Source organism: Leptidea sinapis, chromosome 7 (genome assembly GCF_905404315.1).
Source record: "Leptidea sinapis chromosome 7, ilLepSina1.1, whole genome shotgun sequence".
NCBI classification, from domain to species: Eukaryota; Metazoa; Arthropoda; class Insecta; order Lepidoptera; family Pieridae; genus Leptidea; species Leptidea sinapis.
The window spans coordinates 572770-716948 of NC_066271.1; the positions used below are offsets into that span (position 1 = coordinate 572770).

Sequence of the window (144179 nt, forward strand, 5' to 3'; positions counted from 1 at the left end):
ATATATATTGATAAACCTACAAATATTCCTCTAAACATACTTAAGTCGCGGAGTTTACTGGCATATAAAAATCCTATTATTTATCTCGTATCAATTTCGTTGTTTTGTGATTGTAGATGGAAAAAATAATATTGTTATGTATATACAGGACGGATTACAGATCGAGTAATTAAAGAAATCTTTGTGAGTGTGTTGATACCTAATACCTATGTTGTTGTAGTTTCCTATACATTACGAATGTTCGGTTTGTTATCGTAATTGTTAACAACTCTAATATACAACTTTCTAACTCAATATACAGAAATACCTTAAATAAACCACATTAAATTGAGAGCCATTTTATGACATTAACTAACGTAACGTGCGCACTATGAAATAATAATAAATATTATATGCTATCAAAATGCTAGATTATCATTATAAATTATGTACCTTGTTGTAAATGTGAAGGCTGTTACTACTACGATAAATGAGAGAGTGATAATTGAAAATAATTTCATAATAGAAAACTCAGTTTTGACAATTAATGACAATGCCGCGATGAAACAATTTGAAAATATTAGAAAATATAATTTGCTCAATTATTTGCATTGAATTTATGATTATTATAGGTACTTGCAATTTAATAAATCGAGAACATATTATACTAGCGTGTTGCTCGTAATAATTATGACCTGGACCAGCAAACAGGCCAGGAAACAAGTGAACTATGGAATAGTATTACTATAGTAAGGCCCACGAAACAAAATATATTAATGTAAACAATCGGACCGTCACATTACACTGAGTTATGTCGTCATAAATACGGCTGATTCGGACTCTTCCGATGAATCATAACTTGTCTAATACAGACGACAGCGATTAGAAATCCCTATTTTGTATACAATTTATTTAAATAAAAATGTTATGAAGCCCTGAAACTTTGTTTACATTCTTTATTTCGGGTCGTTGGCTCACTATAGCCTATACGTAATCCGGTATCAAGATTATTTTGTGTCTTTACAACTACAGTGACAAACACACTTGAACACGAAATATGCATAGACACCGTCCGGAGTGGGAAGAGCAGAAGACACTCCGGCGATCACTTGGTGTGTACTGGTAGAGTAGTCGGAGTTGAGTTAATAATTTAATTTGATAATGAATAATTTTATTTCAATCTGTGAATATCAAGTACGTAATTATAATTTTTTTAGAAGTTAAGTCCATATGTACTTTAAAATGTCATTGTTTTCTGTTGTGTTTGTAGGTAGGTAATAATGTTAACATTTAATAATAGGTAAGCATTAATGTACAATTAACTACAAGACTCACAATCACGCTGTAAAATTGTCTGAAGCAAAACTCTGCCTACGCGTCTATTAGGCAGATATTTCGTTCGTTTGTGTTTCGACCGCACTTTAAATACAACGCCACACAAGTGTTCAGTTAAAAACTGTCCAAATAACATCATATTCAAACTAAAAGGAGTCACAAATGGAGTGTTGTATTTCAGGTAAGTGCCCGTTTATATAAATACAATCATGTAACTAACTCGACGTTTTTAATAATTTTGCTAAATAATAACATTTCAATTGATAAAACAATATGTTGTTGCCTGGTGTTCACGTCCAAGCTTATATTAATTATAATCATTACAATATTGTATACATGACTGTTTTAATGTTTTCTGTTTAAGTTAATGTAGGTATATACAACACCAGTCGGATATTTTAACGACCTATTAATAGGTGGTTGGAAGTCTGGTTGTTTATTGTATGTAGGTGAGTGACTTTTAAATAAATATTTTAAAAAGTAATAAAGTTTTAGGTACACAAGTCTAATAGATGTGATGTTGGTGAAGGTCAAAAGAAAGATCTATCGAAGATTTGTTCGTAGATGCGATGTCGACTTCCCTAATCCATAATACGTTTCTCGCCCTAAGCCGGCGTGGTTCTACGCTAAAAGGGCAGATGTTCTACCTAGTCGGGGTCATAAGACAAGGCTTAGTTATCTACGTCTACTGATGTAGAACTATATCTTTTACAAATAAAGATTAAGGTTTCGCTCTCGGGAAGTGAATTGGTCCAATATATAAGTACATTCAGATGATTGTCTAGTCATACAACTATACAAAATACTTATTGATATACATAAACATATATTCCATTTGTACAATTATTATTTATATTATTCTTAGGTAATAATTTATTGACCGCAGTCAGACTATGTACAAATGACTAGAATCACCCATCCTTTTTTATATACGACTAGAATTAATAACCTAATTAACCTTATTACAAATCTTATCTATCTATGTACTTATGTTTATATTTATCATTGTTTTATTAACAGATAATGCACGGCATTGCTTTTCCAGAAATAAATAAAACGAGAACAAACAAGAATCTTAACGTTCTATAAATAAACTCTTATCCTTATAAATTGCACATATCTGGGAAGTATCAACAAAAAGAAATTATGTAAGTAATTTATTGCGTAATAATCTAGGAATATTTTGAGTTTCTAAGACACTTAGCTTACTATTATTAGAATTGAAACGGTTAGTAAGTAATAAGTTAAATACAAACTGTGGATAATATTGTTTATAACGACTACCAAAGACGAAATGTTACCTTCTCTATTCAAATGAGTCATTTTATTTGAAAACAAACCAAACCAAAATGGCGCCAGCTGTCACTAATAGGCGAACAATATGTTGTTGCAAGGTTAAATTGAAAACCTAAATACTTAATAATCATTTTTGGATGAAATATAATAACCATAGTAGGATAAGACAAATTAACAGTAAGTTTCGTGTTCTGCCATAATTGTTTCGGTGATATACGAAGATGTACACACAATAAAGTCAGTTTAAGTCTTAGATTAGGGATTGATCTCCGCTGCGCTCCAACTAGATACCGCACTACCTAAGAACAATAGCTTTTTTAATACGGCAACTATAAGATGCTTGTGTGCGTGGCATCTTGACACTCAATGATAACATTCAAATTTTGTAACAGACGCTTCGTGTTATTTTAGATTGAAATTAATAAAATACACAATACTTATTGATGCTATGTGATTCCATTGTCGTTCTTATAGAATTATTTTTACAAAGTTTCACTACGCAACCCGGCATTTTAGTTTCGTTTATTAGCAAAGATTAACAGAACATGTGGCACGTCAACGTCACACATTGTTCGAGACTGTCTCGAGGACGACCGCTTGGGTACTATTAGTTGCCGCACTTTGCGACTACGCCTGCGGTATTGGAGCACTGCGGAGACCAATCCTTAATCTTAGGTTTTAAGGTATCTTTCAATTTCAACAAATAACGTGTCTATGGCAGTGACCGCAAATAAAACTTGGAAGCAGTCTTGTCATTCTATCTTATTGATTATTAAAATGGCTTGAATCCTTGTTACATCTATTTTTAATCCCCCGTCCGACCAGGATGCGATCGTACTCATTCATCTAACCGAACTGATCCGCTTACAGTTTGTAATCCCTGCCCACTACGGGATAGTTCTAGTTGCGCTATTTCAAAGCGTCAGAAATGCTTCCATGTTTAGTATACGTTCACGGGTCTAACGTTTTTATTATAACCTGACAGGCTTAATATCAATTAATAATTATGGCAAACATTAGTCATGTCTGATTTAATCTAAAATTATCGCTTTGAAAACAAGGGCGCATATAATTTTTTTGCCTCATCACTATTAATTAAAAGTTAGCTAGTTTTATAAGTTTAGAACTTCAACATGATCGTGTCGTCGTGTCCCACGCCCTTGTAAACATCTGTCGGGAATGTAACGTTGGGCGTGGGCCCGCCTCAGGTGCACAGCCCAGAGTTGTCCACCAGTGACCGAGCCAACACGTCGGCCGCCGCGATATCACTCACTTTGCCCTCGAAATGTCCTCTAACGTGGAACATGAACTCTGCCTTGCCTGCGAACTCCTGTCGGCACATGAGACACAGATGTTGTGCGTGCGTGTGTTGCCGCTCTGGCGCGTAGTGAGTGTGCCCGTGGGTGAAGTAAGCGCTGTTGCCGCTGTTAGCTTCGTTGACAACCGTGGCAGACGAGACCGAAGCCGCCGCAATGCCATGACCGTTCAGTATCTGTTGGTTCTGATTGTGGTGATGAAGTAGTTGTAGCTTTTCTTGATTTGTGAGGTGAACTTTTTCTTGTTGCTGTAGTAAAAAAATAGGGTCAATGAGATAAATTTAGCCTTCAAATCAATGAACAACAAGGATGCAGAGAAATAACATAATATATCATATTATAATATCATATTCACAAAACATCCTTATACCTCGGAGGAGCAAAAAAATAAGGACTCCGTGTCACCTAACATAACAGTGAAGCATCAAAACAAGCTAGTAAACGTGTAAATACATAGCCTCACGCACACACTTACACTAAAATAAGCCGATCAGCCGCCATTATGTTATCTGTAACGGATCAGTTTACGTCGCATTAATATATTTTTAAAATGCTGACGTACTTATACGGAGAAATTGTGTAAAAACAATGCTAGGATACAATAAAAGTGTCAATGAATTACCTTTCACAGATAGAATAGTTTTTATCACACTATTTTAATATGGTCTTTTCATAACACAAATTAATTCGATTTTTGGGACACAAAACCTCCGTTATGCGTGGTGTCTCTGGTGTGACCGGAAATAAACGGGGACTTTACCCGAAAAATAGGGGCATCCATTTTATTGTGTTCTAAGTACATAAATCATTATGTGTTTCAAGATGCAATGAGTTATTATAACAGGTCTGTCTTTACCTAATTTTTTTTTAAGTAGTGTGGAACACTACTTCAATACGAGTATCGTTCTCATCTTTGATCTGGTGCATCCCAGTGTCAGTTCTAAACACACACAAACACAATTTGTGTTATCTGGTATCCCCCGTAACTTCACACACACTAGCATAAAGGTGCTTCACTTGTTAATATCACGGCGCGGAGTCCTATTTTTTCACTCGTCCGTGCTTTACAAAAACAATGAATTCAAGCTAAATTCTCTCAAGGTCAATGCATCCACTATGGGATAATTTATATTTTACACAGTTTATTCATTATTACTTTTTATGACCACTCGTGTATGACACGATTCATATATCTGAGCAGCACCTCACAAACTAATTTGTTATGTATATTATAGCCATTATAAGATATTCTAATTTACTTAAAAGAGTAGCCGTTGCGTTTCTTGTACGTTCTTCTCACGACATGTACTTTTACCGAACATATAGCAGGTTTAATATTGTGAACTAATTGAATAAAGTTTAATTGATTAACTGCTCACAAGTTACAACCGTCTCGTTACAGTCATAATTATGTATTCATTAATGGCTGAAAAACTTGTAAGAGTATTTTGGCTTTAGCTCTGAGTTCTTATTCCGTGCTGCATCATCCAAAGTAAAAAAATGATTGTGTCTATGTCATGTTGATTTCGGAGGAGATGAGAGGAATCAAGAAATGAGACTTTGGAGGGAATGTGGGTTATTTAATTTTTCGATTGGTTAATGAAAATTGCGCGCTGTTTCCAGATTGATAAGGCATGGGCATTTCAGAGCCATCGCCCAGCATATGCTCGCTTAAACCTAATTATAAATTAGTATTGCATATTAGTACCTGATGCTGCGTGGCCTGCATCTTGTCCTGGAGCAGCTTGTTGTCAGGAAGGTGTGACTTGGCGTGCGCTGTCCACTCCTCCCTGGTCGCGAACAGTCGGCCACACAGCTCACAAGACCAGGACACCACCATGCCAGCAGTTGCTGCTGCCACCGCCGCATTAGCGGCACTTGTGTGCACCAGGTTTGAGTTCTACAATCATTGATCAGTGCTCTGAGTATAAGAATATATTATACCTATTTAGTATTTTAATTTCATTATTTTATATTAGAAAAGGTATCAATACAATTGTGCTATGTCGACTTATTATTTCAAATACAATGATGACAACACTATCAATCAGAAGATCACTTCTTCTACTTTCTTCCACGTACAACCAAATAATGTAGAGAGCTTTCATGTGTGGTGATTCCCGGACGATACGACATGGCTACTTCTATTCTGCAGGCGGTGGTCATCACTCACCATCCGTTGGTCCGTACTGCTTCTGTTACCTTCCTACATATTCTTTGCCCGTACGTTCGTTTGTCCTTCTCCATAAAAATAAAAAAGACTTATTTTATTACCTCGGATTCTCAAAATTAAATCTGTATTATGTTACAAACAAACAAACAATATATTCTATATTGTATAGTATGTGTATATATGCTGTATTTTAATTATTAATGCCTGGCACTCTATGTAGACCCAGTAAAAATACTTACCTAACTGGTCTAAAGATGTATATAAAAGTTATAGACTTAATACAGTAAAATCATACTATGCTGTTGTTTACTAGTCATGCATCCTGGATATTACGCCAGAAATAATAACAAATAAAAAAACACGTGAAATTTAAAGAATACACCTAATACTATCGCTTACCACAAAACTAAGTGGATATTATGAGTGTAGTTCATGTTTCAATAGGCCGATTTTTATTTGTTTGAATGACAAAAGGAGAAAATTTACCAAGCGAATTGTAAAAAAATTATAAGTAAAAATCAAAGAATTGCTTCACAGATCATGCCAAAGAAACCATTTTACAAGAAATATTTTAGACATCATCTACATAACGGAAATTTCTTCCATGCGGTGAATTTTCTTTGGGATTTACCGTAAAGTTGTGTCCAGGTACCTGGCACACCTGTATTGACTGCTGATGGGAATGTTGTTGTTGCTGCTGTTGTTGCTGTTGTTGTTGCTGCTGTTGTTGTTGTTGCTGTTGTGCAGCTACCGCCGCGGCCGCAATCTCAGCTTGACTTGGTTTAGTATCTTCTTGTTTTGTTAATTGTGGTTTGACATCATCTAACTTTAAAGCTGCAAAGGTTTTTAACCATTTATTTCAGCGTTCTGTTGTATCTCATAGATAAGATATTCTGTGATTTAGTATCACTTACGCGGCATTGTAATACTCCTTTTACCTAGCGGTGCGATGTTCGACGGCGTTATATGCTTCAGTTTGTTCATGTGGAGGACCAACTTGTCTCGTCTGGCAAATGCTTTGTTACACACTTCACAAACGTAGGGCTTTTCTCCTGAAATGATCAGAATAATTGTCACTATATCTCAATTTCTTTTCAATATTGTAACATTATTGCTAACCCAAAACTCCTCAAATAAAAATATTGCTTTAACAAAGGAGTAGCCTGGTATTAGTTAGAAATACTTTAATTCGATAAGATAAACAGACACGTTAATATATTTACTTATATTTTTATTCTTTATATTTTCTGTAGCATTATTTTATCGTTTATCTTTGAGACTTCCAAGAAGTATGATTTCGCAAGAACGTAAGGTGTAACATTTTATTTGAGGTCTTCTTTTAATGTTTATAAATATACCGAATATATGCAATCTTACAAACAAATAACAGAGTACTAAACGGTGGTCTCATGCCATTGCCATATGGCAACGGCAGCAAGCAGGAGGTTAAAATATGACCGCGAATAAGAAGTCTTGGTGAGCATAGTATTGATTTATAAATATTTGTGCTTTTGTGGTTAGTGTTAATGATATGAAATATCTATATGATAACAATAACAAATATATCATTGTCAATATTTAAGGTGTATCATAGTTAGTTTTGTGAATATACAAGCTTACCTGTATGTATTCTCATATGAATAGTTAGTTTATCTTTACGAGCTAAGCCTTTGCCGCAAACAGTACATTCAAACGCTTTGTTACCTGAAACAAATTAATAAAAAATTTTGCTTACGATCTTTGGTATCAATTCAAAAACTTTAAATGGGTGTAAGATAGTGTGACTTATTCATCTTAAATTAAATTTTGCATAATCAAGGTTAGGTAAAAGAATAGCCCTAAAAACCTAATGCATTTAATATGTTTATTAAACTGAAAAATTTTATAAGGAAAATAATACCTACTAAGCCCATACGGCTCTCAAAGCTTCTTTTCTATTCACATTCAAATTACGGAATGAAATCAACAGAACATAATTGACGTGCCTCTTATTTAATGTTTGCTAAGAGATCACTTACCATCAGCTAACATAAATCAAGTGACAAGTTAATAAACAATATTAGGTAAGACTATATTATATACCTTCGCTTGTAGAGCTTGTAGGTTTAACTGCAGGGTGTTTTCTGACAACAGTTGTAGAACCTTGAAGAGATTTAAGTCTGGTTCCGGGATGCATAGATCCTCCTTCTGAATAAGGTTCCGTAAACGGTATCAAGTTTGGCCTCGGTATTGTATTAGTCACTTCTGGCGACCTGTAGACGATGTCGTAACTAAAAGTGTCTATTAATTATAATATAATGTAGATTATTAAAGAATTATAAAGCAATTATGTTACGACCAACGAATACGTTCTTTAAATTGGGATTATTCATGTTTTCAAATAATTGGATTTCGTTTACTAAAACTACTACTACTACTACTTCCTGTTTTGTAACTTACTTTGAAAAACATTTTGTTAGAATATCTAAGGCGATGATCGATTAATTGCAATTTTATGCAGAAGCCATGAAGAATCCTTAATGAAAATCTTTGGCAATACAAATGAAGCAAACATAAAAATATCTTCTTACCAATTTCCAAGGCTCTGCAGAACTCTAACGCCTCCTTCAAATCCCATCCCAACATCGTCCGGGACTGTAAATGTTGAATCTGGCCCGCCCGTACTCGAGCTCACTTGAGGCACTTTTATAGGAGAGTTGATGGTTGTATAATGGTGTTGAGTGGAACTAACTGTCGGTGGTGATGGGTGGCCTGGATGCGTACTTGCATTTTGGGCTTGCTGCTGAAAATTAATCAATATTGAGTTTTACTCGTGATTTGAATGTTGATCTGAATTTTTTTTTAATGGAAAAGGAGGACTGATGAGCGTACGGGTGACCTGGTGGTAAGTGATCACCGGCGCCCAAATTCTCTTGCAACACCAGGGGAATCACAGGAGCGTTGCCAGCCTTTAAAGGAAGGTGTACCTCATTTTTTGAAGGTACCCATTTATATCGTCCTGGAAACTGCACAAGAAAGCTCATTCCACTGTTTTGTTACGTTGAAGAAAGTTAGTTGATAACCGCGCTGTGGAGGAACGCTACACATCCAGATGGTGGGGATGATATCCTAATTCGTGGGGTGTCGTGCGAAGGTGGGATTCGGTAACAGGAATCGGGTGAAACAGCTTTTTGGAACAATCCCCGTGATAAATGCGATAGAAGACACACAATGAAGTGAAGTCTCTCCGCAACGCCAAGTGATCTAGCCGTTCACAGAGCCCAGTGCTCCCGACAATTCGAGCTGTTTTGCATTGCACGCGGTCAAATGGTTCGAGCTGATACTGGGGTGCGCCAGACTAGATTGCCCGATATTAATTGTAGTTCGCATAAAGAGGGTCGCATCGAGATCAGAATCGGATGATATAAATCAACTACAGAAGAATCATAAAAGTTGGGTCAAAGTATTATCACTACATGAAATTATGTTAGCTTACTTCCGAGTTCGAACTATAACGAAATTTGACAATACGAGTATATATGTTTTAGAATAACCACTAACAAATATAAGTTTTAACGGGCATTATTATTACTAGCACATATCAGCTTTTGTTTTATATTTTGTAAAAGAAAAGAAAAATAAAGCGTATATAACAGCTACTGAGGTTGTCTCTTGTCAAATTCAGTTATGAATTAATTATACGTGTTTGAACTTTTTAAGTAGCATGGTTATCCTGAATTTAAATTAAATTGAGAGGTTCAAATGAAAAAACTTTGTTAAAAACTTCTTAACACTCCTGTAAATAAATTCAAAATAATATATCCTTACTTGCATTTCTTGATGGTGCCGTGAATTAGCAGAGTTATTATTTTGTTGCTGTTGCTGTTGATGTTGATGTTGTTGCTGTTGTTGCTGTTGTTGCTGTTGCTGTTGTTGCTGTTGCTGTTGCTGCTGTTGCTGTTGCTGTTGCTGTTGCTGTTGTTGCTGATGCTGATGTTGCTGTGATTGTTGTGTTGGTTGCTGCTGCTGTTGTTGTTGCTGCTGTTGTTGCTGCTGCTGTTGTTGCTGCTGTTGTTGTTGTTGCTGTTGTTGTTCACGACGAGCTGCAGAAGCCGCTTGAGCCATATGTTGCTGGACAGCAACGTGTGCTTCTAGATATGCTGTTTTCTGTGCTTCTGACATTTTGTCCATGTTAACTGTGCCATCCTGGAAAGAAATAGTGGTATTATTGTCAAGCCTGCTATTGCCTTTTGTATAGAAAATTATGTAACTATAATATATACAAGTATTACCAATTTAACTCATAAGGTCTACTAGAAAACCTGGGGTCTAGCGATTTTTTCTGTCGATGTATCAGCCAAGTTATCTAATGCGGAAATTTTGCCAGTGTACACTACACTACATAAATAAATCGAAAGATAGTCTTTATCATAATAATGTGGCATAAATTTCAATTGATTTAATCAAAACTTATCCCTGATCGTAGTAATAATTTTTGTATTAAATATATATTTCCATATCAATTGCCGTGCAGTAGTCATGCAAGTAATAAACATATTAAATGAATCATATTGAATGTGCACTCTTATATCACTCGTTCAATAATTTATAAAAGCTAATTCTAAATTAATGTTTTTTAATTATACGATAATTTTATTTTACATCTTAATATTTAAGCCTAATGTACTAATATTATTAGGCATCGTTGACGCAATCTTGTTGAAATCAGCGGAACACATGTTGTAATTATAAGTAATTATATTATATTATATTATTAACACATCACGTACATGACGTATGATTGATTTTTAACTCACTTTTTAGCCACTTCATAAATTCAATTTTTAAATAACACAAACCGAATTACAAATTTTTCGGTTTGAGTTATTTAACAATAACAGATATAAAAAACATAACTTGTAAAAAATTCAAGTCTAACAACTCAGTTCGTTTACTGTAAAAAGTTGTGAAAGCAATGTAATACCAAGTTTGTCAATTTATTTAGTCCCTTCTCAAGGGTCCTTCTGTATATTACATAATTAGCTAACATAACAACATCTTATAGTCATCATATCAATATTGGAAATATTTAATATTTTAAATAAATAGATTAACTTGGAAATCATAAAATAACAAAGTTATTTATGCAGTTGGTGTATCCAGAAAACAGGACCAAAATTGCAAAGTATTTCGTTTTTCCTTGATTTATACACTAAACACCATTTTATTCTAAATTTGAAGCTTCTATGCCTGCTAAGGCCTTAGAGTTTTAATGAACGATCAGTCAGTCAGTGAGTGACAAAATTAAGAAACTTTGACTAGTTATAATTCTTAAACTAATGGTGCAAATTGAATGAAAAATACCGTTTTTATACAATGTCTGCTAGTTTACTAAAAAATCAGGTCGAAAATGGCCTGAACTCCTTCGAGCAAAAGATTGTACAGGCGTGCCGCTTGTTATCGTTCGAGTTATAATTAAGTAAGCACACACAACAATAATATATTGCTATTCTTATACAAATTTAATTTGTACCCAAAATTCATGGACGATGCGGGACTCGAACCAACTGAGCCAACCGTCCGAGTTGCACATCGACCGAAATTTTGGTACTTATGTCCTGATCAACTCTCAGCTTGTGGCTTCATCTACAGGATCTACTTTACAGTTACCTGCTCAACACCAATATAATATATATAACCCCAATTGCATATTAAGGGATTGGTTTGATATTTATTTATTTATTGGTAATCAACAGCATTACAATAAACATTAATAAACAATAATATAAAACATAATTCTTAAGGCCATTATACATTACTCATATTGACAATATTATTTTACAATAGTTTTACAACAAGTAATATTACAGAACAACTGCCTCTTGTGTTTCTTATTTACTGTGTGTATGTTTGCGTGTGGGTGTGAAAGGGTATGTGTATGGGTGTGAAAGTGTATGTGTGTGGTTAGTAGATAATAATATGTATATATTTTAAATATATGAGTAAGGCGCTGCTATAGACTGGTGTAATTTAATAATTTCACGCTTCAATTTATCCTTTTCTAACATCTAGAATATCATAAGTAATCTATGTAATTATTTTGAATCCTGCAAATAATCGAGTTTTTACAATTGTTTGTTTTGGTACGTGAAGAACCAGGAGTTTCGTATGATATTGTGGTACATTAAACGTCCCTCTTTCAAATCTAACTAATTTGTTATTGTAAACAGAGTTATAAGATTTTTTTTATTTGAATATAAATTTTGTTATTTGTTATTTTTAAGTAATATCCGTCGTGTAATAGCGGCAAGAGTTGGCAAGAGAAGTCGGACGGAACCCGAGACCCCGCATCGTCCATCAATGTTGGTATAAATGAGTGTATTGAATCCCAGAAGTGAGGGATGTCATTCAACAATAATAAACTATTTAATGTTGTACTGTTATAGAAAAAGGAATCAGAAGTACAGCTCTGAGATGGTGACATTGGAGAGGTCCTCTTTATAGATGCTCGGATATTGTTTGCCGCAACTTTCAATGTCTTCGATATGCGTAGGGAGGGCGACACCCTCAGTGCATTCACCCTAGAAAGTGAAATCGCCCCCTTCCTACTTTCATTCCGAAACACGGACAAGAACACCCTTTGTTTAATTGCCTAAACTCGGCAAGGGGTGGGTTCAATGACCTTTGGGAAATGGGGAAGAGATAGATATTGTTTCTCCTACACAGATTTCGAGAGTAATATGAGGATAAGGAAATTAATCTTGGTTTCCAATGACTATATGCATATAGACAAATCACGACGTATAAATACAAAGCCGAAATATGGAACGTGGTACAAATTACAACATAATAAGCTTCGACTGCTATATCTATACATTGCCGCATTTACTCCAGTTGTTAAAAATATTCTTGGTCAGTGAGCAGCAAAGCAAAACATTTATTAAGTTCAGGTTACGGATGTAACATATCCCACCCAGTTGGAGCAGTTCAGCCTACTCCTAAAAGAAATGTCTCGCTTGTCAGCTCGCTTCTCCGTGATCGAAGGGCGTATTCTGCGTCCTCCACTGACAGCAGACAGAAGTGGCAGGCAGAGGGTGGTATTCCTGCCATCCTCTGCCGGGCCCTTCCTTTGGTGATAGACAAGTCGAAGAAGTCGGCCTCAGGTTCAGGTCTAAGTCGGCAAAGTCGAAGGGGTTCTGTTGTCTCAAAGGCATCCGAAAAGGACAGCCTCTCGAGACAGAGAGAAGGCAAAGGACACAAACACTGGACCGGGAAGGCAGACACCCAAGCCCAGAAGGAAGGTCAAGAACCGAATAAAAAAGAAAGGACAAGCATCACACTCCTCGTTCTGCGGCTGTTGTGTTAACATTGCAGACCGAAGCAGAAGAGAGTGGCTTCACAGACGCCGCAGCACTGGCAAAGGCCAAAGCTGAAATCAATCTAGGCGATCTTGGAATTGGGGGCAACAGATCTAAATCAAAAATGACTGGTGCCCGCTAGTGGCCATCAGGCTAACGTTCTCGCCGAAAAGCTTCGTCCTTAGAGCCTGCAGGGGTGAAAGTTCCTAGACCCACCAAAAAGCGCTAGCTTTCGCGTATCGGGTCTAGACTGTGCTTCCCCGGGGCGTTAAAAGAATAGGGGAGTCCCAGGCCTGGGAGAGTCACGCTGCTGTCTTATGACGTCAGCACAATCGGGCCAGACTCGTCCGGGTTACTTACCACACTCGCACAGAAAACCTTCGCGCACCTTCTTAAAAGGCCGGCAACGCTCCTGTAATTCCTCTGGTGTTGCAAGAGAATGTGGGCAGCGGTGATCACTTAACACCAGGTGACCCGTACGTTTCGTTCGTTTGTCCTCCTATTCCATAAAAAAAGACGATTCCGTAACCACGGAAGAGCTGTTGGCCGCAGGCACGAGGGTTGGAAACTGCTCTCCGGCCCAAGTGAAATCAAGCCCTATTACAAGAGGCTTTACAGGGATGGATACAGCTATTATCACATGTCCGTTATATGTATATATGACAGTTATAACGGCTAAAACTCTGGCTAAAAGTGCCAAATAACTGGTGCAGTGGGTGTCGGCGCATATCAAGGTACTACAGACAAGACCTTTGAGATTCTTCTGATGCCTTGTAGAGGACCACGTCGGTTTCCAATGTACCTTCGGTGGATTTGAACCTCACAGGTAGATCGCAGTGGTCTGTCGTCTGATCGCTGTTACCGCTGTGGTGAGCCTTGACAAGCCAAGATCTGCTTGTCAAGAGAATGGCGCTGCAGTCGCTGAGCCATTCTGCGTCCCTCAAAGGGATGATTGGGTGGACGATTTATGTGGTTCATTGGTTCTAACCAAATGGAAAAGTACCGAGTCTCCTTCTTTTAAAGGCGTCACAAGAGTGCGGGGATTTTGTAGCGGCAATAGCACACTTCTCACCAAATGACACTCTTTGAGATTTTGCTCGCGGAGTTGGGCGCCGTAGTCGGTTGGAGGCATCCGCACCCAATGCTCGTTCTTGGTGACTTCAATGCCAAATATTCGGCTTGGGGTTCCCGACAAAAAATATAAGGGGCTGTATTGGAGGAATGGCCTATCCAGCAAGGCCTCATTTTCCTCAAACGACAAACGTGTGTGCGATAACGGGGCGGTTCTAAAGTGGACATTTCGTTTGATAGCTCCATAGTAAATAGTGAAAGGCCTTGATAGGAAAGCTCTCCTGGAAGCTTCTATCGTACAGGCCTGGGTCTCTGCACCGATCAGGCCTGTCAGCGGTGACGAGGAGACAGGTAGTCTCTCGGGTTGAAGTGGTTTTGACGGTACCTCTTGATGTCATGCACGCATTTAGAACCTAGGCCTGGAGCTGTATAAGGGAGGCAATTGTGTACCACGGAGTGCCAAACTACCTTCGCCGTGAGATCGGAGCCTATCTAGCGGATAGCCATACGCAGATTTATCGTGGGAGGCGTTCGCATCAGTGTCAAGTCGACGTTAAAGTATTTGGGACTCATTCTCGACAGTCGATGGAACTTTGTGCAGCATTTTGAGCGTATGCTCACAAAACTGATGAGGTCTGTGGGAGCTCTATCCCGGCTCAAGATCAATGGCCCTTTACCTGGGGAATGGAAAACCTGTGTGGGCGGATTAATTGACGGCCCGAAATCTTGCAAATCTACGTAGACGGCAGAGAGCGACGGCCGTCAGACTAATACGGGAATATCGCTCGGTCTTCTTCGAGCCTGATCGAGGTAGTATATTTTAGGAAATTATGCAAAAAAAAGTGTTGTTGCAGTGAATGTAATACGAAATGTTTAATAAACAAGTGCGTATGTAGGTACCTGAATTATCAAATTGCAAAAACAAGTTTAAGGGTAGGTAACGGACGTAGACAGTGAGTTCTTTTTGACTTACGTAGGAGTTTTTTCAGTAACACTCTCCCTTACGGTATATCCCTTGTTAACTGCAGAAGAATCAATGGATCATTTTCTTCTTCTCTCATTCTCTTATTGTAATAAACCCTCAACAAAAAAAATCGTTAAATAATAATATAAGATACAAAAATAATCATTGTAAACTTAAAACTTTTTGCGTAAATACAAAAACTGTAAATACATTTCGGCTGTGTTTGGTTATGTCTGTATGTTTTTTTATTATTTTATGTACAAATAATTGATATCATCAATGTGGTTATATATTATAATCAATATTAAAATTATTTTTTTATAAAATCAATGACACTTTATTTACCTAATTTCAATGCACTTTTACTACACGAACTCATGAATGAATCGTATTTTAGGCATAAATCACGATGTACGGTAAAATCTGATGTATTATTCTGTATTTTACTATCCAAATACGAAGCAATTAGCAAATAACATTTATCTCTTTTTCGCTTGCGATAATTGCATTTACTATCGTTCTTTGACTGTCGTGTAATTGTAATGTATAGTGCTATTGCAATGTTAGATTATTGATGTGTGCGATAGTGTATCATTTACAAACACCAGATGTTGTCTAGGTAACCTATCTATACTTTTAAATATCATTGCCTACATCATTAATTATACAAAATCTTCACTTATTTCACGTATTAATAGTTACGATGCAAATTTTTATCAAATGTCTAAATAGCCTCTTACAATGCAGATTTTTATCATTTTATCATAAATCCAAATATCATTTAATGAATTTCGTAATAAAATAAATCGATAATTAGGTTTAAGTACTCTTTTTATGAGCATAAATTAAATTTTTCTATTAGTTTACATTGATAAGTAAATAAAAGTAATTTAAGCCGTAATATAATTATTATTCCGCCACGTTTGTACAAATCAACCGAATGCTCAAATTTGATGACTCTGATGTAATTACTTGTAGCAATGGATTGTGGGTTCAATATTTTGGCATTTCATGTGCATATGAGACGATATTTTAATATTAGTATTTTCCGGGTGGTTATTAAATTTAGACGGACAACTATGAACGTGTTGTTTGCATCTTCTTAATTCTCGTAAGTAGGATCGAGGATCAAGCGACCACTTAGTATGACTTGGGTTCCAGATACATTAAAATTGCACACGTAGAAAAAGCCTTAGATCAGTTACAGATACACTGTAAAAAAAATTAAGTTGATAGTTAACAATATAAATTTTGAGCAATGTACGCACGCTAAGACAAAATGACATACAAATCGCGAGTGTAAGACGTAACTTGTCACGCACACTAAAGTAATTAACTCGGCCCGTTTTCATCAGTGGTCAACAGCAAGGTGCTCTATCTAGACGTATAAATTCTGTAAGGATAAAACAAAGAAATACAATAAGCTAAATTGTTTCAAAATTGTTATCTTATTTAAACAACATTAGACTTTGGCCACAACGAGTACCTGCACTAATTTTTGTATCGATATATTACAATAGCTGACCCGACAGACGTTGTTCTGTACATAATTATTAAAATACTGCTTTTATGAGTTTGTCAATCATATTTCATATCATCAAGAATTATTTAGTAAAATATTTTCCCTGTTGTTTTAACAAAATTGTTTCACAGCAGAACTGTCAAACCGTGCGTCAATAAATTCTCTCATAGAAAATATGTCCATACAAAACAAATATTGGAAATAAAAATCGAAATAAAATCTATCCAATCTCTCAAGTTGGACTAAACTGCACTCCATGAAGTAATCCCCATTAAAATACGTTAATACTTATAATAATATATAGAAATACTTATTTAACGACTAGCGTGCAATTTTTAATGTGTAATTGTACTTCTTCTTAGAAAAAATTCGCGAACAGATGAACGTAAAATTGAACACAGTTGGTGGAGAAGAAGTACAAAGAGCTATTTTTTTATATAAAATGCCTATAAAGTTAGTTAAAATAAATATTACACACATACCACGACATACACACACATCTATAATAGAGGTATTATATAGTCTATTACAATTAACAAATAAAGACTAATAAAGTTCCAACTTAAAAATAAAATTAATTATGTTTGAATTTCGACCTCTGGGCGACTAGTAGTGGTACATTAAGTTGGATAATTCAGGCATTGCACACTGTTACTTGATAAAATTTAATATAGATTGATGGTATTAGAAGTTAAATTAAAGCTATCATTAATTGGTACTCTTTGGTAACAAATATTAACAATTTTATGATGAAATTACGTAACGAAACTTTGGGAGAATACTTGCATAAATAAATATAGCATTCAATTGCAAATATTTTTTTCAAAATAGGATTTAAATAACTTATTGTACGGCAAAAACTACGACACATTCGATAATTTATGTCTCAGAGGTCTGAGACAGGTGAGACAGATTTCAGGTGAAAAGAACGGGCTTAACAAAATCAGCGGGCTTCTGTTTTTATAATAAAAAATCATTACAATACAATTTATTATTTAAATAGCCTGAAGGCTGTTGCTCTATTCCCCATCTGTGGTTTCATTAGAAAGTCATTTATGTTATAGTAAGTAACGCATTAAGGTCTTTTAGCAATTCTTTTGAATTTCGTACATTTTTTGGGATAATCAATTCAAATTCAAATATTTTTATTAAAAAATAGGATGTGACATCACTTATTGAAAGTCATAAAACTACCACCCACTCCAAAATGAATGCCTCAGTCCTGAGAAGAATGGGCGCAACAAACTCAGCAGGCTTTTTTTTTCATCAAAAATATGTTTTACAATTAAAGTAACATTTACAAAGTAACAAAGTAACACTGTGCAATTAAACTTATTATTTAATAGCCTGAGGGCGGTCGCTCCATTCCCAATCTGTGGTATCATTAAGAAAGTCATTTATGTTATTGTAACCTTTACCACACAAACGTTTTTTTAACAATTCTTTTGAATAAAGTAATACTTTTGTTTTGAGCATTTTCTGGGATCCTGTTGTAAATCGCATCGCCCCACAAAAGACTGGCTAACTCGACTTAGCCGAGTAGTAGGCATTATAAGCTTATGACTGTTCCTGGTGTTAACATTATGGTTATGACAGTTTCTCGCAAATTCACTTATGTGCCTATGAACATACATTACATTATCAAGAATATATTGAGAAGCAACATTCAAGATGTTAATTTCTTTAAATTTTGCTCTCAATGATTCCTTGGGGCCTAGGAGATAAATATCGCCAATAGCCCTCTTCTGCAGCACAAATATTGTATTAATATCGGTAGCGCTGCCCCACAGCAATATACCATAGGACATAATACTATGGAAGTAACTAAAGTATACAAGTCGCGCCGTATCTATGTCAGTTAATTGTCTAATCTTTTTAACCGTGTATGCTGCAGAACTGAGTCTGCTCGCCAATCCTTCAATATATGGGGGCCCCATTGTAATTTGGAATCCAGAGTAATGCCAAGAATTTTAGCAGATTCCACCGGTTTTATCACCTCTCCGTTTAACAAAACGCATCAACTTTTTTGACATTTGGTACAGTAAATTTTATATAAATCGTTTTTTTGCTATTTAACATGCGCTAAACCAGTACACGATGTCAGATAGAATATCGTTCACTTCGTCATACATAGCTTGGTTTCTTTTCACTTTGAAAATCAGTGAAGTGTCGTCCGCAAACAATACTAACTTAATAACAAATAAGATGAATCATTCCATAACGAGATTCCATATAAGCTAAAGATCTAATTTTTTTCTGAAGTCATTTGGGAAATAGAAAACATTACATTTCATCCTGTGCTAGGAAATATGAAATGTACGTAAAATACAAATAGATATGCTTTATGAATTAGTTTTAAGAAAACATATTACCAACATCAAACATACATACCAAACGTATATATACAACTGTGTCACCATACCTAATCTGCATCGATTTTCACCAAAACTGCTCTTATTAGAAACGGAAACTTTATAATGTAATATAAAATATATCACTAGTAGGTGTGGGCGATCTGAGGCGGCAACAACAGACGACCACCCTGTTGGGTTCCTTAAGGGTGAGTGCAGTTAGCCCTTAGCAGTCTTATTGCATTCGGAGAAGAGGCACAAATATAATATCCTTCATATTTTAGGGTTTCAAATACATTTTTTATAGGCTTCTACATAATAGAAAAATTTAAATTACTCTCACAAAAATGGTAAAAGGTGAATATAGTAAAAAACGTTTGGCATTCCCATTAAGTGTTATTTACCTTGAGCTACATCAATAAAGGGATTTTGATTCGATTTGAAGATCGAATTTTAAATATAACTCATCCTGCTTTACTGTTTTTGGTGAAACTTTTTACTTACTTATCTATTACTTGTCCTGGTACATATTCTTTGTCTATAATATTATAAAGAGGTAACATTTGATTGTTTGCATTGAATAGGCCCCAAAACTACTGAACCGATTTGAAAAATTATTTCACGGTTGAGAAGCGACACTATCACCAGATGACATCTGATATATTAATGATGATAGTGTAACGTAATGTAGTAATAATAATAATAATAAAATATTTAATTTGCAGCTAAAAAATGTGTAATTAACAAAAGTAAACTTACCAAAACAAAATATAATACAGCTTAAAATTAAAATGAAACTTAAACATAATAGAAATAAAAGAAGCTCAAACATCAGCTGCAAATAGGCACAAGCTCGGCGTATGCTGACACACATCATGTATGTCCAGCGCCGATCTTCCGCTTGAGCCATTCTGTGACCTTGAAGCTGTCCCAATACGAATGTACGCTATGATTTTTATAATTTTTTTATTTTGTTGTGAATTATACGTTTTCACAACAACTTTCTCGGTGTAACCAGTATCGAACTGATGGTTGCTTGCTCTGTGGTGTTCAAGCGTCCTCAAGCGTCAACCAACTGTCTGGGTGACAGATGACACTGTCAACTGTCAAAATAATTACAGGACTTCTAGAGCCACATTATATCAACAAACAATTATTGTCAACTAATATGTTATTCATTTACATGTACATTAACAAGCAAGCAAGCTCTAAAACTGACCATACATCATAATCCAGCGGATCAAGATCAGGACTAGACGACGGCCAGTCTGCATGATGTCTCCAGCTCTGATGAAGTCCGAAACGTTCGTTTCCAACCAATCCAAACAATACTCTTATAGTATTAAAAGAGGTAGATACGTCACTAGCGCGCCGAAAATTCATCGCCTAAATGGAGACAATTGGTTTCTTAGGTCGTAGTCGCTCTCTCGATAAGAAAACGGCATGCACGCGTTTGTTGTAGACAGAATTGCTTGCAATTTGATATAGGTACAACTTTAAAATGCCGTCTTGTGTTATGGGAAGATGCAGTAATTACGAATGTAAAACAAATTCATAGAATTACATACCACAGTTAAGAAATCATGAATTAATTTTTTTTATTTGATTTCATTATTTCTCTAACAAAATAAATATGACGCCATGGCAATGAGACCCGAGTCTCAAGTGCGTAAACGACGAAATATTGATGCTGTCTGTTGCGAGATGATCAAGGTAGTATATTTTAGGAAATGATGTAAAAAAAGGCGTTGATGCAGTGAATGTAATACGAAATGTAATAATTTTTAATTAACAAGTGCGTATATAGATGAACTATCAACCTACAAATACAAGTTTTAGAGTAGGTAGCGGAAGTAAACAGTGAGTGCCATTTGCTTACGTAGAAGTTTTTTCAGTAAGACTGTCTATATAAGATACAAAAAATAATAATTGTAAACTTAAAAGTTTTTGGGATCCGTCGTTCGTAAAATTGTAAAATGGGACCCTTACTGCACATTTCGGTTTTGTTTTTTTATGTCTGTATGTTTTTTTATTATTTTATGTACCTACAAATAATTGATGTCATCAATGTGGCTATCTATATATTATAATCAATATTAAATTATTTTTTTATAAATATAAATCAATGACACTTTACTAACCTAATTTCAATGCAGTTTTACTACTTTATATCTTTTATTACATGAACTCATGAATGAATCGTATTTAAGGCATAAATCATGGTGTACCTATTGTAAAAAATCATATTTGATGGATGATTCTGTATTTTTATATTCAAATACGATGCAATTGCAAATAAGATTTATCTCTTTTTCGCTTGCGATGACTGCATTTACTATCGTTCTTTGACGTGTAATTGTAATGTAGTGTTTATTGCAATGTTAAATTATTCATGTGTGTGATAGTGTATCATTTACAAACACCGAATGTTGTTTCCAATCAAGTCTGCGTAGACCAAGCTGTAATTTTTGTTCGGTTATACTGTAAAAAAGAAAAAACCGATCGGAATAATACATAAACCATAACATACAGCGTGTTTCGGAGAAGCTTGTAGTATGTTATGTTAGTGATTATAGTCAGTCAATGACATTTCATTATATAATATGACAATGACCGTACTTTATTTTCAAACCAACGTTAGCCGGTCAACACTTTGTTGTTCATAAAGTATTAACGTTTTATAGAATGACATCGGCAACAAACCGTAACACATTTTGCAGAATTAGGTGTACATAATATTTTCTTGCCACTTCTTCTCATAAAGCTCAACCTTTCCTATGTGGTGGTAAATGTAAAAAAGGAAAACTTTTGACATTCATAAGTGTACAATTTCAATTTGTAACCAAATTTATGAACGTGAATATACAATTTAGGGTTGAGCAGGTTATCAACTGTCAAGTAGGTCCTGTAGATGGAGCCACAACCTGACAGTTTCATTATTTATTTATGAACTACCAACAGAGTTTCATGTGATACATTAACATTTAAGAAGTCGAGTTGAACAAGACATACCATATCCATGCATACTCGAACGGTTGGCTCAGTTGGAAAGAGTGCTGACGGAACCCGAGAGGTCCCGGACTGGAGTCCCGCGTTGGTTACAAATTTAATTTGTATTATTAATTCCAGAACTGAGGTATATCACTTTAAAAGTAACAAATTGTTTATTTAAGTGTCATCTCCTTAACCTATATGAATAAAGTGATTTGATTTGATTTAAAAAGATGCATTTTAATGTTAACGCTTTTAAAAAAAATTGTGGGAGTTTGAAGGTGTTGGAAGAGTGTAAGGGAGGAATGTACCGTCACCCCATAGAATGTGGTAATCGCAGTGCTAGTGACGCTCACGGGAGCTCAGACCCCCACGGGAGGCGGGAGGGGGGGTGGAAATACCCTACACCCGCTAGGTCAGGGTTAACTGTGCCCCCAAGCTCAGCAACCTTGGAGCCGATGCGTGTGTTGCACTCCAAGCCACCTCACTCACACCTTCCTTCCCGTCTCTCGTACACCTAATACCCTCAGTGCAACACCTTTAAATTCAAATTCAAATATCCTTATTTAATGTTTTGAATCCTATTGGATTTAAAATCACTCATTAAAAGTCAAAAACTACCACCCATTCGAAATAATGTGACTCAGGCCTGAGAAGAACGGGCGCAAAAAACTCAGCGGGCTTCTTTTTTTTAATAAAAATATGAAAATAATGTAATATCGTACAATAAAAATGTAAATTTTGTAAAGGATTAAAATGAAGAATGTGATTATTGGAATTTTTGCGTAAAAGTTACATTTTTATAATTATTTTAGTTCACCTGACATCTCAAGAATTTTCCAGATCTCGTTTTCTAAACTAATTTAAAAACCAAGTTACAATTACACGCATTACAATCCTTTAAAAAGTGTTTCATTTAAATAAATAACCTTTCCCACACAAACGTTTTTACTTAACAATTCTTTTAAATTTCGTAACAAATTTATTTTGTCCATTTTCTGGGATCTTGTTATAAAAGCATACACATCGCCCAAGAAAAGACTAACAAAATCGACTTAACCGAGTAGTAGGCATAACAAGTTTATGTTTGTTCCTGGTATTAACATTATGATTGCCACAGTTTCTAGCAAATTCCCAATGTGGTTATGAACATTATCAACATTTTTTTTTATTTATTTTTTTTATTTATTATGAAAAATAGAATTACAATTTATTATTATATAACAGGCCAAAAACCACAGAAGTTTGTCCGGCATGTTAGAAGAAATACTATTATCGCCTACAATAAATATTAATATTAACTTATAAATACACAATTTAATAATATAGGTACAATACAAACGAAATAAAAATAATGTAGGTACAACAACAACAGTACTTATTCAATGACCCTTTGGCATATTTAAATAAAACTAACTGTTAACTCTTTACTGTATGTCACTGAATAACGTTCTATAGGACATACAGACAAATCACGTCGTATAAAAACAAAGCCGAAAAATGCAACATGTCACAATACACACCATAATAAGCTTCGACTACCATATCTATACATTACCGTATTTACTCCAGTTGCTTAAAATATTCTTGGTCAATAAGCAGCAATGTAAAACATTTATTCAGTTCAAGTTACGTATGTTGAATTAAGAAGCCAATTCGGACAGTGACAGGTGACATACGACTTAGGAGATATATATATATATATCTTTAAGCACACTTTTGCCATTCCACTCTCAGAATGTGAATGATATATCCTTATATGTATGTGTATAGAACATCATTGATAGATTGATATTGAAAGGCACTAATAATATTACCTACTTTTAAAATCATTCTTGATTCAACAACAGATGACTGTTCTCAAAGTGTCAGAAGTTCGGACGGTGTCTGAAGGGAGACGGTTACAACCCTGCAGTCAATAAAGAACATCTCATCTTTGGACATGCGTATCATCCACCAACTACCAATAGGTATAAGAATGAATTCAAACGCTACAACCTAACTCTATGCTGCACGATTAATGTTGATAGTCCATTGGGGTAAGAGCAGTGTACACGATAAACACACGTAATGCCATCGATTTGAGTTGAGAATCGTTTGACGTTGTGTTACAAGATTTCGATGTTATTTTGAATCTTTTGTGTTCGTGTTAAGGTTGTGAATTGTAGATGTAATTGGTGCGGGTGCGGGTCGATACGCGCCGGGCACCGCGGATCGATAGAGGGCCGAGGGCCGACCTCGCAGCGACTGTGCACCGCGTGTGCTGAGTGCCGGTACTCCTCATGACAGGGAACCAATACCAACACAATACCTTCATGATCATTCAGATAAAACATGATGTAAGCATGGTGATAAACACAATGACATACAAATCGCAAGTGTAAGACGTAACTTATCACGCACACTAAAGTAATAAACGTGGCCTGTTTTCATCGGTTGTCCAGCAGAGAGCTTTTATCTAGACATATATATTATCTAAGACTCACTTTTATTTTGTTACTTATATAACGTCTTTCGTAATAATTTTAACAAAATAATTATTTATTATTTATTTAATCAAAACAAATCTTATAACTTTATTTACAATACTACGACTACATAAAATTAAAACTATCATTACGTGGAAGCGTACCAAGAATACTGGCAGCATTACCGCGTTGGATAGCAAGGCTGATCCGTTGACCGAAATAGCTGCCAGCGCTTGGGTTTCCAGTAGCCTTATTGAGGCGCGAAGATAGTATTTTGAACATTCTCCGCGCCTCTGGGCCTCTACGACTTATTGTATATTTTAAAGTTAAACTATCTGTCCAGACAGACTTCGTTCTGTTACAAGTTAAAAAAAAACGTATAAGGTATTTCCGAGTGATCCCGTTACTTATGTCTCAACATGCGTCTTAAATCTGTAAAATATTCAATTAAATTACATGCTGGAAATGTATATATTACAGTATATATGACAGCGGGAAGTGACTCTGTTTTATAACTACATATACTTTGTTATATGTAGTGAAGATATTGGTATCACTATCACTAGGTCTAATGTACGTTATCTGTGTAATATCAAATATATATCGTTCTGGTTTAAACATTAAAAATAATATTAAATAGGTAACTATATTGAATTATGTTGTTAGATCTTTACTTTGATGCTCGCAATACATTATCGAGGTTATGATAAGACTACAGATAACAGTCGGAACCCTAATTTTCATATTTCATTTTGTATTATGTTCAATATAGTATTTATTATTAGATAAAAAATGTTTTTTTTTTATACGTCCAGTGCTTGTTTTCACATTATAATACCTTTAAATTTAAAATTTTAATTAGGTTAGAAAGTGGTCAGGAATATTAATCTTATTGAGTGACTTGAGTTGTGACAAGTAACATTTTTCAGTATTTTAGATCGTCCATTATGACATGTGCCAAGGTTCCTAACACTCACATAAGCATTTATTAATTAATACCTTTTCTTATATGCTCTTATTTGTTTGTTCTGTGTTTCTTTTCAATCTCTGTCTTCTATTAGCTTAATTTCTGATAGCCGGTAATGATTATGCCACGTGCTTATTTGTTACTATATTTTATTTAACATGCACACATAATTTACATTGTCATAGTTTCAAGACGACAAAAGCAAAAATAAATAATATCTAGATAGAAAAAGCTAAGAAACACGCTTTTAAAGAAAATCAAATTAAATAGTAGCTAAAAATGTATTTTATCATAAAAAAACGTGGGGTGTATTTTTAAATTTAAATATGTGTAAATGAGTTATTATAAATAACATACCTGGAAATTAATAGTAGAAGTCACGATCCTCATAGATTCAGCATAGTTTCTTAGCACTGAGTCAGTGGTGACGACACTTTGTCGCCACTCGTAAAGCTGTTCCAGTCTCGTTATACATCGCTCACAAATCTTCTTTGGCAGGAAGTCGTCTTTTGATATCTGCTGCAAGAACAATATGCTATTAGATAAATCATACATTTAGCAAATTAATATTGGAAATATGTCAAAGAGTAGCTTTGAATAAGATAATTTTATTACCATTTATTTTAAAACTGTATGAACATTTGTTCAAAATAATATAAATTTTATATTTTTCGGTTTTCTTGTTTTAAATATTTTCTATAAAAACAGTAAAAACACAATAAGGCAAACACACAAGTAAAGTCAAAACTGTAAAGTACTAGTAAATAATACAAGTTGTAACGAGAACAGTCCCAGTTTGTGGACTCTATCGGTAACTAGATAATGTTTTACCACGGGCTAATAATACGTAAGATTAAATATCTGGCACGACGTGTCCCGCTCAATACGATCCTTAACAAATATTGTGAGCTGTGAGTGTGAGTGTGAGTGGTACTCGCACACAGTTGTGTCCGTTCTATGTTTGTACATTACTTGTATATCAACTGTACTAATATTATAGTGGTAAGGGTTGTGAGCTTGTACGAGGAAATCTCTATATCTACTGAACCGATTTTGAAAAGTCTGTTAACAATAGAAAGCCATATTATTTGTAAGTGTCGAAGGCTATTTAATAACCCGAAAAATGAATGATGAACAATGAAAATATTATTATACCGCATAATTTTGTCAAATAACGTGTAGTTTAATATCATTAAATTATAGTTAAATAATTAGAGAGAAATTATTTTTTTGTAATTGTGTTTGTTTTTCTTTATTTATTTGTTAGTTATCAATTTATTATTGTGTTATAGTTTTTTAGTTATTAATTTATATGCTAGTTATAGTTCAAATTTAGATAATTATGTCCGCAAATATTCACAGGTATGGTTATATCAATTAAAATTCACGTAGATATTGAAAAAACAAACTATTATAAGTTAAATAAATAAATATTGGTTACCTTTTTCTGATACTGCAAACTAAAATACTATAAAATTAACTATCACTTAAAGAAAACAATAATAAAAAAAAATATTTATATTATTTACTATGTATGATTACTGTTTTATTTAAATATAGTAATTACTTTAATACTTATGTTTTTATTATTATTTTACAATAAAGAGCTAATTATTGTATATTAATGTCTTAAACCTAAAATTGATGACCTTTAATAATTAACATTAATTTTAATCTTAATAATAAACTTTGAAATAATGTTAAAATATCAACAGGTACGGTATTTCGTAAGCTCTATTATGTTCGAAGCTCTATGGCGTAGCTCGTAGTTCGTAGCACGCATGCGCCTACGCGATACCTTCAGAACGCAGGCTTCTGTAGCGATATCGCACTCTACTATCTGTATACCATTATTTTAATTTTAATATATCTCATTCAAATACCCTTGAATCGTAATTTTTTTAACTTATATAAATTCACTGTATATTAATTAGTACTTTATTGAAAATATGACAAGACAAGGCTTCTCTTTCACTAAAAATAATTTAAGTGATTTTTAAAAATAAAAATACTTACCATAGCTGGTAGACAGGTTCGAAGTTTAAATATGATCTGCCTCTGCTCAGCTTCTTTGTCGAATATATGCAGTCTGGGACCGCTCTTGAGCGAGCAGAGGCGACACAGGTCCGTGAAGGCGGTGAAGTTGAGATCCTCGGGCTCGGTCATGGCGAAGCACCTGATGAGGAGGTCGAGGAGGCAGGAGTTGTCCATGTATACGGCGGTGAATGTCGGGTGGCGGGAGTCAACGCCGCATGTCGCGGGGCTAAGGGCCGTTAGGGAGGCGTCAGGCCGCCGCTGCGCTTGGGGGGAACTGGCGAACCTCCCGCGAGCGACCCCCTCCCCCACACCGGGCCCCGCGTCTCGCGAGGGTGGCTACTGAACGGACGCGCCACGCGCCGGAAAATGCGTGTCAGTTTTTCCCGTTTGCAATCGTTAATCGTATTGAGTATGACGTCTTCATTCGAACAGGGAATCAATAACTTGACGCATTTCTATTTAATATTTGAATAGAAGTTTCAATGCGCAATCAATGCATTCTAGTCGAAGAAATGTGTCGTGTTTCTCTTTCTCAACCGACGATTATTGTAGTGATTGTGACATTTGGAAACACAAACATTTGAGAGCTTGTACTAAACTTCATGGATATGATTTATGTATACAATTAAAATTACTTGATGTATAAAATACATTATAACAGCATAGTTCGTTTAAATTCCTTTTATTCATTGAGTAACTTGAGATCACTTTTATGAGAAATGCATGTATTTAAATAAAATTTTAATACGTTTATAATTGCTCGAGATATATAACGCAAAACATTGCTTTGAAGTTAATTTTGACTTTTGATTAATTTCCAGTAGGCTTCGGTTTGTCTTTGTTACAAATTACATTGATTTTGTTTTAATTCTAAATCGTTAATTTCAGTTAATTCTATTGTGGAATTTACATTATTATGATTACGATTTTCTTTAATAGTGTTATCCAGCAGGTAAGGGCCATTCAAATTATAGGATGGATGTAGTAGCAGATATCATCTGATGGATCGCCTGACAGAGTGACATGCATTTGACAATATAATTTCAGTTTATATCATTATATAAACTGAGCCCAAGAAACTAAATAGGGATTTACTCGAGCGTCGTGGGCACCTATTGGAATTTATAGGCTAGATGCTAAAAAGGAAAGATTATGTGATGTTTTACCTGTTACTGGTGAGGGGAGCGTGTACAACAATGTTAAAAGCAGTCATAAGAAATACTCAACCGCTTCAGATATTAACAGTGTCTGCGTCCCACGTATTACTGATAACGTGAAAAAAAAATGAATCTGCCGGTTTGTATGGTGTGGATGGCGAGAGGAGATGTTAAGTGAACCCTTCTGTAGCTCCAGGTCAAAAGGCTGACGATTTGCACAAGACCAAAAGTTATTACCGATTTTTGAAAATTCAAAAAAAAACACAAGACGTCAGATTATTATACAGACGGTTCATCTTAATGTCCTAATCGTCCTGATTAGTAATATTTATTTATTTATTGTTTATGTTATGACTTATTGACAATTATGAAAGGCTAATGACCATTGATTAGTTGACATTTTCAAATTTCGTTAGACTGAAGCGGAATACAATTATGTGATGAATCATTTTATTGTAAAAATAGTAGGAGAAGTTCTATTTAGAAATATAAACAAATAGAAAACTGTAAAATATGAAATTAAATTTTCATAAAAAGTAATTAAACTTTTGTTACGTTATTTCGTATAAGAAATATTTTTTTAAATATTTTCATTTCGTCAAACCGATCTGCCAGATAATTCATCTAGAAATTAAATATAGTGATTGTGAAACGCAATATGTTATATCTGCAACTTTTAGCCATTAATATATCTGCTACTTTACTTGGACATTGTTAAACAGCCTCAAAGTGAAACATTTTATTGGAAACCACATAAACAACAAAGTTTAAAAAAAATTGCAGTTGTACAGACTTCCGATAGAAGTGAAAACTTACAACTTTTAATATTAAAATATGAAATTTCATAATGTTAATTGAATAAATTGTTTACAGCAATTAAATTATTTCATAAATATTTCAATATTATATTCTTAAAATTTATTTTCATAACTAACCCGACCGACAAAGTTCTAGTCAACTAATTATTTCATTCATTACCTAATCTTAGCTAATGAAAGAAATTATTAAAAACAAATTTGCCCCGAAACGCCACTTCCGGTGAAATTTCGTGAAAACCGTTCTTAGCTGACCTAGAAAGGAATTTCTTACAAAATTTCAAATCTCTAGGACTGATCATTGCCTTGGCTTGCCTCGGTATATGGTTGGGATCTCTTTGAAGTGTGTGGCCTTTCCAGCTCCATTTGCGTTGCCAAAGATGATCTTTGGAAATTTTGTCTGGCCAGTGAATATAGGGATATTGCGAAGGCATCTGTTAACGTAAACCTGGAGTTGACGAGAGATGGACTTTGTGACCGTCTACGTCACACACCCTACGTCACACACAGCAACACGGTCTTCACCTTGGACCGGAATATTTTGAGCTTAACTCTCCGTGTCAGTTTCTGCGATCGCTATACGGATCGAAGCCATGCAAAGGTTGCTCATGCTTTAGCGATCCGTGAAGTGATATCCTCTTCTGGGACTTGGTTCAAAGATAATGTGAGATGAATAGGTGGAAATCTCTTATAAATAGATTTGTATCGTAATTGTAATTTTAGTATGTTTTATACAAGTTTAATTACTACCAAAATATATATATATATAGACGATGCGGGATTCAAAACCCGCGCCTCTCGGGTTCCGTCCCCGCCCTCTTACATACTAAACCAACCGGTCGTGAAATTCAAATAAACTTTATTAAATTAATCTTAAAATAAACGCTTTTGAATCGTCACTGTAAACATTTCTTTCAAATTATTGAATATGTTCAAAAAAATTTGAGCTCGTGATAAGATATTATTATAAATCAATAGAGTATTTTACAATTGCTGTCATATACAAAACAAATTAGTTTGCATGGTGCTGCATTCAATGTATGAGTCGTGTTCAGAATTAAAAGCGTTTTAAATATCAAATATTTCATAAAAAGTAATAAAAATAAATTTTATAAATATAAATTATCGTCTATTGAATGCATCAACCTTTAGACCTTGAATTCATTATTTGTCTAGGGATGCTTCGTAAATAAAATGGTCGCTTACTGTAACAATTAGTAATTACATCCAACAAATACAATGATTAATTAACTACTCACAGGTCGAGCTGGCACATCAGTGAGGGATATCATTTAAAAATATCAAACTATTTAGTATTTATTTCTTAGATTAACAAAACAATTACTGTATTTCATATTAATAACCTTATCTTGCTAAAATGTTCACTTCTGCTTTGTATTCCTAAGAACAAACAGTTTTCATTATTTATTTAAATTTAAATTCAACTATGACGGTCTAATAGATACTTTTTAAAATCATGATTGATAAAGTAGAGATTAATATCTCTTTGGTTGGTTTATGTCACTTTATTAAAATGACATTGTAAATATAGAATAGTCAAAATGTCGGTTTCTTCGTCGGACACTAATGAAGAAACTCAAGCGTATTCAGAACGAACTCTCGCTATCATAAAGCCGGAGGCTCATGAAAATGCTGAAGACATTGAGAATCACATTCGTGATAATGGTTTTGCAGTACTCGCTGTGAGTCAAAAATTATATTGCCAATACACAGACAAGAAAAAGCCACAGAAGTAGGTAACTTTAGATGTCGGTAAGTAATATCTCTGGACCTCGCTGGAGGGTGAAGACCGCTCCCGTGTCCCTTTACCCCCTCGCGCTCGTCCTGTTGCATCAGTACTGTTGGCAGTTTCATTACCGTTAGATGTCGTGATATTTTTGTTTTTAAGATTTTCATTGTTCCATTTTGTTGTTAATACTTCTGTAGTTTCTGTTGTTCTATGTCACTATAATAGTTCTAATAATATATGTAATAGAAAAATAAATATTTTTTTATGCTTAACCCAGATTCTCTAATGGATATTTCATCATTATAATAATAATAATCAACATCACAACACAACACCAATACATACATACATACATACATCCCAGTGATGCTTGTTTTGCACACCGTAACAAAGCCACGATGTGACGTCATCATCGTCTGGTCCACATAATATAATGTAACCTGATAGTAAGCTCTGCGTCTTCTGTGACTCAGGCATTTCTAACTATTTATTATTTCTTTAGTGTTCTTCTTGACTTGTGCGGTAAACATACAAATATAATTTGTACCTTAATAATATAAGTACTTAATGTAATAAATTGTCCAGTCAAGTCAAATTTATTTTTTAATACAATTATTGGGGTTTAGCAGTTGAACAAACATACCTACCAAGATTTAATGATGGTGCGTCTTTCAGTCGGATGTCTTAGTAAGTGCGCTGAGGCACATTCCATCGTCCATACATTTCGGTACTAACTAAATTTGTTCATTCTCTTATACTTTTTTTAACTTACATTACTGACATCGCCTGAGAAGCAAATGGCGCACAGGTGGTATTGCCACCACCTCAATCTCTCCATATAAACAGTAAGTACTTACACTTATACTTGTGTTATTCCTGTTTGAAGAGTTCACTTAAAAATAAAATACTAACATACTTTTAAGTCAAACTATATACGTAAGTTAAATTAATTTCCACATTAAGTAACTCTAATATTTTGATCTTAGTTATAAAACATTAACTTTATTATTAATCAATGCTGTGCATTTCTCTTATAGCTGTACATATTACAATTGTAAATAATTTGTTTATATTTGTAAATGTATTAATATGAATTATTTTGAAGTGCCTAATAAATTAATAAATAAGGTGTAGTTGGTGGCGCTATTCCAATATGAGACATTAATGTTTAAGTATACCTACGTAAGTACGTGAAACTACAATTGAGTAACAAAATAAAACAATAAGTAGGTAGTACCAGAAAAGTAACACACACACACACAACACAAAGGTATCCTGTTCCTATAATATTTTTGTATTGTTATTTTTATAGACTAAAATTATTGTATACCAGGATTTTTGGTACTGTTAATATTAATTGATATGGAAAAGGGTTGCTCTCGCACATTTAAGAAGGTCACATCCACTACTGTTCGTACCATTTTTGTTACTGGTAGCATATTATAAGACCTTGCCTTTATGTTAATCTACATTTTTCTACTAGAGAATACTCAACATTAAATTGACCAATTCTATCTGACCGTTGAACCGAATCTTGATCACAAATTATGTTTTTAATTTTGTCCCCAAATCCTGATTTATTTTCCATAATAAAGGAATCCTAAGCTATTTCTTATAGCATGAGCTATTTGCAATTGAAGTCCTGTCGAAGTTGGTCGTTGAGGAGTTTGACAAAAAAACAATTTTATAAGTATCGTTGGCGTATGGTTATGATTTGTAAAGCGGATTTAGTACTGTTCAGTGCAGCCCTGTTTCACAACGGCCAATGTGATCTATTGTGATAGCCACTATTAACTATAGCTAATTTAAGTGATCACCGCCGCCCACATTCTCTTGCAACACCAGAGGAATCGCAGGAGAGTTGCCGGCCTTATTCTTCATATAAATCTTATTATATTTTCTGCAGCTGACGTATCTCAAGTGGTTTAAGAATTGAACTTTACTCAAAGAGATGCTACTTTTACGCATTAAAGGACCACATTCAGAGAGAATGTGTAACGGGTTTCTTTTGCTAGGTATTACAGAATCTACACGCTCTGCAATCTCTGCAATCTCTGAGACCTAAGAATGAGAGCTATTTATTTAATCTGCAGTGCCCCGTAAGTGTCCTAGTTAGATTGCGTAAGTTTTTCATATTTAACCCTAGTGCCTCATGCGAAGGATGCATTGGATTAGGGTTATGGAATGGATTGAACCCAGAGTGTCGCTCTAGAGTTTATTACACTCTTGTGAACATGATGTATCAAGGGTTGATTTAATAAGCCTCCTTGGGACACCACAGAAGGGCTCAGGGCCGAATTGAGTGCTTTTAGCTCCAATTCTTGCAACTGCGTCAGCACATTGCCATCAATTTCTGCATATCCTGGAGCCCATCGAAGTGAACTCTGTTTATTTCTCCCAGATTTCAAATTCAAATTCAAATATTTTTATTCAAAATAGGATGTAACCTCACTTATTGAAAGTCAAAAAACTACCACCCATTCCAAAAGGAATGCCTCAGACCTGAGAAGAATAGGCGCAACAAACTCAGCGGGCTTTTTTTTTCATCGAATAAATATGTTTACAAAGTAATATTGTACAATTTAACTTATTATTTAATAGCCTGAAGGCGGTCACTCCATTCTCAATCTGTGGTATGATTAAGAAAGTCATTTATGTTACAGTAACCTTTACCACACAAACGTTTTTTAACAATTCTTTTGAATAACGTAATGCTTTTGTTTTGAACATTTTCTGGGATCTTGTTGTAAAAGCATATATATCGCCTCACAAAAGACTTACTTACTCGACTTAGCCGAGTAGTAGTCATCATATTTTTATGTCTGTTCCTGTTGTTAACATTATGGCTATGACTGTTTCTGGCAAATTCACTTATGTGCCTATCAACATACATTACATTATCAAGAATATATTGAGAAGTAACAGTCAAGATGTTAATTTCTTTAAATTTTGCACTCAATGATTCTTTAGGACCTAGGTTATAAATAGCGCGAATAGCCCTCTTCTGCAGCACAAATATTGTATTAATATTGGACGATACGAATAAAGGACGATAGTTATTCGGGTCAGAAGAGCATCCCGACTTAACTATTGGTTAATTTTACTATGTTTCAGAAGGTCAGGAAACACGCCACGATTAATACAATTATTAAATACTATTGCAGAGATATGGTGCTATGACATCAATTATTGAACTTATTATTTTAACAGAAATACCCCATATATCAGTAGTTTTTTTCAATTCGAGAGACTTAAAAGTTTTAATTATTTCTCCAGGGCTAACAAAACTAAAATTGAAAGTTTGTTGGCATTCTGTAACATTTTCCAGAAGAAGTGACTCAGCAACACTTTTGGAGGAGACAAGAGTGCTTGTGATAGAAACTTGAATGTCAGAAAAAAAATTCTCAAAAGTAGAAGCAACTTCCTGCTGATATTGAATTATAGTATTGTTTATTGATAGATTGTATTCAATGTTGCGGTCTTTCACTATTCCAGATTCCCAGTTAATCACATTCCAAGTCATCTTTATTTTATTCGGTGCATTTCTAATTATCTGCCTGATATGCATAGACTTTGCAATAGAACAAACACTTAAATAATTTTGAGTAGTTTTTAACATACTCGAGAAAAGATGCATCATGATTATATTATAATGATCTCTCACTATATAGTTCATATAGCCTTTGTCTGCTCTTATGAATGCCAGCTGTTGCCCAATTATTAAATGACAAGAGACCACCTGATTTGACTTTCTTTGAAGTAAATATAGAAACAAACTCATACATTTCATTGGGATTAATATTATATTTCAATAAATCCAAATTTGAGAGTTTAACTGACACATAGTATTCAGTATAGTCCGGCAGTTGTTTACAAGTCTTGAGACTGTTCTGTGTGAGTCTATAGCGGACTTTATTTAGCGTAGCCTTTATTAAGAATGGTATCGTTGGCGTAACAGGAACAGATCGTCGCACCCCCAAGTAGCAATGTGTTTTAGGTTTTCTAATTCATAAGAACGTGTATTAAACGGTTTGTAAATGGTTCCTCAGTCCTCTCTCGAGTACGGTCCGCGCTGAATAAAGCAAACAGATTTTTTCTTGTAAATTCATCTCAAGGTCATCATTTCAGCCGGAAGATATCAATCAGATCTCCACGACGATCGGTCCTCAGCTGCCCTCATCAGATCAATGTTAGATATATCTTTGTAGGAGGCTTACTTACCTTACCTACACTTTACTGCCCCAGCGGCCGTCTGTCCATCTATGTGGCCTACCCACTGCTATTTCAGATTCGCAATCGCTGGGCTATCTGGTGACTTTGGTTCTCCTACGGATCGCTTTATTTCGGATTCGACGCCGAGCGTAGCTCTCTCTATTGCCCTCTTAGTGACCCTGAGCTTTCTCATAAAGCCTATAGGTTAGCGACCACGTTGCAGTTCGATATATATGAAAAACGAAATGGAGCCTGCGGCGTTGCATGTTTTGATTGAGGCGATTCATTTCCCTAATTTTATTTATTTTTTGTTTGTAATTGGAGTTAAACAAAAACATCCACATTCTATTGTATACAGAAACAAACAAAAGGTCTTCTTCACAAAAAAGAAAATCGTCAAACGAAAGATATTCCTTATATTTCTCTCGCCTCGCTACCGATAACACTTTCTATTTCATTTTATTTGGGGGGTTTTCGCCATCTTCGTTGTGTATGAACCCGGCCTAACACAAAGTAAGTGCAAGATCCGCGCGCTCCACGAACTTTAGCTACAGACAACGTGTATAGGTGTTTATTTCTTTATTTAATATACAGACACATCTCGTTTATAATTTTATTATAATATACATTTACATTTTATTAAAAATATTCATGTTTTATTTAAAGCCGTGTTTATTTTGTTATTTTTCTGTAAATGATATGGACCGCCTATTAGGGTAGAAGACTCTTCCATTTATTTCCGTCCTATTCTATTCAGTACTATTCAAGTCCTAAAATCTACCTTACATTTAAAATGATATGCTCCAAACCAAAGAAGAACAGGCGCTAGACACTCAGATTCTCTTCTTTTTCGTTCTGTCTGTTTTAGATTCTTCCTACTGCGGTGGCTATATCGCTTCTCCATGTCTGCTATGGTCTACCTTGTTTATGGAAGAGGAGTAACTGATGTTAAGTGATCACCGCCGCCCACATTTTCTTGCATCACCAGAGGAATTACAGGAGCCTTACCGGCCTTCGAGAAAGGTGTACGCACTTTTTTTGAAGGTATATAAGACATATCGTCCTTGAAACACGGAACAAGGAGCACATTCCACAGCTTAGTTGTCCGTGGAAGAAAGTTCCTTTAAGACCGCACTGGGGAGGAATGCAAACGCCAGATGGTGGGAAGGTTGTTCTAATTTGTGGCGTACGTGCGAAGGTGGAATTCAGCGCCAGCAATCAGGTCAAACATACCTCAAAAGTATGGTTGGTACCCGTTAGTGTCTTTCGCCTTTGACTTCTTGGTAGTTACTTGGCTTTCCTCTTACCCCGCCTAATACAGGATATCAACATCTACACATTAGTTTCGCTCACCTCTCAAGGTCAGTGGTAGAGCTAGATAAGTCCACGAACGAACTAGACATCACTTAGTAATTTTAACGTTTGATCAATAAACTTTTTCTGACTCATACATATGCAATAAGGACTAACGAATAATCTATGATAGAATATTTATCAGACGATCACAATTATGACTCACAATTCATAAAAGCCAAATGGCGCCGACACAAGGTTGTTTTAATAACAAGCGTGGCTTAGAGTAACTAACTAAACGGAGAAGTCACAGTCTACTTGAGTAATGGAAGATATTTTTTTAACCTAGTTTATATTTTTGCAGCTTGTCTGTTTAAAGTCAAAGTCAAGTCAAAGTAAAACAGAACATTGCCTTCCCATTCTGACTCCAATCTTGTTAATTTGTGGAGATGGCGATTGCCGAGAAAGAACCAACTAATAATTTTTATGTATCTTATATATATCTCGTTTTTGTCTTAAACTACATTGTCACTGCATACTATTGAACTATTATTAGTATTCCTTTTAATTGGCGTATCTACCGAGTCTTGCTCTTAATACTGAAACATAGAAAAAAATATATATTGCAAATAACATTTCTTACTTTTACAGTTTGTAAATTTAATAACAATAATACATAAATATAAAGCGATTTAAAATATAAAGCCTCAGCCGAAGTGGTCTCCATTGACTGCCACACAGTCCTTTAAACGTTGAAACCAGTTATTAATAGAAGCACGCACACTTTCCATGGGAAAATTCATCAATGCCAATCGAACGGATTGCTTTAGGGACTCCAAATTATCATGGCGTTTAGAGCAAGCCGTTCTCTCTAGAACTGACATTAAGATCAGGACTACGGCCAGTCTTCAGCTCTGATGAAGTCCGAAACGTTCGTTTATAACCAAGACTGCGTTTCGATTTTACCACCCTACTCTGTTTAAAATTATCAGTTAAGAAATGACCTGTACATCTCTTATAGGCTGCAAGCCCTAAGTCGTCTTTTAAAATACGAGACATGGTTCTATAGGTGCTATCTCTATCTCCCGAGAGAAAATCTTTTGTTTTCGGACAGGATTTTTTTAGAATTCTTTCTCTTACGGCTTTGACCACCTTTTTCGTACGAACAATAAGTGGACGGCCAAATCTTTTACTGTCACAAACAGACGAGGTATCATTGTACCTTTAAATAGCCTGGTACACAAACATTTTACTAATACCAAGCGTATGGAAAATTTAATAAATTGCATTTGGCTCCATACCGACATTGTATAATGCAATCACAGCGATTCGGTTCTCTTTATCACCTCACTCCATTTTAATATCGCAAAATATTGTACAATGTTTTGGCGCCAAAATTTGAAAACCTCAATGTACAATCATATAAAAATTACAGATTCCATATTCAAATGTAATATTATGTTTATTTTTACTGTGCCTTGTTGATATAGTGCTTTTTTATTAATATATTATTGAAAAAGGTTTTAAAAATAAAATTGAAATCAATAATTTAATTGTTATTAAATATTATGAAATTTCAAATTGTAATACTTAAAATTTCTAAGTTTTCACTTCTATCAGCAGTCTACAACTGCGAGTATTTTTATTAGAAGCGAGATAAAACAGACAATTTGATGAGATTCAGCTTTCTGATAGATACATGGACAGACAGTACGTTACAGCAGTAGTACGTTAAAATGAAAAGCTTTCGCAAGCCATCGTTTTGATGTTAATGAATAGTTTTAATTAATTTCGTAGTTATTTGCGCTTTTGAGCACGAAACAAAATGATATCGGGTGTAGGGTACATGCAGATGCAGAGTGGTTGGACGCGTGGCTCGCCATTACAAAGGGTAGAGAGAGGGATGTATGCAAAACTCATATCAGCAGACCGTGAGGGGAACACTCATTATTTCAAGTCACCGCCACTCGCAGAGCGCGCCCTTGCTATCCCCCGCGCTAGGGCTGTGTCCACTTAGATATTTTAATATTTATAGCAGACTGCTCGACGCAAAGGAATGCATTTTTTCAGTGTTGTATATTATTTTTGTGGCGCTTTAAACACCAAACGTGTGGGCTGATTTTGTGATTAATTATGTCGTTAACCCAAAATATCGGTTATTATCATGGTTTTTTTTATATTTCAAATTACTATTACAGCAGCGGGAGATTATTTTTTATATGATGCTGGCTGAAAGCTTTATCGGGCGACATACAACATTGAAATTGCTGACGTAATAAGACTTCACATCGTAGAAAATAGGAAGTACCTACCTTAATCTACCTTAAAAAACTCACACAGTGATTAAAATAAATATATATATATCTACAATTTCAAATAGAGCCTAAAAAACAAAATAATATTTGTTTTGCCAACAAATTAAGTTAAATTTAGTGTAAAATTAATAATGCGTAATAATAAAAGAGTTATTTATTAACGGGCAATACTTTTGTATGAATTTTTGTAATACTTTGATGAAAAAAGTTTAGAGTTTTATAACATCCAGTGGTATTTTTTTAATAATTATTTTAGTCACAAAACCATAATAATTAGAATTTTTTGTATTTTATAATTTATGAAATATTTAATACATATACATAACTGCCACACCTTACATAATTTTTTTTCCTCAACGAAGACATATTAATATTTCCAATATCAAATTATGATTAAAAATAATCGTGTTAAAACCGATGTGTAGCAGCCCTAGGTATATTTGGTACGTCCCGTGATCTACACAGTATATAATATCTAGCGAGGTCACTTCTGCTGTCCGCCTGTCCGGGAACTCGCGATAAATTGCATCAGATTTGAATACGTCGTAATAAGATATATTGAACTTATATATAATAATACTTAAAGAGAAGAAATATTATTTGACATTAAAATCTTTGTATGATCTGTAGGTGTACAGTGCTTACTCAACGAATAGTTACTCCCATTAGTTGTACCGTGTTCGTAATCAAAGAAACTTTATTATCATTTTGTGGCCAAGACTAAGGATGAGATGTTTGATGATATAGACTATAGAGCGTTCTCACACTTTCCTTACTTAAGATTAGTGCATCTTTGATTTTGTATTTATAGTCATTTGACAGCTGTGATTATTCTGAGCTAAGCTAGCTAGAGAAGACAGCCCAATAGAAAAGTCAAGCGCACGTTTCATTATACACATTACGATTTCGATAATTATTAAACTAACTTTTACAATACAAAGAAAACTAAATTATAACAGTATCCAAAACTTATTTGATTATCAGTTTTATTGGAGTAAGTGGAAATTGATGAATGATGTAAAACTTAAAGCGATGTTTATAAATAGGGACTTCCACTCAACTGCACGATAAGTCTGTGCAAAGTCCAAGGCTGAGATCTATAGAGCGTACTTAGACTTTCATCAGACTTTCTTTACGTAATACTTAGCTGTGTGTTTTAAAACGTGAACTTGACTTGCATCGGACTGTCTTAGCTTCAGCTCAGCATAATTTGAGCTGTGAATTAATGACTACTACTGCTTGTGGCGGTGACATGGGACGGGTCGTCCCCTTCCCTAAAATATGGTCGAGGGAGGCGATGGCTGACCCATGCGTCAAGCTCGTGAACGGGCGCTACTTGTGGTAACGGGATGATTCTGTTACCGGAAACTCGGCTTTATATTCTTTATTTGTTATTTACACATTATATATATACATTATTATGTTATTATATATTTTATTATAAATTTATTTATGTGGGTTATGCAGCTACTGTACTCAATAACTTTTATTTTGTAATATGCATACATTACATTTATTTTTGGACTTACTCGTGTAAAGCATTGACTATTTGATATTTTTGTTGCGTAACTTTACATATTATATTGTAATTAAGTTGATTTGGAAAACAATGAAATTTTAAATGTTGATTCAAAAGAGTGGCAATGAGTTTCGTGCTACTTCTTCTCATTTGCTCAACCCTTTACGAAGTGGCGGTAAATTCAGTAATGAAATATATAGTTTGACATTCATGAGTGTCATTTCCGGTCCTTTATGGATAAAGTGATTTTGATTTGATTTAATTGTGTCATTAAAAAACCCATATGATTAACGAGTGCATACACTGGAAATAATTAAAAGGTATTATGCGAGTATATTCATCATCATCATCAGCCGGAAGACGTCCACTGCTGGACAAAGGCCTCCCCTAAAGAGCGGCACGACGATCGGTCCTACGCTGCCCTCATCCAATATATTCCGGCAATCTTGACCAGATCGTCGGTCCACCTTGGTATGGTATATTATCAATACAAAAATAACAATTCCCAAAGATTGGACCGTTCAGACACCACAAGCAGCGCCCGCTACCGTCATGATGGTCATGAGACCAACGTCGACATCTCAGGGAAGGTAACGACCCGCCCCACGACGCTACCACTAGCCATAGACTTATTTTGTTTTCAGCGTCGTGAAGTTCGTCTCACACCAGAGCAGGCCGCTGAATTATACAAAACCCACTATGGAAGAACCCATTTTCCACACCTCGTGACCCACATGTCAAGCGGGCCTATCATAGCCTTGGTATTGGCTGCAAATAATTGTATTCAGAAGTGGCGCACATTGATGGGACCTGCCAGGTAACAATATTATTATAGTAACTTGTACGGGCCGAGGACTTCTTAATACAGGATACCGGCTAGATTATGGATGCCACAAAGGCGCCTTTTTATTGTTTAATGATGCTTATACCAATAGACTTAGCGCTAATCATCTGGATATCATAATAACTCTGACAGTACGAGTAATGATTTACGAATGCGGAGTGCACGGACAGAATCGTAGTGGTTATCACTTAATTATAATGTAATAAGTACTTAGTGTTATGACGATGATCGTAAGTTTTATTTTTCATGAAAATATCAGATCAATTGATCGACATGAGCTGCTCATATCAATAATCTTTATTAAGACATCATAGACATTGTTAATTAGATAATTAAGTTCAGTCGTTCTGGAATCGCAAAATAAAAAAAATATAATAACCTTGGCCAAATTAGCCATTTTAATATGCGTCACACGAGAGCCGGAGTCGACGCGCGCACAATACGCTACAAGCTTGGATACTGTCCTTATTTATCCGGATATGATCCACCGGATCTGGATGTGTGGCGTTTCTGCAGAGTACGTATTTCAAGGAACCTGCTGCCACGTGGTACAACTAAACTGTGGAACTGTCTCTGTGACTGGTCCAGTGTTGCCAGGTGATCAGGTTGCCATCGTGTGTTGATTACTTCCATAGCGAGAGTGAGTCAAGCCAGTGTGTTGATGGTGACATGTCTCCAGGGTGGTGGAGGCTCAGGCGTACTGGCCCGAGAGTCTCCGGGCCTGCTACGGACGCCGAACTAAGTACGGTGACTATTTCAATGGTCTCCACGGCAGTGAGAACCTCCCCGATGCAGTGCGGGAGATACACTTCTTCTTTCCGAATAGTAAGACATTTATCTTATAGTAACGGTTAAAATTTATAAAGCTGGAACCTCAAGTAAAAGATCTTGAGTGTGACAGGAATGATCACCACAAAAGTGTTTTCAAAAATCAATTTTTGACGTCATCAAAGATTAAATTCATAATGATGACCATTTTTTGTGACTGTAGTTTATTATTATTGCCTTTGTTTGTTTTTGTGCAATGCGTTTAGATTATCATATTATATTTTGCATTTTATGTTTTACACAAATTATAAAATTATAAATAAAAAAATAAATGGGAAACATCTCAATCGATAATATAACTAGCTGACTCGACAGACGTTGTTCTGTACATAATAAATAAAATACTGTTTTTTTTATGAATTGTCAATAATATTTCAAAACGTCAAGAATTATTTCATAACATATGCTCCCTGTTGTTATAATGAAATTGTTTCACGGCAGAACTGTCAAACCGTGCGTCACTAAAATCTCTCATAGAAAATACGTCCATACGAAACAAATATTAAAAATAAAAATAATCATGGGTCCCAAATCGAAATAAAAACTATCCTATCTCTCAAGTTGGGCCAAACTGCACTCCATGAAGTAATCCCCATTAAATCCGTTAATTAGTTAAGAGTCACAGTAAAGAGTCCACCGCGGACAAACAACGTGACACGTATTTTATATATTATATTAAGATAAGATGGAGGTTAAAGTATGACATTGATGTTTTATTGTATTAGGTACATCGAATTGACATAGAACCTACGTGGTTTGAGATTTTTGAGTGAATCTTTTTTCACATGGTACCTATGTAATTCTTCGTTTAAATAAAAATTTAACAAAAAAACAACCGACTTCAAAAACACTATTCCAAAACAATAGATATAATATGCACTAAAAAGTATAAAAATAATAATAAATAATAATAATTCATACTTTAACCCCTTTTTTATGAAAATAAGGGACGAGACGAGCAGGAAGTTCAGCTGATGGTAATTCATAAGTCATACCCATTACATGTAGACCAAGAGCCCGTGGACCCGAGATCTACGTCATTTTATAAAAGCTGAAAGTTTGTCAGCGCATGCTCCCAACACAGGTAAGGACCATCGTCCTTTATGGAGTTTGGGTTGCAGTGGCTTTGATAGATAAACGGTACTAAAGGTGTGCCTTTTGTTGGACTTAAATTTTCCGAACATTTACAATTGTAATTTATATTTTTTTTTACACCCTCAGAAAGTAGATATTTCAACGAACAAAAAGCCCCCAAACTATTTGAAAAAAGCTGATATTTTGACGTCAGAATTTTCGATTGAAATTAGGGTGCTTTTTTGATATTCAGTTAAAATAAAGCGAAAAAATAAATATTTTAAATCAAATAAATTACAGTGTATTTGGGACATAATAAGGTAAGTTTCACCAAATTTCGTAGAAAAAAAATTTTTTTTTGATAAAGATATAAATAAAAAACCAAAAACTTGGTTTTTTGAATTTTTCACCAAAATTTTGAGGTTATGTGAAAAAAGTGTAATCACAAAAGTTGTAGATCTCTTTATTACCTACAACTTTGCCGATTAACTTTTTGCCATAGGACTTGTAGTTTTGCCGGGAATCGAGATAAACCGTTTTTTACCCGAAAACCCCCCCTTTTCCACCTCCCGACCTCAGATCGCCCGTAATTTATTATTCCCTTAATTTTTGTTATATTCTCGTCCTTTACCAATGGGTTTCATCCTACTGTAATTTTTTTTGGTTTCAAAAATTATCGACCCTGGTGTAATACATTTAATGTATAATATAATATGTAGGAACGGATTCTGTAATTAGATGACATACTTATTTGTTGTTTCAATTTTACTATTCATACTATGCAATATTTCGTCATCTCAGTCACCATCCTCGGTAGTATAGTGGTAAGTATCCCCGCCTGTCACGCGGGAGACCGGGGTTCGATTCCCCGCCGTGGAGTTTTGTTTTTTTCAATTTGTAATTGTTTATTTATGGTATTGTTTTATTTTTAAATTTTTTATCGATTTGTATTTTTAAATTATTTGCAGTTTAATTGTTTGTAAAATGTAACCACGGATCCTTCTGGGTACAGTGGTATGAAGTATGAACCATCTAAAAAGCGCTAGGTAAAACATAGTTCAAGCAAGTGTTGCCACAGAACATGGGCCAAGGTCTGTCTCACCATTAGATAAACAGCAACCTCAACACTCCATAACCACTAGGCGGGACTACGTAGTGCTAGCTGTGTCTGTGTCTGTCACTTCTCCCGCCTCTCTGCCAACGCGCACGAAACAGGCACATGAAGATAAATAATAAACGGTTTCTTTTTTATCAGCAATTCTATTTTCGTTCCAGTAAGTGGCTTCTTTTATGAATTCTTTATATTTATTGAAAAAAACTATTTCTAGACATTTACCTAATAGTACCTATCTACCTATGGACACACAAATACCAAAGATATAAAATAAAAATAAGCTTATAATTGAGGTAAGTAAAGAAAATATAACAGAAAGACTGATAAACTTATTCTTGACATACGATTCAAAAAACTGGTCCCAACTCAGCCGATTTGCCGGTTTGAAAACCAACGCTGATTTTCCGTTGGACCGGTTGGTGACGTCACGTTAAATATTTAGATACATATAGCAGTTATAAATATTAGCAAATCTTTTTATTGGTAGCAAACTAAAAGTAACGTGCATTAAAAACTAAATCTTATAAACTTACTTGTTATGTTAACTAATTTAAATTTTATTTTCTTTAGTGTATCGATCTGATTTATATAACAATAGAAAAAGTACTTCATTGGTGCGTTGGGGACAAATGATCAGAATGAATTATTACGTCGCCCACACTTACGTCAGCTGGTCAACTAGACCATTTGTATCATACTTCATCTACCAAGCATCTACAAGATGCTAATATGTCTACTGAACCACAAACAATGGACGGCAATTAATTTTTTTAAGGATTTTTGTTTTATTACGCCAAAGAAGAATAACTTCTTGCGGGCGTAAATACCAAGTCTTGCCATAAATACTGTGAAACAAAGAAAAAAAAAATCTATCGCAAATAACATTTATTATTTTGCAGTGTGTTAGTTTAATACATAAATATTAAACCATTTAAAATATAAGCTTATTCGAAGTCGTTTCCATTGGCTGCAAACACTCCTTTAAACCTTGAGGCCAGTTATCAATAGAAGCAAACACTCTTTCCATGGGAAAATTCTTCACTGCCAATCGTACAAATTGTTTTAGGGACTGCAAATTATGATGGCGTTTAGAGCAAGCTGTACTCTCTAAAACTGACCATAAATCATCATCAAGCGCATTAAGATCAGGACTAGAGGACGGCCAGTCGTCAGCTCTGATGAAGTCCGAATCGTTCGTTTACAACCAAGACTGTGTAGACCGAGCTTTATGACCTGGCGCCGAGTCTTGCTGGAAGGATCATTCTTGGTTATTGAACATGGTGTTGTTAAGGGGCTTCACTTGCCAATGTTTTGATACCTGTTTACAAAAAGATGATTTATTCACTCCTACATAGCTAATACCCCACCAAACCATCACTAAAGTCGTAAGTTGTTCCGATTTTACCAACCTTATTCTTGACCAGTACGTCTCTTATAGGCTACTAAGGACTTACTTTATGGGCTACTTTACTTATCGTCATCTTTTAAAATACGCGACATGGTTCTAGGTGCTATCTTTATCTCCCGAGATAAAATGTTTTGCTTTCGGATAGGATTTCTTCGAAATCTTTCCCTTACTGCTTTGACCACCTTTTTCGTACGAACACGAAGTGGACGACCAGATCTTTTTCTATCATAAACAGAGGAGGTCTCATTGTACACAAACACAACATTTTACTAATACCAAGCGTATGGAGAGTTTTAAGAATTGCAATTAGCTCCATACCTACTTTGTGTAATGCAATCACAGCGATTCGGTTCTCTTTATCACCCCGGTCCATTTTAATATCGCAAAATATTGTACAATGTATTGGCGCCAAAATGAGAAAACTTAATGAAAACTTATATTAAAATTACAGGTTCCATTTATAATATTTCGTTTATTTTTAACTGTAACAGTATTTATGGCCATACTAAGTAAGTACACACACACACTTTCTTTTAAGTGAATCTTCTTTATCGACGTATGAGAAAATTTTATAGCAAACCGTCACGATTTTCGGTTACGCGCCATCTTGTTTAAATCCAAGATGGCCGCCGCGCAAAATTATGATTTCAACAATATGGCTATCGTATCCGAGGTTCTCGAGGGTGCAGTGAGGTTTTTCTTAAGCCTTCTTTACCGAATTCCTATGAAGTTGTAACCTGTGTACTCTGGGTATACACACATATTTTATTTTATATGTATAGAATAGGGTATAGAATATAGATATCGGTCCATATTTTTTTTCAATATTTTGTTGTAGTGATCGTGGGTCCAATTCTGCGCAAATGGCAAGCCAGCGACTACATCCAGCGTCACTTGACGCCGGTTCTCCTGACCGGACTCACCGGGCTGGCGCAGGAACGTCCGAGTGAACCGATACTGTGGCTGGCTGAGTATCTCCGAGCCCACAACCCTAACGAGCCGGAGTTGGCACCACAATCTCGCGAGTTGCCGCCAGAAGCCAAGTGTCGCACCCCAGTGCCTTCTGAGGAGTCCGTTAAATAATATATAAATTGAAAATTTATTGAATTTGGCGTTTTGATTTTTGTTGAGTAAAACTTCCGCTAAGTTCTGTTTTTAATAAATTCGACATGTGTTTCGCCTCTACACAAGACATCCTCAGGAGATGTTGACTCGCCAAATTCTATCGATCAATTTTTTTTATAACATACTAGCTGACCCAGCAAACTTTATATTGCCATACAAATTAATAAAAAAAAAGGAAATAAAATTTTAGGCTATAAAAAATCGGTTTAGCCGCTTCGGAAGAGTTTGGTAACAAACACCGCGACACGAGAATTTTATATATTAGATAATATTCAAAAAGAGCATAAAGTAGATTTTAATTTGGAATGTGTTAATTAAATGAACAAGTAACACGCTGAGTGATTAGTAGTTTATCTACACCCATGCTTTAAATCCTCTATTAAAGATTCTGAAACAGTTAGCTTATTGCCAACATTAAAACACCCAATGTTCTAATAACCATTACATCATCCAAATGAGTGTTGTAATGTTGTACTGAATTTCATAACAACACTCCTATGTTTTTTTTTCGATCACATGCGCAAAGAGTTTCAACAGACAGCAACATTCTTATTGCTCGATGCGTGATATCAGTATGAATTTCAAAAAAAGAACATATTCGTTTACGCGCGTTCCACACTACCAGAACTTCGCACGCCGTAAAAAAAAGTAGGTTTATTGGAATCCCCGCCATTTTTCTTCAATATTTTTATTGTTTTGTTTACAAAAAATGAGCGATTCATTTGAAACGCTGCAAAAGAACATTATATTCGAGTGAATTTTAACACTATACAAAATTTAAATTACTACTAAAATAAAGAATTGTTTCAATACTTAGTTTATATGTATATATAATCAGTAATGAATGATATTAGGTTACTACAAGGACTGACTGTTTTAATGTTAGCAGTAAGCTAACTGTTTCAGAATCTTTTAGAGGATTCATATTTTGGGTGTAGATAAAGTCTTGTATGCAACTGTTGATAATTAGGTATTAAAACACTCTTGTGATACTATTATCACACTCGGCTTCGCCTCGTGTGATAAATCCACATTCGTGTTTTAATACCCCTTATTACACAACAGTTGCGTAAATAATAATAATAATAATAATAATATTGACACACTCTTACACAAATTATCTTGTCCCAAACTAGGCATAGCCTGTATGTACTATGGGTACAAAGACAACGATATATTTAATACAATATACTTACTTAAACATACATAAATACATATAAACATCCATGACTCGGAAACAAACATCCATATTCATCATATAAATGATTGCATCTACCGGGATTCGAATCCGAGACCTCTAGCTTAGTAGTCAGGGTCACTAACCATTCGGCTATATCGGTCGTCTATTACTAAATAAATAAATAATAATAAATAACTATTACATCACCCAAAAGAGTGTTGTAATGTACTGAATTTCATAACAACACTCCTATTTATTTTTCATTCCGTTCATGCTCAAAGAGTTTTAACAGACAGCCATATTCTTATTGCGCGATGCGTGGCATCTGTATGAATTTCAAAGAAAGAACATTTTGGTTTACGCGCGTTCCACACCACCAGAACGTCGCGCGCCGTAAAAAAAAAGTAGGTTATTCGAATCCCCGCCATTTTTCTTCGATATTTTTACTGTTTTGTTTACAAAAAATGAGCGATTAGTTTCCAAAAGAACTATTCAAGTGAATTTTAATTATTGGACTATACAAAATGTAAATTACTACTAAAATAAATAATACTTTCATTAATACTTAGATTATTTGTATAGAATTAGTAATGGGTGATATTAGGTTACTACTAGGACTGACTGTTTTAATGTTAGCAGTAAGCTAACTGTTTCAGAATCTTTTAGAGGATTCATATTTTGGGTGTAGATAAAGTCTTGTATGCAACTGTTGATAATTAGGTATTAAAACACTCATGTGATACTATTATCACACTCGGCTTCGCCTCGTGAGATAAATCCACATTCGTGTTTTAATACCCCTTATTACACAACAGTTGCATAAATAACTATAAACCGAGCACGAGCCAAATTAAATAGAAGTCCTAAAAAAGATCCCATTTTCTTCGCAATTTTTAACTCAAATCCGGATTTTACTAGGTTTTACAAAATAATGAGTAGTGACAATTAGTATATTTTAATAAACTCAAGAGATCATTGTAATGGACCTTAGATAACACGTCACTCACACGTCTAGATAGCGGCTGTTGCTGCTAGACAACCGATGAAAGCAGGTTTATTACTTTAGAGTGCGTGACAAGCTACGTCTTACACTCGTGATTTGTATGTCACCTTGTATTAGTGTACGTGCATTGCCCAAAATAGATGTTAACTGTATTTTTTTTTGGACGTTTTCACTGCTCAAATTAAATTTGAAAACAATTTTTTATGAACGACGCGGGACTCGAACCCACGACCTCTGGCGTTCCGTGCGAGTGCTCTTCCAACTCAGCTAACCGTTCGTGTGACGCATCGTCATAAAATCTTGTATAATTTGTTCAACTCTCAGGTTGTGGCTTCATCTATAGTATCTACTTTCCATTGATAACCTGCTCAACCCTAATATTTACATTTCAGACATTGATCATAAAACTTTATTTCAAATTTTATTTGTGTATTATGTTTGGATCTATATCTTATATTTGAAACATTTTAAAAGGGTTAAGTAAAACACACATTACCGAATTGACTTTATTTAACACAGTTTAAAAATAACTCGTATCACAGGTTAGCATTTACAATTTAGAAGAAAAAAAAATCGATAACCGACACAATGAGTTAAGCTTATTATAAGAATATTACTGCAATCAACTACAAATATTCTTACAATATGAAAAAAGAAAACTATAACTAATTATTTGGTAAAAATAAAAATTGCTTAAGTAATAAGAGATTATAAGACACAGTGGCCCACAGCTCCATCATAATATCTGAAAGTAAATTTTTATTATTACAATTATTTCAAAAGCAAAATGTGTTGATCGACACATCACAAGTTAGGATATCATCCTCACCAACTGCATGTGTGGCGTTCTTCCACAGTGCGGTTTTAAAGGAATCTTTTCCACGTACTATAAAGCTGTGGAATGAGCTTCCTTGTGCGATGTTCTGGGACGATACGACATGCGTAGGTACATTAAAAAAGAGGACGGCTACGCTCCTGTGGTTCCTCTGGTATTACAAGAGAATGTGGACGGCGGTAATTACTTAACACCAGGTGACCCGTACGCTCGTTTGTCATCCTTTTCAATAAAAAAAGCTACTTTAGTTAAATATTTCTATACCACTAAGATAATAAACTCCAAGCATATTCCACATAAAGGAGCTGACTCCGCGCTTCTTAGACCTGCCCTGGTGTGGTCGGGGTGTAGGTAAGACAAACAAATTATTTGAGACAAGAGATTAGAACAATCAAAATGAGAAACGCAAATGTACCGCTGTAGCGTACAGCTGTATATATTATATATGTCGTAATCAAGAACGTCGAGCTGAAACCAGTACGAACATGATTCGGTACTCGAGTTGGCTCGGGCGGTGGGATTTGGATTGAATTTAGAACCGTGACACTAGAAGACATTTGTTTATGACAATAAGGGACGGGACGAGCAAGACGTTCAGCTCATGGCAATTAATACGTCCTGCCCATTACAATGCAGTGCCGCTCAGGATTATTGAAAAATCCAAATATTCGGAGCGTCACTACAATTGGGCTCATCACCTTGAGACATAAGATGTTAAGTCTCATTTGCCCAGTAAATTTAATACTGCTTCACGACAGTGTTTGTAAACTACAAGACGTACCTTTAGTTAGACATATGCTCGTGTTGCATGTCGACGTACGCGGAGCCCGCGCACAGCCCAATCTTCTGGCAGATGCCCTTAGTGCCGAAGTCCTCGATAAGGTGGATGATACCTTCACCGTAGATCTCCAGCATCGTGTGACACTGAAATATTTCATACCCATTTGAACTAACTAAATTTTTAAATTTATTTATTCAAAGAATTAAACTTCGGAGAAACGTTTAAACAACAAAACTTCCTATTTAACAAAGAATTGAGCAGGCCTGTCTCGTACGAGCGGCCACACCATTGTGACTATCCAGTAAGGACTTGACGAGTGAGCAGTGACGCACCCGCGAGCCTTGTTCGTCACCTGCCTCACCGGTCCGACCGATCTTTTAAAAATGGAGAAACATAAATAAAGCAAAGCATATTAAAGGTCATTATGTATCACAACAAAATTGACTGCCCCGAACTTACATCTTCATTCATCCAATTTAAAGTCCCGAAGAAGCGTACAAGGCATACCTCCCTTTTTAATGTCTCAATTACTCACTCTATTTATGCCCAGAATTCGGTGGTCTGTCGTACCATTAGCTGCTATAATAAACATTTCTTACGAACAGATATATTCGCCCATACTAAAAGCTCTTTCAAAAAGGAAATCATTTTAAGTATACTGTAATCGAGGAGTTGAAAACGACTTAAGACATACGCACATACACTCATACACACATACACATCTTTATATTTATTAGTTATTTTTTTTATTTTGATTTAATCATAGTTTAATTAGAGCGTTAAATGTTATACCATAAATAGTGTGAACCTGTAATTGGCAGTCGGCCATCGCATAATATTTTTGTTATTAGTTTAATTTTTGTGTGCTGTTGGTTCAATAATAATAATAATAAAAAAAAATATGATCCAAAATTAAATTTTTTTAGCTTCCTAAAGATGTCGAAACATTCTAATTTAAATTAATTATTATTATATTACCATTACTACCATTATTATTATATTACCATTCACCTATTTATTTCCTCTACTTAAGTAACTTTGACTATGTCGTGGTGTTCCAGCGCATACATTACTATCTGCAACGAATGTAGGTTTGACAACGAAAGGATATTGATATAAAATTATTACCTATTTATATTACAGAAAAAACTGAGCTATTTCTATAAGATGACCTAATCGTAGGTAGGTCTACCTACCTTTTAGGTACAGAAGACAACCCTCACGTCATCACAACAGGCTTACCTCTCGAGGCTTGACTCTTTAGGTCACGCGATATAAAGAGAGGCAACTTCTATGTGAATAAAAATGAAGGTTAATAGCGCTGTGCTATCTGAATTCCACCTTATTGTACGACCGCAAGAGTCCCCATTTCTTTAATTGATTTAGCGGAGCGAGACTTGTGTACTTGTACTATTACATATTACATATTTCATGAAACATTAAACGTGTTTTTTTCGCTACTTTGTCGTAATTAATAGTTATTTATACAACTGTTATGTAATGAGGGGTATCAAAACACAAATGTGGGTTTATCTATACGAGGCGAAGCCGAGTGTGATAATAGTGTCACTTGAGTGTTTTAATGCGTAATTATCAACAGTTGCGTACAAGTCTTTATCTATACCTATAATATGAATCCTCTAAAAGATTCTGACGCAGTTAGCTTACTACTAATATTAAAACAGCCAGTTCTAATAGTAACCTTATATCATCCACTACTGATTATATACAAATAAATTAAGTATTAATGAAAGAATTATTTATTTTAGTAGTAACTTACATTTTGTGTAGTGCAATTATTAAAATGTACTTGAATATTATGTTCTTTTGCAGCGTTTAAAATATCCTGCGGTGTGCTGTCAAAACTTGAATCGCTCATTTTTTCAAGAAAAATAGTGGGGATTCGAATTACCTATTTTTTTTTAGCGAGACGTTCTGGTAGTGTGGAACATGCGTAAACGAAAATGTTCTTTTTTTGAAATTTATACAGATACCACGCATCGAGCAAAAAGAATGTGGCTGTCTGTTGAAACTCTTAACGCATAAAGGGATCGAAAAAAAACATAGGAGTGTTTTTATTTTATGGAATAGGAGGACATACGAGCGTACGGGTCACCTGTTGTTAAGTGATCACCGCCGCCCACAATCTCTTGCAACACCAGAGGAATCACAGGAGCGTTGCCGGCCTTTAAGGAAGGTGTACGCGCTTTTTTTGAAGGTACCCATGTAGTATCGTCCCGGAAACACCGCACAAGGAAGTTCATTCCACAGCTTTGTAGTACGTGGAAGAAAGCTCCTTGAATACCGCACTGTGGTGGACCGCCACACATCCAGATGGTGAGTATGATAACCTAACTTGTGGCGTGTCGTGCAAAGGTTGAATTGTGTTGTTATGAAATTCAGTACAACATTACAACACTCGTTTGGATGATGTAATGGTTATTAGGACATTGGGTGTTTTAATGTTGGCAATAAGCTAACTGTTTTAGAATCTTTGCTAGAGGATTTAAAGCATGGGTGTAGATAAATATAATTACTGTTGTTGCTGCTATTGAATGAATGAATGAATAAGCCTTTATTGCAAACAATGTAAGATTCATACAATATATATAGTCTAATCTAATCTAAATAATATTGTAAACTAAGTAATATTCTAAGCTAAGTAATAATAATCTAAGTTATATTCTAATCTAAGTAATAATCGAATATAAGTGATATTCTTAATCTTCTACATCGTTCGCTTGTCTTCCGACATAGACCTCCTCCAGAAATTTCCATTGTGATCTGTCCAGAGCAGATCGTCTCCACGTTGGTCCAGTCACTTTTTTAAAATCATCTTCCCATCTAATGGGTTGTCTTCCTTGATTTCTTTTCCCTTGTCTTGGATACCAGTCTATAATATTTTTTGTCCATTTATCAATATTGCTTCTCAAGGTGTGTTCTGCCCATCGCCATTGTAATCTTTTTATAGTGTTGTCTATCCCTTCTAATTTCGTTTTCTTCTTGATTTGTGTTCGTCGTACTTTGTCTTTCCTTTTGATCTTTAACATGCTTCTTTCAATGCTTTGTTGACACACTTTCAATTTATGTATATTTTTCTTTGTTAAGGACCATGTTTGGCATCCATATGTCATGCAAGGTGTAATGCACATATTGAAAACTTTGCTCTTAAATTTCTGCGAGATCTCATTAGTTTTCATTATATTTTTTAAAGACCAGTATCTTCTCCAATAACTTGCCACTCTTTGCTCTATTTCCTTGTCCATGAGGTTTGTGGGGGATATGATTTGGCCCAAATACGTATATTCTTCAACATATTCGATAGTATTTTGGTCCACTGTTATAAGTTCACGGATCTGTTAGTCATTATCTTGGTTTTTTCAGTGTTAATATCTAAACCCAATATTTTGTAAACAAAATAGACGCCATTAAAAAATATGTTGCCAGCTATGAAAGTACTATTATACCCCGAGTCCCTCCGCTGGGATAGTTTTTTGTGTTTATTGGTAGATATGGAAAAGAGGCTGTTATGTACAATTCCACATGATGTTATAATTATTGAAAGTCAAAGTCAAATAATCTTCATTCAATTAGGCTTAAACTAAGCGCTTTGAATAGTCACTATAAATATTTCTTTTAAATTACTGACTTTATATGTTTGGAAAAAGTTGAGCTCGTGAGAACATTAACGGAAACTTTTTAACCGACTTCAAAAAAGGAGGAGGATCTCAATACGCCGGTATGTTTTTGAAGTGAAACTTCATTATCGACGTATGAGATAAATTTTATAGCAAATTGTCACAATTTTCGGTTACGCACAATTTTGTTTTCTTAAATCCAAGATGGCCGCTGCGCAAATGTATGATAACAACAATATTGATATCGAATCCGAGGTTCTCGAGGGTGCAGAGAACGAATTTGGAATCAGTTTTCAAATCAAAGATGGCCGCCGCGCAAATTTATGATTTCAACAATATTGATATCGAATCCGAGGTTCTCGAGGGTGCACAGAACGAATTTGGCATCAGTTTTCAAATCAAAGATGGCTGCGGTGAAATATTCGATTGGGGCTATACGTTTGTGTGGTGGTTATAATGATAATCCTATTGCTTTCGATAGCCGCCGCCCATCTATGTGTTAGGTATACCAGAAGATTGCCTGCCGATCCATCATGGCAAAAGCCGTACTGTCGGTCGTTGATCAACTGGTGACCTTCTAGGTTTACCAGGCACTCGTTCTAAGCACGATTGGAGAAATTCCATCCGGGCCGCTCGACTTGGCGGGATGGTCAGCGGTGTTTCTCTTCAAGATTCGAGTATAACGACTAGGATTTGCGTGTTCCAGTCGGGTAACTGGAAAGCTGCTCGCCGATTTTCACAATGTGCTTCGATTTTGCAAGGGCGATTTGCCGCTTGAAGAATCTGGAAGCACGGTTTACGGCATATTTTCTTTTCTTCCCACGCAGATCGGATTCTTTGAACCCGGCGCCGCAACCCAAGTTCGATACGCCTGATTTTTGCAGGCAGATACTGCTTTAACTGACGCATTGAATCAGAGCTGTGATCTACCACCGATCGGGTCTACAGAGCTAGGTATAAAAATATCCATGCCCTGTAGTATCACATCGGCTACTGCAACGGTGCAGGCACTGGGATCATCCGAAAGGAAACAAACCTTCGCCCCTAGGGTAGGATGCAAAAAAGAAACGCATCGCAATCTGCTGAGGTGTAGTGCCAGACGCGGCGGGTCGCTGTTGGTGTGCGATGGATAGGCACTACACTCCTGACCAGGCAATGGTCGGACGTTCCGAGAGAGGCGTCGACAGAGACTTGGTAACTATCGGGATGTGTAGTCAGTAGAAGATACAATAAGGACGGCGTGTGGCTCCACATCCGGGAGCCAAGCTGGGGACTCAACCAATTGGGACAGAGCATACGCAAATGTAAAATTATGCACAGATCGCTCTGCGTAGTCTGTGGTACGTGACCCAAGCCATTCGGCATTGTGCCCGTTGAAATCACCCAAAACTACGCCTCCGCTAAGTTGTCGTATGGACCGGATCGGTCATCGTTCCCGTCGCACATATTTTAGGGAAGGAGATGACCCGGCACGACGCCGCCGCAAGCAATGCCATTCAGCATACCTACCTTGGGCCTGGGACTTCCCTATCCTTTTTATGTACCGGTGAAGCACAGGGAAAAAACTTGGCCTGTTTTTAACCTGGTGACATCGAAATCCTATTCAGCTGCCTACCGTCACTCACCCTGTTATAGTACTTGGCGGGCAGCATGTCGCACGCCCTCTCCACGATGTGCACAATGTTCCGGTCCATCTTATCGTTGCTCAGCACCTTCTTCAGCGCCATCACAACTGTCTCGCACACGGCGCAGTCCAGGATCTCCTCTGAAACCAATCCACTGGCTACTCAAATTCAAATATTTTTATTCAAAATAGGATATATCACTTATTCAACGTCAAAGACCAACACTTCGAAATAGTATGCCTTAGGCCTGAGAAGAACGGGCACGAGAAACTCAGCTGGATTTTTTTTATAAAAGCATGGAATACAATGTAATTTCGTAAAGTAAACAATTATAATTAAATAAATTAATCCCAGTACAGACTGGGTATCCTAACCTATCCCACACAAACCACCGATCCACGTACTGTACACGGGCGTGATTTCATACCACCGATCCTGCAAGGAGATCTGTTCACGACTTCGCATCAGCATATGCCTGTATAGCCGAGTGGTTAGCGATCCTACCTACAAAGCTAGAGGTCCCGGGTTCGAATCCCGGTAGGTGCAAGCATTTATATGATGAATATGGATGTTTGTTTCCGAGTCATGGATGTTTAAATGTATTTATGTATGTTTATATGAATTTATGTATGTTTAAGTAAGTATATTGTATTAAATATATCATTGTCTTGTAACCCATAACACAGGCTATATATGCTTAACTTGGGGCATGATAATTTGTGTAAAAAGTGTGTCAATATTATTATTATATTATATTATATGGTCTGACGCAATTGACGAATCCCAGATGTGGTAGATCATACACCTTCACTGTTGGACCTTCTTTTGACTTCACATCCGAAGGGCTACCTAGTTTAAGTTGACCCTCCTCTAGGATTGTCGGACCACTGCCTGATCCGGGGCACCGTGCCGATCACGCGCCTAACACGGCGCCGCAGGCGTAACAGGTAGATCTGTTTTTCGCTGGATGATCCAGATGGGGCTGCTGACGCTGTTGCTGATGTGGAAGGACTGCAAGGTATGGAACTCTTCATTCCATCTTCCTCGGTGTCTATCGGTGGCAGATTACAGCCATGGTTTAACCGCTCCTGCAAAATGACCTCTTATCGAAAGCAGGAGTGCTATAAGGCTTGGCTCAATGCGTTGGTATCTACCACTGCACAGGGACGATGACTCGCTAGCCCATGACGCCAAATAGAAAGCTGATCTCCTGGGCTCCCTCTTGGCGTCCAAGTCTTCTCTGGACGAACAAGGTGCACCACCACCGCATATTCCGCGGTGAGAGTTTTTTACATCCAGTAAAAATCCGGCATGGCGCCGTGCTTAAGGCACTTCTCATCTTGGACATTCATAAATCGAGTGGGCCCGATGGCATTCCCCGATAGTGCTGCGGACATGTGCTTACCAACTGGCGCCGGTCCAGACCCATCTTTTACTTTTACGGCTCTCCGACTCATCAAGTGTAGTCCCGAAATCATGGAAGGTGGCTTTAGTGCACCAGATCTCTAAGAAAGGTGTACGCTCGCATCCATCCAACTACTGCCCCATTGCCATTACCTCCATTTTCTCGAAAGTATGCCATTACCTCCATTTTCTCGGAGTCAATCATCAACCGCCAGCTCTTGGGATATCTATCAACGACTGCTAGTACGGTTTCCGGCAGGGTCGCTCAGCTGGTGATCTTCTTGCAAACCTCACCCATAAATGGGCGCAAGCGGTTGAGTCGAAGGGAGAGGCGTTGGCGGTGAGTTTAGACATAGCGAAGGCCTTCGAACGGGTGTGACATAAAGCGCATCCTATGGATGGCAGTTTCGCTAGAAGGCTTCCCGAGAGGTTGTGCAAATGGTTCACTAGCTTTTTGGCCAACCGGAGCATCAAGGTTGTTATCTACGGTGCATGCCGGTCCGACTTTCAACCCATATACGCTGGCGTCCCGCAAGGCTACATGCTATCCCCTACACTGTTTCTTCTGCATATCAATGATATGCTGCAAGTCAGCAGTGTCCATTGATATGCAGACGACAGCACAGGGTATGCTTCCTACATGTCCCGAGATAGCATCAACGAGAACCGGAACCAACTTGTGTCTGAAATAGAGACTATGTTTAACAAAGTCTCGGAATGGGGCCGACAAAATTTTGTCTAATTCAACCCCAAGAAGATGCAAGTTTGTGCGTTCACCGCTAGAAAGTCTCCCTTTGTCGTATCCCATCGATTCGAGATCACTCCTCTAACTGCCACGTTGGGTTGTGGTGTGGGTTCTCTCTGCATCTTCTACCGCATTTATCACGGGGAGTGCTCAGAGGAGCTGTTCGGGTTGATTTCAGCGGTCGAATTCCACGACCGGATATTACGTGCAAAGTACCACCCGAATCATGTTGACGTCTGGCATTTCACAACCCCGCGTTTTGTAAGAAATTTCCTGCCTCGCAAGCCGCTTTGTGAAATCAATTACCGGTTGCGGTGTTCCCGAACCAATACGACTTAGGGACCTTCAAGGAAGGATCATATAAAATAGACCGGCAACGCATATCTTGACACCTGTTGTTGCGGAGGACCATGGGCTGTTGCCTCACCTCTCCCCATCCCGCGAGCCTCTTGCCTGTTTGTCCCATCTTATATAAAAAAACGTTTTTAACAATTCTTTTAAATTTCGTAACACATTTGTTTTGTACATTTGTGTTCATTTTCATATTCATTGTACACGCTTTGTGCTTATAATTATTATTAATAAATCAGTACAACTAGTTATTTAAACGGTTTGATTAGGTTAAGCTTCAAATACAATTATGTTACAGTAATAAAAGGCATTCATTTTCTCAAAATTGATTACTTTCGAGTACTTGTACTTGATGTCAATTATAGCACTCATCACAACTTCAAAAACAAATGGAAATGGCGCATGAAACTCTTATCATATTAATTTCATATTTTTAGTAAAGCAATGGTGGTAAAAACTCAATTCAAAATTTAAATATTAATTCATGCAAATAATAAAATTTAAATTGATTATGAACATATAAGCGACTAAAACAAGCTAAAAATGTTCCACCTCATTCACTCGCGCCATATACTCTTTCGCTGTCGTTTTATGTGGACCGGGACCGAGAAAATGTCTGCTTTGAATTCCTGTTGGATCTTTAATCTTAATATATATAAATTACGTGACACGTTGTTTGTCCGCGATGGACTCCTAAACTAATGAACGGATTTTAATGGGGATTACTTCATGGAGTGCAGTTTGGTCCAACTTGAGAGATAGGATACTTTTTATTTCGATTTGGGACTCATAATTATTTTTATTTTCAATATTTGTTTTGTATGGTCATATTTTCTATGAGAGAATTTAGTAAAGCACGGTTTGACAGTTCCCCTGTGAAAGAATTTCATTACAACATCAGGGAGCATTTTATACGAATTAATCTTGATGTTTTGAAGTATATTGGCAAATTCCAATAAAATAGTATTTTTTTTATTATCTACAGAACAACGTCTGTCGGGGCAGCTAGTAAATTATAAATCGTGATTCAATTTTTGAGGCAACCCACTTGTTCTTTTTTATTTAAACCACTGAACAGAAGGTTGCTTCCTACTCGAGTTCCAGCACAAAAAAATTAAACTCTAATAGATTGTTTGCTGTTGTTCCCTGCTTTTGTTCTTTTCCTTTGTTATGTATTGTATTGTCAGTTTGTTTTGTGATGCCTACATGTGGTGTGTCCTCTGTACGCTGGAATCTTTTTAGGTGCCGTTTTTATAACCGGTCTAATTCGCCATACACTGCGCTAATTTGAAGAGTTATTAGCAGTAATGGTCGCTAACCTATAAGTGCCTCAGTTGTTTTAATCAAGAGTTGAAGTTGACCACAAAAAGAATCGACATTACCTTTGACGGCGTTGAAGTTCACGGACTTGCACAGCTTGAGTTCCTGGCACACCTCGTCCGGGTTCAACTCCTGGGCAAGCAGACTGATGACTAGGTCCGAGTACTTCTCCACGAACTGATCACATTCCGAGCGAACCGACTTGGGCATACGTTTACACACCCCGTGGACAATCTTTTTGATTTCGTCCTGGAAGAAAACAGATTTCTACATACTGAAAGACATTTTATTTCTGAAAATGTATATGTTAAATTATTCTTCCCGTACCGATACGACTTACAGTACCTTCGAGTAAAGACCATACTCTCACCTTAGAACCCTGCAACGCATCTCTTGACACTTGTTGTTGCGGATGTCTACGGGCAATTGTTTCACCACTCCCCCCCCCCCATACCGTGAGCCCAGTTGCCCTCTCTCATGTATAAAACGTCTTCATAATTCAATCTCTATTGGTAAAATCAATACGAATGCTTCCGAAACAAATGGTACTGTGAGGGAGAAATAACGGCCCGAGAAACTGATATGCACTACCATTAACAAACATTTATGGTTTTAGAAGGATGCGAGCTTATATCATTCACTTCATTTGGGTGAGCATCAAAAGTGTGGTGAGCAATACTTACAATATAGTTGCGTTACACACACAAAGCGTTAAAGTGAGAAGAACATTTGAAACGGAGATACAACAGATAGCAGAGTGAACGAAGTTACTGTCCACCACTAGCTGACACACATGTTGACTAATTAAAATTGGTCACGCGTTCTCGGCTATGTCCTGTGCTTCCCCGGGACATACAAAGAATAGGGAAGTTCCAGGCCCAAGAGTGTCGTAAGAGGCGACTGAAGGCATTTGCAATGGCGGCTTTTTCAATCGTGAAGCAATAATGAAATAAGTGTAAGCATTGTTGTGTTCCGGTCTGAAGGGCCGTAGCTAGTGAAATAAATAAATATGATTATGAATGAAAATAACTGAGCAAATGAGATGTAACATGTTATATCTCAATCAACTTACATCATTGTGTTTGTCCTTGATCTGGTCGTCGATCTCCTTCAGAACAAACTCGCAGATCACACACACGGTGGAGGCGGCGCTCTCCTTCACAACGCGACCGTTCACCGTATTGTCAGGAATCTGGTTTGTTTCTGCGCAAAACATTAACACATTTATTTTTACGGGATGTCCCACTTGATATTCATTTAGAGCATCCGTCTGACAACAGTAAGATATTCAAATTAAAATATTTTTATTCAAAATATGATGGGTCATCACTGATGAAAGTCAAAAACTACCATCCATTCCAAAACGAATGCCTCTTTTCTGGTATTAAATATACAAAATTATGTATCAAAATTTATGAACAATGCGGGACTTGAACCCGCGCCTCTCGGGTTCCGTCCAAGCGCTCTTACCAACTGAGCAAACCGTTCGAGTGACGCATCGACCGAATATCTTGTTCAACTCTAAGGTTGTAGCTCCATCTACAGGATCTACTTTACAGTTAACCTGCTCAACCATTGCATTTTAGGAAATTGAATTAAGATGTCGCTCTTTCAAATGTAAACAGTTTGTTATTTTAAAGTGATATCCCTCACTTCTGGGACTAACTTTAATTATTAAATAATTGACAAATGTAATGAAGACTTAAAGATCTTCGTGTTCAAGTTCTTACGTGTTCTTATATAATATGGCGTGTCATTGTGTTCAAGAATTTTAGGTAAAGTCAGGTAAGGGAGCGATTAGTTATACCAGAAGTATCAATTTGCTCAGGAGTTTTTAGGTGGTCGGGTTGAGTCAGCTTAGGAACAAACGTATCATAATGATCAGGAATTATTGTGTAGTTTCGGCTCGAGTAATGGAAGGCTGATAGGGAAAAATATACCAGAGTAAGAGACGACTAAGCGCATTTACTAGTGGGATGCTTCTTTGTACAGGATGCTGGCTAGATTATTGTATTGCCGCATATTACAATTGTAGTGCCGCACAGAACTTCAGAACAGGGTGTGTCAAGAATCCTGAGTGGCGCTGCATTGTAATGGGTAGGGCGTATCAATTACCATCAGCTGAACGTCCCGCTCGGCTCGTCTCTTGTTGTCACGAGTTAGACGTCCTCCTAATACACCTTGGCCAGAATAGTCCTCAGAACATATTTTGACAAGCCCATTTTTGCACGTGCGAGATGATATATGGCTACGGACAAGAAGTCAAGATACACGTTGCCTTTCAGGTGCGAGTTCACTCTTATTATGGGGAAGTGTAGGTCTCACTTGTATCGCTTCGGGAATACTGCAGCCTGGAGTTTCCTGATTCCACAAAGTAGCTGCGCGGGGCTAACAGTTTCTTGTGGAATGCCAGACACCAAAGAGATGCGGATACAATTTCGAATTTTGATGTAATTTTCCCGTGATCCGTTATTTAACTGAACGACTCCGAAGACTCCGCGTGATGCGGTAGAAGGTGCACAACATCGTATATTTGTAAGCAAGTCTAGAGATTCGAGCCGCTCTTCGTTGAATTCGGTCAAATGTAATGAGCCACGTGAGATCGGTAATGACTGTGTCACTTGACATTGTTGTCAAACTGACATTAACCTAACTATAATCCGCGCAACAAACGAAGTTTTTTTAATACTCATTAAAAATTCCTCTTTTTTCTGGAAATTTGTACAATTACAATAAAAGAAATGATGCAATTATGACCAATTGAAAACTTAAGTAGAAATGTGCAGAGCATAAAATCAAGGGACACGATAAATGGTCAATAACATTAATGTCTTTGGTTACAAAGAACAAAACACTGCCTACAAGAAGATCGTTGGAGGAATAAAGGCAGGTAATAAATTATCAATATTAGCTACAGAGGAGAATAGTCACAGTAAGAAGAGGAATTTGTGCAAAGAGGCGAACAAACAGATGTCGAGGCAGAATATTTATCCGATCCGGTGACACTCCAGTTTAAAGTACTGTCATCACACGGATAACAAACCTGCAGACATTAAAATGAGAATGTTCCGTTCCTGTTCCAACGCAGGTAATAACGAACAATTAATCGCAAATATAAACATGTGTGTGTACTAATGTAAGCACGCGAAAAGTTATTCTTTCTTGGCGTAATGAAACAAAAATCCTTAATAAAATATACCTCGTGCTATTTTACGTTTGTAGAAAAAACAAAATTGTAATTAACAAGGTATTATATAAAACCTATAAACATAATATATACCGCATAATTTAGTTAAATAACGTTTAATTAAATGTTATCAAATTATTTTTATGCAATTAGAGCTGATTTTTTAAACAAGACGTATATAAATTGAAATTCATATTGAAATTTATTTAATTCTCGTCCATTGGCTGTGGTTCAGTAGACATATGAGTTACAAGAGGCTTATGTTAGTTGAAGTATGATACTAATGGTCTAGTTGAGCAGCTGCCGTCAGTGTGATAATTTCTCCGACGCACCAATGAAGTATAAGTTCAAACAGACTCACCGATATCATAACGGGCGCTCACATCCAACATATGAGCGGGCAGCATGGGTCTCCTGATATTGTTTCTATCGCCCCTGAGCGCTGGCTTCTCATGATACTTGTCTATCGGCTTCAAATTAAGCGGATTTGTTTTGTTGACGTTATCTTGGCACAGTTTCAGGTAAACGCAGATCTCTTGGGCGTTGAGATCAGCTATCAGCATCTCGATCAGTTGGTTGGTGTAGGTGTCGACGAAATCGACACATTGCGTTCGCAGTTTGGCCGACAGGTGGCTGCATAGGCCGCTCAAAGCGTTACGGATACTGACCTGTAATATGTACAGATAATACTAATTAAATTTGTAACCAAAATATATGAACGATGCGGGACTCGAACCCGCGCCTCTCGGGTTCCGTCCGAGCGCTCTTACCAACTGAACTAATTGGGATGATATCCTAAGAATCTTATGTCTATTTACCTCAGAGCGGTTGTCTTTCAGCATGATCTCAAGTTGTTCAACGGCAAAGAGACACAGAGGGCAGTTGGAGTGGTCGGATTTAATCTGAACTTGATGAACCTCTTCGGTCTTCGGACACAGTCCGAGCCCGGGGCATATCTGGAAAAACGAGGGCTTTTTAAAACTATTGCATTTATTTCCTTCTAAATGAGAAGTGAAATGAAGAAGATCTTTGTATAATTCTAAGATCCCCATTTTATTCAAAATAGGATTTAATATCACTCAACACAAATATGGAATCCACGTTATGATAAATATATATCCAGAATAGAACGAATACAAATGAAATTTTTAAAATTCTTTTTCTACCGATTACATGTCCCTCATCAATCTAAAGATTATTTAGAATTTAGATATCTGCGAAAAATTTCACTTCTTACCTCTATCATACCACCGTGAAATTGCGGATATTTTGTAGCATAGGCAATGGCTATAAAGCCATTACAACTATATTTATATCCCCTGTCAGCACTAACTATCGTCGAAATTCATTTATCGTACGTGTCAGCAATAACTTTAACAAATTATCAAAACAATTCGATTTTGACTTATTCTGTAGCAGCTCTGATTCCATTAAGCGTCAGTTAGGAAATGAGTTCTTGGGTCAATTTTGTCGTCGAGCTGATAATATATAATTAGATAAGTAACACAATTGTATTAAGCATTTGATTCGTGCACGTAACTCTCACATTGTTTTTTTTACCGATTTCAAAAAAGGAGGAGGTTCTCAATTCGTCGGTATTATTTTATGTTGGTTACCTCAAAACTTTCGACTGGCAGAACCGATTTTGATAATTCTTTTTTTATTTGAAAGCTGGTGCTTCCCATTGTAATTTGGTCCAGATCTGACAATGGCATCCATGAGTAAACCATAAAAGTCTTTAATGTGCTGCTATACGTATAGCAAAGTGGATGGTAAATTTACGAATAACTCAATATTGCACCAACCGATTTCAATGATTCTTTTTTATTGGAAAGGATATACTTCAAAGATAGTTTGGTAAGGTTCTGATTACGGAATCCATGACAAAGTACGGAAACGGAACTCTTCAATTCTTAGGAGCCAATTTACGATATTCGGCCGAATCATAGTTATGAAAAGTAATTGTCGTAGTATGACCATCAATGGGACTCCTTAACGACTTACAGTAAGGGTGCGATCTGTGGCAGAATTTCATACTGTCTGTAATCAAATTGCGAAGCGCTTACGTTCATTTCTGCATTGAAAAATTTAGTATATCTACTCATATTTAACCAAATTGTTAGTTAGTGGAGAGCGATCACTGAGTCGCCGTACTCCGACACGAACTGGCGGCACTCGCCCTCCACTGACTCCGGTAGCTCCTGGTGTGTGTGTGTGTGTACTCACACTGGCGGGGTCTATCTGCTGCACGAGGAGAGCGATCACTGAGTCGCCGTACTCCGACACGAACTGGCGGCACTCGCCCTCCACTGACTCCGGTAGCTCCTGGTGTGTGTGTGTGTGTGTACTCACACTGGCGGGGTCTATCTGCTGCACGAGGAGAGCGATCACTGAGTCGCCGTACTCCGACACGAACTGGCGGCACTCGCCCTCCACTGACTCCGGTAGCTCCTGGTGTGTGTGTGTGTGTACTCACACTGGCGGGGTCTATCTGCTGCACGAGGAGAGCGATCACTGAGTCGCCGTACTCCGACACGAACTGGCGGCACTCGCCCTCCACTGACTCCGGTAGCTCCTGGTGTGTGTGTGTGTGTGTACTCACACTGGCGGGGTCTATCTGCTGCACGAGGAGAGCGATCACTGAGTCGCCGTACTCCGACACGAACTGGCGGCACTCGCCCTCCACTGACTCCGGTAGCTCCTGGTGTGTGTGTGTGTGTACTCACACTGGCGGGGTCTATCTGCTGCACGAGGAGAGCGATCACTGAGTCGCCGTACTCCGACACGAACTGGCGGCACTCGCCCTCCACTGACTCCGGTAGCTCCTGGTGTGTGTGTGTGTGTGTGTGTACTCACACTGGCGGGGTCTATCTGCTGCACGAGGAGAGCGATCACTGAGTCGCCGTACTCCGACACGAACTGGCGGCACTCGCCCTCCACTGACTCCGGTAGCTCCTGGTGTGTGTGTGTGTGTGTGTGTACTCACACTGGCGGGGTCTATCTGCTGCACGAGGAGAGCGATCACTGAGTCGCCGTACTCCGACACGAACTGGCGGCACTCGCCCTCCACTGACTCCGGTAGCTCCTGGTGTGTGTGTGTGTGTGTGTGTACTCACACTGGCGGGGTCTATCTGCTGCACGAGGAGAGCGATCACTGAGTCGCCGTACTCCGACACGAACTGGCGGCACTCGCCCTCCACTGACTCCGGTAGCTCCTGGTGTGTGTGTGTGTGTGTGTGTACTCACACTGGCGGGGTCTATCTGCTGCACGAGGAGAGCGATCACTGAGTCGCCGTACTCCGACACGAACTGGCGGCACTCGCCCTCCACTGACTCCGGTAGCTCCTGGTGTGTGTGTGTGTGTGTGTGTACTCACACTGGCGGGGTCTATCTGCTGCACGAGGAGAGCGATCACTGAGTCGCCGTACTCCGACACGAACTGGCGGCACTCGCCCTCCACTGACTCCGGTAGCTCCTGGTGTGTGTGTGTGTGTGTGTGTACTCACACTGGCGGGGTCTATCTGCTGCACGAGGAGAGCGATCACTGAGTCGCCGTACTCCGACACGAACTGGCGGCACTCGCCCTCCACTGACTCCGGTAGCTCCTGGTGTGTGTGTGTGTGTGTGTGTGTGTACTCACACTGGCGGGGTCTATCTGCTGCACGAGGAGAGCGATCACTGAGTCGCCGTACTCCGACACGAACTGGCGGCACTCGCCCTCCACTGACTCCGGTAGCTCCTGGTGTGTGTGTGTGTGTGTGTGTACTCACACTGGCGGGGTCTATCTGCTGCACGAGGAGAGCGATCACTGAGTCGCCGTACTCCGACACGAACTGGCGGCACTCGCCCTCCACTGACTCCGGTAGCTCCTGGTGTGTGTGTGTGTGTGTACTCACACTGGCGGGGTCTATCTGCTGCACGAGGAGAGCGATCACTGAGTCGCCGTACTCCGACACGAACTGGCGGCACTCGCCCTCCACTGACTCCGGTAGCTCCTGGTGTGTGTGTGTGTGTGTGTGTGTGTGTACTCACACTGGCGGGGTCTATCTGCTGCACGAGGAGAGCGATCACTGAGTCGCCGTACTCCGACACGAACTGGCGGCACTCGCCCTCCACTGACTCCGGTAGCTCCTGGTGTGTGTGTGTGTGTGTGTGTACTCACACTGGCGGGGTCTATCTGCTGCACGAGGAGAGCGATCACTGAGTCGCCGTACTCCGACACGAACTGGCGGCACTCGCCCTCCACTGACTCCGGTAGCTCCTGGTGTGTGTGTGTGTGTGTACTCACACTGGCGGGGTCTATCTGCTGCACGAGGAGAGCGATCACTGAGTCGCCGTACTCCGACACGAACTGGCGGCACTCGCCCTCCACTGACTCCGGTAGCTCCTGGTGTGTGTGTGTGTGTGTGTGTACTCACACTGGCGGGGTCTATCTGCTGCACGAGGAGAGCGATCACTGAGTCGCCGTACTCCGACACGAACTGGCGGCACTCGCCCTCCACTGACTCCGGTAGCTCCTGGTGTGTGTGTGTGTGTGTGTGTACTCACACTGGCGGGGTCTATCTGCTGCACGAGGAGAGCGATCACTGAGTCGCCGTACTCCGACACGAACTGGCGGCACTCGCCCTCCACTGACTCCGGTAGCTCCTAGTGTGTGTGTGTGTGTGTGTACTCACACTGGCAGGGTCTATCTGCTGCACGAGGAGAGCGATCACTGAGTCGCCGTACTCCGACACGAACTGGCGGCACTCGCCCTCCACTGACTCCGGTAGCTCCTGGTGTGTGTGTGTGTGTGTGTGTACTCACACTGGCGGGGTCTATCTGCTGCACGAGGAGAGCGATCACTGAGTCGCCGTACTCCGACACGAACTGGCGGCACTCGCCCTCCACTGACTGCGGTAGCTCCTGGTGTGTGTGTGTGTGTGTACTCACACTGGCGGGGTCTATCTGCTGCACGAGGAGAGCGATCACTGAGTCGCCGTACTCCGACACGAACTGGCGGCACTCGCCCTCCACTGACTCCGGTAGCTCCTGGTGTGTGTGTGTGTGTGTGTGTACTCACACTGGCGGGGTCTATCTGCTGCACGAGGAGAGCGATCACTGAGTCGCCGTACTCCGACACGAACTGGCGGCACTCGCCCTCCACTGACTCCGGTAGCTCCTGGTGTGTGTGTGTGTGTGTGTACTCACACTGGCGGGGTCTATCTGCTGCACGAGGAGAGCGATCACTGAGTCGCCGTACTCCGACACGAACTGGCGGCACTCGCCCTCCACTGACTCCGGTAGCTCCTGGTGTGTGTGTGTGTGTGTGTGTGTGTGTACTCACACTGGCGGGGTCTATCTGCTGCACGAGGAGAGCGATCACTGAGTCGCCGTACTCCGACACGAACTGGCGGCACTCGCCCTCCACTGACTCCGGTAGCTCCTGGTGTGTGTGTGTGTGTGTGTGTACTCACACTGGCGGGGTCTATCTGCTGCACGAGGAGAGCGATCACTGAGTCGCCGTACTCCGACACGAACTGGCGGCACTCGCCCTCCACTGACTCCGGTAGCTCCTGGTGTGTGTGTGTGTGTGTACTCACACTGGCGGGGTCTATCTGCTGCACGAGGAGAGCGATCACTGAGTCGCCGTACTCCGACACGAACTGGCGGCACTCGCCCTCCACTGACTCCGGTAGCTCCTGGTGTGTGTGTGTGTGTGTACTCACACTGGCGGGGTCTATCTGCTGCACGAGGAGAGCGATCACTGAGTCGCCGTACTCCGACACGAACTGGCGGCACTCGCCCTCCACTGACTCCGGTAGCTCCTGGTGTGTGTGTGTGTGTGTGTGTGTACTCACACTGGCGGGGTCTATCTGCTGCACGAGGAGAGCGATCACTGAGTCGCCGTACTCCGACACGAACTGGCGGCACTCGCCCTCCACTGACTCCGGTAGCTCCTAGTGTGTGTGTGTGTGTGTGTACTCACACTGGCGGGGTCTATCTGCTGCACGAGGAGAGCGATCACTGAGTCGCCGTACTCCGACACGAACTGGCGGCACTCGCCCTCCACTGACTCCGGTAGCTCCTAGTGTGTGTGTGTGTGTGTGTACTCACACTGGCGGGGTCTATCTGCTGCACGAGGAGAGCGATCACTGAGTCGCCGTACTCCGACACGAACTGGCGGCACTCGCCCTCCACTGACTCCGGTAGCTCCTAGTGTGTGTGTGTGTGTGTGTACTCACACTGGCGGGGTCTATCTGCTGCACGAGGAGAGCGATCACTGAGTCGCCGTACTCCGACACGAACTGGCGGCACTCGCCCTCCACTGACTCCGGTAGCTCCTAGTGTGTGTGTGTGTGTGTACTCACACTGGCGGGGTCTATCTGCTGCACGAGGAGAGCGATCACTGAGTCGCCGTACTCCGACACGAACTGGCGGCACTCGCCCTCCACTGACTCCGGTAGCTCCTGGTGTGTGTGTGTGTGTACTCACACTGGCGGGGTCTATCTGCTGCACGAGGAGAGCGATCACTGAGTCGCCGTACTCCGACACGAACTGGCGGCACTCGCCCTCCACTGACTCCGGTAGCTCCTGGTGTGTGTGTACTCACACTGGCGGGGTCTATCTGCTGCACGAGGAGAGCGATCACTGAGTCGCCGTACTCCGACACGAACTGGCGGCACTCGCCCTCCACTGACTCCGGTAGCTCCTGGTGTGTGTGTGTGTGTACTCACACTGGCGGGGTCTATCTGCTGCACGAGGAGAGCGATCACTGAGTCGCCGTACTCCGACACGAACTGGCGGCACTCGCCCTCCACTGACTCCGGTAGCTCCTGGTGTGTGTGTGTGTGTGTGTGTGTGTGTACTCACACTGGCGGGGTCTATCTGCTGCACGAGGAGAGCGATCACTGAGTCGCCGTACTCCGACACGAACTGGCGGCACTCGCCCTCCACTGACTCCGGTAGCTCCTGGTGTGTGTGTGTGTGTGTGTGTACTCACACTGGCGGGGTCTATCTGCTGCACGAGGAGAGCGATCACTGAGTCGCCGTACTCCGACACGAACTGGCGGCACTCGCCCTCCACTGACTCCGGTAGCTCCTGGTGTGTGTGTGTGTGTGTGTGTGAGTACACACACTGGCGGGGTCTATCTGCTGCACGAGGAGAGCGATCACTGAGTCGCCGTACTCCGACACGAACTGGCGGCACTCGCCCTCCACTGACTCCGGTAGCTCCTGGTGTGTGTGTGTGTGTGTACTCACACTGGCGGGGTCTATCTGCTGCACGAGGAGAGCGATCACTGAGTCGCCGTACTCCGACACGAACTGGCGGCACTCGCCCTCCACTGACTCCGGTAGCTCCTGGTGTGTGTGTGTGTGTGTGTGTGTGTGTACTCACACTGGCGGGGTCTATCTGCTGCACGAGGAGAGCGATCACTGAGTCGCCGTACTCCAACACGAACTGGCGGCACTCGCCCTCCACTGACTCCGGTAGCTCCTGGTGTGTGTGTGTGTGTGTGTGTACTCACACTGGCGGGGTCTATCTGCTGCACGAGGAGAGCGATCACTGAGTCGCCGTACTCCGACACGAACTGGCGGCACTCGCCCTCCACTGACTCCGGTAGCTCCTAGTGTGTGTGTGTGTGTGTGTACTCACACTGGCGGGGTCTATCTGCTGCACGAGGAGAGCGATCACTGAGTCGCCGTACTCCGACACGAACTGGCGGCACTCGCCCTCCACTGACTCCGGTAGCTCCTGGTGTGTGTGTGTGTGTGTGTGTGTGTGTACTCACACTGGCGGGGTCTATCTGCTGCACGAGGAGAGCGATCACTGAGTCGCCGTACTCCGACACGAACTGGCGGCACTTGCCCTCCACTGACTCCGGTAGCTCCTGGTGTGTGTGTGTGTGTGTGTGTGTGTACTCACACTGGCGGGGTCTATCTGCTGCACGAGGAGAGCGATCACTGAGTCGCCGTACTCCGACACGAACTGGCGGCACTCGCCCTCCACTGACTCCGGTAGCTCCTGGTGTGTGTGTGTGTGTGTACTCACACTGGCGGGGTCTATCTGCTGCACGAGGAGAGCGATCACTGAGTCGCCGTACTCCGACACGAACTGGCGGCACTCGCCCTCCACTGACTCCGGTAGCTCCTGGTGTGTGTGTGTGTGTGTGTGTACTCACACTGGCGGGGTCTATCTGCTGCACGAGGAGAGCGATCACTGAGTCGCCGTACTCCGACACGAACTGGCGGCACTCGCCCTCCACTGACTCCGGTAGCTCCTAGTGTGTGTGTGTGTGTGTGTACTCACACTGGCGGGGTCTATCTGCTGCACGAGGAGAGCGATCACTGAGTCGCCGTACTCCGACACGAACTGGCGGCACTCGCCCTCCACTGACTCCGGTAGCTCCTGGTGTGTGTGTGTGTGTGTGTACTCACACTGGCGGGGTCTATCTGCTGCACGAGGAGAGCGATCACTGAGTCGCCGTACTCCGACACGAACTGGCGGCACTCGCCCTCCACTGACTCCGGTAGCTCCTGGTGTGTGTGTGTGTGTGTACTCACACTGGCGGGGTCTATCTGCTGCACGAGGAGAGCGATCACTGAGTCGCCGTACTCCGACACGAACTGGCGGCACTCGCCCTCCACTGACTCCGGTAGCTCCTGGTGTGTGTGTGTGTGTGTGTGTGTACTCACACTGGCGGGGTCTATCTGCTGCACGAGGAGCGCGATCACTGAGTCGCCGTACTCCGACACGAACTGGCGGCACTCGCCCTCCACTGACTCCGGTAGCTCCTGGTGTGTGTGTGTGTGTGTACTCACACTGGCGGGGTCTATCTGCTGCACGAGGAGAGCGATCACTGAGTCGCCGTACTCCGACACGAACTGGCGGCACTCGCCCTCCACTGACTCCGGTAGCTCCTGGTGTGTGTGTGTGTGTGTACTCACACTGGCGGGGTCTATCTGCTGCACGAGGAGAGCGATCACTGAGTCGCCGTACTCCGACACGAACTGGCGGCACTCGCCCTCCACTGACTCCGGTAGCTCCTGGTGTGTGTGTGTGTGTGTACTCACACTGGCGGGGTCTATCTGCTGCACGAGGAGAGCGATCACTGAGTCGCCGTACTCCGACACGAACTGGCGGCACTCGCCCTCCACTGACTCCGGTAGCTCCTGGTGTGTGTGTGTGTGTGTACTCACACTGGCGGGGTCTATCTGCTGCACGAGGAGAGCGATCACTGAGTCGCCGTACTCCGACACGAACTGGCGGCACTCGCCCTCCACTGACTCCGGTAGCTCCTGGTGTGTGTGTGTGTGTGTTCTCACACTGGCGGGGTCTATCTGCTGCACGAGGAGAGCGATCACTGAGTCGCCGTACTCCGACACGAACTGGCGGCACTCGCCCTCCACTGACTCCGGTAGCTCCTGGTGTGTGTGTGTGTGTGTGTGTGTACTCACACTGGCGGGGTCTATCTGCTGCACGAGGAGAGCGATCACTGAGTCGCCGTACTCCGACACGAACTGGCGGCACTCGCCCTCCACTGACTCCGGTAGCTCCTGGTGTGTGTGTGTGTGTGTACTCACACTGGCGGGGTCTATCTGCTGCACGAGGAGAGCGATCACTGAGTCGCCGTACTCCGACACGAACTGGCGGCACTCGCCCTCCACTGACTCCGGTAGCTCCTGGTGTGTGTGTGTGTGTGTACTCACACTGGCGGGGTCTATCTGCTGCACGAGGAGAGCGATCACTGAGTCGCCGTACTCCGACACGAACTGGCGGCACTCGCCCTCCACTGACTCCGGTAGCTCCTGGTGTGTGTGTGTGTGTGTACTCACACTGGCGGGGTCTATCTGCTGCACGAGGAGAGCGATCACTGAGTCGCCGTACTCCGACACGAACTGGCGGCACTCGCCCTCCACTGACTCCGGTAGCTCCTGGTGTGTGTGTGTGTGTGTACTCACACTGGCGGGGTCTATCTGCTGCACGAGGAGAGCGATCACTGAGTCGCCGTACTCCGACACGAACTGGCGGCACTCGCCCTCCACTGACTCCGGTAGCTCCTGGTGTGTGTGTGTGTGTACTCACACTGGCGGGGTCTATCTGCTGCACGAGGAGAGCGATCACTGAGTCGCCGTACTCCGACACGAACTGGCGGCACTCGCCCTCCACTGACTCCGGTAGCTCCTGGTGTGTGTGTGTGTGTGTACTCACACTGGCGGGGTCTATCTGCTGCACGAGGAGAGCGATCACTGAGTCGCCGTACTCCGACACGACTGGCGGCACTCGCCCTCCACTGACTCCGGTAGCTCCTGGTGTGTGTGTGTGTGTGTACTCACACTGGCGGGGTCTATCTGCTGCACGAGGAGAGCGATCACTGAGTCGCCGTACTCCGACACGAGCTGGCGGCACTCGCCCTCCACTGACTCCGGTAGCTCCTGGTGTGTGTGTGTGTGTGTACTCACACTGGCGGGGTCTATCTGCTGCACGAGGAGAGCGATCACTGAGTCGCCGTACTCCGACACGAACTGGCGGCACTCGCCCTCCACTGACTCCGGTAGCTCCTGGTGTGTGTGTGTGTGTGTACTCACACTGGCGGGGTCTATCTGCTGCACGAGGAGAGCGATCACTGAGTCGCCGTACTCCGACACGAACTGGCGGCACTCGCCCTCCACTGACTCCGGTAGCTCCTGGTGTGTGTGTGTGTGTGTGTGTACTCACACTGGCGGGGTCTATCTGCTGCACGAGGAGAGCGATCACTGAGTCGCCGTACTCCGACACGAACTGGCGGCACTCGCCCTCCACTGACTCCGGTAGCTCCTGGTGTGTGTGTGTGTGTGTACTCACACTGGCGGGGTCTATCTGCTGCACGAGGAGAGCGATCACTGAGTCGCCGTACTCCGACACGAACTGGCGGCACTCGCCCTCCACTGACTCCGGTAGCTCCTGGTGTGTGTGTGTGTGTGTGTGTACTCACACTGGCGGGGTCTATCTGCTGCACGAGGAGAGCGATCACTGAGTCGCCGTACTCCGACACGAACTGGCGGCACTCGCCCTCCACTGACTCCGGTAGCTCCTGGTGTGTGTGTGTGTGTGTACTCACACTGGCGGGGTCTATCTGCTGCACGAGGAGAGCGATCACTGAGTCGCCGTACTCCGACACGAACTGGCGGCACTCGCCCTCCACTGACTCCGGTAGCTCCTGGTGTGTGTGTGTGTGTGTGTGTACTCACACTGGCGGGGTCTATCTGCTGCACGAGGAGAGCGATCACTGAGTCGCCGTACTCCGACACGAACTGGCGGCACTCGCCCTCCACTGACTCCGGTAGCTCCTGGTGTGTGTGTGTGTGTGTACTCACACTGGCGGGGTCTATCTGCTGCACGAGGAGAGCGATCACTGAGTCGCCGTACTCCGACACGAACTGGCGGCACTCGCCCTCCACTGACTCCGGTAGCTCCTGGTGTGTGTGTGTGTGTGTGTGTGTGTGTACTCACACTGGCGGGGTCTATCTGCTGCACGAGGAGAGCGATCACTGAGTCGCCGTACTCCGACACGAACTGGCGGCACTCGCCCTCCACTGACTCCGGTAGCTCCTGGTGTGTGTGTGTGTGTGTACTCACACTGGCGGGGTCTATCTGCTGCACGAGGAGAGCGATCACTGAGTCGCCGTACTCCGACACGAACTGGCGGCACTCGCCCTCCACTGACTCCGGTAGCTCCTGGTGTGTGTGTGTGTGTGTGTGTACTCACACTGGCGGGGTCTATCTGCTGCACGAGGAGAGCGATCACTGAGTCGCCGTACTCCGACACGAACTGGCGGCACTCGCCCTCCACTGACTCCGGTAGCTCCTGGTGTGTGTGTGTGTGTGTACTCACACTGGCGGGGTCTATCTGCTGCACGAGGAGAGCGATCACTGAGTCGCCGTACTCCGACACGAACTGGCGGCACTCGCCCTCCACTGACTCCGGTAGCTCCTGGTGTGTGTGTGTGTGTGTGTGTGTGTGTACTCACACTGGCGGGGTCTATCTGCTGCACGAGGAGAGCGATCACTGAGTCGCCGTACTCCGACACGAACTGGCGGCACTCGCCCTCCACTGACTCCGGTAGCTCCTGGTGTGTGTGTGTGTGTGTGTGTACTCACACTGGCGGGGTCTATCTGCTGCACGAGGAGAGCGATCACTGAGTCGCCGTACTCCGACACGAACTGGCGGCACTCGCCCTCCACTGACTCCGGTAGCTCCTGGTGTGTGTGTGTGTGTGTACTCACACTGGCGGGGTCTATCTGCTGCACGAGGAGAGCGATCACTGAGTCGCCGTACTCCGACACGAACTGGCGGCACTCGCCCTCCACTGACTCCGGTAGCTCCTGGTGTGTGTGTGTGTGTGTACTCACACTGGCGGGGTCTATCTGCTGCACGAGGAGAGCGATCACTGAGTCGCCGTACTCCGACACGAACTGGCGGCACTCGCCCTCCACTGACTCCGGTAGCTCCTGGTGTGTGTGTGTGTGTGTGTGTGTACTCACACTGGCGGGGTCTATCTGCTGCACGAGGAGAGCGATCACTGAGTCGCCGTACTCCGACACGAACTGGCGGCACTCGCCCTCCACTGACTCCGGTAGCTCCTAGTGTGTGTGTGTGTGTGTGTACTCACACTGGCGGGGTCTATCTGCTGCACGAGGAGAGCGATCACTGAGTCGCCGTACTCCGACACGAACTGGCGGCACTCGCCCTCCACTGACTCCGGTAGCTCCTAGTGTGTGTGTGTGTGTGTGTACTCACACTGGCGGGGTCTATCTGCTGCACGAGGAGAGCGATCACTGAGTCGCCGTACTCCGACACGAACTGGCGGCACTCGCCCTCCACTGACTCCGGTAGCTCCTAGTGTGTGTGTGTGTGTGTGTACTCACACTGGCGGGGTCTATCTGCTGCACGAGGAGAGCGATCACTGAGTCGCCGTACTCCGACACGAACTGGCGGCACTCGCCCTCCACTGACTCCGGTAGCTCCTAGTGTGTGTGTGTGTGTGTACTCACACTGGCGGGGTCTATCTGCTGCACGAGGAGAGCGATCACTGAGTCGCCGTACTCCGACACGAACTGGCGGCACTCGCCCTCCACTGACTCCGGTAGCTCCTGGTGTGTGTGTGTGTGTACTCACACTGGCGGGGTCTATCTGCTGCACGAGGAGAGCGATCACTGAGTCGCCGTACTCCGACACGAACTGGCGGCACTCGCCCTCCACTGACTCCGGTAGCTCCTGGTGTGTGTGTGTGTGTGTGTGTACTCACACTGGCGGGGTCTATCTGCTGCACGAGGAGAGCGATCACTGAGTCGCCGTACTCCGACACGAACTGGCGGCACTCGCCCTCCACTGACTCCGGTAGCTCCTGGTGTGTGTGTGTGTGTGTACTCACACTGGCGGGGTCTATCTGCTGCACGAGGAGAGCGATCACTGAGTCGCCGTACTCCGACACGAACTGGCGGCACTCGCCCTCCACTGACTCCGGTAGCTCCTGGTGTGTGTGTGTGTGTGTGTGTGTGTGTACTCACACTGGCGGGGTCTATCTGCTGCACGAGGAGAGCGATCACTGAGTCGCCGTACTCCGACACGAACTGGCGGCACTCGCCCTCCACTGACTCCGGTAGCTCCTGGTGTGTGTGTGTGTGTGTACTCACACTGGCGGGGTCTATCTGCTGCACGAGGAGAGCGATCACTGAGTCGCCGTACTCCGACACGAACTGGCGGCACTCGCCCTCCACTGACTCCGGTAGCTCCTGGTGTGTGTGTGTGTGTGTGTGTGTGTGTACTCACACTGGCGGGGTCTATCTGCTGCACGAGGAGAGCGATCACTGAGTCGCCGTACTCCGACACGAACTGGCGGCACTCGCCCTCCACTGACTCCGGTAGCTCCTGGTGTGTGTGTGTGTGTGTGTGTACTCACACTGGCGGGGTCTATCTGCTGCACGAGGAGAGCGATCACTGAGTCGCCGTACTCCGACACGACCTGGCGGCACTCGCCCTCCACTGACTCCGGTAGCTCCTAGTGTGTGTGTGTGTGTGTGTACTCACACTGGCGGGGTCTATCTGCTGCACGAGGAGCGCGATCACTGAGTCGCCGTACTCCGACACGAACTGGCGGCACTCGCCCTCCACTGACTCCGGTAGCTCCTGGTGTGTGTGTGTGTGTGTGTGTGTGTGTACTCACACTGGCGGGGTCTATCTGCTGCACGAGGAGAGCGATCACTGAGTCGCCGTACTCCGACACGAACTGGCGGCACTTGCCCTCCACTGACTCCGGTAGCTCCTGGTGTGTGTGTGTGTGTGTGTGTGTGTACTCACACTGGCGGGGTCTATCTGCTGCACGAGGAGAGCGATCACTGAGTCGCCGTACTCCGACACGAACTGGCGGCACTCGCCCTCCACTGACTCCGGTAGCTCCTGGTGTGTGTGTGTGTGTGTACTCACACTGGCGGGGTCTATCTGCTGCACGAGGAGAGCGATCACTGAGTCGCCGTACTCCGACACGAACTGGCGGCACTCGCCCTCCACTGACTCCGGTAGCTCCTGGTGTGTGTGTGTGTGTGTGTGTACTCACACTGGCGGGGTCTATCTGCTGCACGAGGAGAGCGATCACTGAGTCGCCGTACTCCGACACGAACTGGCGGCACTCGCCCTCCACTGACTCCGGTAGCTCCTAGTGTGTGTGTGTGTGTGTACTCACACTGGCGGGGTCTATCTGCTGCACGAGGAGAGCGATCACTGAGTCGCCGTACTCCGACACGAACTGGCGGCACTCGCCCTCCACTGACTCCGGTAGCTCCTGGTGTGTGTGTGTGTGTGTGTACTCACACTGGCGGGGTCTATCTGCTGCACGAGGAGAGCGATCACTGAGTCGCCGTACTCCGACACGAACTGGCGGCACTCGCCCTCCACTGACTCCGGTAGCTCCTGGTGTGTGTGTACTCACACTGGCGGGGTCTATCTGCTGCACGAGGAGAGCGATCACTGAGTCGCCGTACTCCGACACGAACTGGCGGCACTCGCCCTCCACTGACTCCGGTAGCTCCTGGTGTGTGTGTGTGTGTGTGTGTGTGTGTGTACTCACACTGGCGGGGTCTATCTGCTGCACGAGGAGAGCGATCACTGAGTCGCCGTACTCCGACACGAACTGGCGGCACTCGCCCTCCACTGACTCTGGTAGCTCCTGGTGTGTGTGTGTGTGTGTGTGTACTCACACTGGCGGGGTCTATCTGCTGCACGAGGAGAGCGATCACTGAGTCGCCGTACTCCGACACGAACTGGCGGCACTCGCCCTCCACTGACTCCGGTAGCTCCTGGTGTGTGTGTGTGTGTGTGTGTGTGTGTACTCACACTGGCGGGGTCTATCTGCTGCACGAGGAGAGCGATCACTGAGTCGCCGTACTCCGACACGAACTGGCGGCACTCGCCCTCCACTGACTCCGGTAGCTCCTGGTGTGTGTGTGTGTGTGTACTCACACTGGCGGGGTCTATCTGCTGCACGAGGAGAGCGATCACTGAGTCGCCGTACTCCGACACGAACTGGCGGCACTCGCCCTCCACTGACTCCGGTAGCTCCTGGTGTGTGTGTGTGTGTGTGTGTACTCACACTGGCGGGGTCTATCTGCTGCACGAGGAGAGCGATCACTGAGTCGCCGTACTCCGACACGAACTGGCGGCACTCGCCCTCCACTGACTCCGGTAGCTCCTGGTGTGTGTGTGTGTGTGTGTACTCACACTGGCGGGGTCTATCTGCTGCACGAGGAGAGCGATCACTGAGTCGCCGTACTCCGACACGAACTGGCGGCACTCGCCCTCCACTGACTCCGGTAGCTCCTGGTGTGTGTGTGTGTGTGTGTGTACTCACACTGGCGGGGTCTATCTGCTGCACGAGGAGAGCGATCACTGAGTCGCCGTACTCCGACACGAACTGGCGGCACTCGCCCTCCACTGACTCCGGTAGCTCCTGGTGTGTGTGTGTGTGTGTGTACTCACACTGGCGGGGTCTATCTGCTGCACGAGGAGAGCGATCACTGAGTCGCCGTACTCCGACACGAACTGGCGGCACTCGCCCTCCACTGACTCCGGTAGCTCCTGGTGTGTGTGTGTGTGTGTACTCACACTGGCGGGGTCTATCTGCTGCACCAGGAGAGCGATCACTGAGTCGCCGTACTCCGACACGAACTGGCGGCACTCGCCCTCCACTGACTCCGGTAGCTCCTGGTGTGTGTGTGTGTGTGTACTCACACTGGCGGGGTCTATCTGCTGCACGAGGAGAGCGATCACTGAGTCGCCGTACTCCGACACGAACTGGCGGCACTCGCCCTCCACTGACTCCGGTAGCTCCTGGTGTGTGTGTGTGTGTGTACTCACACTGGCGGGGTCTATCTGCTGCACGAGGAGAGCGATCACTGAGTCGCCGTACTCCGACACGAACTGGCGGCACTCGCCCTCCACTGACTCCGGTAGCTCCTGGTGTGTGTGTGTGTGTGTGTACTCACACTGGCGGGGTCTATCTGCTGCACGAGGAGAGCGATCACTGAGTCGCCGTACTCCGACACGAACTGGCGGCACTCGCCCTGCACTGACTCCGGTAGCTCCTGGTGTGTGTGTGTGTGTGTACTCACACTGGCGGGGTCTATCTGCTGCACGAGGAGAGCGATCACTGAGTCGCCGTACTCCGACACGAACTGGCGGCACTCGCCCTGCACTGACTCCGGTAGCTCCTGGTGTGTGTGTGTGTGTGTACTCACACTGGCGGGGTCTATCTGCTGCACCAGGAGAGCGATCACTGAGTCGCCGTACTCCGACACGAACTGGCGGCACTCGCCCTCCACTGACTCCGGTAGCACGTCGCACGCGCTCTGGACCGCCTTTTTTATCGCGTCCTGTTAACACAGTGCACACTTATCTCCATTCTTATATCATATATAGGTCTAGATAGAGTCTCTTTTTGGTAGGCATCCGATGAGAACAGGATACGTTTATGATTTTAGTGTGCGTGACAAACTAGGTCTTACACTCGTGATTTGCATTTCATGTTGTGGTAGTGTGTGTGCATTGCTAGAAATAGAGGTTAACTGTCAACATAATTTTTTTTGACGTTTACAGTTGTCATAGTCTATCTAGACGTATAAATGATCTAAGTCTGCATCCTTGCTAGCATTCCACCTACAAAAAAAGCAATTTTAAAAATTTGTCAGTCATTAAAGGCATAAAAGAGCTGTCTTGAAAAAGAAATTACCCCAGGAGGGTACCGGCTCCCTCCCCGAGCACTCTCGCTCGGGCTGCCCTTCGTATTCTGGGGAGGTCACAGAACCGCGCATGACCGAGGACAAACGAGGCAGTAACACCACGGCACCCCGCTCCACGCTCAACGTGGACTTTTGCAATATCAGGGGAATTCACTCCAATTTAAACACCGTCCACCACCACCTTGAGACGCGCAGCCGGCCTTGTGTTTCCTTACGGAGACGCAGATATCTCGACCTAGCGATACGTCATATTTAACGTACCCCGGGTACAAAATTGAGCACAATTTTATGCCTCATGCCGGGGTATGTGTGTACGTTAGGGAGGATATCTGCTGTCACCATCTCGCCAATTTTGAGGGTAGGGACCTGTCCACTCTCTGGCTCCGCGTAGATTTAGAGGACCGCGTCCGCATCTATGCGTGTGTCTACAGGTCCAGGTCGCAGTAGCCGATGTGATACTACAGGGCATGGATATTTTTATACCAAGGTCTGTAGTACCGATCGGTGGCAGATCACAGCTGTGGTTCGATGCGTCAGTTAAAGCAGCATCTGACTGCAAAAAAAAGGCGTATCGAATTTAGGTTGCGGCGCTGGGCACAAAGGATCCAAACTGCATAGTTCTTAAGAGGAAAGACAACCGTGCCTCCAGATTTTTTAATTTTTTGTTTTCGTTGGACGTTAGGAAGTCGAGCAGACCGGATGGCATTTCTCCAATCGTGCTTAGAACGTGTGCCCCTGAGTTGACGCCGGTGCTAACGCGTTTATTCCGTCACTCTTATTCCAAAGGCGTAGTCCCTGACTCATGGAAGTCAGCCCTTGTCCATCCGATCCAAAAAAAGGAGACAGTTCGGATCCGGCAAACTACAGGCCTATTGCTATTACCTCCCTGCTCTCCAAAATCATGGAGAGCATAATCAACCGCCAGCTCTTGGTATATCTAGAAGGTCACCAGTTGATCAACGACTGACAGTACGGCTTTCGCCATGGTCGGTCGGCAGGAGATCTTCTGGTTTACCTAACACATAGATGGGCTGCTGCTATTGAAAGCAAGAGGGAAAGCCTGGCAGTTAGCCTGGATATAGCGAAAGCCTTTGATCGTGTATGGCACAACGCTCCTCTCAAAACTTCCATCATTTGGGCTTGCCGAGAGCTTGTGCAAGTGGACCTCCAGCTTCCTCACTGGGCACAGCATACAGGTCATTGTCGACGGATATTGCTCGAACCCGAAGCCCGTGAATGCTGGAGTGCCCCAAGGCTGTGTGCTATCTCCCACGCTGTTTCTTCTGCATATCAATGATATGTTGGACACCTCCAATGGAATGAGCTTCCTTGTGCGGTGTTTCCAGGACGATACGACATGGGTACCTTCAAAAAAAGCGCGTACACCTTCCTTAAAGGCCGGCAACGCTCTTGTGATTCCTCTGGTGTTGCAAGAGAATGCGGGCGGCGGTGATCACTTAACACCAGGTGACCCGTACGCTCGTTTGTCCTCCTATTCCATGAAAAAAAAAAAATAGTTAATATTTTTATGTATATTTTTTTTTCACTCAAAAACAAACAATAATGAATAAATAATGTAAATTGTAAACTGATCTGTGATCACATATTATTACTTAATACTTTAATGTTTCGAACTCAGACTGACATTTGACAGAGTTGTCAACTTGTCAGTAAGAACGTTAGTAACTTCAGAAATTGACAAGCTAATACATTATCTTGTTAACTCAGTCTACGCATTAGTTACTATATAATTATCTTTAAGGCGACGTCACCAAATGGCCCAACGGAAGACCAGCGTTGGTTTTCAAACCAGCAAATATGCTGAGTTGGGGGACCACTTTGTGGCGAATAGAAAATAATATTTCTCAATTTTGTTTTATGTTTTATTGTACTATATCGTCATGAATAAACTTTTTTCTTTCTTTCTAAAAGGCATAATTGATTGATTCCTTTAGAATTCTTTTTGATGTCATTTCATATATACTAGATACAACTACCGCTTCGATTATTACATTGGTTTTCATTATTTGTGTTTAGGTTACGAGTTGTATAACAATTTAATAACGTGTAAAATAAAAAAAAATAAAGAAGCCTTTCATTTCTGCATTATCTAACAATTAATAAATTTTAGTTAGAATTTTAGTAAAGATTTAAGTAAGAAGAAAAATATGGTTGCGAGAACCCCTCTCAACGAAAGGTGAAGGCCTCCTTCGGAGTTGACCAGTGTTCTTTATCTTTTGCAGTTCGTATCCAGTTGATACCCGCTGTTTTTAAAATGTCGTCAGCCCAGCGCGCGATTGGTGTACCTGATTTTCTATAGCTGTGGTCCTAGCCATGATGCTGTCTTTATGGTCCAGCGATTGTCAGTTAGTCTGGCTAGATGGCCAGCCCATCTCCATTTTAGTTTCTGTAAGTAACTGAGTCCGTCGATGGCTTTGGTTTTCTGTGTTATGGTAGTATGTCAGATTTTTTATATCTTCTTGATTTTCAGAATGCTTCTCTCCATACTTATTTGACTGGTTATGATCTTATTTTTAGTTTCCTCGTAAGCTTCCAAGTTTTGTTTATTTGCACATTAATAACCAGTACCATAAATTAATTAATATATTTTTATTTTTATCCATTACCCTTCAAATTTTGTTAATTTCAAATTTTATTTCTGTATTTTAATTATTTATGATACATTTTTGACGCACAGTTTGACAGTTCTGCAGTGAAATTATTCCATTACAAAAACAGGGAAAAACTAAATACATAATTATAAACAATTTGTTTAACACTAGACCCTATTTCTGGGAATAATTATACAAATGAAATTTGTAACCATAATTTATGAACGATGCGGGACTCGAGCCCGCGCCTCTCAGACTCCGTTCGAGCGCTCTTACCAACGAGCCAACCGTTCGAGTGACGCAAGGATCGTACATTTTGGTATATCCTGTTCAATTGTCAGGTTGGGGCTCCATCTACAGGATCTATCTTAAAGTTGATAACCCGCTCAACCCCAATAATAACATATTAGGAAATTGACTTGAGATGTCGCTTTTTGTAGGATGCTGAGATTTTTGAAGCAAACAGTGCTGGAAAAGATTTAAAGAGAACTCACCTCGGTGTGATCGTCGCTCAGCTCCACCTGAATGTAGTGCAGGAAGTACTGGCAGAACGAGCACACGGCCTCGTTCTGAGTGGTCGCTGGCAGCCGCACGAACATTCTCTCGATGGGGAGCGGAGCGGGTGTCACCTGCTGACCATACAGACAAGTATTAACTTAAATACTTACATCATTTATACGTCTAGATGCACTGTGACTGCTGTGGAAACATCGACAAAAATTGAGGTTGACAGATAACCTCAATTTTGAGCAATGCACGCACACTAACACAAAATGAAATACAAATCGCGAGTGCAAGACGTAGCTTACCACTAGCTAGCTACTCTAGCTGCAAGAGGCTCTATCTAGGCGTACAAATGATCTAAGATTTAATATTTGAATTAATTATTGAATATCACCCTCGTGTAAAGGTCGAATAAGGGAGTGCGATCCGTCAATACAATATTTACCAAGTAAATTTATGCACATTTGAGTTAATGACACAATTAATTTGATTATTTTATTAAATAACTAAAATATAAAAATTGCGTGCGTACAAAGTACACATGTCAGAAATGAAATATGAACCTCTTAAACTGCATAATATGAAATCCTGGTACATGTCGCTAGAATGACACATGATTCAATCGCTATGAAAGACATTACTATCACCACTACCATATTTATGTTCACCTGGTGTCTCTGGTTCTATCCCTATCTCGCAAATAAAAAATTGTATGGCAATGGCACTATGACAAAACTGAGGTGTGACGTCACATTTCAATATGGCTATCTCTGTTTTATAAGACATTTAAAAATCCTTATAAGTTTATTGTTTTTTTGATCAATTTAATTAGATTTTCATAATTGTATTTTTTACTAACCGAGTTTCAAAAATGATTTTGAATAAAATCAAATTTTTGATATGAGTAAAATACTCAATAATGATTACTTATGTTGTTATTATCATATACGCTGTGTATACCTAAGTAAGATATATATAAGTATTAAATATTGGATATTTTCAAATTATAAGTAGTCATAGTATTGTATAGCTAGTTGGTTACGCAATAAAAAAAATGTTTTAACTTTATGAACAAACGTAGACAGTAGTATTTCGTATAGAACAAATTACGACAATTTATTTTGTTCTACTTCTAATTATTGTTATCGATTGTAGATATTATATAATAACTATTACTTCTGCCATAGTGTTGTTCGGGCCAGTGACAGATATTGAAGTTTGCTAACATAATATCTTTTTTTATGAAAATAAGGGACAAGACGAGCAGGTCGTTCAGCTGATGGTAATTGATACGCCCTGCCCATTACAATGCAGTGCCGATCAGGATTTTCGCACGCGTCACCTTGAGACATGAGATGTTAATTCTCATTTGCCAAGTAATTACACTAGCTACGGCGCCCATCAGACCTAAACACAATAATGCTTGCACATTACTGCTTCACGGCAGAAATAGGTGCCGTTGTAGTACTAATAATGTAGCCAACATCCTGTGCAAAGGAGCCTCCCACTGGTATATAAATCTTCCTCACCTCGGGTTTGATATAACTATTGGCTTCATCTTGCCCGATCAGCTTGTTCGGCAGAGTGACGGCCTTCACGGCCAGCTCCCGGGGCAGCAATGGCGCCACCGGCACAACCACGCGGTCTCCGCAGATACCAATGAGCCGGCAGATCTTGTCCGCCTTCAGCTCGGACACCAGGTAGTAGTACACCGTCGAGTGATACTGTTCTACTAGCTGTAGACATTCGGATTTGAAGTTTCCTGTGTGCTTGCAGAGACCTGAGAATAATACCACAAACATGTCTCTCATCATCATATCAGCGGGAAGACGTCCACCGCTTGAGGTATCATTGTTTAAGTTATTAAGACGTCTCGATCATGGCGGCTCCCTTTATGGAGCGACTATTTATCGTTAAAATTAAAACAATTTTTCTTAACATAAAGTGGAATTATTTTGAGGAAATAAAAATACCAGTTGGCTATCGAATCTCTACTATCATTTAAGAATATATTTACAAAAAAATCGAAGAATAGCCTATTCTATCCTCTTATTCTCTAATAAAAACTTACAGCTGACCATCATATATTTGATTTCTTAACTATTCTACATAGCATTTGTTGGTACTTAAAAACTAGCGGTGTACAATCAATAAATAAGATGGTCTGTCTGATGTCTGTAATGGTGGTAAAAGTTCTCATACCTTCTACTAGGCGATTATTAGTTGGAGAAGTATTTTTTATAATTTATAAGAATTACCTGTTAGGACCTTGTGGAACTCGACTTCCGACGTGTTGGCGACCAGAGTGTCTCGCATGTGGTTCACGACTTGTTCGCAGAACTCGCACGGCACGTCACTGAGAGATACTATCATATATAACCAGGCTAACACAACAGACTTACTAACGTATATGCCCATCATATGGGTCTTTCATTACGTCTTATAATAAAAGCTAGTTAAACCCCGCATTGGCTCATTCTTACGATATGAGAGCGACCTTCTAAAAAAAAACAGGCGACATGACAGAAAACAAAAAGATGGAAGACAATGAAAGAAATATTAGAACTGGTAGGGATATAAATAAGAAGGGATGTAAATAATAACGTTGTATACACATACAAATACACGTTGTATATAAGGACATCAATATAATATCATTCAGTCTGAGAGAGGAACGGCAAAAATGTGTAGTACAGCGACAATGGCTATCTTGCCACTTCTTTTCAATAAACTCAACCTATCCAAAGTGGTGGTAAATAGAAAAATTATTAACTCTGTCATGCATAGCTGTCGTTTTGTGACCAACATTACTAAATATTGTTATAGTCCTGCGAGGAATTACAGATTTTGATAAAGCGTTCGATATTCTCACTCGGTAGCCTTCAGCTCTGCCTGCTGATCTTCGGGATAGACGTAGAGGTCGTGACTGTGTTGCAGCAGCGAGCACTGGCCGTTGATATGGCACACGTCGCCGGGAGTGAAGTCTTTCTTCAGTGCTTCGACGATATTCTCGTAGTACTTGAAGACCAGCATCGAACAGGAATCCGAGAGGGAGCCGACGTTGCGACAGATCTAGTCAATTAGTTATTAAATTTAATAAATCACAACTGATACGATTCAAGGGCCCTTAAGCATAGAACATGCTTCACCTTAACACTTTAAAGCGCAATTTTTTATTTTTAAAAAAGAAAAATATTTAAAAAAAGAAGAAAAAACCTGAAAGATATTTTAAAAAATCTCAAATACTTACTAACAAAATTAAGCAAACCATGAAAAAACTTTATATATATTACACATGGCTATTAAAATGTAACAATAAAAAAGTCTATTATTATTGATCGTGTAATTCGAAGAAGCAATTGTTTTCTTATTCAATTATAGCAGAGGCTAACACGACATTTCACACGTAAGTGTAAGTATATCTCTTACAATTAGGGTACTTACACCTTGTTCGTTCACCGAACTTCTGCCAATGGTGAATTTTATATTGACGTGTATCTTTAGGCGCCGTCGTTCGTGGAGGTTTCCCATAATAAGGTATAAATCCAAGGTTAAGTAATGTTTCAGCCAATTCAAGTCTAAAGTTGAACATATTTAAATATTGTGTGTTTGGTTTTTCTTACCATTCATTATTTTGTCCATCAACCACAAGAGTTGATTATGGTTTATAACTTCTATTGCTCCTAGTTCGTGTAATATGTTATCTATCTTCCAATGAAGCCGTATCGCATAATTAACCTGCTCTACGTCTACAATGCAGTGCCGCTCAGGATTAAACCCAAACATTTTACCCAGTAATTTTACTAGCTACAGCGCTCTTCAGAGCGAAACACAATAATGTTTATACATTCTTCTTGACGGCAGAAAAAGGCGCCGTTGTGATTTCCATAATACTACAAGATACAATCTCAATGACAAGTCGCAACATGAAATAAGTAAAATATTTAAAACTAACAAAATAAACTGGCGCGATATGCGACTCAAAACTAACCTGCAGTAAGCTGACAAGGAAGTCCTCGTAGCTGGTCTCTTCGAACCGTTTCCTCAAGATTCCGATGGTCTTGTGACAGTTGGAACAGCTCTCGTGGAGTCGCATTGTGGCGCTCTGTTTAACAAACACATTATGTATTCATTCATTAAACCACTATACTGGTAAGCTATTCTATTGCGATACAAGCAAAATATACTTCTACTTATATCATCTATTCTACATATACAGTACAATCGAAACAATTTCTGGAACATTAAGTTTTAGTGACATTTTTATTGGCAAAAGTAGTATGCTTCCTGCCTTGTGGTATTTCTTCTTGTGGCCCTTCAAAATCTTCCAGTTTAAAACTATAAAAATGTAGAAATTTGTAGCCACTTTAGTTGGTCCTTATCTGATACCAACTAGGTTTTTATTGCTTGTTTCGGTGAGCACCAAATGTACAAGTGTTCATGTACCAACAATAAGTATTAAGTTTTTTTTAAACTTTGTTATTCAAGTAGTATGTTAGTTTTTATTTATTAAATCCTGCCGTAAACTATAAGGACTCGGTCAACATCATCATTCATCCGGCAACGATAAACTATTACGGCCATGGCCGCGCGGTTTTAGATTCCTACTTTCCGCCTGTAAGTCAATAGTTATATGGGGCGCCACGAGTTAGCGATTGGTCGGCCGCTGTGGGGTGTCATCCTCAGGAGCAAAACAAAACAATGACGAAGATGCCAAGTATTCATTCAACAGTACATATGTTGTTTAAATGTAAAATTTATTATTTCAAAATCTTTCACGCAAGCAGAATTCTTTTTCACAAGTATGTAAGATAAAAGACTATTATTATTTCTAAAATAATATATCCATTATCAATTGTTTTGTTAACGTTCTTTATATCTAATTTAAAAATATTATATACAATTATTTGAAACTAATTTACAAACGCCCAATTTTTTTGGAAAGATCGAATTGAATTTTTCCACACATTAAGCATTTGGCGGATCAACAGCTCCTGAAGGGAAGGAAATTTAGCGGAATTAATACTAATTAAGTATATCTTAAAATAACTGGATATTATGCTTAATATTATACTCTGGTGTTCGCTGTAAGTTATATAGAGATGTACCGTTATATTATTTCAAGCCATTTTTGAGACCAATGAAGTTTTAAGGAATTTTTGGAAATGACATAGTCCTTCAAACATGACGGCATCTAATATTATGCATTAATGACTCAGCCACTACCATGTATAACTCATAAGAAACTATTAAACTATATTATATTATAGCCCGACTAACTGGTGATAGGTGCACTTCGCTTCACATTAACCAAATAATGTTTACATATCAAAATTTAAAGTTTATTTTGTTGATTATGAAATTTGTAGAAGGTTAATTATTACAATAATTATAATTTTGTTTTTGGATATTCTCGCAATTGAAATAAAAGAAAAATTATGGTCTCGAATCGAAATAGTTTGTATCGTATCTCTCAAGTTAGATCAAACTGCACACAGTGAGCAAAATATAATTAAAATCTTGTAAATATATTATTAGTTAGTTAGCAGACCAACAACGTGACACGAAATTGTTATAAACGATGATATTTTATACACAATATAAATTATAAAGAGATTCGCAGATTCACATTACTTAAAGACAATTGAAGCACAATTATCTCTTTAGTCGTGTGTCAACTATCACTGTCCGAATCAAGTCTAAACTGAATAAATAATGTTTTACATTGCTGGTAATTGACAAAGAATATTTTAAACAAAGGCAATGTATGGATATAGCAGTCAACGGTTATTATTGTGTAGGTAATTTGTGACACGTTCCATATTTCGGCTTTGTTTTTATATGACGTGACTTGTCTAATGTACAGAAGGTTATTATAGATAACAATAATTTTCAACTCACGTAGTCCTCCAAGAGTCTGTCGATCCTGGCATTGTTACACAGGCCGGCCACACTGCACACTTGATCAGGGTTCATCTCGGAAGACAACGTCTCCACCAGCTCCGGAACAAACTCGTCCGCTAACTTGATACACTCGCGCGTCACCAACTTGATCGGTATCAACTTGCATTCTCCCTCGAACACTTCCTTCAGCTCTTCCTGATAAAGTTTAATTATATAACTTCATTACAGAAAATGTTCAAAACAAATATACTATGAACTTCAAAAGAATTTTTAAAAACATTTGTGTGGGAAAGATTACTTACTGTATGTATTATAATGATACCACAGATTAGGAATGGAGTGACCGCTACTTAATGGTTGTGTTTAATAAATTCTTTATTACGATATTGTTCATTCTTCAAACAAAATATAGCGCGAAGCCTACTCAAAACTTAACGTTTAAATACAACGTCACACAATGACAAAGTTTTTAGTGAAAAATTGTTCTAATAACAGCATATCCAAACTAAAAAGGATGGTGTCGTATTTCAGGTAAGTGCTCCTTTAAATTAACAAAATTACTTGACGTTTTCAATCATTTTGCTAAATAATAACATTTCAATTATTAAAACAATATGTTTTTGCTCGTGTTCGCGTCCGACTAGCGCGTGACGTAATGTTACTACTTTCAATGAGAGTATACAATAGACTTTGGACATTGCTGCCAAGAAATAAGGTGTTAATTTGAATGAATGTTTAAATGTTATTTGTATACATATATACAACGCCGCTACAAAATTAATTGACGACCTTTTTAAGTCTTCGAGTCTAGTTGTTTATAGTACGTCAATGCACGAGGCATCATTTTCAATTTGACTTCACACACTTTTTCGATTCAAAACAGGAATCTAATTACCTATCATTGAACATCGAAACCTTTTCAAAATCATTGTGGCTGAGTCCTGAGAGTAACTGTCACATAACATTCAGGGTCCGGGTTGCCTTGGTGTCATGGCTCCATTCCCAAGGAGTGCTATCATTTAGTAACTTGTGTTTGTTTAGGCTTGTATTACACATCCGTTTTTTAAACAAATTCTTTATTACATGTATATTTTGTACTTTTGGTAACTAAGTCGAGTGAACCGTAGTAGTAAGACTATCAAGTTTATATCAAGAGCAATAGTAAAGTATATTTATATAAAATTCACTAATGAGCCTGTGTAGTGTGTACTAACATTATCAACAATATATTTCAGTCAACATATTGTTGTTTCTTAACATTTTTCGTAATACAAATATCGTATTAATATCGTCATTGGCCCATTATAATAAGCGTTCATTAGTGCGATGAGGACAGCTGCAGCTCCGACTAAAACAACCGCGTTGGCGACAGTTTCATCAAACAAAATTAAACCTAATCCTAACAAAATGTTGTAGACTGAAAGGTAATGGACATATTATGTTGTGGGACTCTTTTTAATTATTTGTGTTATTGTTGTTGTATGTCTATACTAGTCCTGCGTCTGTGGCTTGTCATATGATTAAAGTTTTAATCATTTGTGAAGTACGCTAGCACTTACAATAAAAAGAAAATAAAAAAAATAAAAACACAGAGAAACATATTAAGATGATGTTAAACTTATATGAAAATAATTTTGATCCAGGGCTAAAAGCCAAGGAGAAAATAGTCCTTTTATGGCAGTAATGGACGAGACGAGCAGAACGTCCGGCTGATAGTAATTGATACGCCCTGCCCATTACAATGTAGTGCAGCACAGGATTCTTGAAAAACCCAATAGTTCTGAGTGGCACTACTAATTGCGCTCGTCTCATTGAGACATAAGATGTCTCATTTGCCCAGTAATTTCACTAGCTGCGACGCCCCTTCAGACCGAAACACGATAATGCTTACACATTACTGCTTCACGGCAGAAAAAAGGCGCCGTTATGGTACCCAAAATCTAGCCGTCATCCTGCAAAGGAGCCTCCCACTGGTATCTGATATAATGGATAACCTTTTTATGGAAAAATACCCGCAAATATTTAATGTTAATGGCCTGCATCAAATTACAGATGGTATTTATTGAATATATATAATAATATGCTAACATTCGAGAACAGTCAAGCAGTCTTGTTTTGTCTGTTTGTTGTGGGTTATCGGTCAACGACTCGGAATGACTTTGACCCGTCCGCGCCGGTCACAGTAATGTAAACATGCATATAATAAATATGTTTCATTTAATGATAGCAACAATTATTAAGTTTATATTCTATAAACTATGTACTCAGATTTATAGCCATCAAACAAAGATTTTATCAAAGGTAACTCTTTAAATAGTTTTTTTTTTATATTATTTAAATAAATAATATATTATATTTATTTTATTTATAAGAAAAGAAAAGTTTTTAAACATAGGTCAGTAAAACATTACACTGTAATATATTTTTTTTATGAAAGTGTGGGGAACATGAGCGTACGGGCCGGGCCACCTCATGTTAAGTGATCACTATTTTATATTTTTATTATTCATACGGAAATTTACCGTTAAGGACAATAAAGTCCTCACAGTAATTGACTACAATACAACTAGTACTAATGTAAAGCTCTACGCTAACGAACAATTATACAATTAAATCATCTTATTTATGGAAGTGTATGACATACGAGCGTAAGGGTCACCTGCTGTTAAGTGATCACCGCCTTCCACATTCACTTGCAACACCAGAGGAATAACAGGAGCGTTGCCAGCATTTAAGGAAGGTGTACGCGCTTTTTTTGAAGGTATTCATGTCGTATCGTCCCGGAAACATCGCACAAGGAAATTCATTTCACAGCTTTGTATTTACGTGGAAGAAGGTGACTTGAAAACCGCACTGTGGAGGAGCGCCAAAAATACAGATTGTGGGGATGATATCGTAACTTGTGGCGTGTCGTGAGAAGATTGAATCTCATCTCTAATGTAATAATAAATAATCTCTCTCACGATTCCAATAGATATAGACCGAAATACGGCTGCAATAAAGTATGATAATATAATAGAAGCTGCGTTAAATGTTTGAAGATTGTACTGAAATACAGCAACAGTAGGTATAACAACAGAGCAGTTCTCATTTCATTCAACGTTACTGAAGTGGTGAATTGGTGATATACGAGGGCGGCACTGAAAATTTCGGGAATCAAGGAAGTGACACAACATTACTATTTAAAAATGTATTTATTGCTTTTCGAAGCATTCTCCGCGAAATTTGACACATTTTTCCATACGATGAAACCAATCATTGAAGCAACCATTCCATTCGGAAGTTGGGATCTCCAAAATGGCCGTTTTGTAGGCGTCCACAGCTTCTTCAGGTGATGAAAATCTCTGACCACGCAATTTATTATTTATTTTAGGGAAAGTATAGAAATCATGAGGGCTTAGGTCGGGGCTGTACGGCGGATGGTCTAATAATTCTATGTTTTCTTGCTCTAAAAAACTCTTTTGTTCTGTGCGCGGTGTGAGAACTCGCATTGTCGTGATGGAGGATGATGCGGCGGTTGCAGTTCTCTTTACGGAGTTCAGAAACGACCTGTGGCAAACAAATGCTAGCATACCATTCTGCATTAACCGTTCTTGGTCCCTCAAGAGGAATAGTCGCAACATGGCCGGTTTTGGAGACAAACGTGGCCACCATTTTTTTTGCAACACTCCGTGAACGAACAATTTTAGTTGGCTTTAACTCATTTTCAAACTCGTGACTGGTTTTTGTTTCGGGTTCGTACGCGTATATCCAGGATTCGTCACCTGGTACGATGTTGTATACAGCATTTGAGAATCCTGCGTGGAATCTTTCGAGAGTTCTGACGCACCAAGTAACGCGAGCCGCTTTTTGCTCTTCGCAGAGCAAATGCGGTATCCATCGGGAAAACAACTTTTTAAACCTAATTGTTCATGCAAGATTATTTGTATTTGACTCATGCCAATGTCTAAAGTTGCCTGAATTTCGCGGTATGTAACATGTCGGTCTTCCTCAATCAGCTTACGTACAGCATCAACGTTATCTTTGGTGACTGCAGTTTTTGGACGACCTTGACGGGGATCATCACTGAGCTTGACACGTCCACGTTGACATTCAGCAAACCAGCGATAAATTGTGGTTTTGGATGGGGCTTCATCACCAAATGCAGAAATCATCCGGTCAACACACTGTTTTTGTGTTAAACCACTTCGAAAGTCATAATAAATCATCGCTCTAGAATTTTCTCGAGTCAATTCGATTTTCTCAACGACTAAACAAGTTTGACAAGACCTTGTGAGAAGACCGAGAATCTTTTTTTAAATAAATAAATGGTATTCGATTTTAAAACCCAGGAGTTTTCAATTAAAAAGATTTTAATATGACAGGAACAATGGAAATATTCCATTCCCGATACTTTTAGTGCAGCCTATGTATAGCTATATTATAACATTAATATTCACATTATGTTATTTTTAAAGCTGAGACAGTAAATTATGTTTGATATTATTAATATCTGTAGTAATAATACCAGTTTTAATTATTTATTATGTTGTTACCTGTGTCTCATTACTCTGTAGCTGATCCCGCGCCTGTGTCACCATGTCCTTGCAGATCTTGCAGATGCTGTCCTCATCCCGTGGCAGCTCCATCTTGGACCAAACACGCTGGACGCAGTGGGGAGTTGCGTTGCATTCGCGGCCAGTGCTGCGACAGACAGATATTGTGTTATAGAAACATCCTGAAAAACATCAACTCAAATCATCTCCTGAGGATTCCTCGTGGAGAAGTGAAACACGTGGAGGATTGATAAAAGATAAAACTTAGCGGAATTTACACTCAAACAAACTTAAAAATGGGATAATTATGGATTTCCGCAATATAACGCATAATGAATGAAGTTTCTGAAAATATTTATTTTATCTATTGTTTCCAAATAGTGTTTTTGAAGTCGGTTGTTTTTTTGTTAAAAAACTTTTTTGAAGTCGGTTAAAAAAAATATATATCCCACACTTGTCGTCATTTTAGTGGAAGAATGCAACAAACGAGCATACGGGTCACCTGGTGTTAAGTGATCACCGCTGTCCACATTCTCTTCTAACACCAGAGATATCAAAGGAGCGTAGTCGCTTTTGCAATGTCTTCTACATGCTATTTTTTAGGGCCCCAAGTCGTTAAAAACACCACACAAGTGACTACATTTATAGCTTTATAAAATATAATTATTATATTCAATTAGTCAAAAGAATAGAAAATCAAAATGTATGATACTTAAATTTAAACGTAGTTTTTTTTATTATGTTAAATATTTGCGTGTTAATTAATAAAACTTATATATTATTAAAATAGACTCTATAAACTATTTTTTTATACGAAAATTTCACTTATTTGAACTCTAGGATTATTGCAACAAACTAAAATAGAGCCCACCACATTCATCAACAATTTCATTATAAGTCATTTCATACCCTTTATTATTTACAAGTAAAACTATTTAAATTTGAAATTGATACTGCTTTATCGGTTTTGTGTTGCTTTACGAATATCACAATAATCATTCATTTTACTGTAATCGATAGATAATGCCGTTTAATATATCACCTAGATCGTGTCGATTAACATAAAAAATGTGTAAAACAGTTGAATGTTTAAAAACAGCTAACGATTTCATTAAGCATTACCAATGTTTTTTAAGTAGTTTGTGTTTAAGTAATTAGCTTAATTAAGTGTTATCAGGTTGGTACGCGTTGTTATCACTTTATATAACCAGACCTTTTTAAATTATTTGATGTTTCATTAAAAAGCTTCACTATTGTTTTTAAATGTTTCTAAAGTTATTTGTAATTATTGAAAGATATAAAATAATTGTTTTATGTTGACCTTTTGACGGCTTTTTCTTACAGAAGTGTATTTCTGGTTTAAGAGTTAAACAAAAGAGTTTCTACCCACAGATTAATAAAAAACAAAATCGTGTATTTAATTTATTTCATGTTTTTTTCTCCAACAACTTGTCTCAATATATTCCCACTTCCCTGTAGATCGGACTGGATCGGAGACGCGCGATAACGACATTTGAACCAATATGGTTATACCAAATATATAATATTTCTACTATATTATATGTTTTAAGTTGTCAACTCGACCATCTCCCAACAAGTGACGTTCGGTCTTCTTACAACAACACACATCATAAGATCGAAACGGAACTATATTCGTAACTGCACCGTCCATTTGTGTTACAATAATACGAAATGTATCTTTTTGACTTAAGATCACTTAGATCCTATTCTCGATTTGTTACGAGAATAGAGCTACTAGAGACCAGGATCGATAGCTTAAGAAACCGAAAAAAAAATATTAGAATGAAACCCATTGGAAATGGATTAGAATATAACAAAAAAGTAAAAATAAATTACGGGCGATCTGACATCCTATACATAGAATAAATAAATAAATTCTTAGTCTATAGTTTTAAGTGACTAATATTATAAAACACTACTATTTTCTGAATATCCCGAGATTTTTCAATGTTATGGTAATGTTTTGTGAGGAGGTGGTGAGAATGTCGCGGGTCGTGATCCTCATCCAATTAAAGCTGACAAATACTCGCAATGATCGTGTGACCACCGGCAACAGTCGCATCAGAAACAAATCGCACAATTGAAGGAAGTTGCTAACACCGACCTCAATAAATATTATTGCAAACGATATCGAGCAGTGAGCGGCGACCGAAGACCGTGACTCAATGTGTTTATGTAATTGTAATATCACGCCATTTTACGGCTTATTCCGAACCAGGTGACTCAATGTTTACTGGTACTACTAATGACATAGTGATATGCGGTTACAGCTAATCATAAAGAAACTGAATAGACAATGTGTTTAGGTACCTAGTGATTCTTCAATCGTCACCCGGACTTTGTTATGATAATAAGGGCCGAGACGAGCAGGACGATCAGTTGATGGTAATTGATACGCCTTGCCCATTACAATGCAGTGCCGCTCGAATTCTTGAAAAACCCAAAAATTCTGAGCGGCCCAAACGGCCCTTAAACGTCTCATTTGCCAAGTAATTTCACTAGCTAAGGCGCCCTACACCCTACTGCTTCACGGCAGAAAAGGCGACATTGGGTACCCATAATCTAGATGGCATGCTGGACAAAGGAGCCTCCCACTGATAAACTGACTACTGAACTAGGGGTCCCGGGTAGTCTCGTGCCAGATTTTGGCGAGACAACACGCCCTGAGGATGCCTCGTGTAGAGGCGAAACACGTGTCGAATTGTTTTAAAAACAAATATTGGCGGAATTAACACTAAAGAAAACTTAAATCATTTGTATAATTATGGATTTCCGCAAAGTAACGCCTAATTCAATAAGTATAACTGTATCAAAGTGCGTCATTGACTATTATTATCTTCAGTATTAAAGTGACCTATAACACTTTTCTCGCTTGTCGAGGTGAAAAGTTGTATGTTTCACACGAGAGCAAATTTTTTTTTGTCTCGTGCCTTTTAATCACTCACTACCTCAGTAGTCTATATTAGAATTTAATTCTAGAGTACTTCGCCAAATCGTGATTTAAAGTCGGCACTCGCAGCAAAAAATAACTTTGCTCACTTGTTGAACAAATAACTATTCTTAATGATACCACAGACTGGGAATGGAGCGAACGCCCTCAGGCTAAATAATATAAATTTGATCGATACGACATATTATATTATATATAATATTAACTAGCTGCCTCGACAGACGTTGTTCTGTAGATAAAAAAAAAATTGTTTTATAGGAAATTGTCAATAATATTTCAAAACATCAAGAATTATTTCGTAAAAATGATCCCTGTTCTTATAATGCAATTGTTTCAAAGCGGAACTGTCAAACCGTGCGTCACCAAATTCTCTCATAGAAAATATGTCCATACAAAACAAATATTTAAAATTAAAATAATTATGGGTCCCAAATCTAAATAAAAACTATCCTATCTCTCAAGTTGGACCAAACTGCACTCCGTGAAGTAATCCCCTTTGAAATCCGTTAATTCGTTTAGGAGTCCATCGCGGACAAACAACGTGTCACATAATTTATATATACTAAGATTAAATAAAGTAAAATAAATCTTTCAGTTAGCTCAGTGGAAGAGCGCTCACGCGGAACGTGAGAGGTCGGGGATTTGAGGCCCGCATGGTACATACATTTATTTAATTTGTATAATTAAGGTACAAATAATCTAACTGCTTGCTAACACATACTTAAATATTATTTTAGCAAGGCTTTTCATTTTGGTTTTAAAACCAACTAAAATGATGAGAAAGGTAATTCAATCAATCAGATAACGAAAAAGTTATAACGAGTTTAATATTTCAAATTAGACCGAGATAGCTATTATAATAAAATCTGACGTCCGACTTAGTGTTGCCATACAAGCTGTGTACAACATTTTGTTTTGCGAGATAGATGTAACTTTGTATTTATTTGTTAGATTTTTAACTATTATTTACAAGCTGTGGTCAACAGGCTATTTATTTATTTATTTATTTATTTATTTATTTTATTTTATTTGGAAAACTTACAGTGTTACAATAACTTAATTACTTAATAATAGTGTGAACATTTTACACCATTTAATAATTTTCGCATATTGTTTCTATACATAGGTACATCTTTTTTTTTCTTATACAAGTATTATATATAATATGTTAATAATTACATAGGTATTGCATTTATTATGTTCAAAGAGAATTTAAACACTACGTTCAATTATGTTTATAGTAACAGTTAGGGAAACACATTAAACCAGTTTTTAGTGATTTTTGATCTGATAGAATTTGTGGATGAATTAAACAGGTCAAAATCAGGACAGCCTTTAAGATTATTTATGCAGTGAGATGCTCTTGAGAAGAATGAGTTTTGTTTGTAATTTGACGCACAGTGGGGTATATGTAAATATTTAGGATGTCTTGCAGAGATTCTGGGAATATTTAAATTTATATTCGAGAGAAGATGGGGAGCGTCAATGTGACATTGTGCTATTTTTTTTAAGAATAAAATATCAGCTATTTTGCGTCTCTCGTGGAGTGGTAATATATGATGTCTCCTGCATCTTGACTCATAATCATAATCATATATATATAATTACTATACTTATATAATTCATACGTCTAGATAGAACCTCTTGCTGCTAAACAAACGATGAAAACAGGACAGATTTATTACTTTAGTGTGCGTGACAAACTACGTCTTACACTAGTGATTTGTATGTCACTTTATGTTAGTGTGCGTGTATTGCCTAAAATAGAGATAAATAGTCAACGTCAATCAATCTTTTTCGACATTTTCACAGCTGTCCAAGTTTATCTAGACGTATAAATTATCTAAGAGGCTAGGTGTCTGATCTCCAGTAAGTCAAGTATGTACTTAAAGTAATAATATGTTACCTGAAGTTACTGCACCAGTACGAAGGTCCCCAAGTACATTTGGAAGCGCCAACAAGACTTGCTGAAATATAAATCCTTCTTTAATTTCATTTGAATGATAAAATTTACTCGTTTTTTATAGACGGGGAAAGGAGCGTAAGGGCCACCTCTTTATAACAATGACGTAATTAATATAACATGCGTATGATAAACATAACCAGTAAGTGAGCTAGATAAGAAGTTTGGTCTCAAATCAGGTTCGACTAAAGATAAACTAAAGTCAACGAGTGACTGACAATCTACATGACTAGTTTAGTTACTTTTATTGAATGCAGTACGCACCATATAAAGAGAACCTGTGCAAATGTATCTACTTTATTGGGTATGTATTTTGATAATAGCCCACGAATTCCCAACGATTCCCAACAATTCGAATGAACAAATATTTAATACCTAGCATCTTATCGTTGACTATAAAATATCATATTATCACCAGGTTAAACATTGGTTTAACTTAAAATGCAAGAAGAAGCAAGGTTAGGCCTCGATTAAGTTCACACGCAAAATCATCCGACAATGACCAACCTAAGAACGTGTGTAAGATAGATGGCGCTAGCAGTCTCTAACGTCGCGCTAATAATATTTATATATTTTGTGTCAGCCCTGGAGATAAACACACAACATGCACTTAAAACTTAAGCATTTTATAACTACATATATTTTTGAAGAGTGGTATGTTACATTATATATCACTTATACATCATTTACATTGATAATCTACATACATATAAGAGAATTCCACTTATATAGTCACTCATCACGATATCTCTGCAACCTTTAGAGCTTGACTTGAAATTTGGTAGAAATATTCTTTTAACCGAGTAGAGGTCAGCTAAGAACGGATTTTCCTTCCGCAAGTTTTTTTTTATTATGAACAGAACAACGTCTGTCGGGTCAGCTAGTATTATAATAATTATATATCAGTCACGGGCCATGGCTGTCGGCGCGCAATTTGCACTACCATTACAACTAACTAGGCATAGAGGATGTAAATACACATACATTATTGACGGCGTGACTGCCTAAATAAAAATTTAGTATAGTATAAATCTTGTAGTAGTTTGAAATAATAGTAATTACAGGATGACGATTGGCCACGTAGTATAATACTGCTGAGTTTGAAAGTGAACAGTTGCTTAAAAAGTAGTAGGTAGTTTTCAGTTATTTCCGTTTTTTACAAGATTATAGCCGTCATCTATAGATGACTTCTGAAAAGTATCAATGATTGCACGTTTCATACAATCGAGTGAATCGCTTTGTTCTTAGAGTTTCGCTAGGCTGCTAAGAGGTCTTTCGGTCCGCGGTTGCACTCCACGGTCGGTACTCGGTATACGTTTCTCAATTACAGTTTTAAAAACGAGTGCGAACTGTAGACGGTAGATCCAAATCTTACTTCATTTGTATGTAAGGTGCGTAATAAATCGGTTTTTAAGTTTCACCTGTATCATTTGGAAGTATTAAATAAATATTAATATACATTATGTACTGTATCAAATGAACACAAATATGTATATTGCACACTAGATAACAGTATTACGTTTAATCCTTTGGATCTGAGAGTTACACATTATTTGGGTGGAAACGTTTTGCTTTGAGTTTGCGGGTCGGGTGCTAGATAGATTATTTCCAAGGGAGTTTAGCTCTTGTTACAAACAATTTAGAATGTATATTATAAGTACTGTCATGGCGCTGAGTTTGCGCGCTCTCAACGAACAAGAAATGTTTAGCGAGTGCCTGAGAACAGGCCGTTACACGGAGCCACAAATATCTTAAGAAATGTAAAGCAATGCTCAGAGTTTGCTGCAACATTTAAAAATATGTAGGACAGTACGTTGTTCAAATATATGCTGTGCTGTAGACAAAATAGAGCTTAGGAGACTGTCTTCTATCGACAGATAGGAAGATCAACAAAGTGCTCTTGTAACTTTTCGGGATCACAAGTATTGGAAAACGACTATAATTGCCTGATGAAACCGGGAATCCAACCCGCTACACGAGAAATAAAATACGAAGTAGCTTTATCATACTGATCGAATCATAACGCTTATTTTTTAATAAATAAGATCATAAGATCATCAATAAGACATCAGAAAAAGGAAAACCATGAATTTTAACATTTGATGTAGAATATTTTTATCCGAATGTTTTGGATTTTTTTTAGTGTTAATTGCGCCAATTTCAAACAATTCGACACGTGTTACGCCTCTACACGAGGCATCTACAGGACATGTTGACTCGCCATAATCTGGCACGAGACAAGAAAACTCAAAAGATTTGGATAATTGTGGATTTCCGCAAAGTAACGCCTACTTCAATAAATTTTCGTGATATTATCATGTTCGATTCCCGGTTCAATCAGGCAATTATTTAAAATCTATAAATGCAGTGTAAATTTTTTTTAAATCAAAATAAAGTCTTCTCTCAGTAATATGCAATAATGTACAATATTGAAGGTACTTCCCCTCCATGGCATCATACCCGTGGGATATTTAAGAGGTGTAGGCTGATGTCAGGTAGTCTACACTATTCTTTATCAAAAACGCACGCGTTTATGAATCGCGACAAAAGACAATGAAAATGCTTACAAAAACATTATGTACGGTTTACAACTCGTACAAACTGTATAGCTTCATGAAAGGAAGACTGAAATAGCATTATCACATCGTATAAGCTAAAGGAACGAGGAGTATAATATTTTATACAACAATATCTCATCATTTGGCGGAAACAATAGGATAACATTATGATCATTGAAACACTTGCATAAATATTTACATCATTATAGCGTCACACAGCCATCAAATATACTTAATAATATTAAACAAATTATGAATCATACATGCCTACTACGTCACGGAATATTAAATACAAACTAAGACACGCATAGGGACAGGTATACCCTAACGCGATATTCAGATCAAACCTTTCGTATAGCGCTCTCACTACTAATTGTAGTGCATCCCTTACATTGGAGTAAGTATACCTACATAAACAACAAAACTCACAATCTCCTACTAAAAGGTCGCCAAAAGTGTCCGAGCGGCATTGTATATACGTTTACATTAACTTATACACATTAAAACATTAATTCAATGTTGGCAGTAATTTTCAAAGACTTGTATATGCTCATAAGAAGCTAATTTATTATGGTGCGAAAATTTTCGTCAGCGATGTAATTTGTTTTAGCAATTGAAATGTAATTATTAAGCCAAATGATTAAAGACGTCAAGTTAATTATATGATTTTGTTAATGAAAAAGAGGCACTTAGATGAAATACGACACTCAATCCTTTTTAAGTTTGAATATGATGTTATTTGGACAGTTGTTCACTGAACACTTTGTCATTGCGTGGCGTTGTATTTTAAGCGCGGTAGAAATACAACTAAACTGAAAAATCTGTCTGATAGACGAGAAGACAGAGTTTTGCTTCACACAATTTTTGAGCATGATTGTGAGTCAAGTTGTTTTTTGTACATCAATGATGCCTCATCAAATTATAGAATGCCAAAGTCGTATCTTTCTAACACTTGCATCCATACGATGTCTGAAATTGTGTCAAACTACAAGGTGAAAGTAGGAAATTCCTAGCGAGGGTCGACTTCGCCTCGTGCTTACAAATAGATATCTGCGAGTAATAGAATCGCACCCCCGCGACTTATACAGTGCTTTACACTACACCTATCATGAAAATATAAACAAATAATAAAAAAAATATCGAATTAAATGCTAATTATATCGATTTTTAGAAGAATTAAACGCAGAGACCTATTTAAAGTATTTAGCTGCCATTTTTAAACAGGTTAGAGCTGAAGTAAAGATAATTTGGTTATAAGGCCTATTATAGTTTAAGACTTCATTAATGATGGGCTGCTTCGCAGTGAAATAGATTTCGTTGCAAATTGAATCATTTATTATTGTTAATATTTTTTATTAAGTCTCTGATTACATGTTATCCAAAAAAAAAGGTTAGAGCTTCTTGTGGCTTCTTTTTTGTGAAACCGTAGTAAATTTAGCCTCACGCCTGACGATTCCAAGTAATTTCGTTGATACTATTAAATAAAGAACAGAACCAGAAGAATTTGACAGACTGCGGCAATATAATCAATGTCCAAATAAAAAATATATTTTTTATACACGTTATAAATAGATTTTAAAATAACTTTTTTTTGAAGGCACAATACGAGAAGGTGAATTATAAAATACTAGCTGGTGACTGGTGCCTTCGCTTCACCTAAACAAATGATTATATGTAAAAAAAATATCATCAATTTCTTTTGTAATTACGAAATTTGTTGAAGTTCAATCATTAAAATGATTATTTAGTTTTTCCCTGTTCTTGTAATGAAATAATGTCGCAGCAGAAGTGTCAAAATGTACGTCAAAATTTTATGTAATAAAATTATTCATACCTACATAATTATTTAACATTTTAAATTAAAATTTATTGACGGTCTCGAATATAAATAAAAACAATACTGTCTCTCGTCCTAGTTGTTCAAATTGCACACAGTTTACAAAATTTGATTAAAATCTGTTCAGTAGAAGTAGCAGTACATCGTGGACAAACAAGGTGACACATTATATTATATTACTAGCTGACCCGACACACATTGTTCTGTATAAAAAGAAAAATACTGCTTTATAGGAATTTGTCAATATTCAAATTAATATTTCATAACATAAGAATTATTTCGTAAATGTTGTCATAATGAAATTGTTTCACAGCAGAACTGTTAAACCGTGCGTCCATAAATTTTCTCATAGAAAGTATGTCCATAAAAAACGGATATTGCAAATAAAAATAATTATGGGTCCCAAATCGAAATAAAAACTATTCTATCTCTTAAGTTGGAGTAAGCTGCACTCCATGAAGTAATCCCCATTAAAATTAGTTTAGGAGTCACTGGGCACAAACATCAGGACACTGGATTTATATATATTAAGACTAGCCGTTCCCATCCGCTACGCTGGTGGAATTATAAAAGGAAATAAATTAAACAATAAAAAAAATAAGTAGCCATAAACCATCTAGGATAAATTTCGCATAGAATGGTGGTAGTTTCATGTCGATACGATCAGTGGTTTAGGCGTGAAAGAGCGTCAAACAAAGACCACTTTCATTATAATATAATATGTATATATAGGTATTAAGATAATGTACTCACGTTTCTTTTCAATATGAGTCGCGGGTGTATTCTTCTTCTTCTGAAATAGGACAAAGAGATTTAGTATTGTTAAGTCAACTCATCACCGTTCTCATTATAAAGAAAATATCCTTACCTATTACGGCTTAGGCAACCATTTCCATATTTTACTGTCGCAACAGATATTGATTTTTTTATGACAATAAGGGACGAGACGAGCAGGACGTTTAGCTGACGGTAAATGATACCCCCTACCCATTGAAATGCAGTGCCGCTCAGGATTCTTGAAAAACCCAAAAATTCTGAGCGGCACTACAATTGCGCTCGTCATCTTAATACTAAATGTTAAGTCTCATTTGCCCTGTAATTACACTACGACGCCCTTCAGACCAAAACACAATAATGCTGACACATGACTGCTTCACGGCAGAAATGGCGCCGTTGTGGTACCCATGATCTAGCCGGCATCGGTCGCCTCTTACAACCCCCTAGGGCCTGGGACTTCCTTATCCTTTTTATGTCCCGGGGAAGCACAGGACAAAATTCACTAGTTAAAAGGTCACCACAATGCTATAGAAATATTTGAATTATTAAAGATTATAATGGTCTCGTATCTCTCCCCTGCTCTAAATTTGAAATGGCAGGACATGTGGCTAGGATCCCAGACCAAACACATACTTTAAAAGCCTCAAGTTGGAGTGGTCCAAGAGTAACAGGTACCAAGGTAGACCAAAATTAGGTAAAGTGATGACATATTCACAGTGGCAGGTAAAAACTGGCTGGAGAATGCAAAAAATAGGGGAGTTTTGGAAGAAGATGGAGGAGGCAATTACCCGGATGGGACCAAGATTATAATATAGGGAATAACATTAGTTTGAGGTATAGTTTTTAAGTTACTAACATATTAAAATCTGTAACATCCTATTATTATAATTATTAACGGCCCCCTAACTCACCATCGACAAGAAGCTGTCCACTTTCTCGTTGTTGCACATACCGACGATACGGCACATGGTGTCGGCGCTGGTCTTCGAGAGCAGCACGTGGCTCAAATACTTCTCCAGGCCGTTCGTGTTGTGCTTGCACAGGCGCGAGACGTCGGCATTGGAAATGTCGCGGCAAGCCGAGGTCACACGAGACGCTAAATAGTCCTGTATTCGTAAAAGTGTTTGTAAATACAGTTCAATTGTAATGTGAACAGTCTTTACAAAAACAGATAAAGTTCCTACTGTTTTCTTCCTATTCCAATCAAAGCGAATATGTTTTTCTACTGGCCATGGCGTGGTTAAAAAGATGTTTACGAATACTATCCCAAAGCGATACTACAGATTGGGAATGAAGCGACCGCCGCCAGGCTATTTAAATTATAAATATGATGGTAAGGATATTTTATAAAAAAAAAGAAGCCCGCTGAGTTCCTTGCGCCCGTTCTTCTCAGGTCTGAGGCATTAATATTCGATTGGTGGTAGTTTTTTGACGTTGAATAAGTAATTTCATATCCTATTGTGAAAAAAATATTCGAATTTGAGCGCATTAGAGGAAATATTAGTGGCCATTGTTACATACAAACGTTCCCGTATATTGTCGCCTTGGTTTATAACTTTAAATCAAATTATTTTCAAATAAGCTCAATATCAATTGTCTTTGTTTTGCTATTACTGATATTATTGTTTTTGTAAATGCTAAAGTATTTCAAAAAGTGCTTAAAACGCCTTAATCATCGGTAGGTCACAACCATAGAATTGGTGTAGTGAGGTACGGACAGAAAGGAAAATGTAGGAATGGTCACGAACCGAATTACGTAGGTAGTTAAAGTGGACTCTATTGGCAGGCGAATTTTATAAGATTGTGGTTTGAATGGTTGAATGTAGACTCGCATTTACCATACATATAGTCTTGCTTTGTCCATGACTGTCCCCATTCAGTTTCCAATATTTAGTTACGATTGCTTATTTTTATCTCTCTTAAGTTATCACCAACCTCCTGTTCACCTCACAGATGACTGGCAGAAACAACATGATTTGATTCTTCTATTCTCAGGTCTCTCAGTCATTCGTCAACAATCAAACTATTTGATTCTCATACATTTCTTACACTTTGCTTGATAAATAATACCGACAGTGATATTTATTGATATTACCACACACTGGTTTCATTAATTTTTAACTCCTATAAGACTCATTTCAACATCATTCATTTTATATATTGAACATTCGTGCCGCGTTGTTTGCCCGCGATCAAGTTCTAAACTACTGAATAGATTTTAATCAACTTTCAGTTCGATCCAACTTGAGAGATAGGATAGTTTTATTCTCTTTCGATTCGTGACCCTTCATATTTTATAAATTTCAACTTTATTTTTGACGCACAGTTTGACAGTTCTGCTGTGACATTATTTTATTACAAGAAAAGGAAAAAGCAAAATAATTATTGTAATGATTGAACTTCTACAAATTTCATAAATAACAATAAAAGATTGCAAAATTTCATATTGAAATTTTATTTTGTTTATTATTTTTAGCTGAAGTGACGCACATTTCTATGGTGTTGCAAGAGAATATGGGCGGCGGTGATCACTTAACACCAGGTGAACCGTACGCTCGTTTCCTTTACGAAAGGAGGACTCCTTTTACATAAAAAAAGCGCACCGGTCACCAGCTATTTTATATAATATATTTTGGGAACCTTTTGCGAAATTAACAAGTAATTTGCAAATTAGGCTCATTTGTATAGAATTAATAATGTAATTGTTCAGTACAAAGTCATTAGGTTATTATAATGATAATGATGACAAGTCTGTCGGACTTCCTCTGTGATAAATTATAAAATAAACATTTTAAAATAAAATTAAAAAAAAAAACTTGATTTAAACTTTGTACCACATTGACTTTCAGATCCCTAACGATTCAAGCAGCACTGCATTGAGGTCAATTAGTTGGAGTTGTTACAAAGGAAGTACCTACAGCCAAGGTGCTAAATAAACTGAAGTGCACTCAACCACAAATGAGATCAATACATATGTAGCAAAGTTTGGCAGTCAAAGTAAGTAAAACTTTATTCAAATACGCTAAAACTATGCGCTTTTGAATGTTCATTATAAATATTTCATCTCAATTACAGAATGTACCATTCAGAAAAAGTAAAGCTTGTGAGAAGAACATACACAAAACTCAACGATGGGGATTATGTTTACCTCATTGATAAGTTCCTTAACATCCTTCAGCTGACGGAAGAGTCGGACAATCTTTTCTGACGCATCATTGTCTCGAATCTTTTCATCTTCGTTTTCCCATACTGTACTGATGCAGTGGCCCACTGCACCACAGTCGGCAGCAGTCCTTAACATATTAACGTTAATGCAACTGTATCTCTACATGGCTTTATTTCAATTATTCAAATAATTTTGCAACAATTTAAGATCTTTTAAAGTACCTACTCCACATCCCTCTACTGTAGTTGCATGTGGGCGCGCTACACTAATAAATGGTACAGCACCCTGAGGGTTGAGTAAAACAACACCTTCAGAGCACTGATGGAGCTGCCACATTTTAGTAGCGCATTAACTATGTTTGCACACACAGAGACCAATGAGCTTTAGCACTATACTGTAATATAAACAGTGGCTTCTATATTTCACCGAATAAGAGGCACCAGTAACAGTGTATTGATCGACTTATCTTACAACAAGAACTGTCTGTATGTTGGCCATTCAATAAAAATAAATATGACGGAACGGAAACAGTCTATTGTTGTCGGAACGGAAGGAATGGAATATATAATTTACTAACAATCAATGGATCTTGTTGTCTGAAAGGAAAAATTGTTATTTCTTTATTTATTTTAAGAACAAGGTAGATTTTTATCTATTTTTCTTCAATATAAGAACAAAAATACACATTCATTCGACCACAGTTTATGTATTGTATATCTCCAGCGTTTCTTCTCACAATACAAAATTAAATTATCATTGTAAAATCTATATTTAAAACTTATATTATAAATATGATGGGTTGACACTTACTTTAAGTTTGTACACCAATACTCAGGTCCTTTTGAACATTCTTTAGGAATCTGGCGTGCTGAAGACAAACCTAGAAGAAAAATTTTAATTGTAGCCTACAATTGCTTTTTTTTCACACAATTTTAATGGAAATTAAGCATTAATAATAAATGAATATGTTAACAAGACAAACTTATATTTAAAATGTTAATATATTATTTACTAGCTGACCTGGCAAACATTGATTTGCCATATAAATTATTTTTAGAGTTACACTGATTCTTGGACATTAGAACATTATTTTATATTTCTAAAATAAAACGTAGCCTATGTATGGTATAGGGGCTCCTGTTTCCGCAATTAGACCACTAGCATGGGTCCATTTTGTGTGCAGTAACTTAGCCTAAGTTACTCCTTGTTACATCAGCTACCTGCCAATAAAAGTCCCGTCAAAATCGGTCCAGTCATTTCAGAGAATAGCCGGAACAAACAGACAGACGGACAGACAAAAATTGTAAAAAATGTTATTTTGGTGTATACTGTAACTGTATAATAATATACATCTAGTGCTCTCTCAGATAACATACCTAATCAATGAACTTTGACATCTTGTACAAATAACAAAAGGAACTTTATTGTTTCTAATTGTCTGTAGAATGTGTTCTATTTGAGCATAATTTACATTTATTAATAATATAATACAAATAAACATAATTTGTACAACATAACAGTTTTTATAAAAACATTTTAGGACATAGGTAAAAGCATAGAAATCTCACATAATGTCAGTATATTTTTATTCCAATATATATATAATAGGATTTTATACCAGGTAATGAACCTAATGAATATATAGTTAATACTATGAAACAATAAATGCAGTAATTATAATTAAATTATAAACGATCGGAATCCTCGAAAAAATTATAATAAATTTAACAAATAAATAAACTGAATTGATGAGTAATATTAGCTTATCATTTACTACATAAGAAAATAATGCACTGTGAATCATTGAAATTAGTCACACATTGTAAAAGCATAGGTATATCTAAGACTGGATTATTAGTTTTTTTTATTAAGAATACAATAAAAATATATTTGAATGCAGTGAAAGAATAGGTTCATCAATTCAACTCACTTTGCAAAAAATATTAGAAGAGTCACCCCACATTCTCACTTAATTATAACTTTGAACATCTTACTGTACTGTAGAATACTTTTTTTTAGTCTACTCACGCTAAAGTATGCTAGTGATAAGGTACTCCAGAAAAATAAGAACACACCAAGACTCATTTTTTCGCACGAAAATAAAACTTCGAAACGAAGAGTTAAATACAGAACTAGCACAATATAATTTAGTACCATCAACGTAAAGGCTGTAAAAACTACACAGTTATTTAGCTAAGATAAGATTCACCAAACAAAAACAATGTACTTACTTGTGTAAAATATCGCTATTGTTAGACAAACTGCTAATGCGTTTGTCATGGTTAAAACTATAATTCTAATACTACCGCTATAGTCAATAGCTAGCTCTCACAACAAGACAAAATGATACTGCAAATTTTTACTTTGTTTCGATATTATTTTAAACAACAATCAACAACTCACACCTACTACGCTTTGACTTATTTTGTTGTGCGCAGCTCGCAAGACGCAGTTTAACGCAAAAAATACGAAACGTCATAGGCGATAGCTGTCAAAAGTAAAATTTTATTAATTAACGGCTTTGGACACGAGCTTTTAAGCCTTGTCAAAAGTATCATGCTTTAGTAAAGAACGGATTTTACGGAAGGAGCATCTAAAAATGTAATGATGTGTGTGCTTAATTCCGTGCGTGGGTGAGAAAATCGCATCTCGAATCAAAGAGGATGTAAATACTACGTAATAAGAGGCGGTAATGCCTAAGTAAAAATTGAAATTTAGTTTAGTATGAAACGTGGAATGATTTGACATAAGTTTAAAATAGTAGTAATTACAGTATGGCGATGGGCAACGAAGTTTTATCCGACTAAGTTTGAAAGCGATCAATTGCTTATAGCGTAGTGAATTTCATCTATCTCCGTTGTTTACAAGATTATTGTCGTCATCTGTCAATCTATCAATGACTGCACGTTTCATACAGCCACAATGGGAGCCTAGCGCTGCCACCGATATCCAATCTGCAAATCTTAAAACGAATAGGAAACGTCGTGATCCTTATCATGGTAAAGCTTGCAGCAAAGTTCAGCATTTGCCACGAAAACCTCCTCATTGTCCATCCACTGATAAGGCCATTGCAGCACTATCGCAACCAGCAGTACATGACTCAAAGTTTCCAGCAGTTTCCTGTAATGACCCTGATGATGGCCAGTGGATAGAAGTTGTAAGGAAAAGTCGTCGCCCAGCTTAGTTATGCGGTACTGCCGGTCCAGCTAGTCTCAAAGCAGTGGAGCCTCGTAAATATATGCACTTGTGGAACATGGAGTCGTGTGTTGAAGATGTAAGAGAGTATCTTCGTCAGCTTTGCCCCATCGGTACTTGTACAGTACAGGATTTGCAACCAAGAGGAGATTATAAGTGCTACATGATTGGCATACCAGTGGCAGCTTATGAGATATGCTTTTCAGCTGAAGCCTGGCCAATAAACGCCAGAATTAAGGCTTGGTTACCAACCAGAAGACAACAATCAATGACGTTACCAAGGCAACTGTTACTAAAGGCAATAAATAGCCCTTTCGTTCACCGTAGTCATCATAAAACTGTTAAAGTCTTCTATCATAACGTCCGCAGTCTGAAAACGAAATTGCGTATGTGGCGGAAAAATTTAGCAATGAATGAGTGTGATATTGTAGCCGTTACGGAAACAATTCTTGATGGCTCTGTGGAGACTTCTGAGCTTGAAAGTGCAAATTGGAGTATTCTGCGCAGAGATACACGCCATGTGATGATGTGGCGCTTGCTCTCCGTTCCCCTGTCATATTGAGCAGATGCCATGAACTGGAGACCGACAATGGCGAGGATCTCTGGGCATCATTTTCCTGGCATGGTCGTCTGTTCTACGTTTGTGTTGTATACATTAAACCTAGTGCTAGAGACTGTGGTTATGTGGAGTGGTTTTGTAAGGTGGAGCATACAATGACTGTGTTAAGAGCACCAGTTCTAAAATTAGGGGATCTAAATTTAAACAGTGCATCCGTAAATATTTATAATTATTATTTTTATTTTTTTTCATATTGTAATCTGTCTGAGAAGAACATTATTAAAAATATATTTGGAGGTATGCTTCATGTAATTCTGGTACGAGAGAACGATGTGTGTGGAGAGGTGCGCGTTATAACTGCTGAAGGTATAGTTCTGCCCGACGCATATCATCCACCATTAGAGATTGAAGTCAGGCTCAATACATGTCGCTTTTCTTGAGCCATCGAATATAAATCCTTGCAAGGACTGGAATTTTGGTCGATGCGATTATGAGCTTTTTTCTGCATTAATCGAAGCAAATTCTTGGTGTACAGCTCTGCATGCCCATAGTGTGAGGAGATGCCTCTGAAAACTTTTATAAATCAGTTTATAATATCTTTAGGAAACGACGTAAAGCATGCCATAGTAAACGTTACCCCGTTTGGTTTACGAGTGATATTATCAGAGACATCAGACGTAAGATAAAGTTGCATAGATTATGGAAATGTTCTAACTCAAGCCAACCCTGCTTTTGATGTATTTGCGGATGGATCGCAGACGATTTTACCAGTGTGCTTGCGTTTTTGTGAGAGGAATGGATGGATATTTATTAATTATTAGTTAATTACAGTAAACTTTGCATAAATTAACTATTATTTGTGTAATATGTTTAGCTTTTAATTTGTTATTAATTACTATATTATTTTATTACTATATTATATTGTACTTGGTTAACGCCGTTTTATTAAAATATAAATAAATAAATACAATCGAGTGAATCGTTTTTTCTTAGAGAGTTTCGCTAGGCTGTTCTGAATTTGGAGTTAGTAAGGGTTTTATTTTATGGTGGTTATTTGCACCTTTTAAGTGACACTCCTCTCAGTCCGCAGAGTTTTGTGTTTGTGTTGTTTTTTAAATTTGCGTTTGAAGTTATAGAAAATGGAGCTAAATGATTTGTTCCTGTTTCGCCCCACAAAGTTATGTCCCAACAATTCTTTTTTCGACCTAGATTTTATTCCTACTTCTTTTTTTTTATGGAATAGGAGGACAAACGAGCGTACGGGTCACCTGGTGTTAAGTGATCACCGCCGCCTACATTCTCTTGCAACACCATAGGAATCAAAAGAGCGTTGCCGGCCTTTAAGGAAGGTGTACGCGCTTTTTTTGAAGGTACCCATGTCGTATCGTCCCGGAAACACCGCACAAGGAAACTCATTCCACAGCTTTGTAGTAAGAGGGAGAAAGCTTCTTGAAAACCGCACTGTGGAGGATCGCCACACATCCAGATGGTGGGGATGATATCCTAACTTGTGGCGTGTCGTGCGAAGGTGAAATTCGGCGGCAGGAATCAGGTTAAACAGCTCTTCGGAACACTCCCCGTGATAAATGCCGTAGAAGACACACAATGAAGCGACGTCTCTACGCAACGCGATTTTTATTTATTTACCAATATTTCGTCTCGAAAATAAGAATATTGAATAATTTATTATTTTATTCTTGTTTAGTCCCACTTTTTGTTCTTTTTTCACCTCGAGTAGTAATTGATGTCTTTTACAACATGTTTTGTACGGACAGCGTACAAAATATTTTATTTAATCTTATTTTTGACAGTGAATTTTATTAATGAACTCAACAAGTTAGTACTAAATCCTCCTCCTCCTCGCGTCGTTTTCCTCATTACTAAGGGTCGTGATTCCCCCGCTGCATCAGTTTCTCCCGTACGATTCCCCTCCATCTGCTGCGATCCTTAGCCTTATGAAGGGCATCATGGAAGTTGATGTTCAGAGAAGATCGTATTTGGTCCGACCATCTCGTGGGACTGCGTCCTCTGGGACGCCTGCCATCTACCTTGCCTGTCACCATCAGTTGTTCCAGATTATAACCCTCTTTACGAGCAATATGTCCGATGAATTCCAGCATCCTACGAAGGCATATTGTTGAAAGTCTAGTTTTGATGTTTAGTGCTCTTATAATAGACCCGTGGGTGCGAAAGGCGGTCCATGGAATCTGCAGCATTTTTCTCCAGCACCACATTTCAAAGGCGTCTATTCGTTCTGTCGGCCTTTTCTCTTTCTCTCTTTGGCTCCATAACTAAATATGGAGAAAACTAGCAACGTCACCAATTTGGTATTAGTTTTTCGCGTGATGTTACGGTCTCTCTATATCTTGTGCATCTGGGACATTGCATTTTTGGCCATCCCTATACGTCTCCTTATCTCTTTTTCGCATGATCCTGTGTTACTAATGTTAGACCCTAGGTAGACGAAGTCACTCACGATTTCAAGGTTCAGCGTTCCCGTTACTTCAAGGCTGTTGGTCGATCCACTATCATTACTTTGGTTTTTCTATGATTGTTTTTTAGACCCAACAGTAAACTGATGTTCTCAATCCGGGACAGGAGGTTCACCATCTCTGTTTCACTTGCAGCAAGGAGTGTGGTGTCATCTGCGTAGCGGAGGTTTGTTCTTTTTGGTGCCATCTATTGTGACTCCACCCTCCCAACCTTCACATGCCGGCCTGATTATGTACTCTATAGAGGCGTTAAAGAGAATTGGAGACAGGATGTGTGGACTGTCTTACCCCTTTACCGAAACTGAAAAGCTATGATGTGCAGTTCTCGACCTTGACCATTCCTTGATTGTCCAGGTATAGAAAGCGGATAAGGGCAACGAGGTGTTGAGGTACTCCCAGTTCACTAAGTACCTTCCATAGGTCTGACCATACAACACAGTCAAAGGCTTTACTGTAGTTGATAAAGCAAAAGATGGTGGGTGTGTTGAACTCGTAGGCCTTTTCGACCAGTTGGCGGATGTTTAGAATTTGCTCGCGGGTTCCTTTGCCTTTTACTAAACCCACCTGTTTCTGTGGAATTTGCCAGTTTGGAAAGTGTCGAATCCTGTTATGTATGATATGTAACATCACTTTTAACCGTATTAAACTATAAAGACCTTCACCCGGTTAGTATTCTTCCATGTCTATCCAAGGTGTTGGAGAAAATAGTATATAACCAACTTATTGCATACTTGGAAGAAAATAATATTCTGCCGGAAATTCAATTGGGTTTTCGCAAAAATAGAGGCATAAATACGGTCTCAAGATCTAAGAGAAGCTGCACTTTTGGTATTGCTCGACTATTCACGGGCTTTTGATACTTTGAATGTCCAACTTCTGTTAGCAAAACTCTCCTACAATGGATTCAGTGACACGGTCGTACAGTACTAACTACCTAGGAAAACGGATTCAAGCTGTTGCAGTTGTACAGGAGGACGGAACCACGACGTTTTCTCAGTTTTGTTGTCGTTCCCGAGGTATACCGCAAAGATCAATTTTAGGTTGCTATATATTCTGTGCAGTGCGGATGTGGTACAGAACATACAATACTGCCACTATCATATGTATGCTGATGACCTTCAGTTTTACATATCGTTCCATCCAGATCACTCACACTTGGCTATAGAGCAATTGAACACCGAACTCAATAGTATAGCAGAATGGTCAGAAAGAAATGCTTTGGTTCTTAACCCTGAGAAAACCAAATGCATGCTACTGGGGACGCCTTCTTAATTAGAAAAGACTGAGTGCCTAAATTTTCTTTTCTAAAATTGGCAATAAAAATATTAAACGGGTTTCTGAGGCTCGCAATCTAGGCATCATTTTTGACGGTTCTAGGAGTGGTAGTGCCATGTTGGGTCCTCACGGACACAACCGAATTGGGCCGGCACGCCCGGAGAAATACCACTCCCCCACTCGAAACCGGCGTGAAATAGCGGCTATGCCGCTGTGTTTCGTCCGGTGAGTGGGGTATCCGCAGGCCTACACCCCCCCTCCCAAATACAAATGGCAGCACGGAATAAAAATAGACTACTCCATGACGGTACCAGGCTATGCAGCCCTGGAAAATCCGTATCTGGGCGTCCACAATTAGGGCCTGTACCTAATAGTGGTTGCCCAGGCTACCCCGCGTATTCTGGAGGGGGCAAATCTACGCTGACTCGGGGCAAACAGAGCAGGAAGCTCAAACCACCCTCCTCTACACTCGCTGTGGACTTTTGCAACATCGGGGGGCTTCGCTCAAATTTAAATGCCGTCCACTTTCACCTGGAGACGGCGAAGCCGGCCCTGCTCTTTTTAACCGAGACACAGATATCCTCCCTGGCTGATTCATCTTACCTTTCATACCCGGGGTATAATTTGGAACACTCCTTTATACCATGGGCTGGCGTGTGCGTTTACGTCAGGGAGGATGTATGTTCTCGACGCCTGAGTTTTCTTGAAGGACAGGACCTATCCATCATCTGGCTGCGTGTAGACTGCGATGACCATCCGCGAATCTACGCATGCCTGTATAGGTCCCATAGCGGTAACGTAGAGACAGACCGACTCCTCGAACACATCCAAATTGCTACAGATTCCGTGTTGGAGCAGATCCCCGCTGCAGAGATCGTGTTTCTTGGCGATTTTAACGCCCACCACGCCGAATGGCTAGGCTCACGTACCACCGATCATGCAGGGAGATCTGTTCACGACTTCGCCTTAGTATATGGTCTGACGCAACTGGTTATTGTGCCAACGCGAATCCCAGATGTGCAAGATCATACACCTTCACTGTTGGACCTTCTGTTGACCTCACATCCGGACGGCTACCTAGTTTCCGTGGACCCTCCTCTGGGATCGTCGGACCACTGCCTGATCCGGAGCATCGTGCCGATCACGCGCCTAACACGGCCCCGCTTCTTAGGCTGTCGCCGCGTGTGGCACTATAGGTCAGCAGAATGGGACGAGATGCGGTGCTTTTTTGCATTCTACCCGTGGAGGCAGATCTGTTTTTCGCTGGGAGATCCAGATGCCGCTGCTGACGCTGTTGCTGATGCGGTACTGCAAAGTATGGAACCCTTCATTCCATCCTCCTCTGTGCCTATCGGTGGCAGGTCCCAACCATGGTTTGACCGCTCCTGCAAAATGGCCTCTCGCCGATAGCAGGAGTGCTATCAGGTTTGGGTCAATGCGGTGGTATCTAAGGATGTGAATTCCAGCGAACTTAAATAACACTTCAATCATACCTCCAGGTCCTTCAAAAGAGTTATTGCCGACGCGAAGTCGAAGCACATTGGCAGAAATGGCGAGAGACTTGCACGCCTTCCCTCGGGAACTCGTGCGTTCTTGTTGTTCGCCAATGCTGTCCAATGAAACTTCTGCCAGCCAGCCATTCCGCCACTGCACAGGGATGATGACTCGCTGGCCCATGACGCGATAGATAAAGCTGATCTCCTGGGCTCCCTCTTCGCGTCCAACTCGACTCTGGATGACCAAGGTGCACCACCACCGCATATTCCGCGGTGCGAGTCATACATGCCGGAGGTAAAAATCCGGCATGGCTCCGTGCTTAAGGCGTTTCTCACCTTGGACATTCACAAATCGAGCGGGCCCGATGGCATTCCCCCGATAGTGCTGCGGACATGTGCTCCGGAACTGGGGCCGGACCTAACCCGTCTTTTCCGGCTCTCCTACTCATCAGGCGTAGTCCCAAAATTATGGAAGGTGGCTTTAGTGCACCCGATCCCTAAGAAAGAGGTACGCTCAGATCCGTCCCACTACCGCCACATTGCCATTACCTCCATTTTCTCCAAAGTAATGGAGTCCATCATCAACCGCCAGCTCTTGGGATATCTAGAGGAGCACCAGCTGATCAGCGACTGCCAGTACGGTTTCCGCAGGGTCGCTCAGCTGGTGATCTTCTTGCACACCTCACCCATAAATGGGCGCAAGCGGTTGAGTCAATGGGAGAGGCGTTGGCGGTGAGTTTGGACATAGCGAAGGCCTTCGATCGGGTGTGGCATAAAGCGCTTATAGCGAAACTGCCATTCTATTGACTTCCCGAGAAGTTGTGCAAATGGGTCACTAGCTTTGTGGCTGATCGGAGCATCAAGGTTGTTATGAACGGTGCATGCTCCGACTTAAAACCCATAAACACTGGTGTCCCGCAAGGCTGCGTTCTATCCCCTACGCTGTTTCTTCTGCATATCATGGCAGGAGATCTCCTGGGACTCCTCTCAGTATGGGGGTACCACAAGGGTCTATTCTTGGACCGTTCCTCTTCATCTACATAAATGATCTTCCTAATCTTATAGAGAAAAAACATAAGGTAGTATTGTTTGCGGACGACACTTCACTGATTTTCAAAGCGAAAAGAAACCATGCTATGTATGACGAAGTGAACGATATTTTATCTGACATCGTGTACTGGTTTAGCGCTAATAACTTATTGTTAAATAGCAAGAAAACTAAATTCATTAAATTTACCGTACCAAATGTCAAAAATGGAAATGCAAATGTTTTGTTAAACGGAGAGGTGATTAGTATTTGATAGAACCGGTGGAATCTGCTATATTTCTTGGCATAACTCTAGATTCCAAATTACAATGGGGCCCCCATATTGAAGGATTGGCGAACAGACTTAGTTCTGCACCATACGCGGTTAAAAAAATTAGACAATTAACTGACATAGATACGGCGCGACTAATATACTTTAGTTATTTCCATAGTATTATGTCCTATGGTATATTGCTATGGGGCAACGCTGCTGATATTAATACAATATTTGTGCTGCAGAAGAGGGCTATTCGCGCTATTTATAACCTAGGCCCTAGAGAATCATTGAGAGCAAAATTCAAAGAAATTAACATCTTGACTGTTGCTTCTCAATATATTCTTGATAATGTAATGTATGTTCATAGGCACATAATTAAATTTGCCAGAAACTGTCATAACCATAATGTTAACACCAGGAACAGACATAAACTGATGATGCCTACTACTCGGCTTAGTCGAGTTAGTAAGTCTTTTGTGGGGCGATGTATATTCTTTTACAACAAGATCCCAGAAAATGTTCAAAACAAAGGTGTTACGTTATTCAAAAGAATTGTTAAAAAACGTTTGTGTGGTAAAGGTTACTATAACATAAATGACTTTCTTAATGATACCACAGATTGGGAATGGAGCGACCGCCCTCAGGCTATTAAATAATAAGTTTAATTGTACAATGTTACTTTGTAAATGTTACTTTAATTGTAAAACATACTTTTGATGAAAAAAAAAGCCCGCTGAGTTTGTTGCGCCCATTCTTCTCAGGCCTGAGGCATTCAATTTGGAATGGGTGGTAGTTTTTTTTTTGACTTTCAATAAGTGATTTCACATCCTATTTTGAATAAAAATATTTGAATTTGAATTGAATATGCAGACGACAGCATAGGGTATGCTTCCTACACCGGCCGTGCCAACATGTCCCGGAATAGCGTCGACGAGAACCGGAACAAACTTGTGTCTGAAATCGAGACTATGCTTTGCAAAGTCTCGGAATGGGGCCGACAAAATTTAGTCCAATTCAACCTCAAGAAGACACAAGTTTGTGCGTTCAACACTAAAAAGTCTCCCTTTGTCGTATCCCCTCGATTCGAGATCACTCCTCTAACTGCCACAGCCTGTATTGGCATACTTGGCGTCGATATATCGAGCGACGTTCAGTTCCGTGGTCACTTGGAAGAGAAGGCCAAACTGGGCTCAAAACAGTTTATCGTATAAAAAATTACATTAGTACTCAGTTACGTCTCAGACTATGCGATCCCCTTATCTTGTCGAATCTGAATTTTGGAGACGTGGTGTATGGGGATCGATTACTGGCTTGCTCTAGTAATAGAACGTGTACAAAACGCGTGTGCACGCTTCTGCTGGGACATACCTGCCCGATCCCATATTATAACTCCGTTTTTGAACGATTCTGGACGAGTTCTGAACATGAGTTGCCGCAGAAAAGTCCACTTTGTAGTTATGCTTTTCGGTGTTATAAAAGCCAAAACACCATACTACCTGTATAGCAAATTGTCTTAGCTAGGGGATCTTAATGCCACTTATTTTACAAGAGCCTCCCAATATGGATTGGCTGTCCTAAAACACCATAGTGCTGCATTTAGAGGAAGTTTTCGTTACAATGCAACCAAATGCTGGAATAATCTTCCACCTCCTCTTCGTAAATTACAAACCGTCGAAAATTTTCGTCGGAGATGTAATTCACGATTCTTAGGACGACAAAAAAAGAGCAGCTTTGGTTGCATTGGTGGTGAAAATATAGGTGTAGTCCAGTTTTATAGATATACACTTCTTTTAATGCTTTTTATTTTAAAACATCTAATTATATTATTATCGACTTTTTTATATTGAGATTTATGTTTATATTTATGTCTTATTGAATTATTTATATAAGTGAATTATATATTTGTGCACTGTATCTCTCTCTGATTCAAGGATGGGTGGTTCCAGCGTTAACTCGCACCAATTTGTTGTATCTTGTGGTGAGCTACATTCATGTGAGTTTCTATAAAGATTCTCACAGTAGTTACGCCATCTCCTCGTCACAGCCTCTAAGTCTTGCAAGGGCGTACCGTCTTCATCTTCTACCAGCCATGATCTAGGTTTGAACTCTTTTGTCAGCAGTTTTACCTTCTTGAAGAGGTCCGAGCTTTGTGATGTGAGGGCATGCTCCTCTACTTCTTTACAGATGCGTTCAAGAAAGTTGTTTTTATCATGCCGACATTGTCTTTGGATAATTCTTGAAAGTTCCGAGTACTTTACTCTCTCTGCTGGATCTGATAACCTACGGTTTTAAGCTTCTTCTTATCCTGTATGAGTTTCTAGGTCTTATCTGATATCCAGGTTTGTTTAGGGCTTGTTTCTAACCTTTTCGAATGTCTCATTGATCTGGTCCTTTAGGTGTGTCCACTGCTCTTCCGAATCCGCGTTTGCTGATGGAGATGTCTGAACAATCGGTGCGTCAAGTGCACATTCGAACTGCTTTTGTTCTGCGGGCGTTAACTTACACATCGGTTTTAGGCACTTTTTCTTTATTGCTTTGAGGCGCAGGGAAAACTTAGCAACGAACAAACAATGGTTGGATCCACAATCAGCTCCCGGGAAGGTTTTCACGTTGGTTATCGATGATCTCCAGAAGCTACTAATCAGTATTAGTAGTCAGTAGTCATTTAGTCAATCTGGTTTCGGCAGCGGTCGCCAGGAGATATCCATGTGTAAAGCCGTCTCGGGTGATGCTGGAAACACGTGTTCTTTATCGTGAGCTTCTTGTCTATGCAAAACTCAAGAAGCCTGGTTCCTCTGTCATTTCTGGTACCGAGTCCGTATTTACCGACCTTGTTTCTTAGATGGTCGTCGTCTATTGTGCTGCCTATTTTCGCGTTCCAGTCCCCGATCACCATTGTGATTCGGTATTTTAGAGAGAACTCCTTCTAAGTTCGAGTAGAATTCGTCACATGTTGAAGTAAACAACGACCATGTTCACCATTGTCGAAACAGCAGGATGGCGACTCCGTAAGTACTGGAATTAGCGGGGAAAGTTGCATTGTTCTCCTCCACACCAACCCTCCTCCTTTCTCATCCGGGCTTGGGACCGGCAACGGCGGAGTTACTACTAAAGTTAGTACTAAATACTAGAAATCAATTAATGGAAACTGGAGCGTTTTTAACCGTTAAATGCATAGGTACATTATAATACTTTTGTGTATGTTTAAAATAACTAAATATACTAATTCAAATTGCAATATAAATTGATTTTAAAACTCAGTATCTTTAATAAACGTGTACAATGTCTGCACTCTAGACAAGCAAGTTTATGACTTTACCTTTACAAGCAGGTAAGTCATAACCCTTTTAGTTCATGCCCAATTATTAGCCGGGTCTCCACCGCGCGCACACGCTCGCGCGGCAGCCTCGACATGCAGCTCGCGAGCTCGGCCTCTGTAGTTTGCATAGAAACACCGAGGCGAACCTCGCGAGCCAGGCTGAGCCATAATTCCTCGAGTATCCAAAATGGACAGTTGTGTCATTTCTGTTGCGACTTTCATAGTGACTTATTGTTTACGAAAAAGGCAACAATCACGTTTTAAAAAAAGACCAAGACGCTTGTGGATTAAAAAAATATTTAGGATCTTTTGGATCCCACAACATCTTGTATGCACTATATAATTGAATCAGATGAATTGATTGCTCTTGAGTGTACATGATGATAAAATTTTTCGTAACAAACACCAACAAGTCTGTAGAATAGCCTCGCGAGCCATAACGACCGTTCACATCGAACGCACAGCGCGCACTGAGGCTTCTTTGAGCGCGTCCCGTTTACCAGTGTTGCCAAATACGAAAATTGAAAATGCGGTAGCGGTACTTTAAAAATGCGGATTTTCAAAAAAAAAGCGGAACTTGTTTAAACATCATATATTTATACATTATCGATTATTCTTTCTCCATAAGCTTTATTTTTTAAATGTTAAAGGAAATATATCAGTGATCTTAAAAAATTGAGTGATTAAAAGAAATTATATTCTTATTCCTTATTCGAAGGAAAGCACATCCTCATCATTGTCTCCCGACTCTTCGAGCTCTGCTTTTGGAAAGTTATAAATCTGTTTAGCTGTCATCTTTGACAACAAGTTTCGAGAAGCTTTGAAATTTTTGCAACAGCCTTCATTTTTTCTTACAGCCTGGTCCGCCAAAAGTACTCCATTGACTGTTGGTATAATTAGACGATTTCGCAAGTTAGTTTTTATATTATTTATTTTTGAGAATTTCCTCTCACAATCTGCATTTGAAATAGGAACTGACAGAGCTGTGAGCGCGAAGTTTGGAAGATTTTTGAACAGCCGTTCACCAATATCGTCTTTGTGCTGCCCAATCTGTTTATAAAAAATTAAGTAGAATTAACTATGAGATACCAAATCGGTTAATGAACAGTAAAATTTGTGTTAAAAAATAAACAGATAAGCGCATATTAGAGTCTTTAACTTATGCTGGAAATGGTCAGCTTCTTCAGAAGTTAATATTTCGTCTGGAAGAATACTCTTTATTAACGGTAATCTTCGCCATTCGTCATGAATGGCTTGTAACGTTTCATCTGATTGGTCAGTGCAGCAACTCAACAGCATAGCCAATGGCAATAAGCTAGGCACCTAGTCTCGAAAAAAGCGGAACCGCGTCAGTTATAAGTGGAAGGTGGACCATAATCAAGAAAGGCGGTGAAAAAAGCGGTACATCTGGCAACGCTGCCGTTTACCGACAACAATCGGCTCAACCCCGAGGCACGCTCGGCCGAGGAAACGTGCGCTTGAACGACCCCTAGGCACGTCCACACAGACCGAGCAATTGGCTCGCGAGGCTGCCGCGCACTCGTCCTTGCTCATAATTACTACTAAAGGTGACGAGCAATTGCCAGTTTAAGATAAGTGTATTACCTACCTATAAGTGTGTCGTCAGTAAGAGATTGCAAAGTGTCTAATAATTAATGTAACTGATCTGTGATTTTGATTGTGATTGATATCAAAATAAATAGATAGCTAATAAGTAAACAATATTATGAAACTTTAAATTTAATTTTTTTACTTGTATAGCATGATATGTCTTAGTAGAATGATAATTTTAAATTGTTGATAGAATAGTTTACAGAACTGTCTGTCATGGATTGTGATTAATAAATGTTATTTATTTTATGATGATTATACAATTTTATTTACGTTTAAAATGCTATGTGTTATGTACCGCTTTCTCCACCTTCACCTTGATGCATTGACTACTTGGAGTATGTCCGATTATGATATGTTTATGAATTAACACTAAAGAAAACTCAAAACATTTGAATAACTCCTTTCATGCCATCATTTGGTCTCGGGCAAGATATTGCTCTTATATATATTTAGAATATTGATGTAAGTCTCATTCTTTCTGGCTTAATTTTCTGAAAAAAAAAAAACTAAGAAAAATTTTGGCGACTGTAGACAAATTAGATACCAATGAAGTTCATTTAAATCATGTAAACGTGATTGTTAGGTACATTCTATTAAATACATTAAGAAAATAATTTATTAGTATTTTAGCAAAGTAATACATAATTTGTATGATTTAAATTTATTAACTATAAAAATAACACAAAATGATAGCATTGATTTGTATTTTTTTTCTGCAGGACTGCCATACTACGATACTGTAGAATATTATTTTAGTAGTAATTCTAGTGCATCTACTCACTACTAGATGGCAGCTTCTGTATTATGAATAGTGAAAATCTAAGAATTGTAGTTTATATTGTTTTGGCTACATATTGTTCTTCCAATAATATTCGAGTATCCATTTATTTTAGTAAATTTGTGATTATCTTTTGGTAGCTTATAAAGTTTTTTAGTTTTAAGATTAATTTGATTATACCCAGTATTCATTAGGTACCTACCTACAGACATGAATAACTTATTATTAAATTTTAGACTAAACACCACGGACGAGTAAAAAAAGGACTCCGCGCCGTGATATTAGCAAGTGAAGCACCTTTATGCTAGTGTGCGTGCGGTTACTCCTTAGGTTTTCTCCCTTAAATAATCATATATGGCCATAAATACTTTTATAGTATTGTTTTTACACTTTTTCACAACGCACGAAGGGGTCCCTTTTACCTCTCCAGCACTCCCAGGGTGAGGAAACTTTTAGTGTCAGATATATCATAGTTATATCATAACCTCAAAATGTTCAAAAATTAATAAATAACATTTAAATGACACAATTTCGTTAGTTTTATTAATTACTTAAACTCGGTAGTATAGTAGATATTACTTTGAATTTTCTAGATTCTGTTTTCTGAAATATTAATGGGTGTTGCCCGGCCTGCGGCCGTGCTCATATATATTTATGTTCTAACTTAACCTAACCTACCTTTAGTTTCTGGGAAGGGATTTGGATTATTATTATTTTATATGAACAGAATCATAAAATATTTCTCATTGCAATTACTAACTGTCAAAGTCAAACTTCATAAAGAGGTTATCATCAATGAAATATTTAAAACTTTAAAAATTCATATCTCATAAAGGTGACTTTTCCTCGCAAAATAAATACCACCGTTGAATTCCTGATTTTTTTTGTGATATAATAGTTATCTTGTTTTATCAAAAATCGTGCCAATGGATTCTAAACCCCAGCCTTTATTTTTTAATGACATATTGTATATATGAGAATTCATTGACGCACGGTTTGACAGTTCTGCTTTGAAACAATTTCATTACAACAAAAGCATATTTTTACCAAATAATTCTTGATGTTATGAAAATACTATTGAAAAATAATAAAAAAAACAGTATTTTATTTATTATGTACAGAACAACGTCTGGCGGGTCTAGCTAGTAAAATAAAAAATTTCGTGTCACGTTGTTTGTCCGCGATCAACTAAACCTAGTAACCATTGAACCGATTTCATATCAATCATGATAATCAAAGTTTGTACACTGTGTTTCATCTAACTTGAGAGGTTATTTTTTAATTGGATTCGTCTAGGTCGATATGTAGTGAAGAGTATCGGACTCCATTTAGTTATATATTATATAGAACACGAAATAAAACAAATAGCTTGTCTGCTTCATACAAAAATTAATGTGCAAATAATAATCCCATAGGTTGGTTTTAAACAGAGATAATCAAAACTTCCCATAGATTGGTTATTAAGTTGTTAAGATCACGAAATCAAATATTCTCTCGCATTAAGAGAGCTACAAAGCTACAATTTCTCTTATATTTTAAGAACTGTCGGTGTCACAACAACTAGAGTCGTTGTCTCTCACCGCGGAGTCCGAGTTCGATCCTCGCCCGCCACCTTCCAACGTGTGTATGGTTTATAAACTTATGTGTACGTTAATAAAATTATGTGTCCGTTTATTCGACGCTTTATTCACGAGACGAGATATTTCAATACAAATGTCATAAGAAAACTTACTGATAAGCCTCAACCACTTAAATGTATACTTTTGTAATCTTTGAAACAAACGATATTTATTTATTTAATATGGACCGACGCCGAAATACGTTAAAATACAAGAGCTATTGAGTACAGTAGGTGCATAAATCCACACACTATTATTAAAAAATTTATAACTTAAATAAATAAAAAAATACATGGAGCAGATCCCCGGTAACAGGATCATCCAGCCACCGCAAGACGTAGCACCCGTTCACGAGCATGAAGCATGGACTAGTCATCGCCTCCCTCAACCATATTTTAGGGAAGGGAACTACCCGCCCCACGTCACCGCCATAAGCAAACTATTGTTTTTATATATTCCAGAAAAGATCAGCTTAACTTCGACTAACATACTAACTATCAAAACACCAGTGAAGTTTGAGTCTGAATAACACACGAATAGTTCCGTATCACACGATATCACTACCTACGTGTGTATTATTTTATTGATAATAATACACGCTCTGTCTTAATTTCAGCTAATTAACTATTACTGTTTATGAGGTAGAGGCTGCTGACAGAGATATGTACAGACGGACGGACAGGGCACATTTAGTAATAGGATTCGAGTTTGTGTCCTACAAGTACGAAATCCAAAAACCTGAAACAACCTATCTAAATTAATATGTTAGTCTGAAATATCAAGTTTATTTGTAAGAAATTGTGGAGCACAATTAGTTTTCCCTGGAGTTGTACGGTTGCGTAATAAAATTAAGAGATGCCGTCTCAGGCTTGGACGCGGTGAGTCGAAGCCTTCGGGCATAAAATAAATCCTCTCACTAGCCACCCGTTGCACAGCGACATCTATGGAGTCGATACATTTTCAATTTGTATGAATTAAATATAAACAATTCTGCCTAATAAATATAAGCGCCTGAACTGTTTGTTATTTCAGCTCAGTCACATTTTTTTATGACAATAAGGAACTATACGAGCAGGACGTAATGCTGATGGTAATTGATAGGCCCTGCCCATTGCAATGCAGTGACGCTCAGAATTCTTGAAAAATCGAGAATTTCTGAGCGGCACTACAATTGCGCATGTCACCTTGAGACATACGATGTTAAGTCTCATTTACCCAGTAATTTCACTAGCTTCGCCCTTCAGACTGAAACACAATAATGCTTACACTTTACTGTTTCATGGCAGAAAACGACGCCGTTGTGGTAGCCGGCATCATGTGCAAAGAAATGTGTAAAGAAACCTCCCACTGGTAAATGGCCTAAGTCGCCTCTAACGATACCCTTGGGCCTGGGACTTCCCTATTCTTTTAATGCCCCGGGGAAGCACAGAAAAATTTATATGAAACACGTATTCGAAGTTTAAAGTTTCTACTCTACCGTGGAAATTTTAATAAAAACTAAATTATTATTTTGAGTGAAATATAATGGAATATATTATTAGTTTGATGACAAAAGCTATAGAATTAATTGTGTGGTTGTTGTTTAAGGCAAACTTAAATGTTTTAAGACCCACATGTATGAATATACTACTTGGATAGTATTCGATATATATTAATTATGGTTCGCAGTAAAACATTTGAAGCAGACATTTACTTGTTTATTTGTAAGTAATCATTACATTCAGTTTTTAGTTCTACTTTTTATATTTGTCTGTATTATTTTAAGTTATTGTAAATAAACCTAATAAATAAAAATTGGTATGCATTGATTTATTTTTAAAAGACAAAGATAAGAAAATAAAATAGTAGATATAAATTAAAAACATGAAAAATTTGTAATGTGCCATCTCCATAGCTGCAAAGTGCGCGTTGTCCATATTCTGAATAACACTTGAATACTCGTCCTAACGTACCTACTGACATTCTTGTTTGTCCTCATACTAGCACGTGATTCGACTTCCTATATCCAACTTATACTTACACTGGTTTTCATGTAAACTCTCTACTTACGACTGGCTTATATGATTTTTACTAGTATTGTACGAAAGTTTTGGAAATATTTGAGAATGTATCAGCATCTTCAAAAAAACATAGTAGGTTGGAAAGACTGGCGTTAATGGGTATGATCCATTTGATTTGTAGTTGGAATGACGATATGTAAGTAAGAAAGCCCTTGCAAATAATCCTTTAGCTGTTTAGCTAAACACTTGTTTATCTACAAACGCACAGCTCAGTATCTGGAAGTGAAAACAGATCACCTACGTAACTTATGTGACTGGCTGTCTTTCTAACATGTCTTCCACGGGATACGATTTTCTGAATTGCGTGGAGTTGTCGTCCTAGTGTTAAAACAAAAAAATAAAACCTTGGTTAAATTACAATTATAATTATTAAACATGTCTTAAGTATCAGAGGCACATTTAAAACAAAAACATACATTTATAATGAGTTATTTACCTATAAGGTATTTAACCACTACAAGATTATTAGTTAAAATTCTATTTAAATTAATAATTCATGAAAATAAATTATTTTAATTAAAAATGATGAAAAATATTTTAAAATATATTAGCGTAGTTTTCCCTACAATTAATGGAATAAAATAATTAAACTTTCATTGGTAAAAGTAATTTTTCATTAAATAAACAGGTAATTCTCGGAAAGTACCTTGCTTGCTTAAAGATTTTGAAACAATACTCTCTGAACTAATATATAGCTTCTTAATTGAGGCGCTGTATGGATGAACTTCCTGAATGCAGCTGAGTAAAGTAAAATTATAAAATCAAGACTAAACGTAGCAATAAAAACGCACTTAAATTCAAACAAATCCCCTTTCATTTAATTTTATGAAAAAAACAAAACATAATCGAATTTTTTTTTACAACCAGCCAGTATGTCATCAATAACAAAAAGTTTACAAACCTATGCACTTTGAGTGAAGAAAGACTTAGAAATTAATTAATATAAATGGTAAATTTGTAATATCATATATGTAGCTTAGACTTTTTTTATGTGTGTATTCTTTCCAGTAAAAAAGAATCATCGAAATCGGTTGGCGCGATATTGAGTTATTCTTAAATTTGACGTGCACATATTTATAGCAAATTGAAGACTTTTATGGTTTTCTCATGGTTGCCGATGTCAGATCTGGACCAAATTGCAATGGGATAAAAAAGAATCGGTTCACCTAGTCAAAAGTTCTGAGGGAACAAACAATAATATTATTTCTGCACAAAATAGTTAATAATAAAATAAATAATTCTGACCTTCAAGAATGCATATCCCTCTTAGTACCCTTTAAATACCCAAGACAGACGATATCCAAGATCTTTCACATTCTGCAGAACAAACATTGGACTCAACGCCCCCATCGTCAGGCTTTCTAGATTATACAACGAAGTTAACTCAAAAAATTCAGAAATCGATATTTTCAACGATAATTCAAAAAAGTTTGTAAAAATTCTCGCACATCAAGCTAAGCTGTGAATTTTTTTTTCCAAGTAGTATGTACCTATATCCTCATCATTATAAAAGCATATAAATTATATCCTTACTTAATATAAATTTTAGTACTTAGACATTTTTGACTGTATAAATCACACTGTTCACTGTTACCATTGAATGATGTGTTCATCTTTAATTGTTACATATATCAGAATGGTACCTAGCATAGGTTTAAATGTGTAATATATGTAATGTTGATGATCCAAATAAATAAATAAATAAAATAAAAATAAAAAAATATACCGACGAATTGAGAACCTCCTCCTTTTTTGAAGTCGGTTTAAAACAAGCTTTTGGGTTACTTGATGGTAAGTTATCACTTGCGGCCTTACTCTCTTGAAATACCACAGGATTCATAGGAGTGTTACCGACCTTTTGGTTGTGTATGCGCTCTTTTTTAAGGTACCATATTTATATCTATTAACCTAGAAGTACAGTTCTTATTTTTTCAGTTTCTTTTTTGCGATTGTTAAGCATTATTCTATGTTATGGAAGAAGAGGAAAAACGAGCGTACAAGTCGCTTGATGCTAAGACAGCTAAGTGATCACCGTCACTTACATTCTCCTCCAGAGGAATCAGAGAAACCCATACCCATGTCCTAGCAGCGTGTTTCGTAGAAGGTTTTAGTATATGATATGTTGGTGATTATTTATTCAGAGCCTATAATTTTTTGACTTAGAAATACACATAATATAGTCGCGATAAAAATAATACAGTCAATGACAATTCACACTATGAGCGGGCGCCGGTACTTATATGACAAAACGTTTGCCAGGTCAACACTTTTTTAATGTATCTACATATTTCGTCCACGTTTTATAATAAGTCACCATAGCTAAAAGCGCTGGAGAATTGTAAATAAATTCATTCTTTGGAGCAATTATATGAATACAGCAATAAAATAGTGTAAGAGTCGCAAAGTTAGCCGCAGTTAGAAAAGATTTGTCGCGCGTCCTCCAACTAATGCCGCTCGCTCTTGTAACTAAAAATTATGATTATCGCTCCGCGAGAGCTGATCCCTTGATCCTTAACTAACGGCGAGCTCCGGGACGGGACTTTCCTTTTCGTCTTGGGCAATAACTCTTTTTTATTGGCCCCCGATGCAGCGGCTAGCTGGATTATCTAGTGACGTAGCAGTGGTTCTAGGTGATCGCTTTACTGCTTCAGATAAGATCCGATGTTCATCAGTTTATTGCATGCCTTGAGCGCGAAACGAGTTCAACTAGGGCCTAAAAATTAAAATATGAAAGTTTTGTCGAATAAAATTTTATATTGTGCATAAATAATACAAATGATATAGAAGCATATCGTCAGAAAGATAAAAAATTGTTGAACTTACTTAAAGAAATCATCGGTTTTGGGTTGGATTTCGATATTGTCCTTTCATTATTTAATCCCAGAAGTGAGGGTTGAACAAAGAGTTTGTCTTAAATGTTGCATCGCCAATGGAACTTCGTGTTCGGAGTCACTGAAAATGTTTTAGAAAGCTTACGGTGAATCGACTTTATCAAAAACACGTGCTTATGATTGGTACAAAACGTTCAAAAGCGGGTGAGACTTGCTGGAAGATTTGCCGCACCCTGGTATTCCATCAACGTCTTCGACTGAAGTTAACAAAGCAAAAGTGAAGGAAATAGTCACTTAAATTCCTCATTTCATTTTGAGAGAGATAGCCACAGAACTTTCTGTGTTTCACGAGTTGATCCGTATTATTTTAAATAATCACTTGGGTATGAAACATCGACAACATGTTCCCCTCCCAAAACCCCTGAATTTTTTCTAACAGTTGCTGAGGACATGTTATACCGAGTCAATTCCCATCCAAAATTTATGCAAGTAATGCATAGTGATTGGGGACGAGACATAGACTTTCAAATTTTAATCGAAACCTAAAAAGCCACGCCAAAATTGATAACAATTGACTTGTGTCAAGAAAACAGTCATGTTGACCGTTTTCATTGACTATTGCGGCGTTCTACACTCGGATTTCTAACCAGAATGTCAAATTGCAAATAAAGAATATTATTTGAGCGTTAAGTGACGTTTAAGAGAGTAAATTCAACGAAGGCCAGATTTGTGGATAGAAAATCGCCATAATAATGCGCCTTCGCAAGATACAATTATTGTGAACTAACTTTTGATCAAAACTCTACAAATACCATCGAGCAACCACCTTATTCACCAGATATTGCCTCAGCAGACTTCTTTCTTTTTCCTAAACTCCAATTACCACTTTGTGGGACCCGTTTTCATTCTGTAGAAGACAAAAAGACTTCTTTAGAAGAAAAGTCACGACGAGAACAAAACGCAAAACCAAAAATTTTCAAAAAGTTTTGATAGTTGGATTATTAATTGACTTTAGTGTATTATTTATGAAGGAGCGTTCTTTGAATGCGATAAATTAAATTGGAATAAATAAATAATTTTTCTTTTACTAATTATATTTTCCCGGTAATTTTTTCACAAAATAGTATGTTCTTCTTTCATATCATTAATGCTTGGGATTACTAGTTTCTTAAAATCCTTGGGTTTTCCCAAGTACAATCCACAGATTTTTTATACGTCTATACTCTAGATATACTGTGATAGCTGTAAACACGTAAAAAAGTAGCGGTGAACTGTTAGTCTCTATTTTTAGCAAACGTATTAAAACAAAATGACTGACGTATCGCGAGTGTAAGACGTAGCTATCATTCAAATTAAAGTTATTCAAAGTAAAACTGGCCTGTTGCCATGCGTTGCCTTCTCAGGGCTAAACAAAGCCCCTTGTTCTTAAAAGGGGCTCTCGCTAGCCGTACAAATTATCTTAGGTACAATCCTTGTTTACCAATTTCATAAAAGATAAACTCATGAAAAGTAACAAACTCATAACAAAAGAAACCTAAGGAAATAAGCAAGCACCAAGTAAGTCAATACATTTTCAGGAGTGCAATACAATATTATATAAATGAGTCCCGGAGGGTCGGAGGCAGCCACGGTCGATTAAGGAAGCACTGCACCGTTGCCATGGCAACGCGGCCATCTTGCCCCCACATCCCCAACCTCCTCACCACAGTAAACAACCCTGTATTGCACTGAAACACTCTATATATTAGAAAGATTCGGAACTAAATCGCTCTTTCGTGACTCCTTGAATCATTTAAACAGATTTTTGTAATTTTTGTTTTCTTTTTATAAGAATATAATTTAATGTATGAAAATTGTTTTTGCTTATTCACAATATAGAACATAACAATATGGTATCTTGCCATCCGAACTAGAAGTAGGTATTGTATATATTATGTAGCTTACTAGCGTTACATAGAATATAAAAGATAAGTACAATAAGTAAGGATAGGTCCAGATAGATTTATGTCCTCAATTGAACGAATAGCGAATTAAAATCACACACAATTTATAACACGTTTGTCGAGTCGAGATTTATCAATACAGCTTTTGTTTTATCTGTAACGATAGTTAGATGTATTATCTACTCTACCTCCTAGAGTGAGTGTTTGATAACAGTTTTCTTTAATGGAATATGTGTGGATAAACGGCTGTCCGGTCAATTATCGCCGTCCACAGAGTTTTGAGACGCCACAGGAACCAGAGTAAAAAAGAGGATGGAGGATGGAAGGGAAGAGGACTGTTGATTAAATACACCAAGGAAATGATACATATTATGAATGTCAAAAGTTTTATTTTTACATTTACCACTATTTGGGAAAGGGTTGACAAGAAGTGGCAAGAAACTCATCGCATAAGTATGAATTTGCACCGCCTAAATGTATTTTCAACATATGATAAAAAACAAGTCACGATTCCTGTGAATTACTTGACAGTTTTTCAAAAGTAAATTTATAAATTTTTAATTATATACATATTTTACTTTTGGCATATTTGTGTTATCAGTTTTGATAAAACCTGGCTCCATTCTTTTTCACAGCGATAAGCAAGTACGAAACAACGATGAAGAAACACAGATATTTGGTATAATGTGACGTCACGCGTAATACACAATATGATCGCCGCGTTTTGCTTCTTTAAGTCAACAGATAAAAAATGAAAAAACAATTTTTACAAACACATACTTCAATATTTTTAATTATTATTTAGATATGAGCGTAAATATAATATATATAAGAGATTTCCACCTATATATATATACTCATCACGATATACCTGGAAACATAAGGCGAGTAGAGTTCACCTAAGAACAGATTTTAAGAAATTCCACCCATAAGGGGGGTTGCGGGGGCGTTTATAATGGAAAATTCCCGTTTAAATTTATAGCTCATACCGATCAACTCCAAATTTGGTAGGAATCTCCTATATGTGATGTAGAAATTATCCATGAGAGGATTTTATGATAACTCATTCCCAATAAGGATTGCGGGGGTGGGCGTTAAAAATGGAAAATTTTTATTTTCCGAACTATGATCCTAAGGACTCCAAATTTTGTATGAATTTTTTGTAAGTGTTGTAAAAATAATCTTAAAATAATTCTCTCAAAGGTATCGTCAAACTAATCCTGATGTAGTGAAAAAAAAATACAAATCTTAGAAAGAATAAAATCCATACTTTAATCGAGCAGCTACTTACTGCCAAATATCATGAGATGAGATCAAATTCTAACTTAATACTCTGGACTTCTAAACATTTGTCTGGTTTTAAGTACGTCAGTAAAATAAATTATTCAATGATAAAATTGTGAGTCTTGGTACAAGTTCTCCTTGCCAATGGTGTCGTGCTCTGAAACGAAAAGATGATACTCAAGGATTGTGCTGCTGTAGTAGTAAAGTCCAACTTTCTAAGCTTGGTCCCTTTCCTGAACCTTTACACAACGTATTGACTAATCAGGATCCATTATCAGAACGTTTTCTAGAAAACTCCCGTAAATATGATGGATGTTTCCAAATGACATCTTTTGGAGCCAAAATGGTAAGAGATGGAATTTTTATGCCAACCTTCAAAGTTCAAGGTTTGTGATAAACCTGTTATCACCAAATAGGCAGACCTCATCAGAAGCCTTATTTTCTCCGTTGTGGAATTTATGCTGGCATTTATCGAGAATTAGTTTATCAACTGCAGAAGTTCTTACATCAGCATAACAAATATCTTCAGGATTGGGCTGCAATAGATTCAATTCCTAAGATAGAAAACATAAGGGCCGTTTTAATGATCCTCGGGCAAAAAGACGTTACAGTTCTTTCTTTCAGTTTGCGGACAGAATTTCGAAAGAGAGACATTGTTCTCCACAGTAGAGACAATAAAGTGATGGGAATCAGTGAACACACACCGCTCATATGATGCTTTATCTACATCCATGCTTTCAATCCTCTATTAAAGATTCTAAAACAGTTAGCTTAATGCCAACATTAACACACCCAATGTCCTAATTACCTTTACATCATCCAAACGAGTGTTGTTATGTTGTACTAAATTTTATACCAACACTCCTTTATTTTTTTGGATCCCTTCATGCGCAAAGAGTTTCAACAGACAGCCACATTCTGATGCGTGGTATCTGTATGAATTTCGAAAAAAAAAGAACATTTTCGTTTACACGCGTTCCACACTACCAGAACGTCGCGCACCGTAAAAAAAAGTAGGTTATGGGAATCCCCGCCATTTTTTTTTGATATTTTTATTGTTTTGTTTACAAAAAATAAGCGATTAAAGTTTTGACAGCACACCGCCAGATACTTTTAACGCTGCAAAAGAGCATAATGTTCAAGAGAATTTTAATAATTGCACTATACAATATGTAAATAACTACTAACATAAATAATTGTTTCATTAATACTTAGTTTATTTGTATATAATCAGTAATGGATGATCTTGGGTTACTACTAGCTGTTTTAATGTTAGCAGTAAGCTTACTTTAAAGTTATTAAAACACTCATGTGATACTATTATCATTCAAACCCTCATTCGTGTTTTAATAGCCCTTATTACACAACAGTTGCATAAATAACTATCACAATATCATTTGATGTGCTGTTGTGGAGAAGATGGCTATCAGATCGATATATCTAAACGTGGCGAGACGACTAAACTAAAATGAAATATTTAATGCACACCCCAAAATAATTAAATATAACAAAAATTGGGAAAGAAAAAGAGAACATAAGAAGCAATTGGCTTAAGAGCTTAAGGCTTAGGCCTTTTCGCTTAAGAGCGATTTCTACCAGGTAACCTGTACTGAAGTAGTTTTAGTTGAAAAGATAACAGAAGGTGGTACTATCGATATACATATCATTTAAACATACACATACAGTAAATAATACCAAGAAAAGAACTAATGAATTTCACAGTAATAAATAAGAATTAAGGAGCACTTATTATGAAAGGTCAAGGTTTGTGATTGGAGAGGTTGAGCCATTCTGATTTCAGTGGGAAGATAATTCCATAAGTTAACAGTTTGCACAGTAAATGAATTATGAAATGAAGAAGGAAGTTTTATGAATAGATTAACAATTCTGCTTAAACTTGTTATTGATATTATATATTAATATAATTTATAATTGGTCCATGTGAATAAAGATCCAAGATACCCCAAGGTATTTTTAAAAGAAACTCAAGCAGGAGATGACGGATATCTCAAGTATCGTAGATGATTACCAGCAAACGGTGAAAAAACGGATTTGAAATCGACATCCAATGGATAGTGTATGGCACTATCCAGTTGTGTCCCATACATTCGGAACTCATATTAATGTTCAGAGTTGTAACTCTGTAAAATCTATAAAATACATTTGTAAGTATGTAAATAAAGGAACTGACCAAGCATCGCTTACCGTTCAGGATTTTGATCAGGTGACGAAATACCAATAGTAAGTAGTAGCGAGACGTTTCATCAGTAACTCTGAAGCCGCCTGGCGAATATTTGACTTTGAAGACTTTGCAAAAACTCTTTTGTACGTTGAAGTTCCAGCTTATTACGTATGAAAAAAAACCACTTTGAAAGAAGAAAAAAGGTAATATTGTTTCAGGCTATTTATGAGTCAAGAAAGATCAAATTTTAGGTAGAGTTTTATACCGTGCATCCCAGAAATACTGAATGTGCGTCTTCTCTTACATGAGATTCTAGGTCCTACATCATTTTCTGTTTAGAAAACTGTTGATGGAGTGATTCATCCAATACTTAAAGCAGTATGCAGAGCACTTGATCTTCTCGAAGATGATGCTAATTGGTATCGCATTCTGGAAGCAGATTGCATCTCTGATTGGGGGAATCAGAGATGCAATCTGCTTACAAGATCCGGGAGCTTTTTGCTATTTAATGTTAGTTCTCTGTCATGTTCTTTTTGCTATTTAATGTTAGTTCTATGTCAGGGTAGTCACCCTCCAAAATTATGGGAGAAGTATCGAGATTATTTTGCGGAAGATATTAAGAGAGAGATGGAAATAATGAGCTGAGCTGTTGACGTTATTTACAACAAATGTTGAGACATTTACTACTTGAAGATATTGTTATATCAATGTCTGGAAAAACACTTCTTCTGTTCGGTCTCCACTCTCTACTCTAGATGAAAGGTTTATTGTCACCAATCGTCAATATTTGCGTGAAGTGGCTTACGACACCGCCTATTTAAGTAGATTTGTAGCAGAAAATGCTTCTAAATTAAATCTAGAACAGGAAAAGGTTACAGGAAATTTTAAATTCGATTATATCTGATTCTGGGCAGTTGTATTTTGTTGATGCTCCGGATGGCATTGGGAAAATGTTTTTAATCAATTTGCTGCTTGCGAAAATCAGGAGTGAAAAAAACATCGCTATAGCCGTTGCTTCTTCAGGTATTACTGCGACTTTGTGGAGGTAAGACAGCTTACTCTGCCTTTAAATTAGATTATTACGAGTCACCACTTTGTAACATCTATAAACAGAGTGATAAGGCTCATTGCTGCGAGAAGCAAAAATTATTATCTGGGATGAGTGCACTATGGCTCACAAAAATAGTATTGATGCTCTAAGCAGACTGTTCCAAGACATTGGAGGTTGCGACCGAATTATGGGGGGAGTAATTGTTTTCTTATCTGGTGACATTAGGTAAACTTTGCCTGTTGTGCCACGAGGAATACCTGGTGCCGATGAAGATGAAGTTTAGGCCTTTATCAAGTCAAAAATTTTATTGCCCTTTGGTTAAAGTTCTATCTTTCATTATAAGTATACGTGTTCATCTTCAGCCAAACTCGAAAGCAGAAGAGTTTTTACAAATACTGATTGATATACGTGATGACAAAAATCAAAGATGGAATCACCTTCGCTGACAAAATATATCCTAGTATTGACAAAGCTGGCGACAATTGTAGTTCATGGTTAAAGGAGAGAGCCATTCTCACACAAACCAATGAACAAGTCAATTATATTAACAACTTTTTGCTGGATAAACTGCCAAATGAGCAAGTAAGATATGAATCGATGGACAAAGTACTGGAGGATGAAGAAGCTGTCCACTACCCTGTTGAGTTCCTACACACTCTCAATCCACCTCAGGCTCAGCTCCTCAATTTAATTCCGCCAAAGTTATGTAAGGGTACCAGGCTTCAAGACAAGGTCTTACACAAAAAAGTGAATTGGAGCCATGGTTTTTACCGGAAAATATGAAGGAGAAACTGTATTCATTCCAAGGATTCCACTAATTCCATCAGATTACCACTTCGAATTTAATCGTCTGCAAGTTCCTGTCAAAGTTTGTTATGCCATGACGATTAATAAGGCACATGGACAGAGTTTAAAGATGACTGGCATTGATTTACGAAATGACTGTTTCTCTCACGGTCAACTATACGTGGCATATTCAAGAGTAAGTTCACCTGACAGCTTCGTCAACAAATTGGAAAAACGAAGAATAATGTAGGTTTATAAAGAGGTTTTAAGTATTTCATTTTCTATTTATTATTTTTTTTTAAACTTTTTGGATATATCGCTAAAGTGGTTTTTAATTCAATTATTTTCAATATTTTATCATTACAATAGATACCTATTTTATTTTGAACTGAACAACGCCACTTTTTAACAATTTCATATTTTATTGTTATAACTGTCAAGTTGTGACAATGTTTATTTGGAATCGACTAGTTTCGGACTTCGAGTTTTGAATAGTTAAAGTTAATAATGTCTCGCGAAAGTTTTAATAGTTCAATTGTTACAAACGTGTTGTTTATTACGCGGTCACTGTGACAAAAGGCAAAAATGAATTTCGTTTAATTGAAAATGGTTCTCAAGTAGAGACAACTCTGCGCTTAGCTCGAAGCGTTTTGTTTTAAAAAACGCTTGAAAATCTGATGTAATGAATAGCAAATGTTCAATTTCACGTGAACGGCCACAAAGACAAATCGAAGCCATTACTCAAGATTAGCTATACGAATACTTGGTTATTGTGAGACCAATTGAATATATTCTTGTTTATGTTTTGATACGTTTTAATTGTTATTTTTACTGCTTATTTTTAATGATATAAGTATAACCTTTTGTGTTATTTCAAAAAGAAAGGCTAACTCGGCCGATGTTGTAATTCCATTTAAATTAAGAACTCCACCTCCGTTCATTGTATGAATTGTCATAAGTAATGAAAAGTCTTTGAATTAATTATTTGTATTTCGAATAGATAGGTACTTCAGTTAGAAAATGTAGATTCCGGCTAGTTATCACTTACATAGCATATGCTAACCTTCACCAAAACACGCTGCATCTTATGCTATAAGTATTATTCCAATCGGTTCAGTAGTTTTCGCAGTATTCCCGAACAATAAAACTGATCTCCACTTATTAGTATAGATTTTACGTCAAGTTTTTTGGTGGATTTAAAAATCGTATACAAAGTCGTATTGATATAAAAAAATAAAGATTGAAAGTATGGGCAGCGATAGATAGGTACTAGACAAAGGCCCAAAAGAAGGGTGAAAACTTATTACAAAAGTAAACATTTCACAGTGTATCTTCTACGAAGAACCATTAGATTTTTGTTTTTGATACTAAAAAAGAAACATTATAAGTGACCATCACCTCCCATATTGTTTTGTTATACTAAAGGAATCACAGGGGCGTTATTTACGAGATCTTGAATACGTGATAATAATATGAACCTTGAAACACCGCGACTCTCCACGAAGGTTTGGGTTGAACCTCAAAGAAAATTTATTTATGTTAAACATATTGAGCTTTCGAGAGTTTCATTGCTAAACTTTGTATCTTTACCGTAATTCTAATTTGTCTGTGTATTGTACAGTTTTTTTTTCTCAAAGGACGTGTTTGTGAACGAATTGATTTGAACTCTAATAGTATAGGACTACAATATGACATAGATTCATAATGAAATATTTAAAGCGAAATTATATTGAATAATTGATTTAAAATCACTTATTATGCGTCTAAAATTCGACCACCCATTCGATGAAGCATGCCTCAGGTCTATGAAGAACGGGGGCAGGCTTTATAACCGACTTCAAAAAAGGAGGAGTTCTCAATTCGTCGGTATGTTTTTACCTCAAAACTTTCGACTGGGTGAACCGATTTTGACAATTTTTTTTATTTGAAAGCTGGTGCTTCCCGTGTGGTCCCATTGTATTTTGGTCCAGATCTGACAATGGCATCCATGAGAAAACCATAAAAGTCTTAAATTTGCTATACATAGGTATATAAGCAAAGTGGATGATAAATTTACGAATAACTTAATATCGCGCCAACTGATTTCGATGATTCTTTATTAATTGGAAAGGATATACTTCAAAGATAGTTTGGTGAGAGTTTGGTTAGGTTCTGATTACGGAATCCATGACAAAGTAACGGAACTCTTCAATTCTTAGGGGCAAATTAACGATACTCGGCCGAATCTTATTAATACACATATTTGGACAAATTGTTAGTTCTTCAAATTCACTAAAAATCAAAAAAATATTTTTTTTTTGACAAAAAACAACCTTCATAAACACTTTTCCAAAACAATACATATTACTATGCACTAAAAAATAAAAAAATAATTGCGTCTTTTTATATAATCTAATTAATTAATCTAATTCTAGTTACGATTATTGTACTTATGGAAGTCGGTGTCATCCAAGATAGGCTTGTAACTACATACATAGTTATAGGTGAGATGTGCTTGAGTTGTGAGGAGGCGAGAGGCGAAAGCGGGTCGCGGCGGAAGGACACCGATTCAAAAAATAACAATAATCGTAACTAGAATTAGATCAATAAATTAGATCAACAAAATACGCAATTATTTTGTTACTTTTTAGTGCATATTATATCTATTGTTTTGTAATAGTGTTTTTGAGGGTGGTTGTTTTTTGTTAAAAAAATTTCGCCACAAAGATAATGTCAAATGTTACAGATACCTAAATGAGCAAGTTTTGATCCAATAAGTTTGTTTATATTATTTTGAATATTTATGTCGATATAATATTGTGTACTTGTGCCTCTACGTAAGCACGTTAATTCCTATTAAGTTTGTATTATTAAGTAGAGGCAATCTGTACCGTTTTAATGTATTACGTAGAATTATAAAGGCGCTCGTCCCCTCTTACTTCTTATGATTTATTCATGAGCTACAACAACGTTACATTTGGCCATGTTTACTTGTACCTACTGGTGTCTGTACGCTCTGCTATGAAACATCCAGTTCTTACGATAATTTGTTTTTCTAGAGATTTGCCAGATGGAATTATAATTACTTAATAATTTTGAGTTAAGTTTAATTACAAAATGTTTTACTAATTGTTTGTTATCGGCTCCAAGGGAGTATTAATTTAAAATATCAATTTATATCATTTTGTTTAGACACACGCGCCTTTTATATTTTTCTCCATTTATTGTTCAAAACAAAGCATACAATTAAATTTATACATCTAAGTACGACAAAACCCCCTAAAGGGTTTATGTGGGATAGTTGGTATAATTATAATAATAGTATTTCTACACATTAATATGGTTGTTGTAATGAAGATCATTTTCAGTAAGTTAGTACATTTTCCGTTCATTTTAGTTATATAAATTTTGCAGGTTATCTAGAAAATCCATTAAAATATTAGTTATTATATTACTTATCATTCTTGTACCATGTGTATTGTGTACATGTTTTTGGTCTTTGGAATGCATGATCTCTTGAAATTTATTAAATTTCTTAAATTATTGCTGGGCCTCTGATACTCTATTTAAATTAAATATTTAACTTTATGGTATACATTAATAATCTTGTAATGTTTAAACAACATGCGTTTATCATATACAGTCGTGGTCAACTAATTAGGGACACTCTCTAGTTAAACCAAATTGTGATTTTATTTTTTATTTTCCAACGAGAGTATAATTAGTCATTTATGTGCCCGATTATACAAACAATAACAACTTCCTAAACATTAAACCTCTTTACAGTATAGCAGATAGATTATCACAGTGCTATTTGTTCGAAAAATGCTCGCTGGTCATTTAATTAGGGACACTGAGATATTGCGTTCTATTTTCAAAATCTGAATCTCAATATTTTTTTATTTCTTGTCCTATTGTTTCGTGGTAGCTTTCAAATATATATTTCAATCAATCTTGATTGCCGCCAAAACATATTGCCATAATCTTATTAATTTTAAGTTTTGATAACTATTTTGAAGAAAATGGGCAAAAATAAAAGTTGCGATGCAACACTACGAAAAATCATCATGAAGTTTGTCGAGCGTGGTTGGTCATACTGAAGGATACCAGAATATTTAAATTGTTAAAAAACTATGGTATGCAATGCAACATTTCAGGCGCAACAACACAGCTTTAAATGTGCCAAGAAAAAAAGGATCGAGAAAAACAACTCCGCAAGAAGATAGAATGATAACTAGGTTAGATAAGAAAGATCCGTTTCTAGGCTCTGTTTTAATTAAACACGAAGTGTTTGGAGCGGACGAAAGAGCCGGTGAATCAGGAGGACCGTTAGACGACGTCTGGTAGAAGCAGGGTTGTTCGGAAGAGTGCCTCGCAAAGTACCGTTGTTGAAGAAAGAACATAGAAATGCACGTTTGACGTTTGCTAGTAAATATGGACATTGGACCTACGCTCAATGGCAACATGTATTATTCTCTGACGAGACCAAGGTTAATTTGATTTCTTCAGATGAAGGCAATACGTACGGCGTCCTGTAAAAGCGGAAATAGATCCAAGATTCACAAAACAGCAGGTGAAACATTAAAATGTGGGGTTCATTTTCTGGACGTGAAGTGGTACCTGTGAGGAAAGTTCAGGGTAATTTAGACCAACAAGGAAATATTAGAGGAAACTATGATTCCCTACGCTGAGGAACATCTCCCTATTATATGGACGTTTCAGCAAATAGCCCGGACCTCAACCCAATCGAGCACCTTTTGGCACGAAATCAAAAAAAAAGATGCCACTTATCGTACCTCAACTTTTTTTATAAAACTAAAACAACTTTGATATAAGACACTTTTTTCTATTTATTTAATCTTTTATATATTTATATCTGACAGCCATTTATTGCACAATAATTGTACCAAACTATGCATATAATAGTTACTGACAAATCAATAGGGTTTTATATTTATATGTACCTACATAACCGGTTTTTTCTCTTCACTATCTTGAATGTCCCTAATTAGTTGACCACGACTGTATATATATATATATATACATTAAGAATATTTTAATTAGCCAATAATTTTAACTTTGCCTATATTATTATATTATATTCATTTAAGCAAATAAATCGAACAACTTTGAAAATTCCAGATTTTATATAAAATTAAATCTAATAATTTTTGGCGTCCGGAAACATTATTAGATGTGTATGTTGTATTTTATTATACTGTGACGCAGTAGAACGTATCTCGTCTAACTGAGCTACAAATAAGAAATTTATACACGAATCTAAAAACACATATTAATATTTTCTTTGTTTAACGTGTGTTTATTTATGTGTGTAATACACACACATAAATAAAATACTTTTTAAAGAATTAAAACGCGTGGTATTATTATTATTTATTATTATGTTTTATGTTAGGTTTTTGCATAAAAGTAACATTTAATTTAATCCGACGTTTCGTGACCTTTTCAGAGCACTATTACAGGGACAACCGCTTTTACGCAAAACCCTAATGTACAAACAGTTACAATTATGCGCGTCTTAATTCTTTAAAAAGTATTTTATTTAAACATATGTTAAGTAACATCTACAAAAGCTCTTCAATTCACTACTACAAGTACTAAATTGAAAAGCCACAAAACAACAATATATTTACTATAAGTTCGTTCCAACTTCGCTTCCAGCCACTGGGAGAATTTATAAACAAATATATCCAAAGGAAAACTTGTTTGAAGTCGCAAGAAGCCAATCCACAACGGTTATTCGTGATATTTCCAAACTAGAACCTTATTCGCAAACAGCCGTCCCATAGTCCCATACACAATACACAATACAGTGCGAAACGAAATTCGAAGGATAGATAATATTGTTGTGAGAAATAAGGCGAAAGGGAAAAAATATAAATTGAATAGTCGAATACACGCATCCCGGTATTACCATAAAGGCACAGGGATCAAGCAGGATTCTTCTACGAACTTTTTTATTTTCATTCCACCTCTAAATCTCGCAGGAAAGCTCCGCGAATCTGCAAATGTTGATTTGATGATGTCGTCCCAGCTCCGTATACGAGGATCATTTTACAAGTGAATCTTGTGTAATTGTCTGTTAATACTAATAAACTATTTTGTTTACTGTGAACGTATTGTTTACGTGCCGATCTTATCATAGAACACATTTCTTTTTAGAGTGGGCAAACGAGTAACAGACTCACGTGATGGGAAGTTGGAAGATGGCAACCAGCCGTGGACATCTTTTGGAGATCTCTTGACATGAAGTACGCTCTTTGATTGGACCTCTCTAAGTCGTATCGGTTCGGGAAAACTGCGGCCGGTAATTGATTCCACAAAGTGGCTGTGAGAGGCAACAAATTTCTCGCAAACGTCAACATGATGCGGGTGGATTTTCGCATTTTGACATAATGTCCGGTTGTAAGAGGGGGAATGGCAGCTGGCGTCCTTAGGTGTCCCACCTTTCCAAAGGCACACCCTACACGTGCCTAAAAAAGTAGACTTGGCACCCTGGAAAAGTGTCAAGATTATGATTACTGCACAGCCATATTTCTAGACATCAGTCAAGCATTTGACAGAGTCTGGCATGATGGCCTTCTTTATAAAATCAAGCGGAATTTTCCTCATTGCTTCTTCCAAATCATCATCAATCACCAAGTCATATTTGGCAAAAAGATGCTTTGAGGTTAGATATAACGACGAAGTCTCACCAATGCATGAGATTAATCAGGTGTACCTCAGGACAGCATTCTGGGACCAGTGCTTTATCTTATTTTCATAGAAAACTTACCACCCTTGATGAAGTTACCACAACAGCTACATGTGCAGACTACACAGCGCTCCTATCTATACATGAGAAACCGCAGACAACATCTGAATAACTTCAATGAGTGTCAGAATATACAATAAACTGCCCATTAATTGAAAATGATTAAATAAAAGATTTTTTAAGAAAAAACTTAAACACTGGTTACGTGAGCGATTATTTTAAACGA

General features: G+C 38.6%; 3 protein-coding genes and 1 non-coding gene across 9 annotated transcripts; 2 read left to right on the plus strand and 2 right to left on the minus strand.

Moving 5' to 3' along the window:
* Window positions 1-2542: 2542 nt before the first annotated feature.
* LOC126965515 (histone-lysine N-methyltransferase 2D) lies at window positions 2543-28100 on the minus strand. Of its 2 annotated transcripts, none has more exons than XM_050809168.1 (10): window positions 27787-28100; window positions 26128-26289; window positions 9907-10284; window positions 8670-8881; window positions 8182-8369; window positions 7720-7803; window positions 7014-7151; window positions 6761-6933; window positions 5635-5826; window positions 2543-4174 (listed from the first exon to the last, which is right to left on the minus strand). In XM_050809168.1, exons 1-10 carry the CDS (start codon window positions 27979-27981, stop codon window positions 3815-3817), a joined length of 2082 nt encoding a protein of 693 aa, XP_050665125.1. In that variant the 5' UTR covers window positions 27982-28100; the 3' UTR covers window positions 2543-3814. The 2 variants fall into 2 exon arrangements, with proteins under 2 accessions (XP_050665125.1, XP_050665124.1); XM_050809167.1 differs by having other exon boundaries at window positions 6731-6933.
* Window positions 28101-28643: 543 nt separating this feature from the next.
* Window positions 28644-47238, plus strand: LOC126965528 (nucleoside diphosphate kinase homolog 5-like). 3 transcript variants are annotated; one of them, XM_050809193.1, is made up of 4 exons: window positions 28644-28759; window positions 41513-41685; window positions 42392-42537; window positions 46975-47238. In XM_050809193.1, the coding sequence occupies exons 1-4, from the start codon at window positions 28724-28726 to the stop codon at window positions 47217-47219; spliced, it is 600 nt and encodes a 199-aa protein (XP_050665150.1). In that variant the 5' UTR covers window positions 28644-28723; the 3' UTR covers window positions 47220-47238. The 3 variants fall into 3 exon arrangements, with proteins under 3 accessions (XP_050665150.1, XP_050665149.1, XP_050665151.1); XM_050809192.1 differs by lacking the exon at window positions 28644-28759 and adding an exon at window positions 31329-31482; XM_050809194.1 differs by lacking the exon at window positions 28644-28759 and adding an exon at window positions 31352-31552.
* On the plus strand, window positions 44422-44493 carry Trnad-guc (transfer RNA aspartic acid (anticodon GUC)). Its single transcript has one exon. It is a non-coding gene; the product is annotated as a tRNA-Asp (tRNA).
* A 2698-nt stretch (window positions 47239-49936) lies between the features above and the next one.
* Window positions 49937-109845, minus strand: LOC126965511 (prosaposin). 3 transcript variants are annotated; one of them, XM_050809153.1, is made up of 21 exons: window positions 109643-109845; window positions 108222-108291; window positions 107394-107538; window positions 105157-105351; window positions 104222-104261; window positions 99017-99077; window positions 94140-94287; window positions 89602-89799; window positions 87692-87805; window positions 86573-86772; window positions 85959-86056; window positions 85230-85480; window positions 83691-83828; window positions 80084-80218; window positions 64149-64286; window positions 63692-63998; window positions 61216-61346; window positions 60206-60392; window positions 56324-56463; window positions 51061-51203; window positions 49937-50189 (listed from the first exon to the last, which is right to left on the minus strand). In XM_050809153.1, exons 1-20 carry the CDS (start codon window positions 109689-109691, stop codon window positions 51063-51065), a joined length of 2886 nt encoding a protein of 961 aa, XP_050665110.1. In that variant the 5' UTR covers window positions 109692-109845; the 3' UTR covers window positions 49937-50189; window positions 51061-51062. The 3 variants fall into 3 exon arrangements, with proteins under 3 accessions (XP_050665110.1, XP_050665111.1, XP_050665112.1); XM_050809154.1 differs by having other exon boundaries at window positions 83691-83825; window positions 109643-109844; XM_050809155.1 differs by lacking the exons at window positions 80084-80218; window positions 83691-83828; window positions 85230-85480; ... (9 more) ...; window positions 108222-108291; window positions 109643-109845 and adding an exon at window positions 79452-79552.
* Between the last annotated feature and the right edge of the window lie 34334 nt (window positions 109846-144179).

Bases quoted from the DNA above. Each gene is read 5' to 3' on its own strand.
- LOC126965511 (XM_050809153.1), bottom strand. From the start codon at position 109,691: ATGACAAACGCATTAGCAGTTTGTCTAACAATAGCGATATTTTACACA. The intron at 107,539-108,221 runs GTAAGTGTCAAC...TAATATGTTAAG, and splicing joins TATTGGTGTACAAACTTAAA to GACTGCTGCCGACTGTGGTG. The intron at 89,800-94,139 runs GTAACAACATAA...AAACTTTATCAG, and splicing joins TACAGAGTAATGAGACACAG to GAAGAGCTGAAGGAAGTGTT.
- LOC126965528 (XM_050809192.1), top strand. From the start codon at position 31,342: ATGTCGGTTTCTTCGTCGGACACTAATGAAGAAACTCAAGCGTATTCA. The intron at 31,483-41,512 runs GTGAGTCAAAAA...TTTTGTTTTCAG, and splicing joins ATGGTTTTGCAGTACTCGCT to CGTCGTGAAGTTCGTCTCAC. The intron at 41,686-42,391 runs GTAACAATATTA...ACATGTCTCCAG, and splicing joins ACATTGATGGGACCTGCCAG to GGTGGTGGAGGCTCAGGCGT.
- LOC126965515 (XM_050809167.1), bottom strand. From the start codon at position 27,981: ATGGACAACTCCTGCCTCCTCGACCTCCTCATCAGGTGCTTCGCCATG. The intron at 26,290-27,786 runs GTAAGTATTTTT...TTGTTCTTGCAG, and splicing joins GAACCTGTCTACCAGCTATG to CAGATATCAAAAGACGACTT. The intron at 7,804-8,181 runs GTATATAATATA...AATTTGTTTCAG, and splicing joins TACAAGCTCTACAAGCGAAG to GTAACAAAGCGTTTGAATGT.